At 32.9% G+C, this 144179-nt stretch overlaps 6 protein-coding genes across 11 annotated transcripts in view; 2 read left to right on the forward strand and 4 right to left on the reverse strand.

The window, feature by feature from the left end:
* Window positions 1–457: 457 nt before the first annotated feature.
* On the reverse strand, window positions 458–9610 carry LOC124532003 (E3 ubiquitin-protein ligase TRIM9). Its single transcript, XM_047106617.1, has 8 exons — window positions 8718–9610; window positions 8037–8132; window positions 7483–7716; window positions 6918–7065; window positions 3456–3598; window positions 1531–1669; window positions 894–1124; window positions 458–822 (listed from the first exon to the last, which is right to left on the reverse strand). Exons 1-8 carry the CDS (start codon window positions 9399–9401, stop codon window positions 515–517), a joined length of 1983 nt encoding a protein of 660 aa, XP_046962573.1. The 5' UTR covers window positions 9402–9610; the 3' UTR covers window positions 458–514.
* A 394-nt stretch (window positions 9611–10004) lies between these two features.
* Window positions 10005–11915, forward strand: LOC124531847. The gene is made up of 3 exons (XM_047106397.1): window positions 10005–10324; window positions 10469–10578; window positions 10658–11915. Exons 1-3 carry the CDS (start codon window positions 10255–10257, stop codon window positions 11180–11182), a joined length of 705 nt encoding a protein of 234 aa, XP_046962353.1. The 5' UTR covers window positions 10005–10254; the 3' UTR covers window positions 11183–11915.
* Window positions 11916–16149: 4234 nt separating this feature from the next.
* LOC124532114 (acyl-CoA Delta-9 desaturase-like) lies at window positions 16150–20098 on the reverse strand. Its single transcript, XM_047106817.1, has 5 exons — window positions 19780–20098; window positions 18823–18953; window positions 18423–18628; window positions 17774–17956; window positions 16150–16588 (listed from the first exon to the last, which is right to left on the reverse strand). Exons 1-5 carry the CDS (start codon window positions 19997–19999, stop codon window positions 16345–16347), a joined length of 984 nt encoding a protein of 327 aa, XP_046962773.1. The 5' UTR covers window positions 20000–20098; the 3' UTR covers window positions 16150–16344.
* A 17131-nt stretch (window positions 20099–37229) lies between these two features.
* On the forward strand, window positions 37230–60659 carry LOC124531762. The gene is made up of 10 exons (XM_047106283.1): window positions 37230–37664; window positions 51708–52305; window positions 52802–53003; window positions 53811–53981; window positions 54439–54647; window positions 55198–55409; window positions 58684–58835; window positions 59229–59348; window positions 59514–59680; window positions 60541–60659. The coding sequence occupies exons 1-10, from the start codon at window positions 37230–37232 to the stop codon at window positions 60657–60659; spliced, it is 2385 nt and encodes a 794-aa protein (XP_046962239.1).
* Window positions 60660–62618: 1959 nt separating this feature from the next.
* Window positions 62619–76549, reverse strand: LOC124532113 (acyl-CoA Delta-9 desaturase). Of its 5 annotated transcripts, none has more exons than XM_047106811.1 (7): window positions 76485–76549; window positions 68309–68482; window positions 67053–67183; window positions 66305–66510; window positions 64207–64392; window positions 63642–63748; window positions 62619–62827 (listed from the first exon to the last, which is right to left on the reverse strand). In XM_047106811.1, the coding sequence occupies exons 1-7, from the start codon at window positions 76486–76488 to the stop codon at window positions 62634–62636; spliced, it is 1002 nt and encodes a 333-aa protein (XP_046962767.1). In that variant the 5' UTR covers window positions 76489–76549; the 3' UTR covers window positions 62619–62633. The 5 variants fall into 5 exon arrangements, with proteins under 5 accessions (XP_046962767.1, XP_046962768.1, XP_046962772.1 ...); XM_047106812.1 differs by lacking the exon at window positions 76485–76549 and adding an exon at window positions 70222–70401; XM_047106816.1 differs by lacking the exon at window positions 76485–76549 and adding an exon at window positions 70135–70153.
* Window positions 76550–89074: 12525 nt separating this feature from the next.
* Window positions 89075–144179, reverse strand: part of LOC124531986 (pyrokinin-1 receptor-like) — a 67023-nt gene continuing 11918 nt past the window's right edge. Inside the window, exons 2-5 of one of the 2 annotated variants that reach the window (XM_047106591.1) lie at window positions 96076–96927; window positions 92297–92517; window positions 91858–91972; window positions 89075–91107 (exon numbers count right to left, since the gene is read on the reverse strand). In XM_047106591.1, coding sequence (XP_046962547.1) covers window positions 91058–91107; window positions 91858–91972; window positions 92297–92517; window positions 96076–96874 — 1185 coding nt within the window. In that variant the 5' untranslated portion in view covers window positions 96875–96927 and the 3' untranslated portion in view covers window positions 89075–91057. The remainder of the gene's footprint in view (window positions 91108–91857; window positions 91973–92296; window positions 92518–96075; window positions 96928–144179) is intronic. The other variant, XM_047106592.1, reaches the window with a different exon arrangement.

Consider the following 144179-nt stretch of genomic DNA (forward strand, 5'->3'; position numbering starts at 1 on the left):
ATATATATTTGACGTAATATAAATAAATACCGTCAAAAAAGTCTGTTTCACTGGTAATATTGTTTTACCTACATGAAATATTTACAATATATATGCGCTCTATTTCGTCACTGACCTCCCAACAAATTGATATGGCGATATTAATCAAATATATACGAATTTCCCGGTGTTGACTTTGTAAATAAAATAATATATTGGAAATGGAAACAAAAACAATTGAAGCAAGTGTTAGTTCGTACGTGTCTTTGTTGGTGGTTTATAGTTTTATTTTTTTTTTGTATTTCCATTCGGACAATTTTGAGCACAGATCCAAACTCCACTTAGCCGGGAGGCAGTGATTTAGACTATTTGTAATAACGAACATTGGAGTTCAGGCGAGCACAGCAATTCGTTGTCAATTGGCTCACTACTGGGATGGTTTCTGTGATTTCCTCGACGGCGACATACGTATGCGTTGTTTGGGTACAAATAGAGGACAAGAAGCGATGATGGGTGGGCCTGGGCGAGCGGCGCGCTAGTCGTCGGGCAGCGTGTCGGCCAGCAGCGCGGGCGGCGGCGGCACGCCGGGCTGCAGCGTGACGGCCACGCCGCGGTTGAGCGACACGGCGGGGTAGAGCGCGCCGCGCAGCCCCGTGAAGGCCACGTCGCCCTGCGGCACGTCGTCCACGGCGAAGCGCAGCGTGCCGCGCGTCAGGTCCAGTAGCACGCCCACAGTGCAACCGCGCGCGATGCCGCCCGCCGCGCGCCCGCCGTGCGCGCCGCCGTGCACGAACCACGAGCGCACGCCGTCGATGTACATGGCCCAGCCCAGCGCGTCGCTGCCTGCGCACCATCACAATCAGTGCTACCCTACCGCATAGAGCGTCACACCAGTGCGCATTAGTAGGACTTACCGAGCATCTTGTCCCTGGCGACGTCAGCTCGCGCGATCCCGAAGGCGGGGTCCGCGTCGCCGTCGTACTCGTCGATGCGCAGGCGCCAGTAGTGCAGTCCCCGTGCCAGCGGCTGGTCGGCCAGCGCCACTCGCGGCTGCCAGCCGCTGGCGCGCGCCACGAGCCCGTCCGCGCCGATTGCCAGCCCGCCCTCCGCACTGGCACACCGGGCGTCCCAGGTGAACCACGCCACTATAAATGATATTTTCAATATTACGTGTAAAACTTTTACAGATACAGTGTTGAAACTAAACGCAATTTACTGTGTGATCAATTTCTAGAAGCACATGAACGATTTTTACTGTTCAACGATGCTGGGAAAGTGATACAGTTAAACCTATGAAGTAAGCTCAAATTGTAATTTCTTTATTTTAAAGTCTTCACATCTTACAAGATGTTATGTATTAGAATATTGACGCATTTGCGTAGACTGGATTTACAATTATTATCCCAACCAATAAAAATACTTTCTATCGGTCTAATGTGTGAGCGAGTCAGTAAAATTACAGATAATAGATACTTGACATCTGAATTCCGTTATTGGCGACGCATTAATGACATTCAACAAAGGTTAGACTGTGTTCCCTATCGAACTCACCGGGTGATGTCTGCAAGCCTATAACTTCGCTGTAGGGTCCCTCGCCGGCGCCATTGAACGCCTTCACGCGAGCGCTGTACAGCGACGCGTAGTGTAGTCCGTCAATAGTGCACACCGTCTCTCGGCCGCAGTACACCTCCTGGAAGAGATAAAAGGCTTATGATGAGTTCAGATGTCATCGCGCGGCGAGCCAGTAGCATTGCGAATAGCGGACGCGAAGAATATCACGTAGAGTGATTTGATTGCCATATTACACAAAATAAAAATAGAAAAATCAAACAATATATTATACACAGTACCGTGCAAAAGTTTTGGGCCACTCGGATTTTTCCATTTGATTGAAAAAAATATTTTTTTTCATTGGTCCATCGTTTAAAATATGTAAGATAGTTCGAATATAGACGAAAACATCAAATATTTGATTGGTTCGTAGCATATTGTACGTGTACTACGTAAAATAACTGATATTGATGTGCAAAAGTTTCGGGCCACTACACGCCTCGGCTTTGTACTCCCGGTTTGTTTAATTTTTTATGCCTGCTGGTGTCAAAAAATATTCCACAAAGGAAAGTAGCCATCTTGTGGCCACGATGCCGAAACACACGAACATTCAGGTTCGCGAAATCGTAATTAAGCTTTCTTCAGAGGGAAAAAGCTCACGTTTTATTGCAAGGGCTTTATCAGTCGGTAAAAGTACTGTGAATCGTATTATTTACAAACATAAAACAACTAACTTATTGTGCGATAAAAAACGCAGCGGTAGGCCGCGAAAAACTTCAATTCGTCTCGAAAAAATTATAAGAAGAAAGTGTGTTGCCGATCCGCGAAAAACTGCAGCTGAAGTTAATTACGCAGCGAATATCTAGCCAATATTAGTCGCAGTACGGTGTCTCGACGCCTGAAAGACGTGGGACTGATTGGACGTATTGGCGTGAAGAAACCACTGATTAGCAAAAAAAATAAGAAGGCTAGGTTGGACTTTGCAAAAAAATATCAACACTGGACAGCATCAGACTGACGGAAAGTGCTATTTTCTGACGAATCGAAATTCCAATTGTTTGGAAGCGATGGTCGGAAGTACGTAAGACGTCCAACAGGTACTAGATATCATGTAAGGTATCAGACTCCTACTGTGAAACACGGTGGTGGGAACATCAAAGTTTGGGGAGCATTTTTTGCTGATGGCGGTGGTCCGCTTGTGGAAATTCAAGGTAATATGGACGCTGTAATGTATAAGAATATTCTGGTAGACCACATGCTTCCATTTGCGACAAAAAATTTGCCTCGTGGTTGGATTTTTCAGCAAGATAACGATCCAAAACACACTTCGTGTCTTGTCAAAAAATTTTTTCGGAGCCGAAAAGTCCGTGTACTACCCCGGCCGTCACAATCACCGGACTTAAATCCCATCGAAAACTTGTGGCAAGACCTAAAGGTTCGGGCTGGAACGGAAAATCACTCCAATAAGACAGAATTGTGGAATCATTTGCGAAAAGAATGGGAAAATTTGCCAAAAGACCGAATCTCACAGTTAATTGACTCGACGTCTCGTCGATTCGCTGCAGTCATCGCTGCCAAGGGCATGGCAACAAAGTATTAAGTCGAATAATTAAATAGAAAACATTTATCGTTAATTCACCTTTGTTATTTTTGGTTTTTGATTTTTTATTTACATAATAACGTGTGACCCGATACTTTGAACAGTTATTAATAGAAATATTTTGAAAAAAAAAAAAGTTATTTGAGAATAATATCAATGTACATAAATCGTTATTTTCGAAAATAAATAAATATCTGTTATAATAGGCTGTTTTTTATTTATTTTACCTTCGTATTGCTGTGCAATATTTATAAAAAATAGGATGGCCCAAAACTTTTGCACGCTACTGTATATGTATAATGTATAAATAACAACGTTAGCTCACCCGGAAGGGCCCGCCCAGGCCGTCGTCTAACTCGAGCACGTAGCCGCGCACGGCGCGCGGGGCGTGCGGCGCGCGCCACGCCAGCGTGCACGAGCAGCCGCGCGCCGCGCACGCCTCCACCGCCATCTCCGGCGCGCCCGGCGCTGCGGGACACGACACACTATCTACTACCGTTCTCTGTTAAATTCTCCGGACCGCCTTCGAACGACCGATTACGATGGAGAATCTCCTCCCATTATGAAATCTTAATTTAAATCCAACACGATCGAAGCGAGCTTTGATTGTATTGACACTCTATACTAGCGTTCTGTTAAGTTCTCCGGACAGCCTTCGAACGACCGATTACGATGGAGAATCTCCTCGCATTATGAAATCTTAATTTAAATCCGACACGATCGAAGCGAGCTTTGATTGTATTGACACTCTATACTAGCGTTCTGTTAAGTTCTCCGGACCGCCTTCGAACGACCGATTACGATGGAGAATCTCCTCCCATTATGAAATCTTAATTTAAATCCGACACGATCGAAGCGAGCTTTGATTGTATTGACACTCTATACTAGCGTTCTGTTAAGTTCTCCGGGCCGCCTCCGAACGACCGATTACGATGGAGAATCTCCTCCCATTATGAAATCTTAATTTAAATCCGACACGATCGAAGCGAGCTTTGATTGTATTGACACTCTATACTAGCGTTCTCTGTTAATTTCTCCGGACAGCCTCCGAACGACCGATTACGATGGAGAATCTCCTCCCATTCAACTATGAAATTTTAATTTAAATCCGACACGATCGAAGCGAGCTTTGATTGTATTGACACTCTATACTAGCGTTCTGTTAAGTTCTCCGGACCGCCTTCGAACGACCGATTACGATGGAGAATCTCCTCCCATTATGAAATCTTAATTTAAATCCAACACGATCGAAGCGAGCTTTGATTGTATTGACACTCTATACTAGCGTTCTGTTAAGTTCTCCGGACAGCCTTCGAACGACCGATTACGATGGAGAATCTCCTCGCATTATGAAATCTTAATTTAAATCCGACACGATCGAAGCGAGCTTTGATTGTATTGACACTCTATACTAGCGTTCTGTTAAGTTCTCCGGGCCGCCTCCGAACGACCGATTACGATGGAGAATCTCCTCCCATTATGAAATCTTAATTTAAATCCGACACGATCGAAGCGAGCTTTGATTGTATTGACACTCTATACTAGCGTTCTGTTAAGTTCTCCGGGCCGCCTCCGAACGACCGATTACGATGGAGAATCTCCTCCCATTATGAAATCTTAATTTAAATCCGACACGATCGAAGCGAGCTTTGATTGTATTGACACTCTATACTAGCGTTCTCTGTTAATTTCTCCGGACAGCCTCCGAACGACCGATTACGATGGAGAATCTCCTCCCATTATGAAATCTTAATTTAAATCCGACACGATCGAAGCGAGCTTTCATTGTATTGACACACTATCTACTACCGTTCTCTGTTAAATTCTCCGGACCGCCTTCGAACGACCGATTACGATGGAGAATCTCCTCCCATTAGGAAATCTTAATTTAAATCCGACACGATCGAAGCGAGCTTTGATTGTATTGACACTCTATACTAGCGTTCTGTTAAATTCTCCGGGCCGCCTTCGAGCGACCGATTACGATGGAGAATCTCCTCCCATTCAACTATGAAATTTTAATTTAAATCCGACACGATCGAAGCGAGCTTTGATTGTATTGACACTCTATACTAGCGTTCTGTTAAGTTCTCCGGACCGCATTCAAACGACCGATTACGATGGAGAATCTCCTCCCATTCAACTATGAAATCTTAATTTAAATCCGACACGATCGAAGCAAGCTTTAATTGTATTGCTTATCTTTTTACGGTTATATGTTGCAAGTAATTATAACCGCCCATAGACAATGGCGCTGTAAGAAATATTAACCATTCCTTACCAATGCGCCACTAATCTTCGGAACTAAGATTGTGTCTCTTGTGCCTATAGTTACACTGGTTCACTCAGATTTAAACCAGAACACACGAATACTGTAATATTCGGTATCAGTGTTGGCGATAGAATATCTGATGAGGAAGTGGTAACTACCCAGACGGGCATGCACAAAGCCTTATAGCCAAGTAAAAATCGGAGTACGTGTATCTGAATTGCGGCATTTTCCATTGGCGCGACAATATTAGCAGTGGTTGTCTATGAGGAGAGGGAATTATCATGTGACATAATAGGCTATTTGACAATGCAAAAAATAAATTGTGAATTATTGTAATCAGTGTATATTATGAGTTTTAAAATGTTTGTTTACTAACAAAACTTGAAAATAATACTTAATTTATTCAAAAATCAATAAATAAAAATGCATTTTTTCAAACGTTTGTCACGTGATTACAAAACGCTCCTGATTGGCCGGATTTATGATGAAGTCACTTTCTTGTAAACCTTGCTTTTCTAGTATATGCACCACACATTAAAATACAGCAAAGTGACGTCACCGACCCTAATGCAGCGCCATATTGACCAAGTAGCGTTTTCGCGCGTTATTTAAATATTGAATTTTTAATATGATATTTTTGGCAAATATGTACTAGAAATAAAAAAAAACAACTTTTACTGGGTTCCTTAACCTCTACTAAATAATATAAAATGGATTTTAAAAACCAGTCAAATAGCCTATTATCTACTTGTATGCCGTCCTAAAATAAATAAAACATAAATAAATAATATACAGTTCGCTTTATAAAAATAAAAACAATTACAAATTACGCTAACATCGTAGTGTAAATAGGGTGTGTGATAGAGATAGTGCTCCAATGACATAAATTGTTCCATTTTATCGAAATACACTTACTGATAAGTGTGTGTATAGTATGTGAATCATTATTGTCATATTGCTTCATTATTGTACTGTATTGATTAATACATGTACCTAATGCCTATACCACAGTTCAGGGATAAACTTGGAATAACTTTGTACTATATGATTTGTTAAATTATACCTGCTTGACAATTTGTTACAAGGTGTATGAGCATAAAATTGGGTACGAATCAGGCTTATACCCCATGGAAGGATATAAACTACAGATATATATAAAGAATAAATGTTTTTCAAAATCAAACTTTTTTATCGTCAAAGTTCGGCGTCAAAGGCCAGCGGATTGGATTTTTCGACATTTTTCAGTATTTTTAGTTCTATTAATCGATTTCAATAACTGTATTAAGACGTACTTAACTTAATCTTATCAGACACTTTGTCGAAGCGTAAATAATGTAGGAAAAGTAGATTCTAAGTAAGTGTAATGCTATTGATATTGTACCTGAGGTCTTCATTTCCTTTTCCGGAGCTGCAGTCCAAATGTTAGCCGGAATAAAAACATTTATTACAAAATTAAACTTAGAAAAAGGGTTCTTGTTATAAAGTACGTAAAAGTATATCTTTAGACCAACTCACGTATACATTCTATGAAGTTCATTGTCTTTACAGTGCGCAGTACGGGCTCGATGTCCAGTGTTAGCGCGGATGGAGCGGGCGGGGCGTCCAACGACGACCGCAGCCCCGACGTGGTGTCCTGCGCACGCGCAGATAGAATCCTACCCACCTAGGAACGAAATCGATAAAATAGATGTAGGATTATTACAAATTTAATAGCTGAAAATTTCAAGCATATCTAGTATATTAATTATTTTTATTAATAAGTAAACTAGAAAAAAATACCCATAAGATGGAGCGATTGACATTTGGAGCTTATTATGAGAATATATATCTACCATATTTGACTTTTATAGTATGGCGTCAAATGTTTAAATATTATAATTAAACTAATAATAAGTCCATATTCTTGGCCAAGAATGAAAGAACATGACATCATGATTTACTGGTGGCATGTATTTTTAAAGTTAGGAAACGGTGGAAAGCATCTCCCGTCTGGGGGGAAACATCACATCAGAAAGCCTAACAATAATGAATGTATACAAAGTAATTGCTATAAAAATAATTACTATTATCAAGATCTTACTTGGAGAAATGCTGCATGATCCGATTCCTTCAAGGCCTCTATCGAGAAATGTAGTAAGGCGGTCGCTTCGCGCAGTTTTTGCGCGGCTTGAGATGTCAGTGAGCGCATGTTGTTGACGGCCTGAGATCTCGTGTTACGAGCTGCTCTTATTAGCTCATCCCGTCTCCTTTCTATTGCTCGAGTTATCTCTGCGCATGCCTGATCTATTTGTACTTCCAGCTCCTCGCACGATTCCTGATTTAATTTATTCATATTACTTAAATGATAGCATAATATATTTTATTTCTGAAGTTTCTTTAATGTTAGTTATTTGTTAAATGGTACTTTAATAAAACAATGAAACAGACCATGTACATCCGATAATTGGGCAAAAATCTATTAAACAAGTTGACAATAAAAACCAAGCATATAGTATGTGCTGTTGGCTGCTACTTCTATGCATTGGGACACATAACTGTTTAAGTAGTATATAATAGAAATCTATGTAATTTTAAATATTCTTGATGTATGTAGTTGTTTATTATACAATATGTGTTTTGTTTTGTTTTACTTACATTAATTTTATCTCCTGATCCTTTGACTAGTTGGATGTATTCAGTCATAGCCTTAGCTTCTTCAGACAACTGGTGCAGTGTTTGTGATAGTTCAGTCTAAAACAAATTATATTTATACAGAATGAACAATATTACTGAGTTTTGTTGAAACTTAGTTTATACAGGAAGACCACTACCAAAGGAACAATGAATGCATTGTGTAAAAAACAATATGGCTGAAAAGAATTTTGTGAGATGATGTCAGAAAGAGAAGTATGGAAGAGAATATCTAATATCACTAGCCCTGAGTAAAATTGGAATAAGGACAAGAGTATGATGATAATGTAAGGGCAATGTTAATTTTTTTTTTAAGTATTTTTGAATAATCAAAGCCAACATCAACAAGTTAAATTTTCTTCTATTATTAGATTTATTATAAATTTACTTTAGGTGGGTTTTTGTCTAAATCAATAAAACAAAATTAAGTTTCTATAGAAAATAATAAGCATTACATTGATGAAAATAAACAATCTTATCTAGTCATACTTATAAATACAAAACAAAAATATTGATATAGGGAATGATATGAGATGATAGTAATTAATTATATTAGATATTATCACTTGTATTAGCAGTCAATGATAAAAATAGAAAATATTCTTTTATGAAAATTTGACAAAACAATTATTATGATAATTCTACCTTATGTGCCCTAGCTGCACTAGATAATTGCTGTGTTTCATGTGATGAATGTCTCTCGGCAACACAACTTTGGCAAATTGGAACCAAACAGGTATTGCAGTAAAGGATAGGTGTAGAGCCATGGTCGTTACATGTAGTTCCTAAAGCTCTCAACTCGTGTTGTGCAAGAGGCCCTCTCGTGGGATGCCATGCGTCTCTGCAACTCGCACAATACCGTACGGAACACTGCTCACATCGCACAATAGCTGCCCTTCTTTCTCCTTCGCACATTTGACATGCTTCTTCAGCAGGAGGTGTCACAGTGATTCCGCCAAAACGTTCAACAATGGTTCGCATAACACGAAACGGTGGAAGGCCTTCTGCTCCATTATCATCTAAGTATACTTGCTTATTACAAAGTGGACAGGTTATAGTTAACGTCGCTGAAGAGTAGGCAGTGGCCGCGGTAGCACCTGCGTAACTATTGGGTCTTGATCCACAAACAACACCACTATCCGTTTCACTCGAAACAGATGCTTTATCAGCCTCCTGATAATCAGTCGTCACAGTCGATGTATTGTCTGTTTCATGGACATGAGTTTGTAAGCCAACAGCACAAATACGACACAAAGCATGACCACAAGGAAGAAGAACAGGTTCTCTATAGAATTCTTTACATATAAAACATCTCAATTCTTCTTCCATTTTCGATCGTATTACTTTAATAAATTGGATTTCAATATAACTACTCTTTCAGGTATAAAAATAATTTACTAAATTAAACAAAACATGATTGTACTGCATTTTTAATTTGATGATCACATTTCAAATCACTTTAGTCTGTATAGTCGTAAACATAGTTAATAAATAATATTAAAAAATACAAAAGCGAAACATTAAGTTCACCTGCAGCCACAAAGGCACAGATAATAAATTACCTACTCAATCAATCAAAGCACAGATGTACATAATTATGAATGGTAGATATTAGATAAATAATAAGATATTCCTGTTTTGTTTGGTATTAATATATTATTATATCCACAAATATTGAGTAGTTCTATTCGTTATGAAGTATTTTTTTAAAAGAGCTATTTTTGCATATGACCATATGAGGATAATAAAATTGTTTTATTAATTTATAAATAATATTTGTTTATAAACATAGTGTTGTTTATATTTTTTCATTGTTAGTACAATGAATGTTAGTCTTCGGAAAATCTTTTATAAAAGATGAGGCTGTATAGGATATGCTTAAGCGTTTTTATTTTTTGTTTTAAAAAGGTTTTGACACTGACAAGTGAGATATCGTAAATAATATAGATGTTGTTTATTTGTTGATAGCGGTTAAAATGTTATGAGATTACCAGAATAAATTATGCTTAATTGAAATGTTTAAAGCCAAAATTTTGTTAGAAATAGACCCTGATTTCTAATTGGAGTGGATATAATTTAAATATAAGATTTAATTTTTTATTTCATTCAAATAGACTAGATTTTATACCATTAAAGTTAAAGATAAATTTTAACAAGCGTTTTTTTTCATAAAGATTTTATTATGGACTCAGTTTTGTCATCAGACGATAGCTGTGATCATGATTTAAAGAGCTTAAAAAATCAGTTGAGCGGTTCGTGTATTTTGATATACTTAATTTATTTAATGTTCTAAAAATAATAATATCATTTAAGTTATTATTTACAAAAATTATATATAGCCTGTTACTGTTAGATGGATAAAAGTAAATTAACATGGAAAATTTATGTTTTTCTAGAGTATGGTCTAGATGAAGATAATTTAAGTAAAGAAGAAATGATGGACATACTTAAGGCACTTAATTATTCAAAGGCGATAGTTCAACCCGATCAACCACCACAAAAAGAGGTAAATAAAATAATGTGTAATTTTTTTTCTTATAGGGTATCTATATTATAAATAGTTGTGTTATTTCTCTAATTTATAGCAACAGGAGGAAAAACCTGGCATTACTCCACCCAAAATGATGACAAGACGATATTTAAATGTGAGAGACAGACGCATGCCTTGGAGTCTTATTCCCCATACTTTAGCACCGGCTGAAAAAGCTAGAACCCTCGCTGTATATATAAAGTTAATGTCAATAAATTCATACCGTCAAGCAAGGCAGTCATCAAATATGACCGCCTGGTCTCCACCAATCCAAATTGTTGAGTCCACTAGAATACAGCCTCATAGATCAACAAGGAGTGGACGTTCTGTTCCACTGTATGCTGATTATGATGACGATTCGTCAGACTTTGACTGTGTGATCACCAAATCAAAGAAAAGAAGAGTATCAAATACTGAGCAGACGGATACATGCATTAAGAAAGGATTAAGCTTAAAACGTAAACTACAAAAGGATGAAAATATTAGACCAGTCAAAGAAGCCAAAGTCATACATGAAATACAAAAGTCTGATGATGAAAACAATTTAAAAGTTGATATATATTCAATAGTTGATGACTGAAAATGTTGAATAGGTTTTTTACATAATAACTCACCTTATGCAAATACTTATCATCTATGAAATTTAATTGTTTATGACAAAATACTCATATATAAAAGTTTTCAGCGATGATTTTAGAATTCATATTGCTCATAAAAGAAGCAAAATGTAAATAGTATTTGCACAAATTATTTATTTCATTTATTAATTATAGTTTAGGTGATAGTCAAAAAAATAATATTTATTTTTTGTGATATATATAGAGATAGATAAAGCATGCTGTGTGTTAAAGGCGATGTACGACGTGTATGTATGTAGTTGCAATGCCCTGTACAGTATTGGCTTTACAGTAACATGTCAGGCAGAATTTACAGCAAACTGCAAAAGCTTGTTCAGAGTATTGTTGCCAGTGAGGAAATTTTTAACAAAACCTGGGATTTATTTTAAAAGAAATTATATTGCTATATCGAAGTGTTTCGCGTCGGTTCTACTATCATAGATTAAGTAACTAACAGTTCTATATCCATTGCAACTTTTATCCAACACATATGTCGTGTTATTTTTAACACGCAATGTAAATGAATACATTCGAAAAGATTGTGTTTGTTATCACGTGCGGTGCGCGTTACATATAATTTTATTATTTTGTCAAATGTATACAATATTGCTGCAGCCAGTGTTGATACTCTATGAATGATCGATGTCGAAACCAGTAGGTATGTAATACATTAATTTTTGCCTAAAAATTATGCTTTGTGATCTTTAAATAAAGTTATTATTTTAAGGAACGGTACTGTATTCTTATTTTGCAATATTTGATAGAAACTCGATGATAATATATTAAAAACTAGTTTAGGGGTTGGTTATTATGTATTAGAAAAAATAACAGCCTAAGTAAGTCCTTCCTTGGAGTTTAAGTTTGCTTCGTAACAAATTTCTCAAAATTCGGTTCAGTGGTTTGGTCTTATAAAGAGCGACAGATAGACTGAGTTACTTTCACATTTATAATATTATTATAAAAGTATAGACGACGCAATAAGATTTGCTTTACACCAACATATAGCACATTTATTAAATGCATGGAACAGATAAAAAAAATTTTATCATAATCGGTTCACACTGTTAAAAGTTTGTTAACCTCCTCCTTTTTGAAGTCTGTTGAAAATGATTGACGTAAGTTATGTGTATTCAACACTGACTTACTAAGAAACTGGCTTAAGTCGCCACAAGTATTTTTCCTATTTCATGAGATTATTTTAGTTCTCATCAGTGGGCACAGTGGCGTAGGTGTTACAGGGCAAGATGTTGCGGTGCATCAGGGGCGACCACTATAAGGTGAGTGAAAATTTTTATGACTTATTTATTAAGTAACATAATCGCGAATGTAAATTCTAAATGAATTAATGTAAATGTGATCTTAGTCTAACAGTTTTATTTAAAAAAAAAAAACTTATTAAAATTGATAAGATAGATAAACATTATTGTCACATTGCTTTCATAACTTCATGCTGTGGAAACCACAACTGACGTAAACCAGAACCTCGAAAATGTAGTTCGAATTCTCAGGGAAGAAGGCACGAGATATTGTGGCATGCAGCGTAAGGGCAGGAAGTCAAACCTTTCGGAAGAGACTTTAGGGCTCATGAAGAAACGACGTGAAAACCCACCTGTCACTTCGTCGGAGATACGGCAATTAAACCAAGAGATCAGCAGGCGCGTACGGCACGACCTCCGGTGCTCCAATACTCTTGCAATTGCAAGAGCGATTGAGCAGAATCGGGGGTCTAAGGTGTTCGTACAATCTCTTGGAAGGAGCCACCTGGCGAAGTTGACCAAAGTAAGGGGAGAAGTCGTTTCTTCCAAGCCGGCAGTACTTTCGGAAGTAGAGGACTTCTACGGCCGGTTATACGCATCGCATGCATCTCGACCTGATCCCGAAAATGAGGATTCTAGAGCTACATTAACACGCCATTTCTCCGAAGAACTGCCTGAAGTCAGTATTGGCGAAATCGACATTGCTCTTAGACAGCTTAAAAATGGAAAAGCCCCTCGAGAGGACGGCGTTACCACGGAGTTATTAAAAGCAGGAGGTAAACCAGTATTCAGGGAACTCCAGAAGCTTTTTAACTCTGTCCTCTTTGAAGGGAGAACTCCAGAGGCGTGGAGTAGGAGTGTGGTCGTCCTGTTCTTCAAAAAGGGAGACAAAACCCTGCTGAAGAACTCTCGTCCCATATCCCTACTGAGCCACGTCTATAAGCTGTTTTCAAGAGTGATCACGAACCGTCTTGCGCGAAGTCCACACAGTGCGGCAGATTATACAGAAGTCCCAAGAGTATAATCGGCCCCTGTGTCTCGCATTCGTGGACTATGAGAAGGCCTTTGACTCGGTTGAAATCTGGGCTGTTCTGGAGTCCCTGCAGCGTTGCCAAGTTGATTGGCGATACATCCAAGTGATGAGATGTCTCTACGAAGCTGCCACCATGTCCGTCCGAGTACAGAATCAGCAAACAAATCCCATACCATTGCATCGAGGAGTGAGACAAGGGGACGTTATTTCCCCCAAATTGTTTACTAATGCAATGGAGGATATGTTCAAGACGCTGAACTGGAAAGGACGTGGCATCAACATCAATGGCGAATACATCTCTCAATTGAGATTCGCAGACGAAATCGTCATCATGGCAGAAACGCTGCAGGACCTACAACAAATGCTGAACGAGCTGGCTGATTCTTCTATGCGTATCGGCCTACGGATGAACTTGGGTAAAACCAAGGTCATGTTCAATGAACATGTTCTACCGGAACCGACTACGATACACGGTACCGTCCTCGAAGTTGTTCAAAAATATGTCTACCTCGGACAGACTTTGCGATTAGGTAGAAACAACCTTGAGGACGAGGTGAATAGAAGAATTCAGCTAGGTTGGGCAGCGTTTGGGAAGTTACGTCGGATCTTTACATCGTCAATCCCGCAGTGCCTTAAGACGAAAGTCTTTAACCAGTGCGTCCTACCCGTCATGACATACGGAGCCGTGGACACTCACGACAAGGCTAGTCCACCAGTTTAAAGTCGCTCAGCGTGCTATGGAAAGGGCTATGCTCGGCGTTTCTCTGAGGGATCGCATCAGAAATGAGGTGATCCGTCAAAGAACCAAAGTCATCGACATAGCCCACCCGATTAGTAAGCTGAAGTGGCAGTGGGCTGGTCATATTTGTCGTAGAACCGACAACCGCTGGGGAAAACGTGTTCTAGAGTGGAGACCGCGTCTCGGCAAACGTAGTGTAGGACGTCCTCAGGCACGGTGGAGTGACGATATACGCAAGGCGGCAGGCAGGAGCTGGATGCGAGTAGCCGGAGAAAGACCACAGTGGCGTGCGCTTGGAGAGGCCTATATCCAGCAGTGGACAAAAACGGGCTGATGATGATGATGATGATGATGATGATGCTTTCATAAAAAGAACTCCTGATGTTCAACTTGCTATCTTAAAATATTATAAACGTTAATATAACCAATGTGTATGTCTGGATTATAAAATAAATATTAAATCATCTAAAGTTTTATGATTAAGCGAATTCGAATTTAGTTTAAATATGAGGTATATAAAAGAAATGTAAATTTGTGGGTGCATTATTTCCTAGAATAAGTTATCCTGAAATAATGGTTACGATGAACTTATGTATGAAAAAACTACAGTAATAAAAATAAATAGAAAATTTTCTTTAAAAACTATTTCTTAATAAAACGTAGAGGGTAAAAGTTATATTATTTGAAATATAGTTTGATATAAACGTAAATTCGTAAACGTAAAGTTGGTCATAGTTGGAAAAAAGGTCCATACGCTGTCAAAATTATAGGTACAAAAATCTAAGATTATTTATTAAGCTCAGATAGTGACGTAGTACAAAAGAAATACAACCATTGGGTCAACTTTATTATCTTCTACACTTGACATACTCATTTCTTCACTTCCCTTATTAATAGTAATCATTTTTGTGTCAAAAATCTTAAGTTGGATTTAATAACCAACTTACTGTTATCGAAATAATTATAGTATTATTTAAATTTTACGTAACTATATATGTAGGTTAGTGAGTAGATAAGTTGAAAGGAATGGCGCTTTTATGCTTCTTATTGGTTTAAACATAACATGGAATAAAATCCTTGTTTAACTCTTATGTAACCTGGACGATTACGACGATTATTACTTTTATAATTTATTCAATATGCTGCGAAAACTATTACAATTGGACATTGCAATCTTTGTCCTAAGCCTGGGAGGAAGTTATTACCCGGGAAATAAGTAATTGTTCCAATTTACATCTCTAATTGTGTTCTTTCTTATTATTGCTACATATTTGACTTATTTAAAAAAAAAAAACAAATAACTTAATAATGGTTCACTTTTGAATGATGCATATGGGAGTTAAAATTATCGGAAAAAGCCACCCAATCACCTCCTAACGGGAATACGTCGAATTACCAATAATATATATAGTATTTATACTGTCATACTGACCGCAACTTTGGTGTATTTTTTTATTTTAGCTTATGTACTGTTGTTTTTATTATCAGACAGTATCACAATTATTTATTGTGTCGTTTCTCAAAAAATCAACAATACATTTATTATTTCGTTATTTGATTCAGATAGAACTATGTTTTAAATTCAGGTCAATTTTATATAAAAAATTCAGAGAATAACAGATTGACACAAAAAACAATTATTCTAAATGTAGTAAGATATATGGACACATAAATTGAATATTTTCATTGGCATATTGGCCAATTTCAAGTTATTGTAGACTAAAAGAGGCGGTCAGTCGTTGGTTAAAATAAAGTATGTTGAAGAAAATAAATGGATGCAAAATGTACTTACATAACAATAATTCTTTATTCAATAATGTATTAGGTACAAAATAAGTTAAACTTACATATAAATAAAACTTAAGTATGAGGAAAGAAAGTAATCAAAGCATGTTCTTATCGGAATAAGTAATAATGAACTATTTTTGTGATTTAATTACTCCACGTCCACTACAGTGAAACAAAATTTAATCAAGAAATTCCGAAACAAATAGCTAATATAATTTACACCGTAGTGAACTATTATAGGTCTAATCTTACATATTATCAGCCGTAGGATTCACAGCATCACATTTTAAGGTTCCATGACTTATATGATCAATGATTATATTCTTTAGGACCTCGACTGTTTATTACAGCTTTTATATACGAGGGCGATGCTCTCTTCAAATCGTACGCCCAACCAATTGACGCGAAACAGTCGATATAAAATGTCGTCAAGTTCAATAAGTAGGCGAGCTCTGCCGCTTTGTAATCCCATGGGAAGCTGTGATGGTAATTGTGCCAACCTTCGCCCATCGCTACTAATGACACTTTCCAATTTTCCGATGGCATTATTTTGCTGTAATACAATCGAAGATTTAAATAAGTAAACGAATCAACCATCAACTGCAGATAAAACTCTCAAGGAAAAACACATAACTAGTGATTGTCACATTTCAGATTCTCTACTCCACTTGTACTCTATTCTTATTTCAATTATAGTATTCAAGATTGTCTATAGGGAAAATAAATAAAAATGAACAAAACAATGACAATTAACATTTTCATATTGGCCTATTTATGTCGGGTTTAATTATTGTTGTCGATTAAATCCGGAATGTGAGCGGCTTTTTTACGGCCGTGTCCGGTCTAATTTTTATGTGTCTGGTTTCTTCGGGTTTTATTAGGACTTTTTCATTGACAAAAGACCTAACATAATCCGTATACTGTGTGTAACGCGTCACTTGCGATGTAAGCGAGGGTACGTCGAATATTATTCAAGTGTTGTGAGATTTAACAACAACAAAATTTTTTTTCATTCTATTACATTTTCGTTTTTAAGGGCATAACCTTTCACAGAATCGTTTTGTGCTCATTTCTAATATGTAAGTATCGAATAATCAGTAAAAGTAACTCTGTCTGTCTATTTGTAAGTTCAGAAGACACGTGCACGTCACGAATCGAAGCGTTCTTTATCGCATTTTTGTTATTTGATACTTATAGTACAACACATTACACAAATTAGATGTAGCATCGGCAAAATTCATAAACCGTTCACATATGAATTACGTTCGCTATCCCCAATTATCAATACTTATTTCTTATGTGAATATGATCTTTACACAATCGTAATAACTTGTAATATCATATGATCCAATATATTCGTAAATTTGACGTGACGATTTACATGTATTTGCTTTCTTGGGTTGAACTGACGCGAGAATCTATAGCGACAAATAACATTGAATGGCGCGGTTCCTATTGGTTGTGTAAATCGGTAGTAATCAGTTTTATTGAAGTTGCCGATGACGATGATGATGATGCTGATACATCTAAGTTGTATCGTACTATACCTACTCTCTAACCTTAACATGAGATTGCCTGGGGCCCATCTACCTTTACTTTATTTTATATTTTTATTTCTTCAGATAATGAATATTAAATATACTCTTAACTTTTCTTTTGAATAAATTTTGCTCTCGGATATTATAGCTATGAGGTTATTATTTGATAATATGATAAATAAGTTTTTTACTGTACTCACACATCGTATGGCTTATTTCCCCATAAATGGGCAAAACTATTGACTGACCATGTAAAATGTAAGCTAAGCAAATATCGAATCAATGTGCTTCCAACAGCTATTTTTACCGATTCACCCCAAAGAAATATTGACGTGAGGGTTGGCAGTAAAAAACATAACAGAAATTTCAAGAAGTTGAAGTATCTGAAACAAAAAAATGGTATAAAGTTTTATAAAGATAACAATTATAAATTGTAACAATACATATATGTTTAAAGTAACGTTTAAAATATACCTTCTTAAAAGTCTAAAGACTATTTCATAAGGATTATCAAAAATTAAAAGATGCCCGGGCTTGGTTTAAAACCCGGGTCCTACAAAAATGTATTGATTTTCTCCGTTGAATCTCAGTAGATAGTAGTTCAATGTAACATTCTTGTGCCTTGACTTAAAGTCCATTTCTCTATGGTTCCTGACTGCAACAGGACTAGGCTACATCCCATTAGATTAAAAGAGTAATGGATGTACTACAGCGTCATCGGCATCGTTTTTTATAATCGCATTCGCTAAAATTATTATACTACACGTAGTATATTATTTATTGCCAAATGAAAAAATGAATACTCTAATTAAATAATTTTGTCCTGTACGGTAAAAGTTCGCAACTTACTTTGTATGAAATTTGACTAATGGATCGTTCAGAATGTCACTTATATCAATTTTTTTGCCTTCTCTTATCACATGTGGATGCTTCTTCATCATAAGCCATCCCATGTGCGCGAAGAAGAACCCTCTGTTGGCGTCGTGTGGATCCGCAGAAGTCTCGGACATTTTGTGATGAAGACGGTGATCCCGCACCCAATTGGGGATATTGTTCTGTTTGGAATCAATTTTTACTATCACTTTATTAGAGAAAGTTATAATCTGGCATGACACAGAGTTGAGGAGTGAGTTCATTAAGAAAATATATTTAATTTTCATGTAAGAATAGTGAAAAAAATAATTCTTAGAGGGAAATAAAGTCCAACACTGGAACTTAGGTTACTTTAAGTAATAAAAATCGTATATACCTGTCCAGCGTGTGAAAAACATATCATCATTATAATTTGTAGAGGAATTTTTGCCTTAAATGACCGGTGCGACCAGTATCTATGTGCACCTGCAGTTACACCGAAGCCGCTGATACCTCCGCAAAATAATGCTAAAGAAAAACAAAATGTATTCTTAATTGTTGTATATTATGTATGTCGTGGCCAGATATTAGAATTAATCACTATATGATGATTGATGTGGTTAAACAATTCATGAAATCATTTTATCTCATGATATGTCGTGGTTAAAAGACAAATACAGTTTCTCAAATTAACCAGTTCCTGATAATGTGGTTGACCATATTATGTGAAACGGCTAATTGTAAGATGGCCAAGATATATATTATTTTTATAGTCTATAATGTCCCAGAGGTGTAATATGAGGTATGTATAAAAGGTAAATATTAACTGAGACAATTAATATAATTCGTGAGTATAATTCGTTTTCATTGTGCCGACGTAGATTTTAAGTAAGCCCATTTCTCCTTTTTGTTTATTTTGTCTGTATTATGTTCTCAAACAAAAATTAATATTTAATAGCAAAGCAATTTTAGGTAACCGTTTAATTAAATTATTTATCAGAATGATACCTAAGTCCAAATTGTATTGTGGGTTTCTTTAATTATTTGTTATGATGTACATAAAATGCTGCGTAATTGATATATGTACGTGTTCATTATATGCAAACGTGTGTTAAACAAGTTATTATTATTATCATTTTAAAAATATTTCCAATTAATTGATTCTCGTACTGATTGTTATTTTAGGTCTAGTTTTTAGTGTTGGAAAAAAATCAAATTCAATATAAATTGTACCTATGCCTATCTAAATAAAATTGCCAAAAGAAAATGATGAAATGACGAAATCGTTTTTATTCTGTTACCAATAAAGCAAAACGTGAGAAAAATAATTTTTAAACTGTTGAGTAAAACTTACAAAATAGTACAGTTTTCCAAATAGGAGCCCCATCTAAAGTAATCGAATGTAGACTATAAAGGACTACTACAATATGAAATATAGTTATGATTGTAGAACTCGTCCAACGAATAGGAGTGATGAAGCCCATTCGCTTTTCCCATCGCCTTATTGGTGCCATTAGTTTAAATTCATTTTTTGGCAAAGCTTCGTCGTAATAATCATTGATTTTGTAAGTCATATACACATCTTTTTTGTTCTGTTGCCGGGCTTGTAGGCTGCATTCAATGCTTTCACCATCATCGCGTTTTTTCTTCGTCACAGTAATGATCGAAGACGCCATCATCTAAAAAAAATATAATTTAAAATTAAAAACAAGTCGCGATGTTGCAAATATAATTTTTAGAATCAATATAAATTGTTTTTTAAGCATTTATCTTCTTTATTGACGATATTAATTTTACGAATATATCATATTAGTACGAAGTTGTTATTTTAAATAAATACATATGAGACAACATCACATACATTACTCTAATCCCAAAGTACTTAGCTAAAGCACTTGTGTTATGGAAATCAGAAATAACGACGGTACTACAAACACCCAGACCCAAGACAACATAGAAGATTATTGATAATCTACATTGACTCGGCTGGGAATCGAACCCGGGACCTCGGAGTGGCGTACCCATGAAAACCGGTGTACACACCACTCGACCATGGAGGTCGTCAAATATTTATCGTCTTTATTGACGATATGAATTTTACGAATATAATACCATATTAGTACAAAGTTGTTATTTTAAATAAAAAAATATGAGACAACATCAAATACATTACTCTGATCCCAATTTAAGTAACTAAAGCAAACTAAGGATAATATACATCGACTCAGCCGGGAATCGAGGCCGAGACCTCGAAGTAGCGTACCCATTAAACCGGTGGACACACCACTCGACCACAGAGGTCGTCTATGTATTAAATTAAACTCATTGTCTTTGATCAGATAAGTAATAAGCCTTCTACAAATTTTTCCACAATTCTCAGTCTTGTTTTCCGTTCTCTTTGTACTCGTGCTAAGGATCTGTCTACTTACCATTTGAAACGTTCGTCTTAGTTTACGCTTAATTTATTTTAAATGCCATTCTATTGTCTTTGGAACTATTTTCATTTTTTTTCATATAAAAAACCTCTATTTTGTAACAGGTCTAGCGAGATATACTCGGCCCAAAAATTGCGTAAGAGTTAAGTTTATAAGATCACAGCTAGTTTCAGTTAATGTCAAAATTTTATTTATTGTTTGTTTTAGATTTTTCCGATAGTTTCCAGTCTTTACAATCTAACGTTACTTACAGAAAAAACATTATATATATTGATAGTGGGTATATAGTGATTAAATATATTGGTTCTGCTGTTTGCAGGAAGACTGTTACTATTTTATACGAGCATTCTTGGTACTTTCACGTGGTCATATGTCAAATTTATGTATTTAATTAAATCCGATATGCAAGTATTGCTCGTGTTGAAAATATAAACCTACCTAATATGAAACATTATATCCTGCTTTATCCAATAAGGAAACCAAACAAAGTTAAGATTATAAATAGAATTCTTTTGTTTTATTCAACATCCCGCGATATTTCGAAGAGTATCTGATGTATTAATAATTGAAATGTACGATTACGCTACGACGATGTTGACGCAGTCAAGAAGAAAAATACGGTTCAATAGCGAACTCAATTTTTGCGATTTCGAATTCAATTCTGGCAAATGTATGCGTTTAATCATAATACTAAATGAGAAATTTTAAGATCTTAAAGACATTACGTATGTATGTACAACATGCATTATACAAATATGTGTTCATATATGTACGTCACCATTGCTTTGATTGTCTCTTTATGGCTACAGTAAAATATACTGAACGTATGCGCCCTACGACGCGTTTGCTGACCTGCGGTCTAAACTTTAAATCTACACTAGACGTTTCTTCAATATACATGATCAACTTACAGCCAATTCAATCTGCTAAATTTATAAAATATGGAAGCTGTGGTTACACTCCACACATTCTTATCTTTTCCTTGATTTTACCCTCTAGATACTCCGAACATAAGAATTAAGAGAACAATGATATTGTCCATGTTTTGGCAATATACGGCACGGCATTTGGTAGACTCTTATCTATGCCGTACCGTATATTCCTCTTGGAATTGATAGAAATTTTCAATCATTAAGGTATATAATATATTATATTTAATAATAATAGCAATCGTAATAAAACCTTATGCATTTTTTACTAATTGCATAAGGTATAGTCTGTTGTTAAAATAATGATGAGTAACTATGACGTCTTATGTGATATATTACAAGAACATAAATAATTAATCAATAGTCTTAATTTAAGGAATTGTCGGACTACAAGTTTCTTATATATAAAGCTATCATATACAAAAACAATTACTGAAACAGACTGCATATTTTGTTTCAATAGTTTTTATATTTTAAAAGACATAATATACCAGAAGTAATCCCAAAAATTAAATGACACACCAAAATAACATATTTAAATATATTTTTTTCGTATTACAAAACCTTCATTTTGAAATGAATTCTAGCGTGATATGAAAAAATTTATCAATTATCAATATCGATTCTATTAAGAATATCTAAACCTATTTCTGGTGAATTATCAATTGAATTAATCGGTACTTACTAACATAAAATATTATTAACTGTCGAAAAATTTTCTATTTTATTGTAAATTGTTTGTTCTGTTAATAATTTTTCAATAGCTTCCAACGGTGTTAAGGAACAACATTATATATAAATGTGGCCTAGGTGTTAGTACTAGAATCATTTTTATGCCCTGGGACTCGTAATTCTACTGGAATAAATAAATGCCCATTTTGTTATTAATATAATATTATTGGCATTCTTGTAAATAGAAATATTAATTAAAGTAAATTTAATAAAAACACGGGCGTCTGCGAGCCTGTGAATGTTTTAAAATAAATAAAAAAAACATTAATTAAAGCGCCCCATTATTCAACGCATGATTATATATGTTGGTAATTAAAAAGTGAGAAAGTAACACATGTTGACTTTCTTAAAATTTTGTTAAAGCGTTTTGCTAGGAAAAGCCTACTTGAGAAAATTATATTTTATGTATAAACTGTAGGTAGCTCAGTGTATAACCCTAGGGGGTTACATTAATAATATTTAGAATCATAGGACAGGAAAATTTTAACCGAAGTTGGCATGTTCAAATACGAGCAAGTATCGCAAGTAATGAGTTTCCAAGCAGTTAATTACATGTTATATTTTATATCGCACTCGTTGGTATAGAAACGTATATGAAAAAGATAGGTACATGATATCAAGGAAATTTCTCTCGTCCTAAGAATTAAATTTTACTTTCTAGATCTTTGTTTCATTTTTTTTTGTAAAAAACCGTAATAGTTCAATATTTCTCTATTAAATATATATAAATTATATATAAAAACCTTGTTCGTGTATTTTTTTTCTACCAGCGAAAATCAAATCATTATCCAATAAGCGGCTTGAAAAATTGGACGGAAATAAAGTCAGAAACAGAAATAGTCAAAGAGAGTGCTAAAAATATGTAATGGTTAGTTACAGTAAAGTTACTACGTACACATGTAATATTAAAATTTATATTCTTTGAACTACTTACATTATATTGAAACATAATATAATATTCACTTATTCACTATGTTGACACAAATTGCACTTAGCATTTACGTCCGTTCAGCAGCGCTCGTGCGGATTCTGGTGTATGCTCAAAATGTTAAAAACGATCACGTTTGTTTATAGAAACGTGTTAATTATTTTATATGTATTTTCAAACTGATTTATTTTATCACGTACGACTGATGTTATAATGAACACTCATATAAATAAATTTGCACAAACGAAATTTCGACATAAATTGTAATCACATTTTTGTTTTATCATATAAATTGATTGAAGTTATCCTACATAAATATATTATGTATATGAGTCATTCTGACCCATAATCTATGCAGAATCTAGCTGAGTCTAACTTTGTCACAGTCTATGAACCGTTGCTTTGACAGAACCACTATCTATAATTAATGACTTTTATTCCTTATTATTATATATTATGAGAATTTCACCTCGTTCGTAAATCACAGTATCACTGAAAGACGCATCAATAGTAATTTAAGTAGTAACAGTAACAAATTATAATACATATACTTTAAAACTTTGCTATCCGTCTGATATGTAATCGTTGTTACTATTATTTATACAACAAAGTTTGATTTGAATTGGGTGAACAAAATTTGAAACAATAAAGTTAAGTAATACGTGTCACCAAACAACAATGATGACTTCAACATCGGCGACTGTTGTACGTGCTTCGAAAACAGCTGACAAGAGTTTTTAAATATAGTATTATGGTTATTACCTATTACCATTATATTATTAAGTAATGTTGAAAGAAAAAATATGTTAACTAACAGCCTTAATATTCTATAATCAATATCTTCTTACTCAGGCCTTTCATGTAAAGGAATAGCTTTAAAATGTCTGTTCAAAATATTGGTTGGGGAAAAAGTCTTTTCGCATATAGTATGTATGAACTTGTAATAAAATCTCTTTGGCTATACCATTTGTATCTGGCTGGTTTTGGTATCATTAAAAAGTTTTAATTTTAAAGAAGGCACTTCCAAATTCAAATTAGGAATTTGAGTGATTTTCATTTGTTTTTGTTGTTGTTAAAATGAGTGAATCTAAAGAAGAAATTCGATACATTTTAAAATTTTACTATAAAAAAGGTAAAAATGCAACTCAAGCCGCGAAAAAATTTGTGATGTTTATGGACCTAATGCAGTATCTGTGAGAGTAGCGCAAGTTTGGTTTAAGTGTTTTCAAGCCGGAAATTTTGATATCAAAGATGCATATCGCTCTGGTCGCCCTGTTACGGAAAATTGATGCCATTTTTGAAAAAGTGGAGCAAGATCGGCATATTAGTAGTTACGATGTAGCTGAAGAACTGGCAATTGACCACAAAACGGTTTTGACTCTTTTGAATAAAGTTGGGTACACAAAAAAGCTCTACATATGGGTGCCTCATGAACTCACTGAAAGAAACCTAATGAACCGTGTACTCATTTGTGATTCTTTATTACGACGTAATGAAACCGAACCATTTTTGAAGAAGCTGATAACTGGTGATGAAAAGTGGATCACTTACGACAAGATCGTGGTCAAAGGCCGGTCAAGCTTCACAGACTGTGGCAAAACCCGGATTAACTCGCAACAAGGTAATGCTGTGTGTATGGTGGGATTGGAAGGGCATCATTCATTATGAGCTGTTACCGCCCGGCAGGACCATCGATTCAGAACTGTATTGCGAACAATTGATGAGATTGAAGCAAGAAATTGAGAGAAAGCGGCCAGAATTGATCAACAGAAGGGGTGTGGTTTTTCACCATCTTTAGCCACTCAACAAAAATTACGAGAGTTTGGCTGGGAGGTATTAATGCATCCGCCGTATAGTCCTGACTTTGCACCTTCAGATTTTCATCTGTTTCGGTCTCTGCAGAATTCCTTAGGCAGTGTCAGGTTAACATCACGAGAGTACTGCCAAAACCACTTGTCGCAGTTTTTCGATCAGAAGCCCCAAAATTTTTACAGCAATGGGATCATGTCACTACCAACAAGATGGCAAAAAGTTATGGAAAAAAATGGCACCTACATACTTTAGTCAAATGTAAATAAACTATAAAAAAAAACTTTTTGAATTTTCATATAAAATACGAAGAAACTTTTTCCCCAACCTATTATCTATGTCACAATCAAGTTTGCCCACGATGTTGTTACCTTTAAATAAAAGATTAATTTTTAAATTCGAAATTTGAATGTTGTTAGTATAAACACTTCCGGAAAGCATGTGAAGCCGTTGGTCCTGCGCCTGAATTTTTTTCACTTGTTTTCAACTGCAGTGTACTTGTGTTTTCGCTCACACTTATGCATTTTCCTATTGTTTGTAAAAGTTATTTATGCAGTTACATTTATATTATAATTATATATTTATTAAACTCATATTTTGTCATTGTATTATACGTAAGTGAAATACATTACATTGCGTCGTTCGCAAGGCTTTAAATAATAATAAAAAAGGGTTCACTCGGGTAATATTAAGAATAAAAATGTCTGGAACCGATTTAATGTTAATAAGAGATGTTTGTTATAATTTTATTATATATAGTTTATTATTTTATTTCAATCTCATAATTATAAAATTAAACAAATAATATTATGTATATATACCATAAGATTACAAAATTCGTTACATTACAATTTATCTCGTCAGAATGTAAACTGTCTGAAATATTGTGAACCGTAAAATATGATTGCATTGGCTTTCACGCGATCCTTCTGTTAAGCGAAAAAGTTAATCTGACGAAGATATTGCTAGTTCTCATAAAAATAGAATAAGTCTTAAGAAAAAATAAAATGAAAGCAAAGAAGAGGAACCATTCAACAAAATACCCACATTAATGGAAATAGAACTAGAACACCAAGTTCCATACAAAGGTTTAACAACAAGAACAGAGACGTATCTATATTACCAGACAAGCTGTTCAAAATCAATTTATATCAGAGTAACTGAAAAGGGAAAGAAGTTTATTGACTAAGCCGAGACTAGAAGTAGACTAGTCACTATAGTTTTCTATCTGTTTGACTTTGAGAGTAGTATAGTGATTATTTGATTCGATAATGGTCATAGTTGTGAAAGCATTTAGTGGATTTGGTTAATTCATAATGAAAATATGTACGTCGATTGCATTGTGCGGCGTACTAAGGTTGCAAGCCATCTTTACAATTTCTTGCTTTCAAGGTCATAGCACTAATAAAATATCATATTTATTTTTGACACATTTACAGATTTGTCATTTTATTTCAAACCTTGCGGTATAAAATTGCGGGAATCGATTTAGTTTTTACAATACGAAGAAATAATCTGTCTCAAACTAATCGATCACAGGTATATAGTTATTATATCTTGTCATTCTCTTTCTTACCTGCTAGTATCAGACAATCGGCCAGTATTAATCGTGAACAATTAAAATATTACATTACAACATATTCTAAAAATAGTCAATCGACATATTATTAACTAAATTGTTCTAATAAATTATAGTTATACAATGTGTAACAAAAAATAACTCTATCACTTATATTAAATTTAAACTATAAAAGCATTGTAAATGTGTGATATGTTTTTTCACTAGTTAGATATTGTTCAAACATTTTTAAAATTTGTAGTTACAACATCAAAATACGTAAAACCACTAACAGTGTAAAACTATATGCACAAAGAAAACAAAATTGAACAAAAACAAAACGATATAAGCTCCAAAAATCTAAATGTTTTTGTTATTCCTTTCTCTTTTGGCATATCTGTATTCCATAGTCAATCGGCATATCGCTTGTATTACTCTCTCTTAGGTAAATCTAGTAACGAGTAAATGAACAAATCAAGATGTTTGTCGTCCAAGTAATTTACATTAGGCAATTTATATACAAGAAAATACAAAATAAACTAGTTACTAAACTATAGGTATTTATTCAATTATGTATCCATACACGAATAATATTCGAATTTATTAAGAATAAGAGTATATAGGTACTGCCAAAATGCGTTAGTTTCTTTCGGCTGTTTGATGACGAAATGAGTTGTGATCAACTTGCTGCGCAAAGTTTCAATAGTATTGTTCTACGAAAGAATCGCTTGTATCGTAAAGAGGGCGAAGATTTAAAATAGGTAGTACCCAAAAGTACAAGATGACAAATATTCCAACGTAAACATGACGCGATAGGCCATTCTTGAAATACGTAAAGGTATGTTTACGTTCAAGTTTAATAAGGAAATGGCGGATCCAGAAGAAGGCTTTCTTCGTACTATTCCAAATATTGACTTACATAAACTATTTAGGCCCGTTTATAAAGTGTTAAGGGAAGTCAATAACTTTAACTAATTGTAGATAGTTTTCCAATTCTTAAAGTATTCTTAAAGCTCTTTGAAATACAAAAATGAAACCAACAGTTTTAACAATTTTATATGCTTTAAGCTTATTTTGATATCTTGTCAGAACTATTTTTGATCGAGGCATATCCTTTACTTCATTCGAGTTTAAAAGTTTCTGCACAGTACACGAAGTTTCTTATGTAGTTAACGCGGTTTCAGCTTCAGGGGGCACTTAGAGCGATATAATCGTAGTTTTAGATTCACTAACGTCTAATGATGCGTTAAGAGAGAATAAATTGGATCAAGAAGTAAATAAAATTCAACAGTGATGAATTAATAATATTAGTAATAGTGATGAATAAGTTTGAGGAGTTTGAATATATAATAACAAATATTAGAACGCCTCAAAATCAAAATAAACTTCATTCAAGTGGGCTTTTACAAGCACTTTTGAATCGTCATTTAATAATTAAGTGAAGCTACCACCTCAATTATGCAGTTGGATTTATATTATTATCATATTTTTTTTTACATTAACAGAATGTCATACATATCCTACTGCTGGGCTAAGGCCTCCTCTTCCTCTGACGAGAAGGTTTTGAGCATATTCCACCACGCTGCTCCATTACGGGTTGGTGGATACACATGTGCGAGAATTTCGCTGAAATTGGACACATGCAGGTTTCCTCACGATGTTTTTCTTCACCGCTGAGCACGAGATGAATTCTAAACACAAATTAAGCACATGAATATCCAGTGTAATACTCATGCTATCTAATACTTGCTTTTGTTTTTTCACTGTAAGGTTTTCTGCGTCCCATCTGACTTTTGTTTTTTTTATCTGAACGCTGTACTATGTAACACACATGAAGGCACATAAAATAGCATAAATAAGACAAAACAACCTCGTGGACAGGACGTCTGTGGAGCATAATAAAATCATAAAAAAATCTATACTGTGTAACAAAACTAATTTTTCTAATGAATCTTGTTTTTTCAACACATATGTTTGTTCTGTGACCTTTCCGTTGATTTATTTAAATTATTTACTTTTGTGTTTTTAGCCTGCAAATGTCCGTCTGCTGAACAAAGGCCTCCTTTCCCAACAAGGAGAAAGTTTGGAAAGCCCACTCGACCACGTTGCTTCATTGTAGGTTAATGAATATCAATGTTAAAAACTGAGTTTGATCCCGCAAGCTTCGGTTGTTATTATGCACGCATTCTAAACATTTGGGCTTGAGCAATGTAGCTTTGTTGCATTCCACAAAATGATTCTTATTAATCAACCAGGTAATAAGGCTTTGTTAATATAACTTAACAGTTATTTTATATAGGATATATATATTTCTCTCGCTGAATAATTTGATTTGTTGATGCGAACGTTTCTTTTATTTCTTTTTCTTAACAAACGAGGAATATATAATCATTTGTTCACTATCAGTATTATTTATAGCATTTATCAAAAGATATTCACAGATTTTTTATTACGATTGAACTACGTAACAGCATAATATATTTATTAATAATTGAATCGGTTGTAGGCATAGTAGGGGGTTGTGTTCGTCAGTACTATATTTCAATAAAAGGCATGTCTGTTTGTAATTAATCAAAATGATAAATCAATCAGGCTATTTTATTATTAATGCATTTGTCTTTGAATTGTGAAATTTGTACGTGAGTCATTTAGAATTCGAAAATTAGTGAGACTAGTCAGTTCCTTCTGTAGTTATGAAGTTGAAATGTATATTTTTTGCCATGTTGTTTTACCGGCTAACTTTTACAAAGGCGCAATGCCCAGCACCCGTGCTTTTGTCTATGGGATATGTAGTCGAACATGCAGTTTGGCGCGGATGGCATCAAGCAAATATTTACACGACTGACTTGGAATCAGGTATTCAAATTTAAATGATAGTTTATTAATATGTCATAATATTAATTATGACATATTAATAAACTATTTATATATTATAAATTAATAAAGTATTGATTGAATCAAGATGGCCCAGTAGCATAAACGCATGCTTATTAACCGATTATTGCGGGTCAGCAAACCCAGGCAAGCATCACTGAATTTCTTAATTAGTGTTTATAATTGATTTCGTGCTCGTCTGTGAAGGAAAACATCGTGAGAAAACCTGTATGTATTTGATTTCAATAAAATTCTTCTCTATCTATTGACTAAGAATAAATATTTGAGTAAAAATGGTAATAAATACTAGGTATATACAGAATAAAATCAACAGTACGGTTTTCGCTTAGGGGTTTATTCTCAAAAAAACATTTTGTACACGTTTTATACAGTTGGGAAACAAAAGATGCCCAAATTTAGGGTGTAATCTTTGTTATTTGATAGAAAATTACCAAAGTTCACTTTATTAATGAGGATGTGCTATTTTAAAATTTACGATATAATGTGCGGTGGGTGGTCGTAACCGCATATAGACATTGACGCTATTAGAAATATTAACAATTCCATACAGCGCCTGTGAGAAACCAACTTCGCAACTTAGAAGTTATGGCCTTTGTGCTTGTAATAACGCTGGCTGACTTTTCATATTAAAATACAACAATACCTAAGTAGTGTGTAGCGAGAGTAAGTGATTTGTCGGTATCGTCTATCCACGCGAACTTGTAGCAAAACCACACAGGGTAGGTTTGTTATCAAACTTTCTTTAAATAATAAAAGCGTTCGTTCTCAAACAGTTTTTATTTATCACATTAATTAACATGATATACATATAATAAAAAGCTTTTATTTTGATCTAATGATTTTAATCTAATTCAAGTATTAGGTAAGGGGATTTTTTTACATATAATTATTGCGATTACCTTGGCCATCCAATTACTAGATGAAACTTACCAAAATTGCATGAAAATCTCAAAGAAAAAGTTGAACTATTTTGTTCATTTTTCTTTTCTTTTTTTAAACGTTTATGTAAGCAAAAGCTTAAGATTTAAAATGTTACCTGTTGTGTTTCTATGCATAAATAGAAGTTTAAAAATCAAAATCAAAATAAACTTTATTCAAGTAGGCTTTTACAAGCACTTTTGAATCGTCGTTTTACAATTAAATGAAGCTACCACAGGTTCGGAAGGTAGATTCTACCGAGAAGAACCGACAAGAAAATCGGTAGTAACTCTTTTTCAACATTTAAAAAATACAAAGTCATGTTAGTTAATATAGACTTAATACACTTAGTTACGATAATGTTTTAAATATTGAAGATAAGATCGATCATTTATTGTAATCACTTAGTAAGACGGAGAGGTACGCTCATTTTTTATTGGGTCTATTCATGCGTAATAAAGGCATTTTTCCAGCAAGAATAAAAAAGGGTACTTAATGAAGCAAACTCGATAAATAAGTGTAAAGCCTGAGATTAGCGGTTGACTAACTGAAAATAAAGTCCCTATTACCTTATTATTTACAAATATAATGTAAGATTAACTGTACATACAAATCGTGTCTTTAAATATATTTATTTTTGAGGAATTAAAGCAAAACCAAAATAAATGCGAATAAAAAAGAAACTGTAGAATGATATAATAATAAAAACCAGAAATACGTATAGTGTGCTATTATTGTAAAAAAAATTAATGTACACGTATATAGTTATTTCGAATATCCACATTACAATCGCACATCGCAATATGATGTATCTTTAGCAATTCCACCTATTTATAATTAACTTCATTAATATTTATAAATGACTTAACAACCATAATATCGCTCTCATTGACATTGTCCAATGATCAATTAACAAAATCATTATGTGATCCATTGTACACTTACGATACAATAACAATATCGTAGTTGGTGTTCATACTTGTTTACCCGTATGTGATAGTACAATGAAACACAAAGTTCATAAAATGACAACATTATATTTTTAACGTCGAGACTCCATATGTAATGGGGTGAACTACATATGAGGGGTGGGGTGAAATGAAACGAGATGAAGCTATGTACTTCTTTCATGTAATTTCTTTATAAAAACAATTTATTTATTTGCGGTTTTTCATGCATACTTTTTGTAGGTAAGGATTTACATAACGTTAAATTCTTAATTTGTATTTGCTTGGTCGGGGAGGTGTTGGTTATCCTATGTAAATTTTTATACATGATAGCTGCGTGTAGGAAGAATTGTATGATGATCGGTCGAGTAAACAAGATAACTTGTAATTGCAAATTAAAAAGTAATTACTAATGTTATCATATCATTTACGGCGTAACTTAATTGTACATTGTAAATGTAATGCAATTTTAATTGAAATCCTTTCAATATTGAATAGCTATTGTGTCTTCTCTTTTGGATATGGAGAAAATTACTGGCCGGCTTGATGTAGCCGATATGACGGTGTTCTTGGGAATAGAATTGGATTCCGGACTTCAGTGGAGTCCCCACTTATCATCCCTAGCAGGAAGACTCAGCTCCGCAGCATACGCGGTTACAAAAGTTAGACAATTAACTGATATTCATACCGCTCATTTAGTTTATTTTGGTTATTTTCACAAAATTATGTCATATGGCATATTACTTTGGAGTAACGCTGCAGATATTGAATCTGTCTTTATTTTACAAAAGAGAGCAATCCGGTCTATTTATAATCTTGGAGCTAGAGACTAGGGGTAAGGATAAGCTTATAACGCCAAGTTTTCAACTCCACAAAGTCAACAAATCTTTCTTGGGGCAAGTTATCCGTTTCTATAATAAAATTCCGTAGACATTTTTAACTTTACCTCTTCGTAAATTCAAATCGTTTATAAAAAATATATTGGTAAAAAAGGCGTATTACTCGATACAAGATTTTGTAGATGATAAAAACGCGTGGAATTAATACCTGTTGACTTCCAGGCAGGATATATTAATTTAAATAATTGTATTAACTAACATGACTTTGTAATTTTTAAATATTGAAAAAGAGTAACTACTGAGTTTCTCGCAGGTTCTTCTCGGTAGAATCTACTTTCCGAACCGGTGGTAGCTTCACTTAATTGTTAATTGACGATTCAAAAGTGCTTGTCAAAATCCCACTTGAATAAAGTTTATTTTGATTTTGATTTTGATTAAAACTTAAATAACTTCATGATTTAAAAATAATAGCCTGTCATAAAAGTCAGTCAGAACATTTTGAACACTAATATATGATATGAGATAAGGTGTCTCTCTTATTTTTGCTATGTGTTACATCGTCGCTCTAAAATGAAGTCCAAAAGGAATACACAATTTTCTATAAAACCCCATGATCTATCGTGGTGCCGCACGCTATTATTTTAGAGACCTTTTACAACTAAAGTGGCATTTAAAGTTATGAGTAAATGAGGAGTAATTATTCTCTTTATAAAAACTATGAATGAAACGAAAATTTGTAGCAGTGGTGTTTCCTTTACCAAGGGTACACATAATATTTTCGTTTTAACTCCCAGCTGTATAAGTAAATCGAGTATAAATGAAGTCACCATATATTTTCGTGGGTGTCTTAAGAACTAACATAGGAGTTTTTTTTATCTTCACGATGTGATGTGAAAGCAATCGTTTTTCCATCGAGAAAAAAAGAGTTTTATTTTCAACCGCATACAATTAAGCATGTAAATGCTTCAAACATTTCCGAAGAGCGATATGACGTCAAATAGCAGGTTAGGTAAGTTTGCGAACCATCGATCGCAAAAAAATGGCCGAATGTCAAACTATCGACTAGAGGAAACGATAGTTATTAGAGTTTAACATGTAGAACACGTTTTTTATATATATTTGATGAAGGCAAAATTATGATGAAGTTGTTTTGATTAGTATAATAAAATAAAACGCTTCATTAAGCAAATTACAATTTATTAAATTCAGTGTAAAATTATTGTGAAATCGGAAGAATAGAGGTAAAACCAAGCCAATGTCGACCTTTATTTACATTAAATGTAGACTGAATGAGTCCGTGGTTGACCATTGAATGTTTTTAACAAAATGATATGTAGGTATTAATCTCACTGCAGATTAATTACTAATGGCAGTTTGGAGTAATAACATACACGCGTCGATTTTAGAACTCGCTTTTGTTATTGTTTTCACCGATCAAAATCATAATAAAAAATTGTACAAATTAATTTAATATCAAACTTTATTCATTGAATTCTAATTTATAAATGATTTAATGATTCTAGTCCTATATATTAATAGGTACATATTATATTTATATATTTTTTTAAATTAATGTATTATTAAAATACATGCAATGCAATATAATATCTTTAGTAACATATTTAAGTTGGTTTGGTTTGATATATTCTTAAATTATATGTTAATTATAGCTGGTGGATCGTGTATCCTCACGAAAGCAGTATATTGTCACATAACTAATACCTACTCGTATCTGCTATATAATGCCAGTGATGGATCATGTATCCTTACGAAAGCAATGTATTGTCACATAAAACTTCACTTCAAGAAGTTCATTTGATTATATATAATCTTATCCTAGGTTTCTAAAGACCCAGAGCCGCGAGCCTTCCCAGGCCAGTCAGACACCGAGAGTAACTACTGAGTTTTCAGTTGTTCTCGGTAGAATCTACATTCAAAATCGGTGGTAGTAGTTAGATATAAATCCGTCTATCCGAACTGAATTTGATGAAATTTGCATTGAAACAAATTTGAACTCCAAGGAAGGATATAGGCTACTTTTCAACCGACTTCAAAAAGAAGGAGGTTATCATATCGTCTGTTTTTTTTTTTTTATTTATGTTTGTTACCTCATAACTTTTTACTGGGTGGACCGATTTTGATAATTTTTTTTTGTATGAATGGTAGTGCTTCCCGTGGGGTACCATTTTAATTTTAATTTTTTTTTTCCGATGATGGTATCCGTATGAAAACGACATAAGTCTTAAATTTGCATTATGTATGTGCGCGATAAATAGGTGAATAACTCAAACTTGGTTGGCACAATTTTGATTATTCTTTTTTTATTATAAAGGATATACTTTAAGGGTAGTTTGGTGAAAGTTTGGTAAGGTTCTGAGCATAGGATCTATGACAAATTAAGGGAACGGGAGGGAACGGAACAATTCTGAGGAGCACGTTAGCAATACTCGGTTGAATCTTTTATTTATGGGTTATTTGGATATTTGATCACCTTCCGGAACGTGGTTATGTTCATGTAATTGTCATAATCGAATATTGTAATCAATTAGCGACCCGCCCCGACTTCTCACGGGTGCAATACTGATACTAAATATACTAAAGAATTTGTTTATTTACGACATCACATTGCAAACTTCTAAAAATGTCAGTGTTTCTTTACTATATTGTTCATGTATTATATACACAAACCTTCCCCTTGAATTACACTATCTATTAAAAAAAACCGCATCAAAATCCGTTGCGTAGATTTAAAGATATAGGGACAGAGAAAGCGACTTTTTTTTTGGCTTACAGTTAGGGTGCGATTTGGGGCAGAATTTCTTACTGTTTTTAATCAAATTTTGTGTATATGATGTAATGTCATATGATGTACGACATATAATAGCTCTTTTGCAAAGTTTTTTGAGGTCGATTACAGCTCTTTCGAGGGTGGTACCTTGTAGTTTATGCCGTATGACGTATTAAAGCCGCATTTTCGAAAGTCTATTTTTGCTTTATTCGAAAGTTTCTTTTGAAACTGTCCCCGAAGTAGTTTCTGATTTATATAAACGGCACGCTTAATCTATCCATATTAAGAAAAAAATGTTAGTCTGCATCAGCTTCACTTAAAATAAAAAAATAAATAAAATTTTCACAAAAAGAAAAATCGACTTCAAACAAAACACTATTTTAAAACAAATAAAAATGCACTAAAAAGTAATAAAAATAATTGCATATTTAACATATTTTTGAGAGTTCTCCTAGGTAAAATGAAATGAAAAATATTAGACTACTTAAAAGTCGATTTACGATTATATAATGTAGTTATAAATATTGCTATATTTGGAGTCGGTTTGTTTGAAGTCGGTTTTTCTTTTTGTTAAAATTTTATTTATTAATAAAATAATATAATATTTTGATTAACATGTAAGCTTTCTCGATATTTCCATTAAGTCGTCGGGGTTACTGTGTACAGTTGTGTGTGTACGAAATAATCAGCAACGTAATTATCAAACTCCAACGTCAACATCAATCAGCAGTTAGTATTAGTTAAACAACTATTAAATTGGCTGATAGAAATTGTATTTCTGTTTCTGTTACGCTAAGACGCCATCTCATGACTATAAACACAAAATCGTGATCCGCAGAATCAACTATCTAAGATTATTGAGCTATAAGAAACGAATTATCCCGTATGACACAATGTTTAATATCGAGTGAGTTTCTTAGCTCAAGAGCGCAGTCTGTAAGCGTGGGAATTTATTTCCGAATACACACATAGATATTTTACAATAATACATTTGCATTTCACGGTGTATCGTACGCATCCCCTGAAATAATTACTTGCTTTTTGTCGTTGCAACAAATAAATTATATTTTCATTGCGTATTCACAACGTAGGATTTATAAAAATACATTTAAATACGAGTAATGTATGTAGCTATAAGGTTGTCACTCGCGAAATCAATTTTAAATTGTTTGTTAGCAAATTGTGCGGTCAGAGTGCAATAAGATGCCTAATATACCTAATGATTTTTAGATTTTCAACTACTTTTGTCTAAATAAATAATTATTATTTTGTGAATATTTTAAGCTTGGTAGCTATATCAAATAAGAGTGTAGACACATTAAATAATCACTTACTAATATTTAATAAATAAAAATAACGGAAGCATATATTAATTACATTGCTTTTTTTTAATTCACTAAAATCTATTAAATAAACACAAAAATATTACAATTTGACAATTATTACGATAACAGCGATAATAAAAAAATACCTAACACAATTTTTTTATACATTACAATCCTTAAAAGAAAAAACTAATAATACATTTACAACAAAAAAAAAAAACAATAATTGTTTGGTGTTATGGGGGATAAAAAACCTGTCTTGGTTTGTCTTGGTTAAACAAGTCAATGACACAAGAAAATGTTTTTTATGAAATAACTCAATTAAAATTATTTTATATTAGGTACATAAAATTATATATATATTTTATATTAGGTAAATATAGTTATTTAATATGTGCTTAACTCTGTTCTAAAAAATCGCTGTGTGCTACATGATGGTCAGCACGGCTTCACGCGTGGTTTGTCAACAGAAACTGCAATAATGAGTTTAAAGCACACTGTTAAATATTATACGAACAGGCGCACACCGATGTACGCTTGTTTCTTGGACCCCAGTAAAGCTTTCGATCTGGTCTCATACGACCAGAAGATCTTATGGCGTAAGTTGGAAGGCATAGGGCTGCACTGACTTACTCAAGTTCTGGTATATTAAGCAAGTGAACTATGTGAGATGGGCAAATGAGTACTCCGAACCATACAGAATGCAGTGCGGAGTCAGACAAGGAGGACTGACCTCTCCGAGACTTTTTAATTGGTATGTGGATGCACTGATACGGGAGCTGAGCGGTATGCGTGTCGGTTGTCATATTGGAAACGTTTGCGTTAATAACATCAGTTACGCTGACGATATGGCCCTGTTGGCACCCTCGGTTAGTGCGCTGAGAACACTGCTTGGAGCTTGTGAAAGGTTTGCTGTCTCACATGGTTTGCTGTACAATACCAAAAAGTCGCAGTTCATGGTGTTTAAGGCTGGCAGCAAATGTCCTAAAGTGGTTCCTCCCATTACACTTTGTAACGCACCTCTAGGGAGAGTGTATAAATTTAAATATCTGGGACACATCGTTACTGACAGCCTTAAAGATGATGAAGATATTGAGAGAGAACGTAGGGCACTGTCGGTCAGAGCAAACATGCTGGTACATAGATTTGGACGCTGCACTGATACTGTCAAAATCACGCTTTTCAAAGCCTATTATTGTACATCGTTATAGTCGTGTAGTCTATGGACTGATAGTACTAAAAAGGCCTACAGTGCCCTGCGTACTCAATATAATAATGCGATCAGAGCACTCTTGCGGCTGCCGCGCTTCTGTAACGCATCTGCGATGTTTGATGACAGCGCAAACTCTTATTTGATATAGCTACCAAGCTTAAAATATTCACAAAATAATAATTATTTATTTAGACAAAAGTAGTTGAAAATCTAAAAATCATTAGGTATATTAGGCATCTTATTGCACTCTGACCGCACAATTTGCTAACAAACAATTTAAAATTGATTTCGCGAGTGACAACCTTATAGCTACATACATTACTCGTATTTAAATGTATTTTTATAAATCCTACGTTGTGAATACGCAATGAAAATATAATTTATTTGTTGCAACGACAAAAAGCAAGTAATTATTTCAGGGGATGCGTACGATACACCGTGAAATGCAAATGTATTATTGTAAAATATCTATGTGTGTATTCGGAAATAAATTCCCACGCTTACAGACTGCGCTCTTGAGCTAAGAAACTCACTCGATATTAAACATTGTGTCATACGGGATAATTCGTTTCTTATAGCTCAATAATCTTAGATAGTTGATTCTGCGGATCACGATTTTGTGTTTATAGTCATGAGATGGCGTCTTAGCGTAACAGAAACAGAAATACAATTTCTATCAGCCAATTTAATAGTTGTTTAACTAATACTAACTGCTGATTGATGTTGACGTTGGAGTTTGATAATTACGTTGCTGATTATTTCGTACACACACAACTGTACACAGTAACCCCGACGACTTAATGGAAATATCGAGAAAGCTTACATGTTAATCAAAATATTATATTATTTTATTAATAAATAAAATTTTAACAAAAAGAAAAACCGACTTCAAACAAACCGACTCCAAATATAGCAATATTTATAACTACATTATATAATCGTAAATCGACTTTTAAGTAGTCTAATATTTTTCATTTCATTTTACCTAGGAGAACTCTCAAAAATATGTTAAATATGCAATTATTTTTATTACTTTTTAGTGCATTTTTATTTGTTTTAAAATAGTGTTTTGTTTGAAGTCGATTTTTCTTTTTGTGAAAATTTTATTTATTTTTTTATTTTAAGTGAAGCTGATGCAGACTAACATTTTTTTCTTAATATGGATAGATTAAGCGTGCCGTTTATATAAATCAGAAACTACTTCGGGGACAGTTTCAAAAGAAACTTTCGAATAAAGCAAAAATAGACTTTCGAAAATGCGGCTTTAATACGTCATACGGCATAAACTACAAGGTACCACCCTCGAAAGAGCTGTAATCGACCTCAAAAAACTTTGCAAAAGAGCTATTATATGTCGTACATCATATGACATTACATCATATACACAAAATTTGATTAAAAACAGTAAGAAATTCTGCCCCAAATCGCACCCTAACTGTAAGCCAAAAAAAAAGTCGCTTTCTCTGTCCCTATATCTTTAAATCTACGCAACGGATTTTGATGCGGTTTTTTTTAATAGATAGTGTAATTCAAGGGGAAGGTTTGTGTATATAATACATGAACAATATAGTAAAGAAACACTGACATTTTTAGAAGTTTGCAATGTGATGTCGTAAATAAACAAATTCTTTAGTATATTTAGTATCAGTATTGCACCCGTGAGAAGTCGGGGCGGGTCGCTAATTGATTACAATATTCGATTATGACAATTACATGAACATAACCACGTTCCGGAAGGTGATCAAATATCCAAATAACCCATAAATAAAAGATTCAACCGAGTATTGCTAACGTGCTCCTCAGAATTGTTCCGTTCCCTCCCGTTCCCTTAATTTGTCATAGATCCTATGCTCAGAACCTTACCAAACTTTCACCAAACTACCCTTAAAGTATATCCTTTATAATAAAAAAAGAATAATCAAAATTGTGCCAACCAAGTTTGAGTTATTCACCTATTTATCGCGCACATACATAATGCAAATTTAAGACTTATGTCGTTTTCATACGGATACCATCATCGGAAAAAAAAAATTAAAATTAAAATGGTACCCCACGGGAAGCACTACCATTCATACAAAAAAAAATTATCAAAATCGGTCCACCCAGTAAAAAGTTATGAGGTAACAAACATAAATAAAAAAAAAAAAACAGACGATATGATAACCTCCTTCTTTTTGAAGTCGGTTGAAAAGTAGCCTATATCCTTCCTTGGAGTTCAAATTTGTTTCAATGCAAATTTCATCAAATTCAGTTCGGATAGACGGATTTATATCTAACTACTACCACCGATTTTGATAAAGAATTCGGAGCAAGCACGCAGACCTAAAAGTCCATGGAATATATGGTATAAGAGGGGATATGTAAGAAATTGATATGACAGATCAGATGACAAATATTCGAGAAGGATAGAATGAAAAGACATGCTGCGCCGACCCCAAATACTAAGAGACAAGGGCAGGGAATGGAAGAACAAAAATAACTCATGACGAGCAGCTAGCATTAGATACTTCCCAAATATATGTACATTTAAATATAAATTTGAATACATATTTAGTGTTAAAGATATAAATACAGTATTCTAAAGCACTTCAAACGTAGCAGTCGTAAAGTAATTTTATGATCACATCAGAAAAGGATTTCGAGACTCTTAAAACAAAACAAGGTTTTTTGTAACATCTATCTCCCAGTAGGTCAACCATAGGTCGAGATATATTAAGAATGTTAATTTTCTAACATACAACAAGATTTTCAACAGAATAATCGTCTAATAAATCTTCTATTGAAATTATACGCATTAAATGTTGCGAATAGAATTGGAATGAAATATGTATTTAATTTAAAAACCCATAAAGCAATTCATTACATCTTGTGTGACAAATATTTTAAGCCCTAATGTTGTCTTAAATTTTCGCGATTACATATTGAAATAAAACTAGTTATAACGGATTTGAATAATATATTAATTATTTTTAACATCCCAAATTTTCGAGCACTTTACAGCGTTCGTGGTCACAGGTAGACACCAACCGCGATTCAAATCCGTTATAACTAGTTTTATTTTAAGCCCTTTATCGACACACCATTTTACTTTACAATTATGTAGTTCGCAATAACGCCCACTACTCTCTACCCTTTGACAAAATCTAATCCGTCGAAAAATACAACCAAGCATTATGATTTAGAATGGCCAGGGCTGAAATTTTGTCCAGCTTAAGCTTTACTTCTTTTAATATGTCAAATATTTTCTCGTCCAATGTGTGCGATTTAAAATACATTCAGAACCTTTGATCCCAATGAATTATCTTGATATAGATTTCAATTTACAAGATCAAAAGTATCATTTCGCTTATTAAATTTGGAATATGTAGTGTACATATCGTACAATTTTACAATAGTTCAATTTTTCACAATCAATAACGTTTGCAAATCTGTCAATTGTCGATTGGCTAATTCAACTCATTTTATTTAAATTTCAATAATTGTCATTAATCATTAATGACTTGATAATTTTTTTTTATCTAAGAATGTATTTTGAAGTCTGAGAGACTAATTACAAATTTACTTTTAGGAAGTATAAAATTTATTATAGTATTAATAAACCTAATTAGTGTATTTATTAACATAAGAATTAACAACATTAAATGCTTAAATATATGTATATATACAAATATGAACTAAAAATATATGCCCAGAGGATCGGTATTGCGATTCAACGGGGAAATGCTGCTAGCATTCTTACCACTATTCCACGCGGTCAAGATTTATACAGTAACTAGTTTTAGGAAGTAATTGGAATATAAAAACTTACTCAATACTTATTTTGGTTTTCAAATATGTATTTCAATATCATGGTATTCAAGCGTGCCCATCCCTCAGAATGCCATCGGACACATTAACCTGAATTGACAGCTATACAATTTTCATAGAAATATTAATTAATACGCACACGCATAGTAATTCTCTATAGTAAATAAAAAATATAATAAATATTGCCTTAACTTAATTAATAAACTGCTATAGCTAGGCGGAACCTTCTAACACGACTTCTTTTATTCCTATAAGAAGGCCCAACTCTATCCAACCTGTAGACTAAAAATTGTGTATTTTCTCAAATAATAAACAACATATTTCATTTTTATTTTTATTAACGTTTATCTTCCAGCACACTCAGACGTCATTTGTTTCTTTTTTTGGTCAATATTTTGTACAAATAAGTTAATACCTTACGAGCCTATCAAATAGATGATAAATAAATAAAATATTTGATATACATAGATGTGGAAACTATAAAGGTTAATTTAATTAAGGCTTATCTTTAAGGGGGCCGTCCTTACGGAACGCTAAAATAGCACTTACTAGTTTTGAAATATCTGAAAACTGGAGCATCGAATATGGATAAAAAATTACATTCAGTATCTTAATAGATATGTCTCAAGTTTCAAATCATAATATATCTAAAATATACATCAATAACCTAGCATATTCATTGTCAACATCACTCCAAACACGGAAATCGACATTTTTTATTCGGATTTTCCGAGCTATTTAGATGCTAGTTTATACATGTATTTTTGGTTAAATATAGTCTCAAAGGTGTAAATAATAAGGGTACCGCATTCAATTTTTATCATATTACACAATATTATAGTAATTTTTATTTAAATATTGCTTACTTTTTTGCATTCGTCGTCCATACATTTTAGTATGGAGAAAATCGTTTGACGGTTTTGATTTTTTATTCGACATCGCTGTCAATAAATCTTCAGTCCCTCCCCAGAGCTCAAGGTGAGAGCACGTCAATTTTATTTCGAGCCGAACGTTATAATTACGCGAAACGTCTACGCACACATAGACAAGTTAGCATAAGGGTGGGGTGCGAGTGTCGTGAGACGCAATTGCTAATGTTTAATTTTTACTTTAATCAGATGAACTGAGTATGTATGATTGCTATACGGTTAATGTTTTCCTTATCGTTGCTTAATAGTCCATTCATTCCGTTGAAAAAAAAGGCAAAAAAATGACAATGAAAGACCAAGATTTCCGGGGCGCTATCTTGAAAAAAATAGTTAAATTTGTTCCCGGCAATAATTCCACTATCCGATGAGATTCGAAAAATTTTACGAGAACCTTTTTTATAGCTTTTATTGTGCTCTACAATGATATCTTAATCATTTTAGCGTATCATGTATCGTTATGAAAATATCGATCAAAAAAGTCAAAAATTCAGCACACAATTTCAGTTTTCATTTTTTTTTTGGTCATAAATGTCGAAATTTTGTAAGACGCGTACAACGCGTAGAGCATATTCAGACCTACAATTACATTTTGTTTTTTTTTTTTATTGTGCTCATCGGCGCGTCGCAATGTCAAAGTTTTGGTAGTTAAAAAAAAATTAAGAAATGAAATTTAGTTTTTCCAATTTTTTGAGACAATCTTTTGTTTTACTGACAGACGTAAAGACAGACAGAGGGACGGATAGTGGAGTCTTATTAATAAGGCTGATTATCGGTAGGTCTTCGGTGTGGTGGCAGGTCAGGGTGACCCCGGGATGTGTGATTCCGGTTATCGGAATCATGTTGATCTGCAGGCGAGCATATAACTGGCCGTAGAAGTTTTCAATTTCAGAGATAACTTCTAGCTTAAAAGCGACGACTTGACCAGAGATGTTGTTAACTTCGTCAGATGGTTCCTGCCCAGAGGCCGAACGAAAATTTCAAGCCCCGATTTTGCTCGATCGCCCGATCGATGCATGCAATCGCTCGATGGAATGGATAATTGAGTTGAGGAGATCATGTCACACAAGTCTCGTGATTTATTAGTTTGTCTGAGCCCTATCTGATGAAGTAGATGATTAATTACCTCGTCGCTCCTGCATGAGCTGCAGAGTCTCTGCTGAAGGAATTTCTTGCCTTCATCTCTCAGAATTCCTACCACTTGGTCAAGATTCTAGTCAACGTCGTTTGTGGTTTCCAAGGCAGCGAATCGGTTGCCATCTCCGGCTTGAAGCATGTTAGGTCTGAACGTAGATTTCATTAAATAGGCACGTTCGAGCTCGAAACGAATATCCAGATTGCCTCGTACGAGTTGGTGGTCACTTCCGGTATTAAACCTGGTGACCATAGATCTCTTAGTATCCGTCGCTTATCCATTATGATGGACTCTATCTAATTTTTGGTCATTGCATCAGGGTTTGCCATGTCCACTTCCGTTCGGGCTGTTTCTTAAAGAGTGATCTTCAGATTGCCCCTCTTTTTCTAGGAAGTTCCACTCTGGATATGTCTTGGTACCTTCCTCTTTTTCGTTCCTCTTCATCATCTAAAGTTGTCTTGTTGGATATGTAACCTGCACAACTTTGAAGAAGTGCGCAAACCCTGTCAACTCACTAGAGATTTCGACAACGTTATTAATGAGATTCTAAATTAACATGGCTATTTTTATCATGAGACTCATGCAAAAGACATTCGTAGATAATGTCGAAATATGGAGCTTCATCTAATAAACATAAAAAATATGGTTTAATTTGTAATAAAATTATTAATGAGGTCCTTATGCACCAGAAACCCGGTCCCGCCTTGAGATTGTTGGTTTTCCTCCCTGAAGTACATAAGAGGACCCGAATCTAAGTGATTTTGTCCTCTTCCTCTCTTCGGACTTTTATCGGATATTTCAGTTCCTCTTCCAGTTCCAAGTGTTCATCAAACCTAATCGTTTGTTAATCTTATGTCACCAGGGTTTATTTGTAGGGCGCTACGCGCACCTTCTCCCTCCGCCTCAATAGGCGCCGCAGGGACTAGGGAGGTACCAGTACCCCGGGAATCACCCCTAGGTGTTAGAGGCCCGCATAGGTGGGCCGACCGTCAGGGCGTCCCGGTAGCATGCCTAAGCGATCCCGTGACGTCCATCGAAAGACGGAGAGGGTACCGCTGGTTTTTTAGTGGGTAAACCCGGCGTACTTGGGCGCACTTGGCGTCCAGGGCTCCGGGGAGTCCCACACCCGCCCCCCTTCACTTTCCATCACGTGGGGGAAGCGCGTAATGCGTTTTTCCAGCGAGAAAAAAAAAGGGTTTGCTTGTGGGGTCGTCCATAACATGGAGTTTCTTGGCAGAGCCTGCCCTACCGTTACTTTGGCCCCCGCTGTAACTAAGAATAGTAGTGTTTCCGTGGACAAATGAGGATAGCTTTGACGCAATCGTTCGGAAGAAAACCGCTTCATTGCTAAACAAAGTGCGTGGCAGCAGCCACAGTGTATTGAGCGAAATTGACAACAGCGGAGACTGTCCGAGGACAGGACAACGTCCTTTTTAGTTTTAAATTATTAATTGTTGTATAGCTACTAACATAGATATAAGTTTTTAAATTATTTCCTATTTACTAACAATTTTATGGATCAAAGTTGTCCGCAGTAAAACATTTTTATTCTTAATTTTTTTATTTATAATATTAAAAGAGTTGGGCCGTTGACGAGATCTGGTCATAAAAGGTACTATTAGCATCAATACACAGAGTAATGTATATCAACCATTTTTGCATTAGCACTATGTACTAATTAATGTATTAACAAAGGCCCAATCTACGAGGCCCTGGCGACCGATTGATGGTGGTATGACCATCTGAAATAGCGCAAATAAGTGATACAGACCGGTGACGGGCAGAATTGTCACCTATGCGTGAAATAACGCCCTGCGATTTCCATACCCAAGGCCAAGCTTGGCGAGTATAGCATTTACCCTAAAAAAAGTCCAAAATGTCCACGGAAACACTACTATTCTTAGTTACAGCGGGGGCCAAAGTAACGGTAGGGCAGGCTCTGCCAAGAAACTCCATGTTATGGACGACCCCACAAGCAAACCCTTTTTTTTCTCGCTGGAAAAACGCATTACGCGCTTCCCCCACGTGATGGAAAGTGAAGGGGGGCGGGTGTGGGACTCCCCGGAGCCCTGGACGCCAAGTGCGCCCAAGTACGCCGGGTTTACCCACTAAAAAACCAGCGGTACCCTCTCCGTCTTTCGATGGACGTCACGGGATCGCTTAGGCATGCTACCGGGACGCCCTGACGGTCGGCCCACCTATGCGGGCCTCTAACACCTAGGGGTGATTCCCGGGGTACTGGTACCTCCCTAGTCCCTGCGGCGCCTATTGAGGCGGAGGGAGAAGGTGCGCGTAGCGCCCTACAAATAAACCCTGGTGACATAAGATTAACAAACGATTAGGTTTGATGAACACTTGGAACTGGAAGAGGAACTGAAATATCCGATAAAAGTCCGAAGAGAGGAAGAGGACAAAATCACTTAGATTCGGGTCCTCTTATGTACTTCAGGGAGGAAAACCAACAATCTCAAGGCGGGACCGGGTTTCTGGTGCATAAGGACCTCATTAATAATTTTATTACAAATTAAACCATATTTTTTATGTTTATTAGATGAAGCTCCATATTTCGACATTATCTACGAATGTCTTTTGCATGAGTCTCATGATAAAAATAGCCATGTTAATTTAGAATCTCATTAATAACGTTGTCGAAATCTCTAGTGAGTTGACAGGGTTTGCGCACTTCTTCAAAGTTGTGCAGGTTACATATCCAACAAGACAACTTTAGATGATGAAGAGGAACGAAAAAGAGGAAGGTACCAAGACATATCCAGAGTGGAACTTCCTAGAAAAAGAGGGGCAATCTGAAGATCACTCTTTAAGAAACAGCCCGAACGGAAGTGGACATGGCAAACCCTGATGCAATGACCAAAAATTAGATAGAGTCCATCATAATGGATAAGCGACGGATACTAAGAGATCTATGGTCACCAGGTTTAATACCGGAAGTGACCACCAACTCGTACGAGGCAATCTGGATATTCGTTTCGAGCTCGAACGTGCCTATTTAATGAAATCTACGTTCAGACCTAACATGCTTCAAGCCGGAGATGGCAACCGATTCGCTGCCTTGGAAACCACAAACGACGTTGACTAGAATCTTGACCAAGTGGTAGGAATTCTGAGAGATGAAGGCAAGAAATTCCTTCAGCAGAGACTCTGCAGCTCATGCAGGAGCGACGAGGTAATTAATCATCTACTTCATCAGATAGGGCTCAGACAAACTAATAAATCACGAGACTTGTGTGACATGATCTCCTCAACTCAATTATCCATTCCATCGAGCGATTGCATGCATCGATCGGGCGATCGAGCAAAATCGGGGCTTGAAATTTTCGTTCGGCCTCTGGGCAGGAACCATCTGACGAAGTTAACAACATCTCTGGTCAAGTCGTCGCTTTTAAGCTAGAAGTTATCTCTGAAATTGAAAACTTCTACGGCCAGTTATATGCTCGCCTGCAGATCAACATGATTCCGATAACCGGAATCACACATCCCGGGGTCACCCTGACCTGCCACCACACCGAAGACCTACCGATAATCAGCCTTATTAATAAGACTCCACTATCCGTCCCTCTGTCTGTCTTTACGTCTGTCAGTAAAACAAAAGATTGTCTCAAAAAATTGGAAAAACTAAATTTCATTTCTTAATTTTTTTTTAACTACCAAAACTTTGACATTGCGACGCGCCGATGAGCACAATAAAAAAAAAAAACAAAATGTAATTGTAGGTCTGAATATGCTCTACGCGTTGTACGCGTCTTACAAAATTTCGACATTTATGACCAAAAAAAAAATGAAAACTGAAATTGTGTGCTGAATTTTTGACTTTTTTGATCGATATTTTCATAACGATACATGATACGCTAAAATGATTAAGATATCATTGTAGAGCACAATAAAAGCTATAAAAAAGGTTCTCGTAAAATTTTTCGAATCTCATCGGATAGTGGAATTATTGCCGGGAACAAATTTAACTATTTTTTTCAAGATAGCGCCCCGGAAATCTTGGTCTTTCATTGTCATTTTTTTGCCTTTTTTTTCAACGGAATGAATGGACTATTAAGCAACGATAAGGAAAACATTAACCGTATAGCAATCATACATACTCAGTTCATCTGATTAAAGTAAAAATTAAACATTAGCAATTGCGTCTCACGACACTCGCACCCCACCCTTATGCTAACTTGTCTATGTGTGCGTAGACGTTTCGCGTAATTATAACGTTCGGCTCGAAATAAAATTGACGTGCTCTCACCTTGAGCTCTGGGGAGGGACTGAAGATTTATTGACAGCGATGTCGAATAAAAAATCAAAACCGTCAAACGATTTTCTCCATACTAAAATGTATGGACGACGAATGCAAAAAAGTAAGCAATATTTAAATAAAAATTACTATAATATTGTGTAATATGATAAAAATTGAATGCGGTACCCTTATTATTTACACCTTTGAGACTATATTTAACCAAAAATACATGTATAAACTAGCATCTAAATAGCTCGGAAAATCCGAATAAAAAATGTCGATTTCCGTGTTTGGAGTGATGTTGACAATGAATATGCTAGGTTATTGATGTATATTTTAGATATATTATGATTTGAAACTTGAGACATATCTATTAAGATACTGAATGTAATTTTTTATCCATATTCGATGCTCCAGTTTTCAGATATTTCAAAACTAGTAAGTGCTATTTTAGCGTTCCGTAAGGACGGCCCCCTTAAAGATAAGCCTTAATTAAATTAACCTTTATAGTTTCCACATCTATGTATATCAAATATTTTATTTATTTATCATCTATTTGATAGGCTCGTAAGGTATTAACTTATTTGTACAAAATATTGACCAAAAAAAGAAACAAATGACGTCTGAGTGTGCTGGAAGATAAACGTTAATAAAAATAAAAATGAAATATGTTGTTTATTATTTGAGAAAATACACAATTTTTAGTCTACAGGTTGGATAGAGTTGGGCCTTCTTATAGGAATAAAAGAAGTCGTGTTAGAAGGTTCCGCCTAGCTATAGCAGTTTATTAATTAAGTTAAGGCAATATTTATTATATTTTTTATTTACTATAGAGAATTACTATGCGTGTGCGTATTAATTAATATTTCTATGAAAATTGTATAGCTGTCAATTCAGGTTAATGTGTCCGATGGCATTCTGAGGGATGGGCACGCTTGAATACCATGATATTGAAATACATATTTGAAAACCAAAATAAGTATTGAGTAAGTTTTTATATTCCAATTACTTCCTAAAACTAGTTACTGTATAAATCTTGACCGCGTGGAATAGTGGTAAGAATGCTAGCAGCATTTCCCCGTTGAATCGCAATACCGATCCTCTGGGCATATATTTTTAGTTCATATTTGTATATATACATATATTTAAGCATTTAATGTTGTTAATTCTTATGTTAATAAATACACTAATTAGGTTTATTAATACTATAATAAATTTTATACTTCCTAAAAGTAAATTTGTAATTAGTCTCTCAGACTTCAAAATACATTCTTAGATAAAAAAAAATTATCAAGTCATTAATGATTAATGACAATTATTGAAATTTAAATAAAATGAGTTGAATTAGCCAATCGACAATTGACAGATTTGCAAACGTTATTGATTGTGAAAAATTGAACTATTGTAAAATTGTACGATATGTACACTACATATTCCAAATTTAATAAGCGAAATGATACTTTTGATCTTGTAAATTGAAATCTATATCAAGATAATTCATTGGGATCAAAGGTTCTGAATGTATTTTAAATCGCACACATTGGACGAGAAAATATTTGACATATTAAAAGAAGTAAAGCTTAAGCTGGACAAAATTTCAGCCCTGGCCATTCTAAATCATAATGCTTGGTTGTATTTTTCGACGGATTAGATTTTGTCAAAGGGTAGAGAGTAGTGGGCGTTATTGCGAACTACATAATTGTAAAGTAAAATGGTGTGTCGATAAAGGGCTTAAAATAAAACTAGTTATAACGGATTTGAATCGCGGTTGGTGTCTACCTGTGACCACGAACGCTGTAAAGTGCTCGAAAATTTGGGATGTTAAAAATAATTAATATATTATTCAAATCCGTTATAACTAGTTTTATTTCAATATGTAATCGCGAAAATTTAAGACAACATTAGGGCTTAAAATATTTGTCACACAAGATGTAATGAATTGCTTTATGGGTTTTTAAATTAAATACATATTTCATTCCAATTCTATTCGCAACATTTAATGCGTATAATTTCAATAGAAGATTTATTAGACGATTATTCTGTTGAAAATCTTGTTGTATGTTAGAAAATTAACATTCTTAATATATCTCGACCTATGGTTGACCTACTGGGAGATAGATGTTACAAAAAACCTTGTTTTGTTTTAAGAGTCTCGAAATCCTTTTCTGATGTGATCATAAAATTACTTTACGACTGCTACGTTTGAAGTGCTTTAGAATACTGTATTTATATCTTTAACACTAAATATGTATTCAAATTTATATTTCAATGTACATATATTTGGGAAGTATCTAATGCTAGCTGCTCGTCATGAGTTATTTTTGTTCTTCCATTCCCTGCCCTTGTCTCTTAGTATTTGGGGTCGGCGCAGCATGTCTTTTCATTCTATCCTTCTCTAATATTTGTCATCTGATCTGTCATATCAATTTCTTACATATCCCCTCTTATACCATATATTCCATGGACTTTTAGGTCTGCGTGCTTGCTCCGAATTCTTTATGCTAAATTCATTATTCTTAAAGTTTCAGCTGGATTACAAGTTGTGACGACAACATTTTTATAGTTAAATTACTTACTCACTATTTATATATATATATATATATATATATATATAAATAGGTAATGTATTGTATGTATTTTATTTTTTATAAAATTGAAAATAAAACCCATAGAAAATGTTTACGGAATAAGTAATTTAATAGCGTCATGATATGGAACATATTCATTGGTGGAACTATAATAGCAGTGCTCATACACAAATACGCAGTTACACGTACACAAGCTTTAAAATGTCAAACGCTCCTTTTTTTAAGGTTCCGAAGTCGTATCGGTTCAGAAAAACCGGAGTTGTTGTGTAAGGTAGAAATTGTCTTAAATATCGCGCTGCTGTGGATTTTTAAACATCAAGGTGGTGCGGGTGAAGGAGGTGATGGTTATATGCCTATAATTAATCGAACGGGTCTGAGCGGTTGCCCTTTTTAGGAATCGGATGCACCAAAGCAGTCTTCCAGGAGTTACTCAATAAAATATACAGGGTCATTGGTAATTCGATGTATTCTCGTCAGGAGGTGATGGGGGTGGCTATTTGCAACATTTATAACTCCCATATGCATCATGCAAAATGAACCGTTTTTGAGTTATCACTTCTTTTAGTTTTTTCAAAATTTGTCAAAAATGCAACTACAAATATTTATTTAAAAAAGTATCAATTAAAATCTTTTTTCCTCTGATTTAGAAAAACAATTAAACGCCTCGCTGCCTACGGCCCTGGCAATTGGAATACATATTCTCAATAATAAATATTGGAATCATGTGCCTTGTAATATGGTATTGTAATTGTTTTTGCAAAGTTCTTAAATTTCGGCTGTGCACTGTTAATTATAGTGCCAGAGGTCAAATGACCAAATGCCTGATGATGACTAATTGTTGTCAATAACAGAGCATAAAATTGGTTATTACCTTTATATTTGTCTCTGTTTTTATTTGTAGTGTAGTAAAGGCACAGAGTGCAATCTTAGTTTAACTTCTATGCTTGACAGTGGGTTAAACTTATTTTGTTACTAACCATCTCAAATAAACACATTGTTTCCAGATTGTAAGTGGAGCATACTACGTTTGGTCAAGTGCCTTGGCATAAACGGAATAGCTTCAGCTTTGAATGTAAAGGAAAGAGCAAGGGTAAAAACGCATCTTGGTATTGTGATGTTTCAACGCAGTCTCAGAACGAATGCTACAAGCCGATTTACAGCGACCGTTAATCAGGTACAAATGATATTGAAATTTATAGTTAAACCATTATAAGTATCATCTTTATTTTTTATTTTTGAAAATCATATAAATACTTTTTAGATTACAGAATTTGAAATGAATGAAGCGCCTTTTGATTGGTTGATTATGGCCAAATCAATTAAAGGTCTTGATGCTATAAGCGAATCGTTAAACGCAACTAATGTGCGATTTGATCAGAATATTGTTGTAGCTGTTCCTGATCACAGGTGGCGCAAGATACGCAATCTGGGTTTGTGTGACCAAAATTTTAATTACCATAAAAATAAAATCAGCAGAATTCATAGATCACAGAAGATGGATAATAAATGTCAAACAACCTCTGGGCGATATGATAAATATGCTTATAATAATTGTAATCAAACCAAATATGAAATAAGTTACTATCGTAGTACAGGCCGATTTACAAATATTGCAAGATATAGGACATACAATGCGTATCAAAGGACAGACATCGAAGTTACTCTTCCACTATGGAGATCAAGTATTCTTAATTATAATTATTCGAGAATATTTCGAGTACTAAAAACTGAAATATTTTTGACGGAAGGTGTAAAAGAGTTCCAAAATCAAATGAATTTAAACAGCGCTATTTTTAATATTTATGCAATTCAATTTTTTAAAATGAGATTGAATACAACATTGTTCCTTGCTTTTTTAGGTAAGATTTGAATTAATTGTAGAAATCAGTAGTATCTGTACCTCCCATGACATTGGTAAAATATAATAAAGGCCATTTGAGTAATTAAATTGATAATATATACTGTTGCTGTCAGTGGTCACTATCAGTCTGTGGATAATTTAGGGAATTAATATATCAAAATTGACTATATATATATTAAAATCAGAGTAACTTTGTCTTACAATATTTTAATTTTTAATAAACACTCAGGTATAAAAAAGCAAGAGTATTTTCATTAAATCTATTTGAGCATTAATTTTAATGTATTTTAATAGGTTTATTTGAAGATTTTTAAGTATATTGGCTACATACCTACAATTACAGACGCTTAGGTTAACGAATTAGGAAATATCGACCAATGTAATAGTTCTTTGTTGTTATTGTACTGTCAGTGCCATACAAATAACATTTTCTATCACTATGGCTGTTGTGGCTCACTGACTGTACAAAGATACATTGTACGTTGTAATTTTAGGTAAATGGAATCAAGAGCATTCAATGCGTTCCGTAAACGCCCCCTACCCAGTTGAGGCTCGTAACTTGATGGGCGAGATGTTTATCGTTGGTAGATGTAATTCTTCTAATGACGGGTCAACTTTATCTGACGAAGAGGCTTCTACCACACCAGATTTATTAGACAACGTTTTGAACTTTCTAACGCAGCGCTTAAATGCGACGTAATATTTATTTAATTTCTAGCGTAACTCCTTAATTATCTTTGCGCTATAACTAAGGTTCTTTAAAAATATAAATATTTTAATATGTCCTCCGTTTGTAATTGATAACCTTATTTTTAAGCTTGTTACGTGCTATAATTTGCATTTAATTAATATGTATTATGATAAATGAAACTTTAATATTACAAATCTCTGTTTCGGATTTAATATTATAACGGCTAGCCTTCGAAGGCTTTGCTACAAACAGACAAATTATTCTATGAATTGATTAATGACTGAATTGATCTGAATGATTTGTGCATGATATTGTATAAAGTGACATGATTTCTATTATGTTATTTGTAAATTGAAATGATTAATGTATTTCTGGATGGTTACGGTGTTACGTCGTTATAGAATGGATGTAGTAAAATTAGGTTTATGACGTGCACGAGGTTCTTAACTATATAATACAATTATTGTATTGTTCGCATACTAATTCTGAAATGTTCCATACGTATAGAATATCTTAAATTTGTGGCAAAATAAGCCGTCGTGAAAAAGTGGATGCCGCGCTGAGGTCGCACTGCTTTGTTAATTTGTTTAGAGTCTTTGTTGAGAGTCGACGGGTTAAATGAGACTCAATATCTGACAAGGAACGCATTCAATCGAATAGAAAAATAATTGTTTTAACAGTAACACCAAGTTATTCTTAAAAGCAGCAAGCAGCGTGACCGCAATGTTGTAGCGACAATGTCTTCGGGCTCGTTTTTGCAAATATGAAAGCCCTTATGCACTTAATCTAATTGGTGTAAATTACAATACTAGATCACTATCTCGATACTACGGTCAACTGGGCTACCGGTCATACGAAGGCGCTTGGACTGGGCTCCTCGGGGCTCTGATGGAACACTCAGTGGACATAGCCCTCGAGCCAGTAACCGCTGCAACTTCGCGACAATCTGATATGGATTTCATATTTCCAATTACAAGAACAATGTGAGTTAGAAAAAAAGAATAGAATAGAATATTTAACGAATTTTATCGTTGCAAACTCACCAAGCAATTGCAATTTTAAAGCAATAAATTAAGTAATCATTAAAATATGAAATTTCAAATGTATAAGTGATACTGTGAGCAGTTATCCCTACTAGCTATATTTATATACTTACCTATATAAATTCCGTTCAAGTGCTGATTATTTAGTAATTATTTATTTTTTTACACTGGTTCGGAATAGTAAAAAGAGCCAGTTAAATAAATATCACCATCGGAGGCGAAATGTCAATGTCGCAGTGCTAATGTCTATCAGTAAAGATCAGTGGAAGAGTCAAATGAGATTCTTTAAAAGAAAAATATATGAATATCTATAATAATTTGTCTGTTACAAGTTTATTTGTAGAGGAACGTTTGTAGGGTGTATACTAGTACTGTTTATTATTTTGTAATTATTCAGGTGCAACATATACATTCGTCACCAAGAAACGTCCGCTGTACGAGATATTTTCCTAGCTCCATTCAGCCCTCAGCTAATAGCCTGTGCCGTTTGTGTGGCTTTAGTGGCTTCCATAACAATGATGATTATAAGCAAAACATGTCTTACAGCTAGATATATGAGCTTCGCTGATGCTATAATTTGGTCCATGGGTATTCTCTGTCAGCAAGGTAAATTAAAGGATAAAATATTCTATATTATAAATGTATAGTTTTTAAAAGACATATCTTTATGAAAGACTTTAACTTATCAAAATTATTAATTGCCTTTTGTGGCTTACAACTCGGTACCTTTAGCAGCAGTCGTCTAGTGATAAGTAGAATAAGAAGATTCTACTTCCCTTTCGGCCGTCGGATTCCCCTTTTATCATGACTGTCTTTTATTAAATCCAAAATCGTTATCAATACTAGTATAATATTACAAAAGGTGAAAGTAACTCTCTCAGTATGTTTGTCTGTCTATCATGGTTGTCTTTTCTTAAACGCAAAGTCTTTATTAACATCTATAATAATATTATAAATATGAAAGTAACTCTGTTTGTCTGTCTCGCTCTTGCACGACCAAACCAATATGGTATTTTGATGAAATTTTGTATGAAGCAGGCTTGAAGTCCAAGGCAGGGTATAGGCTACTTTTTTGCCTAACACATAACAGCCTCTTAAACATGAGTGATGTCCGGGCGACATCTAGTTCATTATAAAAAGGTATATATTTTTTTAGGTAGTTGTTGGAGACCGAGTAACGCAGCGGCGAGTGTTGTGTTAATAGTTAGTTTATTATTCGCGTTGGTGATATATAATGCTTATGCTGCATTTATAACCTCTGTGCTCTCGGTGCGCGTCGCTAATGTAGCGTCGTTAGCAGACGTATTGCAGTCGCCTAACATAAAAATCGGATACGTGAGAAATGGAGCAGACCAGATGTATTTAATGGTACGTGAGCATGATTTGATTCATTTATAGATACAATGAATCCAATACGGAACATCAATGAATCATAATATAATATTAATTTAAAAGAAAAGTAAATGACAATTTGTAAACATTAATTACAAAAGTTTTTATCCTTTTGAATGGATATTAATTATAATGTTCATTCTACTCCAAAAATGAAATAGAAGAAATAAAAACAAGAGTTGCAAATAGTAGAATAAACATTAAAATGTTAGTTTAGTCATGTAGCTCAATAGGATTTCTTATTCAAAGGGATTTAATGTACTGCAAAGCTCTTTGAAGGCGATGTCAAGTCCATAGAATTAACTTTATTTAAATTCAAACATAGAAACTTGTTATTTCGACGATAAGTCGAAAATGTATCTCTTCGGACAGAAATACCACACTAAAATAATTTAACTTTTAATTCCACTGTTTGCTTTCCTAATAAAATAAAATAAATACCTAGAAAACTTAATAAATTAAGTGCCGAATATATTTACATTTTAAATTAGATATTCTAATAATTTACGGATTTCATGTGCCATAAAATTTTATTAATATAAGAATTAACAACATTAAATGCTTAAATATATATATACTTATACAAATATGAACTAAAACTAGTTACTGTATAAATCTTGACCGCGTGGAATGGTGGCAAGAATGCTAGCAGCATTTCCCCGTTGAATCGCAATTCCGATCCTCTGGGCAAAAACGAACCAGCCCTCCTGTCACCAGCGGAGGCAATGAGGCGAGGTGTTATGCTTTTTATGAAGCTTTTTGCACCACTACTCCAAGGGCCAAGCGTTTCGACAGCAAATGGAACAAAAGAGTAATTAGATATAATACACGAATATTTAGTAATTTTTTTGGCTTCAGCTTTTTCCGTAGCGGCACCGGCTCTTAACATTGTTTCTCGGATATGAGAGGGGGCCAACGTGTCAACACATGTAGCGTCCCACACAAGGGCCCGACCTCGTTCCCTGGGAACCAATGTTAATCCTTCAGGTCTCTTACCATCATCACGACTAATTCCACGAGGCTCAGTAAGAGCAGGAACGTCGATGGTGGCAAGAGCCCTTTTTATTATGTCATTAAGAGAACCGTGGCGGAAAAGCCTACCTGAACTCCTTGGGCAAGAGAGACCATGTAAACCGAAAGAGTTTACCTCCTTTCCACACAGATTTCATGGATTTCACGAGTGAAATTCCGAATATTCACGATATGTTAACACGTGAACGTGCAAGCACCTTATTATCAGAGCCATAGCTAAATTGCACTGTTTAATTTTGACATATTTGTTGATCGATAGTACGAGATCAGACTATCTCTAACAATATCTTCATTCATTTCCATCTAGCACATTTAATACTTGAGATAACATGCGCCTCATTTATCGACATTCTCTAGCCCATCTCAATTCAAACATTGACATTCGAATTCGAGATTCGATTCTTTCCACATAGATTTTTTTATGTTTATTATTGCAATTTAATACTTTAGTTACTCAAACATACTTTTATTCAGTGCAAGTAAACACGGAATTAAATAAAACAAGAAGGGAAATGTTAATAAACAAAACGTTTCACTCCACGAGCGTACGAGTGGAGGAACTAGCAAATGTTGAAAATTCCCTTAAAATTAAACCAAGACAGACGCATTAATCTGTATTTTTAAAATAATAAGGAACCAATCCGGGGTTTGGGCACCCCAAACCCCGGATTGGTTCCGGGCAGTGGTTAGAACGATGGTTGCGGGTTAAAACTCAGGCAAGCATCACTGAATTTTCATGTGCTGAATTTGTGTTTATAATTCATCTCGTGCTCTGCGGTGAAGGAAACATGCTCAAAACCTTCTCCTAAAAGTGAGAAGAGGCCTTAACCCAGCCAGGCAGGCTTAGCGGGAAATTTACAGGCTGTTAATGTAATGTATGTAATGTAATGCGAGGGAAAGTATTAAGGGCGAAATATATTTATCACGTTATTTATTTACATCTGCATAGAATATCTATATCTTGATATAATTTCAAGTACTCTTCTTTACTCTCTATCGATCCAATGACCCATTCACTCCTGAAGATGAAGATGACATCGACTTTAGAAAAAAAGATTTTCATAGGAGTGTTTATTTTTTATTACATCCAATACCAATTACCATTTATGGTTATTTTTATTTATTTATTTATTTATTTAACAGTTTATTAAAATTTGCCAGATACAGTACAGATATAAATATATAAGTCACAGGAAAGCAAAATTTAAAAGGTATGCTTATCCCTAAAATATAATATAAGAGATAAGAGATAGAAATCTCTTATATATAATATAAGAGATTTCTTCCAGCATACCCAGAAGAGTGAAAGTAGACAGAACAGTGAAAGGTAGACAGGCAAGAGTTTACAATTACAAAATAAAACTAAAACAAATACATATACACTACTTAATATGCCAAAATTAGGAGATTGATCAAAAATGCTCTTTTAACTTCTTTTTAAAAATGTGAATTGAATGAGAAGTGCGAATCGTGCACGGCAGAGCGTTCCACAAACGCGCTGCATGCACTGTGAAAGCGGAGGTGTAAAAATTTTAATTATGAGAAGGGATTTGTAGTAGGTTATTTTAGGAATATACAAAAATATAACATAAAATCTGATATACAGACTATTAATATAAGAAATAAAAATATATTTATAACCCCTGATTTACGCTTGCATATGGATGGAATGGATATAAAGAACGATTTGGGGAAGGTTGCTTCGAAACGGTGGTAGTGTTTAAATATTAACTATTCGAAAACGTTTCGTTATAAATTTTACTTGAATAAAATAAATACACATATTCACAATAAATTGATTTATAAAATATTCCACAACACTCGTATGCAAGCGAACGTAGTGCAAAATAAGGGATAAATTTTCGTAAATTTTAATCAGATAAAGACCGCGAATAAAGTCGCCAATTAAATAAGAGTTTATTCAGACTGTCTTGGAACAATATTTTCATATGAATATTTTATACAGTTAAACATTATTATCTCTAGCATAAAGAAAACTCTTTCTGTCTCTACCAGCTGTCTGTTCAGATCTCATGAACTTTCAAGGTTTTCATATATAAGCAAGGAGATTCAAGACGGTTTATACGTATAATAAAAGTTAATTATAATAGACAAAATTACCAAGAAGCTGGGTACTTATTATTTTCCTAAATTCATTTCTAGTATTTCAAAGCGATTGTAAAATAGAAGAATAACATTATTTTATTTTAAATTTCAGTCAACAAAAGATGTACAGCTTAACGCATTTTATATTCGTGGTTATTCTGAAGCGGAAAACTTAGTATCGTCAACCGAGGAAGGATTAGTTCGCGCTGCGTCACAAGATTATGCATTTTTCTCAGGCCAGCGAGCTGCTCGGACTACTATTAGGTATTTTAATTGTTAAATATTCGTTTGCTATATGAATAAGAGGCGAGATGGCCCAGTGGTTAGGACGTGTGCATCTTATCCGATGATTGCGGGTTCAAACCTAGGTAAGCACCACTGAATATTCATGTGAATTTGTGTTTATAATTCATCTCGCTCTCGACGGTGGAGGAAAATATCGTTAAGGAAACCTGTATGTGTCTAATTTCATAGAAATTCTACCACATGTGTATTATACACCAACCCGCATTGGAACAACGTAGTGGAATATGTTTCAAACCTTCTCCTCAAAGGAAGAGGCCAGCAGTGGAAAATTAACAGACCGTTGTTATTGTTTGTAATATGAAGCTGTATGTATTATGGAAGTAATGTGAAATATTATATTTTATGTGATAGGTCTTTGAGCCAAGCGCGTGGTCGTTGTGCGCTACGTGAGCTGCCCGTGTTGTCGACGCGTGCGCAGGTGGCTTTTCCTCTTCCTAGTGGCTCGCCATACGCAAGACCTGTGCTTATTAGGTATAAGTTATTTTATTTATATCACGTACTTGTAATTGTCTATTTAAAAAGTTATATTTTTAAAAGTTAACAAAAGCATAGAATTAGTTTCATTTAGCTCACGGTACTTCTTACATTATGGGCATTCGTTATTATTTATATAATTATAAAAAAGTTGAGTTTCAGTTTACTACAGTTACGAAGTGGAGGTATTTTAGCACGGCTTGAGGCGGCTTTGGTTCCGAGCATGCCCCAGTGCCAACCATCTTCCGGTTTCGCGTCCGCCCGCGCTGCTGACGTTAAGACTGCACTTTTTGTCATTCTTACAGGATACGTTATTGCGATTATTATAGGTAAGCTCTTTGGACACTTGTCCATTGAAAATTAAACATTGCTCGACGATTGTACAGTCATGACTCATGCCTAGTGAATACCAACTCCATATTTATTTTTCTAGTTAACGTCTTTCAGAACTTTTAAGATAATTTATCGATTGCTAGTTTTTTTTGAGACCCAGATCCCGAGATCCTAGGTTTAATGTCTATTTGCTTATATGTTATTATAAATAGTAGAGAATAGTGAGCGTACTCGTAGTTGTGGTAGCGCACACACTATTGTGCGTTATAATATGTCTAACGAAAACGGTCAGGGAAATATCATCATCATAATTCATAAATAAATTTGCAGTAATGGACACGTTGTAAATAATATAAAATGTCTACGTATGTACTTTGTGAAATAAGTAAAAACAGTCAAAAGCTAATTAGTGCTCATAATTGAATTGAGAATGAAAACTGGAAATTCAACTAAAAATTCATAATCAAGTTTTCTGTTAGCACATGTATACATTTTTTTTTAATTGTAATCTCATTTCATAGCTGTTTGTCAAGGAAAGGCGGATTTGCGAATAAATGATTTTCTTTTATATTCATGGAATTTTATTAATAACAATTTTATTAGTTATGAATTTTTGGTTTTGGAATTTCTGTCGTGGTCTAAATAAATTTACTCTTAGTAACATTTTGTTAAATTAAGGTCCGACTTATTAAAAAGAGGTTGGTTATAATTTAAAAATTCCTCAACAAAAACCGATTTTTTATCGATATTTTAATAAAACCAAATAATGTGTTTAGTGTTCATTGTTTATTGTATGGATGTGGATATATTTAAAAGGTTGTTTAACATAATATATACCCTCGATATTATTTCACAGGTATCGCTGAATATTCGTGGGAAAATCGAAAGGATATAAAACGAAACTTTAGGCGACGTTGGCGACACGTTTTCAATTCAAAAGATCAGTTTGTCAACAAAAATTCTTCTCTTCAATAGCTGAAAATCACGGTTGATTTGTTGTTTTTGTTGAAAATTTCATAAACATATACATATATCACAAATATAGTCGAACTTGAATTGGCAAACATAGTAAAGCACTTGGGACTAGAAATTTAAACGCAATTATAAAATATTGTCATCCAGCATCGTTAATTTGAATAAATAGTAATAAAACGTTATATAATACATCTGTAAATATATATTATATATTGTTTACAAAATCATGATCGAACAGAATATTCTAAAACCTGAAATAATTGAAATATAAAAAGTTAATTTATTATTAATCCTAGAAAACGACATTTTTTTATTTTCGTGATGTTTTTTAACAATATTTTAGTAAATAATTAAAATCTTAATATTATCCAATTATTAATAGACAAACATATATAATATGTAATATTATGTCGGACATCGCTGCCATAGCTTAATATTAAAATTTCAGATTATTGAATGATTTTCCCCTTTGTGTTTAGGTTAGACGCCCTTTTCCTTAAGGGGATACTATTCCTTTCCTTTAAAGGGGCAAGGCTGTAGACCACATGTTGTATTTTTATATTTGCTGAAGCAATGTAAAATACTGAAGTATTCTCATTTTTTATTTTAACAATATAAAAATAGTAATTGAAAATTTATTCGTGATCTAATTAAATTATTAAGACAAACTTTGTAATATTATGAATATGTCCAATTGTAAATGAAGCAATAAAGAGAAAATAAATATTCGTGGAATCTTCAAATAGAAACTTTGAACGAACCAGCTACTTGGCTAGTGTTGATACAAAAATTTTATATCATTTCTTTTTAAAGTTTTCCATTAAGATAGCGCTGCAGACATTTAAATTGTGTTTTTAGTTAAATTGTTCAGGCTTTTATATAAAATTTTGAATAATTATTAATAAATTAGAATTACTTGCAGCATGATTTCATTTATTGTATTTGTGTTTTAGTAGCATTGATTGTTCGAATACAGATATGTACATTTCTTATCACAGCAAATATTCTGCCAAAAAACAAATAATTTTGTCGACAGTCTCTCGATTTACTGAATTCTCTGAAGACTGCACCGCTCCTACTTTCATTATTATTTGACTATAAGCTCCATGGTTAGGTCATGTTTTTTTTAGGTATACTTTGGTGGACGAGCATATGGGCCACCTGATGGTAAGTGGTCACTATCACACACAACTAGTATCTGTCGTGTGTTACAAGTAGTATATATATATATAAATATAATAAAGTTAAGATATTTGTTTGTTATTTTAAAATAAGTTAATTTAATTTATATAATATGTATACATGACACATATAACATTTTTCTCAATTTTTCCTGTCTGTCTGTTTGTTCCGGCTAATCTCTAGTAAGGTCGGATTTTAACGGACTTTCACTGGCTGATAGCTGCAACTTTAAATTTAGAATTATAATAAATTCACGCTGCAATGTTCAAACAGAGTCCCATGCCGCGCGCAACCCTCGCGGTTGCCACCACTCCGCCCTTACGTCTGGTGCTTTCCATCAACGACTTAATATCACAAAACGAAACGAAGTCGTGGGCACAGCTGTTCGCTACAGTCGCTATATAAAATAAAAACAAAATGTTGTGTAACTTGATAAACAATGAAAATAAAACTAGTTATAACGGATTTGAATCGCGTATATTAATTATTTTTGACATCCCGACGTTTCGACCACTTTACAGCGTTCGTGGTCACGGGTAGACTGATTTAAGACAACATTAAACAATGAAAAGTTTGCGGGCATTGAGCGCGAAATAATCATAATAGTACTTTATATTTTAATTTTTAACTTACTGTTTATGTTAACAGAGTTCCTAAAAAGATTTCATAAATAATTTTTACTCATGAGTTTTTTTTATATCTATAGTTATGTAAATATGTGATTAATAAGGTGATAAACTTTTATTTACTTTAACTTTATAAAAAAAATAACTCAGCTAATTTAATAATTATTTAATTTAATAGAAAATGATCTTCTTCTAGAGTTTGTTTAGAAATTGCATCTTCAAAACATTCTTTTAACGGTCGCTTAGTTTTCGCAAACTCCGCGAGTGCCTTCTGTAATGTATTTGATTTCAACGTTGAAAGGTTTGTAGCGTAGCCTAGAGCTGCAAATACACGGATGAAAGCTGTCGTACATCCAGAACCTGAAAATGAAATAATCAAGATTAATTGAAATATATTAAACCCAAATAAGGTAAATATCGTGTTAAATTAAAAAAAAATGTATGTTCTCTCAAATGTAATCAATATTGTAGGTCAAGGGAAAACCGTTTACTTTTTTTTTTTATTCATTTATTTTAAAGAGGGTTTTTTCTGTAAGAAAATGCCACCCTCATAGTGCTTACAAAACATTAAACTTAACAAATTGATTAATTACATCGATTCTCAAAAACACCATCCACTAATTTGTACAAAACTTGCGCTGGTTCTGATGTAGGGTCAGCGAGGACACTATTACATGCCCCCACCTCCCCGCAATAATTGATTAAACGTAAAAAAGAAATGCTATCAGTCTCATTCCGAGCACACTCCATTATTACGTGGTACGTGTCTTCTATGCTGTTACATACACTACAGTTAGGTGAAGGTGTTTTACCCATAAGAAAACCAAAGTTATTTAATGGAATGTGGCCGGAACGAAGGCGAAGAAACCGTTTACTTAAATATATTATTATTGAATAGGGAAAAATTAATGATGAGAGATTTCACAATGAAGCGAAATGGTTCAGTGGGTTTAACAAGTCAATCTTAAGCGAAGATTCTTTGTTCAAACCCAGCGAGCAGCGCTCAATAGCTGGGCGGCGAAAGAAAACATCGTGAAGAAATCTGCTTGGGACGAATAAAAATACCAACTTTTTATCTCAGTAAACTTGAAGACCACAAGGAGAGAATAATTTATCCCAGCAGTGGGACTTACTAAAGACTATATACTATACTTTTCAATTCGCATTATCTCACCATAGGTTCCGTATTCTCCTGATTTGTAATCGTGAGGATAAATATAATGATATTCAGGCCAGAAGGTCCTATTTAGTAAGAAGACCGTGTTTGAGTCTGGTGGGTACCTGGAAAAATATTTTAAAATAAATATTGGACAGCATCACACCCATTACTCTGATTTCCAAAGTAAGTAGATGAAGCACTTATGTTATGGAAAATCAGAAGTAACGAGGGTACTACAAACACTCAAACCCAAGACAATATAGAAAACTAATGGACTTTTTCTACATCGACTCGGCCGGGAATCGAACCCAGAACCACTGTGTACACACTACACGACTACGGAGGTCGTCAAAAAATTTAACACTTTCTTTGAATCTTACGTAACGTAAATTTTGCTATTGATTGATATTAATTATTCTAATTCTAAAAACAAGTCTATATTTAAATATCATTTTTCATAATAACCATAAAAAATCTATTTTTAATTTCATATTTGCAAAAATTTAGATAAGTGCCGGCTAGGTGGGCAAAAATCACAAGACGAAATATAACAATGATAGCGAAAGATCAGCAGTCTTACTTTTCGCCTTCTTTTAGTCCCCAAAGGCAAACACCGCTTTCCAGCAACCAAGAGCCATGTAGCACGAGCGCATATCGGAGGAAGCCTATCACGAATACTGTGCTCAAAACTGTCTCATCCCAGTATTCCAGCGGCGCATTCAGAGGAAGGAGCAGAAATAAAATTCCGTATAGTACCCAATAGAATCTGAAATCAATTAATTATTAAACCATTTCAAGTGTGTTTATTTATTTAAAAGGTACATCAACATCACAAATATTCAGCACTTATAAATAACAGATAAAACAAAAAAAAAATTAGGACCTGATATGAGTGACAATTACAGATGTACACAACATTCACACAAAGAAAAAAATAAAACTTATTGTCTACCTGTTGAATTTAAGTAATAATTAAAAAAATATATTAAAGAAAAATCATAAGACCTAATATACAAAACTAATATATAAAACCACACATAAAAAACCACAAACGAAAAATAGAACAATTATATCTCAGGAACATTTTATCACTTTTTATCACTGTACAGTGATAAAATGTGACTACAGACGAAATTTTTTATTGATAGATTTTTTCTTAAATCTGGGCAAGGCATCAGAAAATATGTCAAGATGCGGGATCTTAGGACATAGTTGTACTCAGAGCAAAGTCTATTCATAGGACAATGTTTGCCGACATTGGTGCGGGAGACCGTTGTATGAAATATTTTATAAATAGGAGGTGTGTTGTAAGTAACAAGCTAAAATTTTTTCACCTTTCTAGGAGGTGTGTTGTAAGTGACAAGCTAAAATTTGTTAACAAATTTAAACGTATAATTATCGTCTGTAATAAAAATGTTATACATATTAATGCAATTTTTATTGCGAGTAGGAAGTACCATAGCTGTATAATTAGTTACAAAGTGTAGTCTACGATTTAAATTAATCTAACTTAATTATAAAAATAAGCATAAAAATGTAAAGCAGGATGAAAAAACTCTGTTACGCTATTTTATTATACATCTGTAGTCAAGAGAGGTCATACCGAGTTTACTGTTTTCAAAATATTTGGATCATAAATTCAAATATTTATCAGTTATTTTATGAAAAATACTACATTTTGTACAGTATCTTTTGTTCGATTCATATGACAATTTCTATACAATTGGAAATAAAACCCATAGAAAATATGCACGGAATACATAATAATAGCGTCATGATTCTTATATCGACCGACCTGACTACAATGGTTGTGCTTATACACACATACGTTAAACTCACACAAGCTTAAATTTAATAGAAAGTTACAAGCCCTCTTAATTTTTATATATAAAATATTATTTGATTTTATATATGCTGTTGGAATTTATATAGACTTGATTTTTTTATTGCTTAAGAAATATATTATATTGTTATGATTAATATTTAAGATCGCGAAAGCCAGAATAATTTCATATTTCACCCGCGAATCCCTTACACGTCCCTCATAGTACGAGATCTCATTTCTATGCTGATTGTATCTAGAGAACGACCAGTGTTGTATTCTTTTCGGTACTTTGCAAATTATTGTGAAGAATGTTAATTTTAATAACATTATGTTCTATGAATTATTATATAACGGATAAAGACAATTTTCTTCATCTTCTCGTCTCAATGGATCAACTTATTTAAGATACGTATAATTTTGAAGAACGCGTGGTTTGCGACAAATATCAACTTTCTCGAATAGAAAATATAGTAAGCGATTTTTCAAAATAAACTTATAGCAAAGGGAATTCGAATGCAATCATTTGTTTGGACTTTCTCTTAAATAATTTTACTATCGTACGTTGTGACATTCTTCGTGATTTTTCCCGTCAAGAAAATGTTCGTATTTTATGTTTTGGATAATGGTTGTATTTAGTTTCTCATATCAGATTTAATCTTTTACTTGGATCTTAATTTAAATGTTCAAAACCGTGTCAGTTATTAGAATAAAAAATTAAAACAATAAAAATTAAAACTTCAATAAAATCAACAGATTACTAGCAACTTGTTTAAAAAGAATAAAGAAAAATATGGCCAGCAATTAGAATATCATTGATGGCCAGTATACGAATTGAAATAAAAAGCATATTTACCTTTTTTGGAACATTACAACAGAGTCTTCTTCAAGGTCTGACATATCGATTGAGTTTTTCAATGCGGTTCCGTATTCGCTAATTGATCTTATTCTTGTAGCTAAATGTGCGTGGAAAAATCCCTTTGTTGTATCATAGGGGTCCGAATCTGTTTTAAAATACGCGTGGTGAAATCTATGATTTTGTACCCAATCGTATATTGGACCCTGTAAAATAAAAAGTCGATGTTAAGGCTCATCGTAATTATATATAATTGTTATAATTATTATAATTGTTTTAAAATTTAAACTTTTCGTTTACTGATTGTCACAATTTCTTTAGTAAATAATTTTATATTAATGACTATGACTGATATGAGCCGAGATGGCCCAGTGATTAAAACGCGTGCATCTTAACCAATGATGGCGGGTTCAAACCCTGGCAGGCACCACTGAATATTCATATTATTAATTTGTGTTTATAATTCATCTCGTGGTGAAGGAAAACATCGTGAGGCTACCTGCATGTGTTAGACACATTTGATATAAATTTTGCCACATGTGTACTCCACCAACCTTAACCTTTCCAAAAACCTTCTCCTCAATGGGAGAGGATGCCTTAGCCCAGCAGTGGGAAATTGACAGGCTGTTGACTTGATGAGTTATATCAATGACATTGAGATGGAACATTGGAAATTTACTGAGTTAGTCCTAAAATAATGATCGAAATTGATGAATAAAAAAAATGGTATATTATTTATGGAACTTACTAGTCCGGCCATAGTTTGACAAAGCATAAGTACGATTCGGAGCTCTACGCTGGCCTTATACGTTCGATGAGCCCATAGTCTGTGTGCACCCGCCGTTACGCCTAATATAGGTATTAGTGTAAGAAATACCACTGAAAATAAATGCATATTATTGTTAATTATGAGCTGTATTACGATGCTGTTATGATAACAAATATGTAGATTTTAGTATCTTATCGAACTTATATTCAAGAGTGAAAGTCTGGCCAGTTCGGCTTAGTATTAAAATGCGTCTGATTAAGGGGGCATTCATTTATTACGTGAGACATTTTTAACCTCCTCCCCCTTTTATACGATAAAATAAGAATAGGCCGACTCTCTCCCCCCTGTTTAATATTTATTACTTAAGAATCTAAAGAAAAAAAAATTAATACACGTGTAGTTGATTTTTTTTATGTAACAATTTTTGAATAGCTACGAAGACAAAAAATAAGTACAACAAAAAACTATCTTTTGTTCATTTACTTTTGATGATTAAAGTCATTTTTTTTAAATATCGTTTGACACGTTATTCTTTAAGCAATGTATTATTTCTACGAATGTCAATTTTATGATGAGAAAGATAGATAGAAATCAAGTGTCAGTTCAATGCTGTTGTAGTTAACAGATATGATATTAACGCGCAAAAAGTGAAGACTAGAAAACGTCCTAATTAGGACGTTTACCTTTAGTCGTTTTACGTAGTAATACGTTATAATACATCATAATTACGTAGTAATACGTTTTGCGTAATTAAAACATCTGTTTATCCCTTTTACTTATTGTTTTTATCAAGCTATCCTTTTTAATTGTAACGAAATGTAAAATATACAGTCCCCGGCGCGGCACACTTTTTTCTGTTGTTTAGTATGGATATAACATATCTGTATATTCTAATAAAGAATATCATTGGTGTCAGTTCATATTGTTTCAATTTTTAAAAGTAAGACCGAACTCTGGTAATCTTGAAATGTAGTGTTTCTTCTTAAGTAGTGATTAAACTTTACTCAAAATATGCATTTATAGTGTATAACAATTTAATTGAGAACGCTTCAACGCATCGTGGGAAGACTTATGTATTCTATCGTTAGAAGATAATAAACAAGTGAAACTTTGATTATGCATTGTGCATGAGTTCTCTGTATTGGAGAGTATCGATAATGTTGTTACCTAATATGATGGAATTTAATAGATTTATATAAAAAATAAATTTGTAACGATAGTGAAATGATACTCACAGAATAGGACGGTAAGTAGTTTCGCTTCGAAGACAAAACACCAAATGCCGTACAAAGACAGGAGGTGTATGTGTATGAAGAAAAGTACCGCCGGCCAATTGGGTTCTTTTACTTTACTCAGCTTCGACAGATCCTCTGCTGATGTCGCAGTCATTTTTAACGGTGTATCTGAAACTGTTGTAAAAGGAAATTTTGTTAGCAACAGCTGCTATAAAGAAGTTGGTAAATTCCAGCTATTTATATAATAAAAGAGGAAATTTCTTTTTTTTCTGAATGCCTAACTCAAATAGCTACATTTGTACGGTTCACTTGCAATATTTTTATGACTACATATATAATTCGGCCTACGTTTTAAGTATAAAATTTACAATTAGAGCAAAGATAGAGTTGACCGAGAACGTGACGCAAAATAGCATTCAAACCATACCTATTCTTAATTCTTTAATAAATGAACTATTTACACCTTAATATGCCACGACATCAATTCTAAAACACCTAGCACATCCCTGGATCACACAATATACATTATACATAACACTAAATTTAAAATACATAAACTTATACGAGATGAAAGTTGAAATAAACAAGTAGCTACGCTTCGCTGATATTTTACACGCTTTAAGACTATTGATGAGACAGGTGATAAGTTCGTATTGTGTTGTGAATAAATAGTTTAAGGTATATAACTTTAATAACTTATAACTAATTTTTATTTAAATAAATTGTGAGAATGTGCCAAACAACAATAATAAGTATTGTTCTGTTCCGGTTTCAAGGCTGAGAGAGCTGTAACTACCGGCCCTAGGAACGTCACATCTTAGTTCCCAAGGTTGGCGGCGCATTGGCGATGTAAAGAATGGCTAACGCTTCTTATAACCCTAATGTCTACGGGTGACCATTTACCATCAGGTGGCCCAATTTTCCGCCTACATATTTTAGAAAATAAGTTTGTCCGCCTTGAAACTACAAAGATAAATATTCGACATAAATTGGTTACATTATTTTTGTATCTAGAGAGTAAAACCGACGATACTTATCTTTTCCGTTATAAGTATACGACAATAATTCCTACAAAATTTTCTGTATTATTGGTAACCAATAATGTTACGTGAAAACAACACGAATAAAAACGTGTAAATGATTATTCAATTGAAATGCTAAATATATGCTAAATTAATTTTAAATTTGAGTAAATAAGTAAAAATATATAAAACACAATACAAAATTAAAGTCATAAGTTAATGAACAATATAAATAAAAATACCCACGTCACTTTGGTACGCAAACGAATCTATCACTACCTCGATTAGTGTTTTCTGGACTTTATTTATACATATATTATAATATATTAATTGTAATACCATAAATAATACAAAACAGGCGTATCGCCAACAAAATGTTTACATGTATAAACATTAGTTTATTTTTTTCAACCGGTATACATCACTACTAAGTGTTGCTGATTGGCGGTGAATATTTGATGACGGTTTCTCACAAAGTATACCGAGAAAATATTTAATAATAATATAATTTACATTGTGTTGCTGACTGAAAATATTGACATGAAGACACATAAGAAACGATAAATAAAACAAAAGAAAGATACAGATTACATCGTTTGAAAATCGTAATAATTGTTTCGATTCAACAGTAGGTACACATTAAACCATTATAAAACTGTAATTCCCTTTGTCTTTACGGCTACAAATAAAGCGATATTTCTTTATTTAAAATGATTATTGAATATATAAATCACAATGTAACGTAAATAATTAATAGCCAGTTCATGCTTGAAATTATTGTGCAAAGGTATTTTGTATACCTACTTGTGATTAATTCTTGTGACGGACAAATTGTAACATGTAACGATAGGTTACAATAAACTGACCCTTGTATAATTGATTAGTACTTACATGCAAGACGCGAAAGCACTTATACTATTCAACTCATTACAATTACTCGACTAGTACACGACACAAGAAAAAGTTAATCAATCGATATCGATTCAGTGAGAAACATATTAATGTCGAACACTAGTAGGTAGACAGACTATCGCGTGTGGATGTGTGCAACCGTAGCGAAGCATTAATTTGTCGTAGGTATCGCAATTGACTTTTATGTATACGTATGTATCGTTCGCTTGCTATATTCAAGCATTGTATTATGCAACGCTGGATTCTTGAGTGAGTTTTTATTTACGCTGATTTTGCAAATTCTAAATATTTACGAACAATTAAGTATTTCGGTTCACTACTAAATTATTGTTAAGGTTTCAAATGATAACAATTTACTTGCATCTTTGTTGTATTAATCTTGCAAATGACAGAGATATTATGATTCTGTGGAACATTGATGCCGCACTTATGTTTTAGTAACGGAGAGCTATAATAGCGCTTGGAAGTATATTTTATAGAGTCGATACAATCATTTTCTACTGGTATTGTTTTTTATAATTGTGTATTATAAGTAATTATACAAATATTACAATGTAAAGTCTTCCGGAAACAACAACAAAAAACATTATATAATCCATCACAGAGTTTAAAAAAGTACGCCAGCAATCACGTTAATTTGCTTTCTAGTTGTTAATGTAGTTTGACTAAAGGCTCAATAATGTAAAGCATATGTGATCCAATAGTTTTGATATCGTCTAATAATAACTTTTAAAATAAATGAATCATAACAACTTTAAAACGATTATTATATTACTGGCGATGCGTCCCGGCTTCACACTGGTAGAATTTTTTTACATAGAAAATATTAAATGGGTATTTTACTTTATTTTAACGTTTATTAATTTATTTCATTTTGTATTATATGTGTACATCTCAAATAAGAATTATTTTGAAGATAAATATTTTGTTTTAGACAGTTTCCACTACTCGTTTTGCAGTTAACGATTGTTTTTAATTGCGTGTAATTTGGAATCGGTGATATCTACCATATAATCTATTAGAAAGATATTGTATTACAGACAAATTTATTCATTATAAAATACTGAAGGTAACTATAATGCTCATCTGGATAGATAGAGCATAAAATATTATCATAGTTTTTGCCATTTCACACCCAGTATATAGCTTTTCAACCGACTTCCAAAAGGAGGAGGTTATCAATTCGTCTGTATTTTTTTTTTCTATAAGTGAAATGCGAAAATCCTTTGATTGGCTTAGGTAGCAAAGATACTGTAAGAGTCAGGAGGCGAGTTTGATTTATACTATTATAGATCATCAAGCTGTGACCGCTTGGAATCATTATTTAAAGATAAAAATCTTATTATTACTGAAATCGAACATACTTTGTTACTTCTAGATTAATAAGCGAAATAATTATCAATTAAAATAGATTTAGTTTATCGATTACAGACATACAAATCTATCCACTTTATAATACTAGTAGTATAGATAATGCGTATTATAATATAATTGTAGGTGATAATACTCAGCGACTAAAAATAACGAGCGTCTATAAAACTAATTGGTTTATTTCATGACTTGGTTTAATTATACAGATTTGCTTCATAGCCGTGTTATTTTAATGAATTGCATTTTATAAAAATCCTCGATTCAATTATAACATTAGAATAATTATGGACTTATGAATTGTAATTTTATTTGTTGTATCACTTCGTAAGTCACTTGTTTTACGAAGCAAAGTGTAAGGGTTCTCAGTTATTTAAAAAAAAATAATTATTACTTACTTAATTGGGATATCTATAATTTAAATTTACAATCACTCCTTTTTATACAAATACTATAGGAGTATTATTCCATCTTAAAGCGGAGGAATTGGGTGGGGTACGCCTATATGAAAGATTTGCTTGAAAAAAGAAACATTAAAATTTTAATATTTATTTTGCCCGTACGAATTCAGGGCAAGTACCACTTACTAGCCCAGAATTTGTATTTATGTAAATCAAAGTAACGTATTTAAATTTGTGCAAAAAGCGAAAATTTCTTAAGAGACCAATTTACGTCTTATGAAAAATAAACATATTAAATTTTTTATTTTCGTAAAAAAAAATCGTTGGCAAAGGTATTTTGCAAGATAAACTCGAAATCAACCCTAGAACGAAATATCAGAGAGAAATATACCCTAGAATGCGAACGTGAATTATCAGAAAGAAGGTATGCGACATTTACTAAATTATTTACTAAATGTATAAGACATACGGATCATAATGGCGTGTCACCGTTACTCGATTGGCGACATTAGAAGTGAATTTTTATAGTATCGCATTGGCGGTGTGTGCATACGAGTAGATCTATAACTCATTACATAGTATAAAACAAAGTCAAAGTCATACAACGGAGCTGCGTAATTTTAAACATACATACTTTTTTTAAATAGTTGTTTTTAATAGATAGAGTGATTCCAGAGAATGTTTATCGTATATGCTAGCATGCATGCCACTATAGTAAAGAAACCCTGACTGACACAAATTAATTACCTTAAATACATTGTGTATTTAACATAGATCAATATGGTCTTTATTATTTAATTTAAATGAATACTTTCGAAGATATTATGGATTTAAAACGCAGGGACATAGTGGTTTATATGTGCGGAATGTATATTATTCCGCACACCTTTGTTAATTTAATTTATATATAAATAATTCTTAGAACTCAGTATCCGGTTTTGACTTAAAAAACGCTATAAGCACGGGTACTTTATTTTGTAAATGTATGTTTGTATGTTTGTCCAAGAATTTTTGGTACACTTCAGCTTAGCGAACAGTGTAACATTCATTAACGTCAGTCTAGATCACAAGCTGTTCCTAGCTTTGAAGTCTTCTATTTTTATATATATATATATTTTAAATGCGGTTTAAAATTCAGTTGGCCCTTTCATCCCGTCAATATTTTACGTCTGCATAAAATAAAATAAAAAATTGTTGAATAGCAATAAGTAATATCATTATATATATTTGCAAAGTGTTTTTATTAATAATATTGACCTTAATATCGGACAATCTCTTCATAAAATGGCTAGGAATTTGTAACTTTATTAATATATTTATAGCAGGCTCGTTCAATTATTTGTATATGTTGTAAGTATCACAGTGTATTTGAGAAAGACTATGTACGAGAAAGATGTTAAGTATTAATAAAATATATGCTTTTAATTAATTTTGAATATTATGTTTACATTTAGTCATGTATGTTAAAAGTTAGTTGTAAGTAATAATGCTGAACTTGATATCAAAAGGGACTGTTGAACTGAGTATATAATTTCAACTCGATATAGAAGTCAAAACAGATAGTGGGTCGGACAAAAAAGTGATCCTATAAGGGTTCCGTTTTCCCCTTCGTAATACGGAACCCTAAAAGTGCTCTATTTGATATTTTTGTTTCCGAATTATTGTTAAGATAAAAGATTAATTGTGGTTTACATGTTAACAACCTTAGTTACCATAGCAAATGTTTTTATGCGCATTAATGTTTCTATATACATAAATTAAATGTTTTTTATTAACTACTAGATTTTAGCTATTGACGTCAAACCAAAATTATTTTGGCCTAGCCACCCGTCCTAACATTCTCGACTTTACCTAGCGCTAGTTATTAACTAATTAGATTATATTATATAAATTTTGTCTATAAAATATTAGTATATGTAGTTGCTAACTTTAATAAAGACACAAATTATGTAACAAATGTTTAAGTTTAAGGAAATAAAAAAGTAAAAAATTGTAATATAACTAACAGAGCGACATAGTCACAAATGGTGACTAAGCTCTTAAAATAAATAAATTAAAAAAAAAAAAAAAAAAAACTTCAATAAAGACACTTTCAAGACCTATTTCTTAGTTGAATCGTTAGGCAACTGTTTGTCGTTTGGATCGACAATATTATCTCCGACAACGTCGATTATATATTTTATCCTACCATATACTCTTTTTTCCAGAGAAAAATCCCCCCACGTCATGTCAGGGGGTATGAGCAACCTGCCGATGTCCAGGACGACCCTAAAGCACCAGAACACCTACTAAAAAGCCCCCCATCAGTCTCTTCGGCGGGCTTTCGAATACTATCGTGCCGCCCTGAAATTCAGCCCAATGCAGGTTAATTCCTTAGGGGGATTCCAGACCTACCCTACCATGTAACCGTTCTTGGAAAAATCACGCTTCCCAACGCGCATGTGGGACTCACCATTGGTCTTGACGAATTATAAATAATATTAACCACTTAAAGTATAAGCTTGAATTTCTATTTTCTTATTTTTTTAGGAAAGAGTATATTATTTCTATTTGTACCAGGTTAAGTAATTCATTGATCATGACCGGTTTCGGTCACGGCGGTCAATATCAAGGAAAACCTGGCTGTTCTTCTATGAAATTGCCTACGCATTACACACTATTGTGCACAAGTACTGGGGCACACTCTATTTAGAGCACTCGGGCAGAATCTCGGGATGCATGGCCTTATATTATCATATAATATTGAGGCAGTCAATGTAATTTCGGAATGTGTGAAAGTGATTCGACTTCACGTTTATGGACTTAAGATATTATTTCTAAGCACAAGGTCATACAGCGGTTTAAGTGAATTGAAAATTGATTCAACATAACTAGGTTGTCATAAATGATGATAATATTAAACTGTTAAAGTTATATAGGCAATAGCTCTTTATTGGTCAACCATTATACAACATTAACCCAGGAAGTGTTAATATTTTTAAAGATGGTTTATTGTTAAAATTTTTACTACGTAGGCTTAGAGAGTTGGTAGATGACATAAATAGAAAAACCCAATGCAAAGTAAGGATACGCGTCATTGATCGCGATATACGTATATAATTAAACTGCGCTAAATCTCATATTACTTCGTACGAAAAAGCAGTACAAAGTTCACGTATCTCATTGATTACACTTTAACCTATGTATATTTATATTAATATTATAAACGTGAAAGTAACTCTCTCTGTCTGTCGCTCTTTCTCAACTAAACCGCTGAAGCAAATTTTAAGAAATATAGTATGAAGCAAACATGACCTGTAAAGAAGAAAGTACAAAGGCTATTTTTGCCTAACACATGAGCGAAGCCGCGACGACTATTAGTGCCGTTAATTTTGGCTATAATTTAATTTATATATATTTTATTTCTAATTTGATGATGTAAGTTATTTTTTTTGTAGGAAGACGATAATTTTGAAAACTTAATACTTATATTTATTTATTTCGGAGGTCAGATCATATTTTAAAATTTAGATAACGAATTAATGTTTATATTTGTAGTTTTTGCTAGAGACAACAGAACAGGTATATGTAATTTAATTTTGTCTATAGATATTTTTTTTTTAAATTAATTTTGATCTAATATTTTTATTTGAAAACGATTTGGTTCAATATGAGACTTCAATTTATGTCATGTATAAATGGCTTTTACTTGTACGAATATGAAAATATATTTATAAGCTAATTTATATTATTTGTTTACTTATAATTCTAACTGGATTTTTGTTCAAGTTATTCCAACTATACACCTTATTTAAATACAATACCTTCATTAGCCTTTGGCCTTTTTTCTATCACGGGCGGCGCTATCCAAAGGTTATTAAGAATAAACATTGAAAGTTCAATAACATTACATAGTATAATTTACTTCAAATTAAATACGATCAATAAATATGTGATGAAAAAACATCAAAGATTATTGGATGAAAACGGACCAAATTAATACATCGTTTAACAAAACTGTACAAATAACTTTTACGCTATCAATATGATTATTAATATTGTATTTAGTTTGTTGTATAAAAATCAATAGCCCGGAAATGACCTACTGTTGGAAAAGTTACCCTTACCCGCATAAAGATAAGCCTTAGAGCATTTTCTAACTGTGCTATATATAGTAGAATATCATCAGGCACACGCTTTATCTCAATGTTTTTTTCACAGATAAACATGAAATTAGTATAAGCACAAATAAACCCTAAGCAAAATCAATGGTGCTTGCTGAGACTACCTTAATCTATATATAATGTTTTAGCTTGTTATATAATAATATAACTATTACGACTGCTAATAAAGATACCAATAAAAAGTTCATATACTCTAGAATTTATATGTTAGTAATTCAATTGCATAATTTGCAATTGAATTAAACTTTTTTTGAGCATTTCAGTATTTGCTTAAATTTAAGTAAAGCTATAACAAAAATGATTTACTTACCCATACCAAGGCACCCGTTTTGGGAACCGTCGAACGCGTCCGCGTTTACGGTTTTTGTCACTTGAATTGCAATACAATGACTGGTACAAAAGTCGTCAGTATTAACTAATAAATATTTATTATTTAAAATAAGGCAACATTACACTGTAAGCGGTGCTGTAATATATTAGGTTGGGGAAAAAGTCTTTTCGCATATAGTATGTATGAACTTGTAATAAAATCTCTTTGGCTATACCATTTGTATCTGGCTGGTTTTGGTATCATTAAAAAGTTTTAATTTTAAAGAAGGCACTTCCAAATTCAAATTAGGAATTTGTGTGATTTTCATTTGTTTTTGTTGTTGTTAAAATGAGTGAATCTAAAGAAGAAATTCGATACATTTTAAAATTTTACTATAAAAAAGGAAAAATTGCAACTCAAGCCGCGAAAAAAATTTGTGATGTTTATGGACCTAATGCAGTATCTGTGAGAGTAGCGCAAGTTTGGTTTAAGCGTTTTCAAGAAGGAAATTTTGATATCAAAGATGCATCTCGCTCTGGTCGCCCTGTTACGGACAAAATTGATGCCATTTTTGAAAAAGTGGAGCAAGATCGGCATATTAGTAGTTACGATGTAGCTGAAGAACTGGCAATTGACCACAAAACGGTTTTGACTCATTTGAATAAAGCTGGGTACACAAAAAAGCTCGATATATGGGTGCCTCATGAACTCACTGAAAGAAACCTAATGAACCGTGTACTCATTTGTGATTCTTTATTACGACGTAATGAAGCCGAACCATTTTTGAAGAAGCTGATAACTGGCGATGAAAAGTGGATCACATACAATCACATAAGATCGTGGTCAAAGGCCGGTCAAGCTTCACAGACTGTGGCAAAACCCGGATTAACTCGCAACAAGGTAATGCTGTGTGTATGGTGGGATTGGAAGGGCATCATTCATTATGAGCTGTTACCGCCCGGCAGGACCATCGATTCAGAACTGTATTGCGAACAATTGATGAGATTGAAGCAAGAAATTGAGAGAAAGCGGCCAGAATTGATCAACAGACGGGGTGTGGTTTTTCACCATGACAACGGTAGACCTCACACATATTTAGCCACTCAACAAAAATTACGAGAGTTTGACTGGGAGGTATTAATGCATCCGCCGTATAGTCCTGACCTTGCACCTTCAGATTTTCATCTGTTTCGGTCTCTGCAGAATTCCTTAGGCAGTGTCAGGTTAACATCACGAGAGGACTGCCAAAACCACTTGTCACAGTTTTTCGATCAGAAGCCCCAAAATTTTTACAGCAATGGGATCATGTCACTACCAACAAGATGGCAAAAAGTTATGGAACAAAATGGCACCTACATACTTTAGTCAAATGTAAATAAACTATAAAAAAAAACTTTTTGAATTTTCATATAAAATACGAAGAAACTTTTTCCCCAACCTATTATATAAATGACTTACAAATTTGACTTCAAATAATTTAACAATTTAATAGATTAATTGTTGCGATGAGTTTTGATGTTTGGATTCAAAACTTTTTCTATACTATTTTCTAGTATTGAACAAATATAAGGTATCAATAAATAACCTGCATATTTATATGTAGGTATAAAACTGAGCTATACGACGGTAAGTGGTCGTCACTGTCCATAGATTTTGGCGCTGCAAGATATATTAAATATTCCTTCAGTCAATCTTCAAAATTAAACACGACTATAAAATTAATAAGTACTGGTGTTTGGGGGAAGAATAAATATTGAGTGAGTGGTATTGTCTATGCACAGTTATCTACGGGCGACCACTTACCATCGGTGGCAAATATTCCTTTCCGCCAGGATAGTCCATAAAAAGTTGGTTTGTTGTAATTTAGTTTGGCCTGTATATGAACTTTTAATTTAATACAAGTGTAAATTAAACACAACGGTTAAAAAAGTCAACGGACTCACATACAAATAATTACCTTTTTTTTACCTCGAAGATAAACTTCGCATTCATTGATTGGTTTTTAATAGGGTTGTTGTTCAGTTGACACCAGTACAATTTTTAAAATAACCGCGCTTTTTTTATCGTTCAGGCTGTGCTACATTTTTTTAAGCGTAACGTCGCTCTTTTTCTACACCTGAATCTATTGAATATATATATATTCAAAAACAGGTATTCGATTTGGCATCATATTCATGGATATTCTAAGGATCATTATGCTGTGCAAATAAATTCAGTTTAAGAATTCCTCAGGGATGTAGATATAGAGAACGATCTTTATGGTAAAGTATACTATAGTCTCAGCCTCTAGATTCACTCACTTTACCTTTAGATTAATTCACGCTGGTAAATGAGTATAACAAAATCCATGAGGACAAAAGTGGCGTGTATTTAAAAATAAGTTTATTAATTATTTTTTGGCAACATAGTAAAATATGTTATGGTTATTTGTTGAACCTTACAATGTTTATGGCCTTACAAATACCGTTGAAGGACAAAATTATTTGGGTAAGGTGAGGTTGTTACTGACTAGCTGGCTTGTAATAAAGTTGTATAACTCCGGACATGTTTTGATTGAAGTAAACTAACCGTGAAGACGGCGCATGTGGAGACGACGATTTATCATATGCAACCATGATGCAAAGCGATGCTGACTGCTGATAGACTTGGATAGTATAATTCTGTTGGGCAAGGAGGTTCAGTATATCCGTCCATGCGTTATATTATGTATCATAACTCTATGTTTTTAGTACACTTATAATTTTCTTTATTGATTTAATTCTATATTTTGTAGGAGTTTTCCATAGTTTAAGATATAAACAGAGAAACATTTAGCAACGAACACGATACGATAATATTATAACGAAGCAAATCAATTTTTTTATCGGGTTTCATAGAATTTTATAATATGAACGCTTTTTGTCTCAGAAATCGAATCCGAAGAGCTATTATTAGGCGTGTGTGTTTTAAATTTTACAATTATGATAAAAAAATTAGGTTTGTATATGACTGGCTGGATCATACTATTCTATCCATATATTCTCAAAAGATAAGCTATTTTACGTTTCGAAAATTGGAATTAAGTATGCAAAGCAAATAAATACTTGAATTTTTGTGTCCTTATAAAAATAATAGCAAAGTACATTGTGTGCGTTTTATATTCATGAAAATTTCAACAAATAGGACAAGTAGATGTTGATATAATTTCTATGTGAATTTTCTTTGTAAAATTTCTAATATAAATTTACTAAGGTAATATTCGAGTCCTAGAGTGGAGAAATTCAGTTTAAAGAAAAAAAACGTTTTTTAAAGAAATTTTTTTTAAAGAATTGAATTTTGATGCCGAAGTGAAAGATTTCTCCCTGACGGAAATTGTTTGGGGTGTCAGAAACCTAAATAATCGATAAAGCCCAGGCCCTGATTCCATTAATAATGAAGCACTAAAAATAGGCGAAAAAATTATTTAAGGCTTAATTACCATACGATTCAACAGAATCCTGAAAGAACGGAAAGTGCCAGAGCAATGGACGGTATCTGAAATCATTCTTATTTACACGAAAGGAGATCCATCAGAAGTCTCAAATTACAGACCGATTAGTCTCATGACTAGTTTGTATAAATTGTTCTCCCAATGTCTACTGAAAATAATTGGAGCAAATATAGATGTGAAACAACCCATAGAGCAAGCCGGTTTTAGGACTAAATACTGTACAATAGACCACATTCACGTTCTCAGCCAAGTGATAGAAAAATTTAAAGAATTTAATTCCCCACTCTACATAGCCTTCGTGGACTATCGAAAAGCCTTTGACTCTATCTCACACGCGTCCATCAAAGAAGCTCTAGAATACCACGAAGTAGAGACCTTTGTCTCTACATAGACATCATAAGCAACATATACGAGAACTGGAAAAGTAAAGTCAGACTGGAGAGAACCGGATCAACTTTCAAAATAGAAAGCGGCGTCCGCCAGGGAGATCCTTTGTCACCGCAAATTTTCAAATCTTTTAGAACTCATTCTTAAAGATCCGAACTGGAGCAACAAAAGTATATAAATAGACGACAAATATTTGAGCCATCTGCGATTTGTGGACGATATTGAATTACTAAACCGCTAAAGAACTAAATGACATGCTAATAACCCTACATTAACAAAGCATTAAAGTCGGACTGGAATTAAATTTCGACAAAACAAAAGTAATGACTAACAATACCTAACCACCTATTCAAATAAACGGCGAAAATGTAGAGTATGTCAATGACTACATATACTTGGGCAAGCGACTGTCCTTTAGAGAGATAGACAAGGAAGAGGTGGAGAGAAGGATTGCCTCATTATGGAAAGGTTACTGGTCATTGAAATACATACAGAAATCTAAATTGTCCACCAAACTAAAGAAGAAAGTACTAGATGCTTGTGTACTACCCTGCCTCACATATGGCGTCTAACAGAAACAACAACTAGCAAAATTTCAATCTGAAAGAGAAAGAGTAAAGAACACTGAAATTCGCAAAAGAACACAGGTCACAGATGCAATTATCCACGTTAGAAAGCTGAAATGGAAATGGGCGGGCAACTTGTCTCGTTATGAGGATGGAAGATGGACAAAGAGAGTAACCAAGTGGAGAGGCCCCAGCACGGGCAAGCGACGTGAGGGCCGCCCGCTCAAGCGCTGGGCGGATGACATACGAGCTGTCGCTTGATGAAGGTAGCTCAAGATAGAGAAAAATGGTCTAGTCTGGAGGAGGCCTTTACCCGCAGGAGGGGTCCCTTTAATTGAGTGTAATTTTATTATAATATAAGTTAACTAAATGTTGTTACATTAAAAATTATTTTCATAATTTTAACTTTTTTTTATAATTATATAAAACGTCAAAAAAGTGTCAATTCGCTAAATTCCGTGCCATTGACCCATTTCCCACTTAGTTAATGTCGGTGTTGCTAGTATAACGCTTCAACTTGGCTTTTTCTATAATTTTAATTAATAAAATAAATTACATTTATTTTAAAGGCACATTAAAACAATTATTAAAATAAGATTTTAATCATCTAATTCGTTTGTTGAATTTGATTAGAGGTCATTTCACATCGTTTCAGATTAATTTAATAGCTGTCTTCCAGTTTAAAGGTTAGTTCTTTGATGTAGGTGTCGGAGTCTTGTTATGATAAATTTACTTTGCCTCATATTTGACTTTTCTTAATTTTAATAATTATTCCAAAATTATTTCCCTGATTTAATTATGGATATAATTCCTTTTTCATTAAGGGTATTTTGGTAGTGATACTGGTCACACTCGCTAACCTTTCAAAGGTTCGTGAACTTTCGATTTCGTTCTTTTTTTGAATTTTGGAACTATCGGCTTCACACCGAATCCAAACTTTTAATTCGATATACTGAATATATCGAATTTATATTAACAATGAAGTTTTGAAGTTTGACAGAACTTTATATCATGTTTACCGACTCGTAAAAAATTTGACCCTTTGAAATGGTTCTCCGGAGTTGAGATCGTCAATTTGTGTAAGCAGGACTTTGAACCTCCAGAAGGAGGTTTTTCTTTTTAATCGGATTTACCCACCACGTGGACTTCTTGAATGGAAATATTAAGAGTGAACAGCTCCAGGTTCCTGGTTGAGTGTGCCCAGATAGCAGCTGGTGCAACTCCAAGGACGGCAGGCCTGTTCCCTGAACCGTTGTCGGTATCCACGTGTAGGTGGAAACTTTGATGATGTACCCCCTTTCAATTATATTATAAATTTCGTTTACACCGGTCTGGCGAACGGTGTATTCTTTCAAACCACATCAACTAATTTATTCGTCAGTGGCGCCTAATTTTTCAACCTTAAATTTTAGATTAGTAAACATTGAATTTTCAAGCTTGCCTTTTATCCCAAGTGACCCACGCTGAGTCTAGCTGACATAATTTTTTATAAGAGTCATTATAAGAAGTAACATAAGTAACTAGTAAATTAAGTAATTGGTTGTTTATAATACTATGTTACTGTGCATTAAAAATTTTATAACCGAATATTGTTTCTTTACACCCAACCACCCAGAAAGGTAACAATGTAAATAAACATGAAACATTTTTAATTACTTAAAATTGTGTGGTGTATGTTTAAGTATTTGAATATTATATGACACTAATCAATTGCATTATATTATATTGTTAAATACAATGTCTTATTAAGTAAGGGAATGAAATAAAAGGCTTATTATTATTTATTTATTATTATTATAGAGTGGAGACCGCGTCTCGGAAAGCGTAATCTAGGACGACCTCCGACCCGCTGGTCCGACGACATTCGCAGGATCGCCGGTATAAGCTGGATGAGGGATGCAGAGGACCGAGCCACGTTGCGCGCTCTGGGGGAGGCCTATGTGCAGCAGTGGACAGTAGTTGGGCTGATGATGATGATGATGATGATGATCAAGGTAATATTCGTCACTTCGTTTTCGAAATTTAGGTGCTAAGACGTACTTTTGCCTATTGCATTGACTGGGTGGTACCACCATCAGGCATGTAATCAAACTTAATTTTTTTTTCATTCTATAAAAAAATTAAGAATAAATCTTTTTTTATGAAAATAATGTTTTGTTTTGATGAATAAATTTTAGTAACTTTTTACGGCAAAATTGGATGTTCAATATCCGAATTCAATATTCGAATAAATGTAATATACATATGTATTTTTCTTTGTCAAAATATATCATTGTCCGTTACTGTAATAAAAATCCACAGACATTTTTAAATTTGCCGTTCCATAAGCTCGAATCGTTTTAAAAATACATTGGTCAAACAAAACATACATTATTGACTTCCAAGCAGGATATAATAATGATTTTTGACTAAAGCTCCATACAATTTTCACGCAAAAATATTATTATATTTTATAAATTAGTTAAAAACTGAAACATTATTTTAAAAGTAATACAAATTCATGCCCTCTTATATTCTGAGCGTGCTTAGAGAATCTAATGTTCTGATACTATGAATCTTAAATACTATTTTGCATTTGCAAACATTTTAAAAGGTCAAAGTCGTCAACACTAGTGTTTGCCCTTCATTTCGCTTACGTTTTAGAGGTTAGTAGTCAGGCGTCAGTGATATAAAAAGTAGCCTATGTCTAACCCTGGGGTTCGAGCTTATTTAATGTCAGATTGCATCAAATTTAGTCCAAATGTTTGGCCGTGAAGGATCAATAACAACAACAACAGCCGGTAAATTCTCACTGTTGGGCTAAAAGGCCTCCCCACCCTTAGAGGAGAAGGTTTGGAACATATTCGACGACGCTGTTCCAATGCGGGTTGGTGGAATACACATGTGGCAGAATTTCTATGAAATTTGTCACATGCAGATTTCCTCACGATGTTTTCCTTCACCGCTGAGCACGAGATGAATTATAAAGACAAATTAAGCACATGAGTCAGCGGTGCTTGCCTGGGTTTGAACCCGCAATCATCGGTTAGGATGCACGCGTTCTAACCACTGGGCCATCTCGACTCGAAGGATCATTATTGATTGAAGGATCAATAAACATACACACAAAAAGATCACAGATTATTAAAGTCCAGCAGTAGACGACGATTGGCTGACGTTGATTTGTAATTCTTCCTTTTACAAAAATGTTTGATTATTACTTATTGTTAAGTGATTTGTTTATTCATATAAGTATAAAAAAGCGAAATACAACAAGTGTGTAACACCTGTTGTATTTAACACCTCCAAACTTGTGGTCTTGTAGGTACGTTCATATAGAGGGTTTAGAAGTCCGCTACGAACGGCTTTTACGATACACCACCCCTAAGGGGGTAAAATGGGAGTTCGAAGATTCTGTTTTATAAAATATCGCGCGGTAAAAATCGCAGTAGCAGACAGTATGAAATATATTTTTAAGTTACTATTTAATTTTGAAATTAATTTCTATGTTCTGTTTATTATAGTTATTGTAAAGATTATCGGATATCATTACTTGTTAATCTTTATAAAGAGCAACTGGCTTGGAGTTTAAATTTTTATTTAAGCTTACGGTTAAAATATTTTTAAACTGCAACAAAAGCATCAATAGCCTGAAGCGTCGAAATAATTTACCCTTTGATATTTTCTTTCATAGCTTCGACAAATGGACCCACTGACTTTCGTTTTCGTTTTATTTGATTACAATGAAGTGACGAAACTTGATAAGATTTGAGCGAGCTCCATTTAAAGCTTTCGAAGAAATTATATAATTCGATACCTAGTAGTAGACTCTACCTATTTAAGTTACGATTAAATATGGCCAAAGTGATGGTGATGTTCGCTTGTAGGGATTTGGGTTAGCCCGTTTACATACCATGACTATTTTGTAGCGTTGTGTTCTGGTTTGAAGGGTGGGTTAGTGTAACTACAGACACATAGTAGCTTGGTACAGACACATTGGTTATATAAATAAAGGTTAATATTTCTTACAGTCGAGGAGAGTCGAGATGACCCAGTGGTTAGAACGCGTGCATCTTAACCGATGATTGCGGGTTCAAACCCAGGCAAGCACCGCTGATACATGTGCTTAATTTGTCTTTACAATTCATCTCGTGCTCAGCGGTGAAGGAAAACACCGTGAGGAAACCTGCATGTGACAAATTTCATAAAAATTCTGCCACATATGTATTCCACCAACCCGCATTGGAACAGCGTGGTGGAATATGTTCCAAAAACCTTCTCCTAAAAAAGGAAAGGAGGCCTTTAGCCCAGCAGTGGGAATTTACAGGCTGTTGTTGTTTCTTACAGCGTCAATATCTATGGGCGGTGATGATGACTGTCTGTTTAATCGTACACCTTTCTATAACATAAAATAAAATAGAAGTTAATAAACTTTGCCAAGAGACTTCGTCTCTGAAAGAAGTACTAACCATAAACCACTGCTTGCTCCGTCAATGTAATGGTGAACTAGATTCGATGTTGCCTGTAATTGACTTACTTACTGTTCCAAACACTCAAAGCAATACATCTTAGCCGCAGATTGATTGCTTAGTGGTGCATACACACAGACGATGAAGTGATGAAGTCTGAAGGTATTAAAACGGCAACTGAGGTAATATTTTTTATTTTTCATATTTTCGTTTATAGCACAAATAGTACAAAAAATACCATTACATTGCTTAGTTTAATTAATTATTATTCCGAAACAGATTTAAAAAAAGAAAATACATTTATATAATTAAATTTAAATTTTGAAAATTTTCAAATAGTGTCCTTTTTAAGAAAAGCTCAAGAATTATTTAACATCCGGTATGCTTAAAACGCAACATCAGAATGGGATGCTACCTTTTAGAACTGAGATAAGTGTGGTCCGCGCCCTAGTGCTAGTTTCAGCTACTTCTTATCGATCTGAAGGCATTAATATGTACCAATTTTCGTAATTTGTTGCAGGTTTAATTGAAACATTTTTGCTCCTCGATTATTTTACCGATTACAACAATTAAATTTTTAATTATTTATCCATAACCGGAAAGAGATAACATTTTGAAAACTCAAACACATTCAATAATATGAAAAAAATTATGGCACTTTAAAATACACATCCTAAATTTTCCTTTTCTCAATCGGAAAATTTTATTGTTTAGAAATCCATCGATAGCGCCCCTTTATTCGAGTAATTCGCAAACTCATTGTCAAAATTCCATTCTACTGTGAAAGCGCGTAATAATTACTAGATGTCTGGATAATATTGGTACATACTTAAAAATTTGTAATTCTACGATCCTTTAAATTATAATTTAACTGTCGTAGACAGAAAATTCATATAAATAATATATTTTTATTATATTCATTTCATTATATACGAATACACCTTTACATAATATAATATATTTATATCTTAGAAATAAACATATATTAATAAAAGGAATAACCTTAAAGACAATATAAATAACTTGTATGTATAAAAGGCAAAGCCAAACTGGCATCAAAAAAGCTCGGTGTGCTCAACAAGGCAATACAGTATTTCACGTCGGCCCATAGCCTAAAACTATAGAAGGCACAAATTCGGCCCCACATGGAATATTGCTCTCACCACTGGGCGGGTGCTCCCCAGTAACAGCTCGGCTCGAATTATCGACAATAAATCAAGACAATCAATTTTTCACGGGGAATGTTCCAAGAAATTATTTGGATTAATCCCGGCGGCTGAATTTCACCTTCGGACATTTCGTCAAAATTCGAAATTCCACCCCCACCATCTTGATGTCCGAAAATTCACAACCAACCAGAACCAGCTTCCGCCAGCGGTTTTTCTGAACCGATACGATTTGGGTACCTTCAAAACTTCGGTGGTGATTACTTTCCATCAGGTGAGACTCCTGCTCGTTTGCCCTCTATAAGAGTCAGGCGTCAGCTCGTTATCAGACATGATGATATTCGAAATATAAAATTAGTTGTTCACATTAGTAATATCTTTCTTTTGATCTATTTCGAATATTATTATTACTTGGTGGTAGGGCTTTGTGCAAGCCCGTCTGGGAAGGTACCACCCACTCATCAGTTATTCTACCGCCAAATAACAGTACTCAGTATTGTTGTGTTCCGGTTTGAAGGGTGAGCGAGCCAGTTTAATTATAGGCACAAGGGACATAACCTCTTAGTTCCCAAGGTTGGTGGCACATCGACGATGTAAGGTATAGTTAATATTTCTTACAGCGTCATTGTCTTTGGGTGATGATGACCACTTACCATCAGATGGCCCATGTGCTCGTGCCAACCTATAATATAAAAAAATCCCCTTTTTCGCTGTCATGTGTTCGACGTCATACTCAAGTCGCCGGTATGTACGTTAAAATATAAATAAATCCTAAGTTTTTGATTTTATTCCTCAAAAATGCCTTAAAAACAAAAACCTCGTTACGAAACTTGTTCTGCAGCTTATCTTAAAAACATAACCGTGTTCTTAGCTTTTCAAAAATGTATAAAAAAGTGGAGTGAATTTATTTCAAAGCAACCGAAATAAAATGACCAGAAAGGACGCTGGTGGAAATTCGTATTCGAACCTGAGCGAATTCATACAAAAAGTCGTTCTTTAAAATGCCCACAAAATTGACTAAAAATATCCAATGAAAAAAAACTTACTCACTTCCTTAACTGAACTTAATACAAATTAAAAAAGATATATTTAGAAACACCAACCAACAGTGACCAAATAATTTCTGCCAAAATTACGAATCCACTAACTGCCTCAGAATTCTTTGATATTGTTACCATTAATATACATATATACATTACATGAGCCACGGTCCGAGTGGTACTTTTAACACGACATCACCATACATGGAAGAAGGAAGGTGTCAGAAACCTTTTTCGAAAACCTTTACCAATAATACTATTACGAATATCGATGGTGATCCATTGTATCGCCGCAGAGATCCTGAGAACGTGGTCAAATATTTACAATGCGAATGTTTAATTCTACAAATTAGGGGAAATTGATACTCAGTGGGTAGTTCCATACTCACCATTGCTGTCAAAAATGTATAAGGCTCGTGGAGGAACTTTTCAATTCTCTGGACATATCAGGAATCAGTCAGGTTTACCACTTATACTCCTACGTAATATAAACCCACCTCCATTATGTAACTAATGTGAAAATATTCTAGAAGCAAAAATTTTGAAGGGAGAACTTTAAAGGAGTTATTGTCCCGTTGCCACATATTCCACTGATAGCGTCAGATATTGGAGATATCCAATACCGTTTGAAATGCTCTAATTTCCGATTTGTTTAACTTTTGCGATGATCATGAATAAATTTTAAGGCCAACCATATCTGTTTGCGGTTTGGAATTGAAAAACCCGTGTTTCTCACATGGACACATGTTGCCAGCTCGAATGTAGGAAAATCATCAACTTTCTTCGTGTTAGCGAAAGATAGGTTAGTCAGGAATGTTGTACACAAAGTAATACTCAGATAATATTCAGTTTTTATAATTTAAAATTGAAAAAATAACAGTTCGACATCAATGTTATCTACCTATTTATGACAATTTATTTTAATATATTTTTAATTTATATAGTATATTTTGTAATTCACTGATTACAAATTATAATTCAATATAAGATGAATAAAATTTAAATTCAGGAAGTATATGTTAGTTGGTGCTTAATTTCAACATTTCGATAATTTACCTATTACTTTTAGATGTTGAGAAAAAAAATATTTTCAATATCATATGAATGAATCAAAAAAAAAAAATTAATTAGTTTGTCCCAAAGAATTACTAAAAATTTTATTCAATATATTATAATAACTGAGCCACAGCAACGCTTGGCTGGGTGAGCTAGTATATAAGGAGTTTTTCAATAGGGACTTGACAATTTTGAATTTAGTTTATAAACGCACCTTTTAATTTAACATTAAACTATGACTGTCAATTTATTCAGTAGACATAACATTTTCATCATGGTGAAGAATACAATCGACCAACGTCGGCAAGTCATAAAAATTTACTATAGAAATTCGGAGTCGGTGGCCGCTACTTTAAGAGCGTTAACTCCAAATTTTTGGCCCATTTTGAAATATATGGACTTGGACAGAATGTGGTTTCAACAGAAAGGCGCAAAATGCCACACAGCACACGTTACAAACGATTTATTGAAGAACAAGTTTGATGAGCGTGCTATCTCAAGAAATGGACCAGTCGACTGGCCGCCTCGTTCGTGCAATTTACCGCCTCTTAAATTTAATGAAATAGCAGCCGTTTCAGTTGAAACATGTGACCGAGTCATTGAAAATTGGGTCCAACGAATCAACCACTGTAAACATGCCCGCGGTGGCCATATGAGCGAAGTCGGGTTCCGTTCATAAATGTCTTGAATGTACTTCAACCTGAAAATAATTTTTTTTAAATATCTCAAATAGTTTTCATTTTATTTTGAAAAAAAGTTGTCAAGTCCTTCTTGGAAAACCCATAATATATATACTAGCTCACCCAGCCACGTAATATATGTATATAAAAATTATATATATAAGGTACTTATTAAAATTAGGCGTTTACGTATTTATAAATATTTTTTACAACATTTAACCAAATTCTATGTTACCTACTTATATATTAATTTTAGTTAATGCTAAAATCTTATCTTGAAGATTTAACGAGTGCGCTTTTCCATCCATGGTACCATAGTTTGTTTTACTTATTAAAATAATTGTAACTAGTATTTACACATTTAACTAATCTTATTATTGATAAATTAAATAATCACACATACCTACATTAAAAATTACGAACATATCAGATAACAAAAAAATAATACCCTGCCATACACATATTTAATTAGAAATTGCTACATTTTAATACTATTAATACAAGAATTAAACTTATTTACTCAGTACTTCTGTCGATTACTTTTTTTTATTACTCATTAACGTTTCCGTTGCGGAAACCGACAAATACGACTAGTTTAAAAAAAAACATCGTCAGCTAAATATCGATTTTAAATATTGACACTGAGTAAAAATGTAATATTTTTATTTACAATCTTCTAAATTTAATTCTGCTAGAAAAAATTGGCTACGGACATTTATGTATATTTAGTTCTTAAGTAAGATTTAAGAAAGCGACTATTAACAATGTCAAAAAATATACACGTTAATTATTCAGCTGTAAATGTTTTATTTTATATACAATATAAATATATATATATTTTTTTAACAAACAACACATGTTTGCAAGCGACACATATTCATAGTTATATCTAGACCTGTATACCCAAAATATATACTTACTAACTGTGAGACGGGTAAGTTTTAATCCTAATCGTCGAACATTTTACCATAACAACAGTAACACACCAATACTCCGACTTTATTTTACATTAGATTTTTCTATTTTACGTGTACTTAAGGAAAGTTAACTTAGAACATCCCTATTCAATGCGCTCTTTCTTTAAGTATAATAAATAAAATTGGGATAATAAACATTATGTAAAACAGTTTAACAGTAGATAAAAATTTATATACTTATTATTTTTGTGTTCTAAATTGACAAATCTTATTACGTATAAAGTAGTACTGGACTACTTGATTTGTACGGAACTTAATGTAACGTGTACCGTTACGGCTCACTGGCCTGAGCCCGTCTAGTCTATCAAAATTAGTTAACCTAAAAGTCCAGCTTTATATGAGAATGAAGCTTTATGTACCTGTGACCGTTGTTTATGATCATAAACCTAGTGGTAATTTGTTAAACCCCAAGCAAAAATTAATTGAATTTTTTACACATACAGTTTTTTACCAGTTACTAAATAGATTTCAATTTAGTAAAGTTGAGGTCGCTGGTATCCGGCTCTATGGTATGCTAAATTTCAATAGACACTTCGAAACTCTCGAAGTCACATGTTTGTGACGTAAACACTTAGAAGAATTTTAACTTATTTTTACCCGTAAGTCAAAAACAGTCGGTTAGTACTATCAAATCTTAAAGTCTTATTCATTGGTGCAATTATAATTTAACATAGTTTTAAAATGTACGTTTGAAGTACGGCTGGAGATAACTGCGCAGCCTTGAAGACAAAGCGCTTTGACTGCTTTTTTCCTTATTTTTACACTTCCGCGATTGGATTGACTGCTAATTGTTGTCCCTTCTGATGCAGTCTCGTTTAAATTTTTCTTCATTTTCTGAAAACAATTAAAATTTATTGACTTCAAAAATTTCAAGTGTTATCATTCTTAGGTAATATATGTGTAATAAGTAATAACAAACGTACATAAAATACTTATACTACCTTGTACTATTTTGTATTAAGTATTATAAACTACAGGTAAACATTAGAGAGTCAGAAAATTGTTAGAAAATTGTCTTTTTTATGAAATGCTAAAACAATGAGGACAGAATGAGATAAATAGTGTTTTAAAAATACCCTAAACAAATTTTATTATTCGTTCTTCGTGATAGGGCTTTAAGCCCATTATGCACTCATCAGATAATTTTCACAGACATAACATCTATTCACCACCACCAACCCGCATTGGAACAGCGTGGTGGAATATGTTCCAAACCTTCTCCTCAAAGGGAGAGGAGGCCTTTAGCCCAGCAGTGGGAATTTACTGGTTCTTGTTGTTTGTTGTAACATCTATTTTCTTAAGGTTGGTGCCACATTAGCAATGGTTAGGTTAGGTTAATTTTTTATCGTAGTGTGACCACTTAAGTTTACAAATTTCTTGTCATTTATCATGCCATAAAATAAATAAGGCCAATTGTTAATAAAAAAGTAATTTAATAAGTTAATTTTCTTATTTTTCATAAAAGTAAGTACAATAGATCACCATATTTGAAAAAGTAATCATTCAAGTGACTCTCTTATTGAGTTATTGACGGATAGCTAGATTTACAGAATGTGTTCCAATTTTACAGTTCGAATGAATTACCTTTGTGTGCGGGCTTCAATGAATTCACATGTCGAGACAATGGTACAGTTGTGTATGAACAGCGCTGCACGATGGGAAGGTTTTTACTCGGGCAACAGCACCGTATTATTGTGTTCTGAAAGCAAGACTTCATATAAAACCTACTTAAACATCTAGATACTATCCGATTTAGCTTATAATAGTATCACAGCATTGATTGATGTTAACTTTTGTAAATATTTTGTGTTCATTACACATAAAATAAACATATTTATTTTTTGATGTATTATTTAAATTAATATTTACTTATTATTATGGAAAACTAATGGTTTATACTAATTTATAGAGAAAATATCAAATCATGATATTTAATATATATATTAAATTAATATATTATATGTTTTTGTAAATTGTTTGTTATTAATATTGTTATTTTTTTAAATAAAAAATACATACATACCTTAAAAGCGTCCCTAAACTTGTTGGACATGATGTGGTAGAAAATAGGATTTATACATGTAGATATGTAGTAGAAAACTCCCGATAAGTAGGTTAAGAAGTAGTACACGGAGAGGAGAACCGGCGACTTGGCGAGGTGGTCCTCTGAGGTTCCATAGATAGCAACAAGCCTTTGCGCGTGGAATGGCGCCCAGCAAACAAAGAACGCTATGACGACTGCGACTGCAAAAACAAAACTATTAAGAACTTTTTAAACAGTAATCTATGTTTAAGAGATCTATAGTCAGAGTCGGATTTAAAGGTCTGGAGGCCCTGGGGCCGCAAAGCAGTGGAGGCTCTAGACCAACAGAAGCGTGGAGATTATAATAATTATATCATGGATTAATGGATTAGCTTAAGCTTTTATTAATTTGAATCAGTAAGTATTTCTTGACTGGTATCGGTAACTTTTAAAATGTTAAGTAGTAAGATTATTATAATTTGACTATATCTCGGTATTTGTTAACTCACTGAAAACTTTTTTGGCTCCCACATCTGTGGAGGCCCCAGGGCAGTTGCCCCGGTTGCCCTTCCCTAAATCCGGCCCTGTCTATAGTCCATAATTGTAATTGTGTGCAAACGGGTGACTATATATAAACACAAATAAGTTTTGCGATATAATACAGGGTCACTTCTTTTTTTTTTGCTTTTAACGGAGCAGCTATTTTTACACGACCGGAAATCGGTTACTAGCATATAAAAAAATGTAATTATGAATAGGATTTCAATTCTAATAAGTCATATTGTGATTTTGTTTTATTATAATATCTCTAAATTATGTTTATACCCCAGTTGAAGATGTCGAGTATAAGTGCAAAGGCTTTCATTAAATGTATCACCTCGCCTTATTGCATTCAGCTGGTGACAGGAGCGCTTGTTAATTTTTTGTCGAGATATTGGAATAGCTATTTAACGGGGAATTTCTGCTAACATTCTTGCATTCCACGCGTTCATGATTTATACAGGAACTATTTTTAGTTCCTATTCGTATTTCTATTATAACTATGAATATTTTCAATTACGGAAATCCATAAAAAGAAAAACTTATACGATGCGTAACGACATAAGGGATTTTATGAATAAACGTTGACCATCAAGAAAAGTTTCATTTTTAAAGAAAATAATCGTACTAAAACGTGTCACTTATTGTGAGACGATACTTTCTGTATGTACCACTTTGTGATAATCGATAAATAGTGCTAAAATATATTACATATAGTCTGTTCCAATGGGAATAGGACAAAAGATAAATAAACAACTTTGACCTTGAATTGACATGTCATTTGAGTTACACTAGTGAGGGGAAAAGTATTGAGTGACTGGATAACGAATGCTAAGGAACGATGTATTTTCTTTTGTTTTAAACGTAATTTTGTTATTTTTTATATATGTTTTATATAAATTGCAGATATTGTACATATTCAAATATTTAGCAATGAGATTTTTAGTCTTAAAAAAATGAGTTCGTTAGTTTTGATTTAGATTGTCGTTATTCACAAATAACCTTATTAAATTATAAATAGGAAGTTATTTTCAGTGATAAGTCAAAGAAACACACTCATATTTTTTATAAATAATAAAAAATATAGCATATACTAAATAATAGCATTTTTATCGGACATTAGGTAAATTTTTACACTTTCTTACAAATATTTTATATTCCATATATTATGGACCAATTAAATAAATATACATTTTAAAAAAATCTAAAATCTACGTTGAAACTAAAATAATGTATTTTTTATCTGTATCAATTTATACACTCTCCATTCGTTTAGCGATAGACGAGGCCGCCATTTTAATTGTTCGTTCATCGAAAAATGGCGATTTGAATGTCGGCAAATCTGTTTTCGTTACTTTAGGCGTAAAATTAAAGTGGATTTACGTAGTTGAGCGAAATAATGTTGTATTACAAATGAAGATATATTAATCAAGAACTGTTTGTAGTAAATCATATAGTGGACTTATCAAGAAAAAGAATTGTTATACTTAAAAGTACGGTGTGTTTTGGTTGTTTCTTATTATCATTGGAATGGAGTTCAGATATATAATGCAGTTATTTTAGAAAAAAATAACTGTTTTATTAAATGTAGTAGTAAGATTAGGTAAGGAGGTCAAGGCTTTTAGGGTACAGCACTAAAGTCAGTTTTGTTTTTGTATATTCGTTTTAACGAGGTGGTATGTGTTCACCTGCGTAGGTAATTATGATAAGTTATTGGCTTGTATTAGTACAAAAAAAAACATTTGTTTGCTGTCAAAAAACTATAGATTAAATTGTATTTGTAATATAGTTACGATAATAATATTGTGCGCCTTCGTAACTGTTAATGTGAATGTTGTACTGATTTCTAACTCTCCAATAATACAATATTTTATGTTATAATTTCCATCCATTTGTTACATCGTTGTTCTCGTTCATAGTAAATTTTTAAAATCCATCATTTTGTGTACTTTCAACATATTTAGAATTCATACTTATAAGTATAATATATTACAGATTAAAAATGAATATTTATACTTTAAATTTTTTTACCAATCTAGATCTCCGTAAAACTGGAATAACGATTAGATTTTTAGAATTATATGAATATTTCAATTTAACTGAAGTAGATTAATCGATTTTACTGTTTTATTATTAGTTCCGATACTAATTGTATGTGGAAAACTGCATTTTTGAAGAGGTCTCGTGTCTCACCGAATTATGGTACGAGATGAGGACACTCAATCCTTATCGTTAAACCGCCTACTACTACTATTTTACAGTATTATGTTTGCTAAAAATAGTTTTTATCGGTAGAAGTAATGTTTCGAATTCATCAATATTTTACGTTTAATCTGCACCTCGTATACAAAAAAATATAACGCACTTCTACCGTTTTAAAATCTGGCAACACAAATTAACGTGTAATAAAATTATAAGCGTATAATATAATTGTAAGATTTTGCATGATGCTCTCTTGTGCCTATATGCCCCATTCGATTGTTGATCTTTACCCTTGTTTGCGTAGCACGTTTACTTTATAATATTTCGTTGCTATATAATACTTCAATATTAAAAAAATATATTTATTTTACAAACGAAACAGTAAGATTTATCTTTATGGTCCATCATATTTATTTGCCGTTATTACAAATTCTTACAATAAACAACAATTTCGATGTTACACATCCGCTGGCAACAATTTTTTAATGAAAATAAAGTTTCTTTCGTATCGAAACAAAAAATTTGCCTCTACAGATTTTACGTCATGAGAAATTAAATACTTACATTTGTTATCTAGTCATTATTGAATATTTTTAATTTTAATGTTGTTTTCTATTTAGGTACACCACATTTTCTATAATATAAAATAATTAAACAGTTTGGCTAACGATTTCATTGTTATATCTTTTATGATATATTTAAGTATGGCTGTCTCGACTATATCCTTTCTTTATTTATTGATGTTATAAACATTATAAAATCAGGTAATGTTTTGATTCGTTCGGAATTAGATTTTTAATATGCAATATAATTTTATTCAATTAGTTTTTTTGTCTTTTACTTATGTTTTAATTACATTGGTTATTTAATTTAAGAATAGCATTTCTAAAACAAATTTTTTATATAAAATAGCCAGTTTTGTTAAGCAAATAATACATTTGTGTGTAAAACAAATGACTCCTAATAATGGTAAATTTACTGACAACAACAGGAATAAATACATGTATTATATATAGATATCAGAAAAGGCTACTAACCTAACATTTTAATAACTCTTTTTGTTGATTTAGTGTTATTTTTTCGATGTATATTTTTCACTACAATTGAATTCTTTCTAGCTTCTTCTTCGTCTTGTAGATCTTCACTCAAATACGATTTATTTAATCTTAGTCCTATGAGGGAGTATAATACAGTTATCATGATCATTGGTGCAAAGAAGAAAAAGAAAGTAGAGATCTCAAACGAGTGCTCGATAATTACCCTTGTTTGTAGGCACATTGTCACTCCTTTATGGATTCTTATCCCAAACTGAAGGGCTTGCGGTAAAGCCAGTCCAAAAGATACTACCCACAATATTATGATATGTTTTACCGCTCGTGATAACTTCGACATTTTTTGAGTGGCGAAGGGATGACATATGGCTAAGTATCTCTCGACGGTGAAAAGTGTGATTGTCAGGACGCTAGCGTTTGTCGACGTCTCCGCCGCCAAGCCGCGTAGGACACAGAAAACGTGTCCGAAGATATAAGGCCACTTCGACCAGATAGAATACATCTCTTGGGGCATGCCACTCACTAGTAGAAGAAGATCGGATATCGCTAAGCTAAACAAATAGTAGTTTGTGGCTGTGTGCATACTTTTATTGCGAATTATGACCACACATGTAAACAAGTTTCCGAACAGTCCTGTGATGAAAATAAGAGTGTAAATGATCGTTATGGGGATCACTATAAACATGGAATCTCGCTGTGGACCGAAGATAAGGGTGGAATCTACAACCTGCGATTCATTCAGGATTGTTTTTGTCACATTTGTGATCTCATCTATGGAAGTCATGACTGTTTGATTAGGCGTTTACATTCTCACTTCTCTTCCGGAACTACGTGTACCTGGAACAATAACCTTTATTTTATACAACAATCAAAGAAAAAGTAATCCGTTTTAATATACATGACTGAATTGGAATCTAGTTTGATGCTACAACAACAAAAACAACAGGCTGTAAATTCCCACTGCTGGGCTAAAGGCTTCCTCTCCCTTTGATGAGAAGGTTTGCAACATATTCCATCACGCTGTTGCAATGCGGGTTGTTGGAATACACATGTGGCAGAATTTCTATGAAATTTTTCCCATGCAGGTTTCCTCCCGATGTTTTCCTTCACCGCTGAGCACGAGATGAATTATAAAGACAAATTAAGCACATGAATCAGCGGTGCTTGCCTGGGTTTGAATCCGCAATCATCGGTTAAGATGCACGCGTTCCAATCACTGGGCCATCTCGACTCATATTTGATGATAAATTATCATAAATATGAGACTTTATATCTTCTTACTCTCTAATAAAATATTGGAAACATCCTTGTTGTATATTTATTTTACTGTCGTTATTATTTTCTGAGAAAATATTGCTATATTATAAATATTGCAGTTTTATGTTACTACTATTCCATTAAAATATTTTCAATAGTGCAACATTTAAATAATGAAATCACTTCAAGCTCTTCTCTAAAGATTATACATTTCGAATATAATAGCTTTTCATTTAATATAACCCGGTACAATTATGTACAATCAATATCATGCTTCACCAACGCCAAATTACTCTTCAGTTCATCAGCTTTAAAGTCATCAAAATTTACATCAAAATTTACTTTATCCAAAAATCAGCCCCATTAATCCCGTTATGCGAATTTGCTAACTCCTTGAGATATTGACAAAAACTAATCTTATAATTCTAGCCTTAAAATTTTATTAACAATTTAGAAACTCAGTGGCAAAAAACATAAAAAAGAATTATGGACCACTTTTGGGCTGCAGCACTGATTCGGCATGCTTACCAAAAAAACTATATGGCCTATGACTAGATATAAAACTAGAATATAAATATAACTAGATATATAGTTGAGTGAGAATTTAAGATTTCGCTCGGTAATAAGGTCATTTACATAATGTTTATACTTATATACCGCTAAAAACATTTTTAACGATCACCTTTATGTCTAGCATTCACAGTGCATGTTTCGAGCTGGCTTCCTAGTGCTAGAACATCTTATTATATCTCGTAATACTTGTTCAATTCAAATCAAAATATACTTTATTCAAATAGACATTTGGGAGCACTTTCTTACACTAACGCTTTGAAATGTATATTCTACTGAGAAGAACCGACAAGGATTTTACTATTTATTCTTTCCCGATCATTAGTAGAAAATATTGTTATGTATACAATATAATACTAGTATGTACGATTACGTTTTGTTTTGAAATATTAAATAATTTAAACAAAATTAAAAATATATGAAACCATTATTTCTTAATGAGAATTCTTTCAAATATACATCTAGATTAGCTTACTATTTAGTATCTTTTTAGTTTTTTCTGGCTACCACGATTTGTCCTTAATAATATGGTTTGTTTCACAGTGGTTGTGTTACTAACTCTACTGCGTCGTGAGGCCATGTTTAATATCTGCGTATGATTAACATTCATCCAAGTTTAGTCTGTGCAATCGATATTCGATCAGTTTACTATTTTTTATTCCCTTGTAATTATTGCCACAAAATAAAATAATATTTTTATTCTAAAACATTGTTCAATGGGAACCCAATTTATAACATCGGCATTGCCCAATCAAATTTCCAACTTTCGAATTCACTATTTGGTAAAGATTCTATTGGATTTTATAAACTTGGAATCTCTTTTCTTAGATGTTAGTCTTGCTGTCACTTTACGAGTCTGTAGCTCTGTTCGGTATATTATTTCTTGGCTAAAGTCAATTTTTATCCAAATTTCAAATGCTCTCGTGGTATTCTTTGTTCATTTGTACTCGCCTGAAAGCCGCTTTGATGTAATTGAAGAAGTACATCACTACGAACTATTCACTCATTATTTTTAAATCAATTACGAAGTTGCTCACAAGCCCTCTTGATTGTCTTGATCATGTTCATGCAAGCATAAAGCTTGCTCTGAGGATCGGTTAAAACTTATTATAAACTTACAAAAAGTCGATTGCTATACGAATTCAAATCGGTAATGATAGAAAGTCAGCACTAATAAAGCCGAGTATAAAGTTGTCAAAAGTACAATGAGTTGGCCATTTCTACATAATACATGATTAGGACAGACTGTAGATATAGAAAATCTGTAAATATTTAAACTAGCAATGTTAAAACTGTTTATTTTTATCGCATAATATATTTATGAATATTGTACCGCCAAACATTCAATATGGGTGGGGTGAAAGGTGAGTGAGCTAGTGTAACTATAGGTACGAGGAACGCCAATATATTCCCAAGGTTATTGGCGGATTAGCGATGTATATATATAGTTACTACTTATTTACAGTGTCGATGTATATAGGTAGTGGTGAAGGCTTTTCATGAGGTGCCTATTTTAAGTAATAAAAGAATATATTGAGCGAAGGACATACCCAGAAGTATATGAAAGAAGCAGAAAATTATGTTAAACTTATTAAATTCATCATATTTACTTTTACGGCGAATAAAAATATAACTCTTTTTTTAAATGTAGTTATTTACGAAAACGTAAAAAATAGAGGTAGAGTTTGAAAGGTAAATTGAAAACCAGTGTAACATTTTCTAAAATATAAACATTTAAAATTTTTATTGCTCTATGATTTAATTTGTTTTGCAAACATGGCAATATATTGCAACGCTTATTCTGCTATTGAATGCTTACAATTTCGTTATTATTTTTGTACATGTTTTGTTATTCGTGAATAATTTCCAAATACTCTTGGGTTAGATAGAAAACTCTTGTAAGAGTTGAGTAATCCAGCTAACAACTCATCTCAATTCATATTTTATGTACGTATTTTATCGTACACGATTTACTACTTAAAGGACATTTGTATAAACTCTGGTATTTTTCCACCTCTCAGAAACGGTTTCAGTCTAATTAATTGTTTCTATTCATATATTCATGCTTAAAATTGAATTACGGAGTAAACATGTATTTAGAAATTATATGCATTATGTATTCAATTATATTGAAACGTTTATATTTTATATAAAACGTTACAAAACGTTCCCTAGGTATCAGCTTTGTACCAGAACATCTGAACACATATAAATATATTCTACCACTAACTCACAATACTTAGTATTACTGTATTGCGTCCTAAGGAGGAGTGAGCCTGTGTAACTTTAGAAGACATATCTTAGTTCCCAAGGTTGCTAACGAGTTGACAGTGTAATAAGGAATGGTTAATATTTATATCAGTAATATTACATTTTAATAATTATAACATAATATTTGCTGGTCCATCTACTAATAATGTGTATATAAAACTAGCGATCTGCCCCGGCTTCGCATGGTTGCAATGTATATATTAAATATGCTACAAAATGTCCCAGCGTTTGAAATCTGTTAATATCTTCGAAAATATTAATTTAAATTACATGTCGTAAAGAACCATACTGATCTACCTACATTAAATTCACAATGTATTTAAGGTACTTGATTGCATATGGATTAGTAATGTTTTGCTTAAAATATTTTCATAAATAAGCCATTATTTCTCGTAAAAAGACATATACAATCTTGTTTTTTTTTAAACCACGAGTAAAATAGAGTAAAGAACAACATTGTAGTGCATTATTTTGATCTATCTCGTAGGGTGCCTGCGTTTGCAATGCAAGCGCAAAAAATATGTTTATTTACGACATCACTTCCGAAACCTCTAAAATTATTATCAGTTTTTGCCATATTCTGCACTATACATTTAAACCTTTCTCTTAAATAAATCATTATAAATAAATCAAACAATATTTACAAAAATACAAATAAAATCTCGATTCCGCTTGGCTGAATTGAAATTAGCGATTCCATTCAGTGAAGGTGTCCTATAAGCTCTCAGAAATATTTCAAAACAAGGAAGATGATACGTTTAAATAGAGTAACAACATTCTCCTCTGAATCAAATGGAATAATTGGATTACTTTGTTCTATATTAGGAAACTTTTCTCTTCAACATGATGAATACATAATTATTGTTATGTGTTGTTTGTTTACAACTTTTTTGTATTCGTATTTAATTTATATAACAAGTCCAGGACTTGTTATTTTATAAATATAGTTAGAAGATATAGAAGGAACCGGAGTAAGTGTCTGCCATTGAAGTTTTGTGTATATATTTTTATATATTTTAAGATATCAAAAGGGCAGACTTGCTGCGATCACGTTTTGAAAGTCGATTTTTTTGCTTTTCGTCTCCATGGCACGCTCAAATGAACCCTCGGTGGGAATAGTGAACCTCCATTTCACCAACAGCAGGAGAAGCAGTATACCTGGCAATAATATGGAGCTTGGTACTATAACGTAAGTCTGCCGATCACTGGCTCTTGGACTAATATGAATCTATATCATATCCACAGTGTATTTAATAGGGATGAATACTGTATTGCTTAAAATATTTTCATAAATAAGTGGTATGGTTTACAATACTATTCTACAGGTACATTACTTTGATCTTTCTCGTAGACTTTGGGCGTAAAAACATGTGTTTATTTACGACATCACATTTGAAACTAAACTTTAAAATTATCAGTGTGTCTCTAGTATACGTATAATACATGTATGAACAAACAACGTTCCCGGATTTTTTGTCTAGACAATTCGCTATGTCCCTTATAAATCAGTAATATCTTGATGCTACTTGTTGGTTGATTTATGACCCAAAGGCATTGGTGATGTAATATGAACGCGCTAGCGTTGTATTTGGGAACTGAGATGTTATCTCCCTTGTGTCTGTAAATACACTGTTTTCGACCTTCAAACTGGCACTCAACAATACTTAGTAGTGCTGGTTGGCGGTACAATATACGTATATAACCTTTGTTTTTTACAGTCTGTATATTTCCCACGGCTAGGTTAAGCCAGGAGGTTTTAAGCAAGTTTCACCGAGCTGCTCCAATGTGGCTGGTGGATACCTGGCTGGCTGAATTTCATTGAAATTAGTCACATGCAGGTCTCCTCACGAGGTCTTCCTTCACCACCGAGCACGAGATGCATTACAAACACAAATGAAGCACATGAAAATTCATTGTAGCTTGCCTGGGTTTGAACCTGTAATCATCAGTTAAGATGCAGGCGTTCTAACCACTGGGCCAACTGGGTTATTGTCTCATTTTGTAATATATGTGGTTGAAATTTTGCGAATAAAAATAAAAATAATGATAACATTGTTGGTTCACAATAGGATGAGACATAATAATTATGAGATGAGATGAAATCGTAGCTTATATTTGTTCCTTTAGAATGTTCGAGAAAGTTTTCACTATTTGAAGACTTAATTTAACTGGGCTAATAGTAAATGTTCGAAATAGGTGACAAGTCCCATCAGAATTTATAGGGAGCTTTATTATTGTTATTTGTTGTGATAGCTTATTATTGTTTGTGTTAAATTTGGAACAGTTGGTGCTATTGACCTTTTCGATTTATTAAATTAATGATAAATATGACACCGAAATGATTTCGCGTGTTGTAACGCTCTGACAATACTAAGAAGGGTTCTACCCACTCGTCAATTATTTTATCGGCAAATAAATATAGACACATCAACGCCTGATAATAATTGTTAAGCAAATTTTTGTTGGAATAATATTTTGCATTGCTGTTTGTTTTTAACGGTGAGTTAGTAAGATAATAATAACAAAGGACTTGTTTATCTTAGATCCCGTATCTCACGACCTTTTTGGGGCATGTGAGGTAACTAAACTTCCGGGAGTTTTTGTAGGATTATCCTGGATTTTAAGTTTTCTAAAACTGAGTGAGCAAAGCTTAGTCTTCTATTGACAAGAGAAAACAATTCTAAAATTAAAGTGATATTTCACTGATTATTATGATTTCGAAAGATAGACAATTTTGTGTAATTTCGATCATTTGTATCCCACAAAAAAGGTTATTAGTTAATTGTATATTCAGAAAAAAGAACAGAGTGTCTGTCTTTTTAGATATTTATGACAATAACATCGACATAAAAAGAAATGAAAAACAAGTTGAATTTGCAAATATTAAGCTTCATTAATTTTTTTTAAACACTACATCGTTAACCGAATTAATACTTATGCAATTATAAAGTTTTATATTGGTAACGAAAAAATACGAATTTGAATTATACTTTTCTATAAACTTTAAAACGCAGTTTTTTTACTGACCATTGCCATTCCGAGCTAAGCGCTCGCGAAGGGAGGATGTATTGTTCATATTTAATATTTGTAAGTATATTTAACTTCACTGACATGATATCCTTATTATATATACCTTTGGTGTATCTTAAGTTAAATTTGTATATTTTATTATTTTAATTTAATTTACATGTGTATATGATTTTATGGTATACATAGTTAATATTATATGTATTGTATATAGACATTAGCGCTGTAAGAAATATTATTATTATTCCTTACATCGCCAATGCGTTATTGACCTTGGGAACTATGATGTTATGTCCCTTGTGCCTGTAGTTACACTGGCTCACTCAACGTGGGACTCCCGCCAATTCCTCTCGTGGCGTGGTGCGGCGACTGGTACTGCTTGGCACGAGAAAAACAAGAGGCGGTTAATTTTGAACGGGCATGGGAAAGTAAACTAGATTGGAGTTTGGGCGTTATAATTACAGGGTTATCTTAAAAATTAAGGGTGATTAATTGGACAACTGCTGATTGAACCTATTATGTTAAATAAACGTATTTATATCTAATCGAGCTGAGTTCGGATTTATAAAAATCGTTTCAACTGAACTGTAAACAAGTTTTACAGTGCATTCAAGTCGTTATTTACAAAAAATACATATAATATATAACGGAGGAGCATGTCCGAGCCGTTTTTAGAAAGAAATGAATGATGTGTTTGTGAGTGTCAGGGTTTCGATCTTTATCCATCCTCGGAGGTTTGAAATTAAACTCAGGGAATATTCTTCTCTGATTTATTCCAATATGATGGCGGTCCGATCGCTCCGATGACTCGACCAAGCCTGTCGATACCGGCGGGCGCTTGATCTTTTATAACAAAAATAGGTGGGTAGACTTATTCACTCAACATAACAGCTATTTACCAACACTAGAATATTTCATACTAATTTAACATTTCAAAATTCGCTAAAAATTATTAATTTAACAATCAAAGAGTTTTAAATTATTAAAATAATCATTTCTGGACACGTGTTTTTCTTAAATTTGTGGTTTCACGCCGACATATAAGAATATACATATATAAAAACATCGAAAGGTTTTTCTTCGTAGTATGTCGGTCCGAGCACAACATGTTTGTTGAACATGACCTTTGCCTTGTCTAGTTCATACCGAGTTACACGTTGGGAATACTCGGTCAGGCTACGCATCTTCTATCCATATGATTTTTTGCAGTCTGCTGTTTTCGAGAGACTCCACAAAAATCATACATAGTTTAATCATATTCTATAGCAACATGGATGCTGTCTATAACAGTGCTGTAGTTTGATTGAAAGCTCTGAGGGCTGGAACTTGTACAGTTGCCGTAACTGACAACTCCTGAGCATAACACATATACTTGGTTCAGTGGGGGATTCGGTCTTTAGTTTTTCAATAAGGTATTATCATCCTTGGTGAAGAATGATACCACTTTATTCCTGCTTCACGTTGATCGAATATTACCTTGTGTGATGACAAAGAGAGATCAGCTAACTACTCGATCATCGTGGCCATTGTAGCTAAGTTGTCTCTTTTATTTCTTATTATTTTGAAAAAAAGGTATTGTGTTCAATCGTTTGAATATTCCAAGACTTTTTGATATGACTTTCAAGGTTCAATTACAAATTAAATGGCAATTTTAAAAGTTAAATATAGTTGATATTAAATAAGTTAAAATGTTTTTATTTGAATAAATATTAAGTATTAGTTATACTAGTTTTTCTATTTATTCGCATCGAATTCTTGATGTCGTAATTGGACTACAAAATGATTTGAGTGTAAATCGAAAATTATTATATTTATTAAAATTTTAATCTGTTAAAGATAAGTAATAGGTGATTTATTGACAATATACGCATACAATATAGTCGTAATTTGTTTTTGCGTTTCCTCTTTATTTGGTTCTAACTGTTGCATTTTCATTAATGTTTCATTCAAAATCGTTCATTATATTTATATTTATATTTATATTTATTTTGTGTAGATATGTTAAAGTATAGACACTCATAATTTATAATATATAAGAACTCGCGCGTTAATAATACCAAAACCAGTAAAACTGCGGGGTGCGGCTACTTTTATAATAGTATTGTAAAATAAAACCTTTTCTAAATGCGCTGTTTCTTCCGGCAAGCAAAATGTATGCGGTTTTGTAGTTACTTTACTTAATTTAAATCATCTTATTTTTAGTAAAGATAACACAAACGATTATTGAAAGCAGAACACGTGATAGAACCACTGACGGATGTCTGGTTTACTTCTTAAATCCATGAGACACGAATTGATGTGTCATTAATGAGACGATTTTATTTAGTAGGTTTGTTTTTTTTTTAAAGCATTTAAGGTCGAGCTAGTTACGTCCACCCGTGGGAAGCCGGGACGGGCTGTTAGAACTATATATATATATGTATATATAGTATTTGTAAAAGTGTGGTAACGGGACTTGTCTTTCAGAAATATATATAAGTAAAAAGCCTTTTTCATTTCATGTTATACATATAGGTTAAATATAGGTTTACAATTTAAAAGAAAAAGAAAATATACATCGAAAGAGTTTGCATGCATTAATTAAATATGTGGTTTATTTTAGTGTATATATTATTTATTCTTTTAGTTGCTTTTATATTTTCAACCGACTTCCAAAAGGTTTATCAATTCGTCTGTATTTTTTTTTTTTTTATGTTTGTTACCTCATAACTTTTCACTGGGTGGACCGATTTTGATAATTTTTTTTTTGTTTGAAAGGTAGTGCTTCTCGTGGGGTCCCATTTTTTTTTCCGATGATCCCGGCTCCAAATATACCAATAACTATAACTACATTATATAATCGTTAATCGACTTTTAAGTAGTCTAATATTTTTCATTTCATTTAACTTAGGAAGACTCTAAAAAATATGTTGAATACGCAATTATTTTTATTACTTTTTCGTGCATATTCATTTGTTTTAAAATAGTGTTTTGTTTGAAGTCGGTTTTTCTTTTTGTTAAAATTTTTATATGGGTACAAGAACCCATCTCAACGACGATCATCCAAAGACTTTCAGAAAATATTTTTTCATTATGTTTTGATGTTATATATATTCTTATCTATAGTATAATAAAACACTGTAATGTATTATCTTCTCCAACGAATACCTCCTGCCTTGAAATTCGATCTTGCCATAGTTAACCGTGTCTAATATTTCCCGTGTCTTATATGACTACAAAGTGTATGTGCGAACATGGATTTACCCAGTAAGCCTTCATTTTTATTGAGCCATAAAAAAACATTTCGACACGAGCGAAGAGGCTCAGGACCAATAACTTGTACTTGTCAATAAGCGTCATTGACCTTGCTTGCACGTTACCAATTAAAATATTACACGCGCATGCCTCACAGCGCTGCGCATGTTCTGTGCTTTTAAAGTTTCACAGGTCTATTCAACACATCGTCTCACCCCGCACTAATTTTTATTATAAATTTGATTGTATTTTTATATATTTCATACTAATTGACAGAAGGTTTAATCATCTAAAGAATCATTCACAAATTCAAATTAAATCACATGATCCGTCAATAAAAGTAATGTGATAAATAGTTAAGGAGTAAAAATAAAACAATGACGTAAGCAGAGAGTACTTTGCTAAAATATTTCCATTACTTCGATATTTTTGTTTTCGAATGCTATGAATGTTGCAGATTAACATATTTTTTTTAGTTATTTCAATAACGGTTACCGGGATAAAAGTATGAAGTAACGACTTTCAGAATATTCACGGCTTATTGCATTTTTCGGGGCACGGGAGTGCAATACGTGGTAAAGTCAGTTAAAATCCCGAAGATCCAAAAATGCTGGGTTTCGCAAGTTCATCATGAACATTAAACCATGGGTACCCCGTTTCTTGGTGTCCTTGGCCTGTACATTCCGATTTCCTGGATATTGACTCATTTCGGAAAGTTTCTGTAACTATTATTTTTTTATTATGTTATTTTTTAAATATTTTTAGTAGCGACCCGACCCGGTCTACTGTTACTAAATATAGTTGAGAATGTCTAAATTATTTTATTTTTCTTTACTATATTATATCCACGTATTTTATACAAAAAAAATCCCCTCGAATCAATATCTACCTATCTATTAAAATAAACCGCATATAAAGCTGTTACGTAATTTTTAAGATCTAAACATACATAGGGACAGACAGCGGTAAGGGACTTTTGTTTTCTACTATGTAATGGTATTTAAATTACATTAAAGATAAGAAGTGCGCTTAATCTTTCAAAAGATGCAGTCTTTGCCAATCGTAATGTTGATCAAATCATATTTGAATAACTTTTATTTACATAAAACCTTTGATAAAATAAATGTTGACTTTTGCGCCAATGTAAATCGGCACGTTTAAAATTAGAAGTAATATTTGAAAATCTAAGTATAACTTTGATTTTAGTGTTATTTAAAACTAGCTGTGCCTGCGAGCTTGTACGACTTTGAATATAACAAAAAAAAAATATTGTAGCCTAAGTTACTCCCTATTATATCAGTAATCTGCCAGTGAAAGTCCCGTCAAAATCGGTCCAGCCGATCCAAAGATTAGCCGGAACAGACAGACAGACCGACAAAATTTGTAAAAAATATGATTTTGGTACATGTACCATGTATAAATACATATGCATTGAGCCAAAAAGGGCTATTTTAATATTACAAATACACACTCCAATTTTATTATATGTAAAAATGTGACCATTAATCAAATATTTTTGAATAAATGCCCATTTATACTAAAATTACCTATGTTACAGGGTTTTTTGTAATTCGACATATTCGCGTTAGGAGGTGATAGGGGTGAATATTTGCAATCATTTGAACCCCCATATGCATGGTGCAAAAGTAAACCGTCATTGAGTTATTACAGTTTTTAGCTTTTTTTTAAATTTGTTGAAAATGCAACTTCAAAAATGTATTAATAAAAAAGCATCAATTAAAATCTATTTTTTCTTCTGATTTAGAAAAACGAATAAACCCTGGATATTTGTCAATATTTTAAAAAAAATTATTGCCCCCAAAGCGGAAAAAAACAGAAACAGAAACAGTTTAATATCTAAGTTATAAGTAAGATATACATATTGTAATATAGCCTAATTGAGGTATACTAAGCTACTTCGAGAAACATTGTGTAACAGAGCACAACACCCACAGCATATTCTACAGTACCTAATGCAGGATTGTTGGTAACTCGACGTATATCTGCTAGGAGGAGATAGGGGTGACTATTTGCAATAATTGTAACCTTCATATGTATAATACAAAAGTGAACCATTTTTGAGTTATCACGTTTTTTAATTTTTTTCAATATTTGTCCAAAATGCAACTTCAAAAATTTTTTTTAAAAAAAGTGTCAATTAAATTTATACTTATTTTTTAATTTATTTTTTTCTTTTGTTTTATAAAAACGATTAAACACTGGATATTTGTCAATATTTAAACAATAATTATCGGTCCAAATTTAAAAATGCGATACGTAAAACTATTTTTTTTACTTTTTTCCTAAAAAATGCCTTAAAAACTAAAAAAATCATTATGAAACTTGGCCTACAGATTATTTTAAAATAACAAAGATTTCCAAAAATGTATAAAAAGAAGGGAATTATTTCAAATCAATCGAAATAAAACCACCAGAAAGGACGCTGGTGGAAATTTGTAGTAGTACATGAACGAATTCGTACTAAAGGTCGCTCTTTAAATTCTCACAAAATTAACTAAAGACAACAATCAATGAAAAAATACTTACTTACTTACTAAACTGACATACTTAATACAAATATAAAATAAAATTTAGAAACAGAAACAGTTCAATAGCTAAGTTATAAAACAATCACCGTCACATCGTGATTATTAAGCGGGTCAGTTATAGTCCTTAAACTGCAGGGTACCACTCTCGAAACAGCTGTAATCGCCTTTAGTAAAAAACACTAGCATTAGCTTTCAAACAAAAAAAAAATATTAAAATCTTTTCCTCCAGTATAGAGTTATGAGGTAACAAACAAAAAAAATACGTACTAATTTATAACCTCCTCCTTTTTGAACACAATAACAAACTATAATTTAATAAAATATAAATTCAGAAAGTGTATATTGGTTTAAATTCAACATTTCGATTCTATACTTATTACTTTTAAATTTTGGCGAAACGTTTTATTTTCAGTCTCATATGAGTGTATCTATTTTAATTTCTTTTTAAAAAAAATTAATTTAATTGCACCAAAGAATTAGTAAAAAATGTTTTAATGTATATTAGGTGATGGGTTTTCCAAATTAAGCAATTTGATTCATCTAAAATAGTGTTTAATTTTGTTAGTAACAAATAAATTTTACAATTTAAAAAAATATACAATAATAAAAGCTGAGTATTACAAACCTAAAATAGTGAATCGACAATTGCAATGTTCATGCTTTAATTTTTAGACAACAGAGACCAAATGAACTTTAATTAATAAAAAAAAATACTTTTATAACTTGAATGTCTTAAATCAATATTTTAAAATTAACTGACACTTCTCATGTCATTAAAAAAATATAATATATTTTTAACTGAGTTAACCTCCTTCGACTCAACTGCTACAAAGCTTACATGTATTATAATAACTGCGCCAAAGCAACGCTTGGCTGGGACAGCTAGTATATGTATATAATATAGCATAGTTTAACAAAGTGACGAGCGTAGAATTATGAAAGAAAATATTTTGTTATTGATGCGATTCGATATATTTTTCTTGATGAATATGATTATTTTTAAACATAAATTATAACTAACAGTGAAAAAAACAATATGAAATAAGCAGGTAAAACAATAATTATGACCACGAGAATAATAATAATTGCAATAGTAGCAGCCTTTAGCACGTGTTCAATAAATGTAATTATTATCTATCAATAATAATAAATCAACGTAATTTACTATAATTATATATTAACTAGCTTATATCCGTGGCTAAGTATGCTTATTATGTATTTAAAAAGTGCTCGATAAACAATCATCGCTTTCTAAATTAGCGTCTAATTTCAAACCACTTTTGTTTTGTTATATTACAAGTTTTTTTTGAAAATTTAAGTTACCACCGGTTCAGAATGTAGATACTGAATATAGTTACATATTGGACAACATCACATACATTACTCTGATCCCCAATGTAAGTAGCTAAAGCACTTGTGTTATGGAAAATCAGAAGTAACGACAGTACCATAAACATTCAGACCCAAGACTATAAATACAATTATTTAAATCAATATATCCTGCTTGGAAGTTAACAGGTATTATCTCCAAGCTTTTTTATCATCTATAAAATCTTGTATCGAATAATATGCTTTTTTATCAATGTATTTTTTACAAACGATTTCAATTTACGAAACCTCAAAGATACGGCAAGTCACTTAATAGATATATTTTTTTCTGACATTAAAATTACATAAGTAATAACCCGCTTAGTCTACTGCAAACGTGCGTAGCGTATTGATTTCGGACACAATACTAACTCTTACTTTTTATTTGTACATTATATTGGGTTCAAACTTAAATAACGTATAGCCTACGGATCAGTGTGAACGCTAACACGAGCGTTACAAGTTACAAGTTAAGGTCTTAGTGGCTTCCACACGAAGAATTCGTGTTTCATTATACGATACTAAAAGCGCGTTTGTACAAGGTTTTACAGGTAACGCTCAAAAAGATTCGTCGAAATACCGACAGCTCGTTGGAGATTACGCTGCTGAAATGTTACGTTACTTTCGATTCGACACATGTCTATCTCCACCTTGGAGCATTATTTTTTTAATCTATTGAGCATTCTCTATTTTGAGATGAGATTATTTTATGATTTTATATGTTTTTTCATTTGTTTTCGATATACTGTAATTTTTTAAGTTAATATTTTGTCCCGTATTTTAACATAACTAATCATTCATATTATCTTATTATTGATTTAATTCAAAAATTGAGATTACGATTAAACTGTGTGTATTTTAGTAAATTACTGTATTCATTTTTATTATGTTGTTAGGGAAATGAAAATGTTTAAAGTATTAGCAAAATTTAAAAACTTACGGTAAAGTATTCCATCTTCTAAAAATAAAAACTTTTAGAAGAATTCGGGTATTCTGTATCGGGTATTAGTCGCATTAATAATCGTTTGATATTATAGTACTGTGATTTCGGTCATAGGACATATTTACATTAAGTACTTCTTTTAGAATTTCAATTAATGGTAGATAACTATAATGTGCAAAGTTGATATTGAAGTCTCCAGTTAAAATTATCGAGTAATAAAGTAATTTTTTGAGTATTTGAGACCCTTTTCTTGTATAAATCATCGAATTTTCTAGTATACTGTTGGAATAAACAAGCAACATCTGTGTCAAGTCATACAACTTTCCTTTAAAAAAAAAAAAGCGGGAGATTCGTGGTTGACACAGTGAGATCGCGATTATAATCATTACGGTGTTATGTGATTATTGATGGTTATTTGTGTTGTAGACTAAATGTTTTTCTATTGTGGTAGATTGATTGTTATTTTAAATTAAAGATAATTGTTTTAGAGGTTAACCTACTTCCTACTTCTGGTTCTAAAAATACATATTTGTATCTGTCTCATAGAATTGCTAGGCGAAATATCAAAGTCAAAGTCAAAAAACGGCAATATGCTGAATTCGTTAGAATTGGGAGTCATATCGTTATTGACAAGTATCAAACCTATTTTAAACCACAGTCTATCGCAAATATCACAAACGTGGCCAAACTCATTTTTCAAGAAAATCTTTCTTGAAATTCTCGATGAGCATTCTGGAATTTTTTTAGAAAGAAGAGTATGTTTGTACAGATAGATGTTTTTAATTATATTTTGAGCAACACGTGGAAGGATATTTTGAGGATATTCATCTAACTGTGGAATATAATTTAATTGTGAAATAATATTATTTTGAGTGTCGGTATTATAATCTGAATACAATTCTGGAATATAAAATTTATTTCGTAGAGTTGGGCCATTAGAGCCAGGTGTATGATTTAGTGGGATATATGAAACATTTCTTGTTGACGAGCCTGGAATTTGTGAGGTATGGAAATTCTAACATTCATGAATATTCTTTGCAATTGTTTTTGATGGCTGATCTGTCTGTAAATTTATGAAATTATTTGCTCCTTTCTTATCTCTATTTCCATTATAATTTTATTTTAATAAACCCACAGCTGGGCTAAGACCTCCCCTCACTTTGAGGAGAAGGTTAGGAGAGTGTCAACCAACTAAATATATATTACCAAAATGTTAAAGGCTTGCGGACAAAAACTCATGATCTGTATAGATCTGTATAGATCTGTATAGTTTGTTGCAATAAATATGACATCATCGTATTGACTGAAACGTGGTTAAGTAATAGTATTTTGGACTCTGAAATGTTTAGCGCTGATTATAATGTTTACAGAAGGGATAGAGATAAGTTTAACTCTAATAAAAAAGACGGAGGAGGGGTATTGGTTGCTGTATCAAATAGACTAAACTCTCGCAGAATGGGCCTTTGGGAAAGTACATGTGAAGACTTATGGATTGTTCTTGATATAAGCAAATCTATTAAATTAGCAATTTGTGCAGCCTACATTCCTCCACCTGTCAATAAATTGGTCTTAGATAATTTTATGGATAATTATAATTGTATTTCTAAATTAATTAACTATAGAACACTTATTATAGGAGATTTTAACTTAAGTTGTATCGATTGGAACTTGGCTGAAAGTCACCTCGGTGGATACCACACTACCATCTTAGCTCAATCTTTAATAGATTTCTCGCACACAAACTGTTTCCGTCAATTTAATCGTGTAAAAAACCATATGAAACACAATGTCCACAATCTTGGACTTAGTTCTCTTTAATGATGAATTCATAACTCTCACAGTTGACCCTTCAACAAAAGAATTAAGTCGTGTGGATCCTCTACATCCACCTCTTAACATTAATATTGATCTAGAACATAATTCGCAGAAAAACCTGAATAAAAATCTTAACACAAAGAAATATAATTATTTTAAATCAAATATCAATGCAATAAATGAATTCCTTAGCAACGTAAATTGGGTTGAAACGTTTGCAGGGATTAATGATGTAGATGAAATGGTGAACTGCTTCTACGCTATTATACAAAATTCCATAGAACTTCATACGCCTAACATAATTGTTAAAAACACTTTTAAGTACCCCCCATGGTTCAATAAAACTCTCATTAAAAGAATAAAAGAAAAAGAAAAGATAAGAATAAGATTTAAGAAATATAAAAACCCTATCCATTTTCATCCTAGTCCATTTTGGAGAAAAGATGCGACAAGCTATCACTGAAAACGGAAGAGAAAATTAAATCTGATAATAAGTATTTTTGGTCGTATATAAAAAGAAAGAAAAACAACAAAGCTAGCACTTATCCAGCAACTATGAGGCGAAATGAAGTTATAGCGAGTGATGGCCCAAGTATTTGTGATTTATTTGCATCACAATTCTCATCAGTTTATGAAGAAAATAAAGTGCCTTCCTATAATATCTAATATTTCTTAATCATTAGCAGTTTAGCGCTAATTCAATTGAAAGAATCCGACGTTCTAGAAAAATTAAAGTGTTTGGATAGCAATAAAGGTTCTGGACCTGATAACATTCCCCCAATTTACATAGTAAAATGCTCATCAAATACTCACAATTATATTTAACACTTCGCTACGATTGGGGATATTTCCTTCGAAATGGAAGACTGCAAAAATAGTTCCCATTTTCAAAAGTGGTGAGAAAAATAATGTGAAAAACTGCAGGCCCATTTCAATTCTATTTGGAAAAGTGTTTGAGTCATTAATTTACCCATATATTTACAACCATGTTAGATGCTTGTTCAGTAATCATCAGTATGGCTTTGTTGCTGGACGTTTTACATGTACGAACATAGTGAATTTCTCAGAAATTTTATTTGAATCTGTCGATAGAACTAAAAGAGTAGATGTTATTTATACTGACCTAAGTAAGGCTTTTGACCTTTGACTCTTATTTTAAAACTGTCCGTTTGTGGTCTCACTCTTAGGATTACTTGAGTCTTATCTTACTAGCAGACATTTTTATGTTGTTGCCAGCGGTTTTCAATCTAGTAAACGCAAAGTAATATCTGGAGTTCCACAGGGCTCACACTTAGGCCCCTTATTATTCAATATATTCATAAACGACCTAACTAGTTCTCTTAAATATTCTACCCCATATTTGTACGCTGATGCTGTAAAACTTCTTAAAATCATTGGGAATTCAAATGATACTATCCTTTTACAAGATGATTTGACACAATTGTATAACTTGTGTCAAAATAATGGTATGAAACTCAACCCAGATAAATGTTCATGGATATCTTTCACTAGAAATTATAATGAGATTAGTACGCATTATAATATAGCTGGCAATCATATCAAATCCGTGGATACGATTAGGGATCTTGGGGTGATCTTTGATAATAAAATTACTTTTATATCACATATGGACAACATAATTAGTAGGGCATCTAAAATGTTGGGTTTCGTTATCAGAAACGGTAAACTGTTTCGAAATCCAAAAACTAAGATCATATTGTTCAACAGTTTTGTCAGGAGCATTTTGGAATATGCAAGTGTTGTTTGGAGGCCACATTACGCAACTCACAGTTTAAGACTAGAGAGAATTCAAAAACGTTTTCTTTACCATCTTACATTTTCTTTAGGTAAAGCCAAATTACTTCCTACCTACAATGAAAGACTAAAGTACTTCAAAATTATTTCCTTAAGTCAACGGCGTGACATGCTAGATTTAACCTTTTTATACAAAGCTCTAAATAGTTTATATGAAAATTCTTTTCTATTTTCTAGAATAAGTTTAAATGTTCCTGTTATGTTGCACCCACGAAAACCGATAGCGCTATTAGCAAGACCTTTTCGTAAAACCGTCTTAGGAAGTAACTCACCTGTGGCACGTTTTTGTAAAATTTTAAACGAGCACCTCCAAATGGAGGCACCATTTGGTGACTCTTAGAAAAATGTTAGAATTATTAGCCATTTGATTGTTATTGTTTCGTTATAAATTTTTTTTTAAAAACTCTTTTTTCTGCAATTTTTTTCATTAAGTATATTTTTTTTTGTAACTTTTCAATTAGCATAATATGTTTAAACTTGTAAATGTACATATTTTTATCGTGTAAGCTCCTTTTATATCCACATTGCATGATGTATTCTCCTTTATAGGTAATACATTTAGTTTTAAGCTATATGTTGTTATTGTTACTAATATTGTGTTGATGTATTTACTCCTGGAGGATCTTAATAAATAAATAAGTATTCCACCATGCTGCTCCAAATTCGGGTTTGTGGGAGAATTAGACACGTGCACGTTTCCTCGCGATGTTTTACTTCACCGCCGAGTTCGAGATGAATTTTAAACACAAAGTAAGCACATGAAAATTCAGTGGTGCTTACCTGGATTTGAACCCGCAAACATCGGTTAACCTTAAATTATTATTTCATGGAATATTTTTTTATTTCAATATCCACGGTAAAAATACAACTAGAAATCTGTTTTACAATGGTAATAAGAAAACGTCCCAGTACCTGAGAACCGAGAAATAAATTTCGTGATGCATTTAATATTTTTCAATATAAGAAAATAAAAGATATAAAATTTTCAAATTCAAACTAAATACGAAGGTTTAAAATAATTTCCTGTTGTTTAGTTTTTATTTATTTTTTAAATTGAGAATATTTATTGTGTACTCACAGTTGTACTTCACACAATTAAAAAATTCAAATAATAATCAAACCAAAACATGAAATATCTAATAGTTAGGGAGGCGAGGTAGCTAAATGGCGTAATTCAACGGCGCCGTCAAGACTTATCAAAATCGAAAGATAAAACAATTTCGAAAAGAAAAGCTCGTATGGTAAAAACCATTTTAGCGGTGGGTTTGGCGTGTACGGTTTTTCAAAAATGTTAAAAAAAATAGTTACTTGGGCATGCTCGAGCGCGTCAGATATTCATACTACGTATGCCCCAAGTGCCTCTGATAACAACGGTATACTAATCTGCCGGTTTGCGTGGTGAGGCTAGGCATATGAAGTAGTCAAAAATGCACAAAAAAAAATTTACTCGAGCGCGTCAGATTTTTGGAAGGGGTGTTAAGTAGGCTCCAAAGAAGCTCCCTTTAAAAAAACTGACGATTTCGGCGTGATGATAAGTTACGATGAATTTTTGAAAATGCAAAAAAACAAAGTTTTTTTTAAATACTCGAGCGCGTCAGATTTCCATAGGGGATGTTTATTACGGTATCCTGAGAGCATATTTTCTTAATCTGACAAAAATGTTGGTGGGTTCTCTTAATCTGACCGAAAAAGGGTTTTGGGTTTCTTTTTTTTTTCCTTTCTTTCTCCTCGATTAAACGGGGAATTTAAGAATAACAATAAAGCATATACAACCAACGTAAATGTAGATGAAATGTCGTACGAATTGTATTATTTAATGTATAAAAAAATGAAATGATATAAAAATTGTATTATAATTGTATTGTTACGTATGATCTTTACATTTTTGCTCAATACAATTCATCTTCTTCTTCTTCTTCACTGGAACTTTCATATTGTGGCTCCTCATCCACAATGCTTTCCTGCTGAGTGTCTGTAACATCCGTAACAATTATTTCTATTCAGTAATTTTGTTGAGAGAATATTATAGAAGTACAAATATTTACCTGAATCAAGCTTCTCGTCATTGCTGTCCTCAGTGTCATTCTCGTTGCCCAGAATATCCGGCGATACGACAACATTTTCATACGCATCGGGCAATTGATTCCCGGTAAACCACGTGAACTCTAATTTATTATTATTTTCATTCCACCCATGATCGGTTGGTGCAAGGTCAGTGATGTCGGATTTGTAAGCATTCCTCCACAAATTGGCGATGTACCGAGTTCTGAGGCAATGTTGGTATAGCTCGGACTGGCATGGGGGTAAATTGCAAGCGTCGTAGTTGCGTACGTCCAACGAGAACGGCTTCGATGTATCGTGCACTTTGTATGTTTTATTAAAAATGTCGAATCGAGCTTCGTTGACATCAGCGAGTTTCTTCAGTCCGTACATGTGACATATAAAAGATTGAAGCGTCGGGAAAATTGTTTGGATATCACAATGATCGGACCCTACATCAGCGAGCGCTTTTTGAAAGATCTCAGATTTTCTCAAAATATCAAAAGGTCTCTTTTTGCCTCGTTTATACAATGCTGGATTAAAATCGCATCCCGTTAAAGCGTGGAAGGCAGGCAGTGCGCGTGAAAGCATTGAGCCTAACTGAACTGACAGTGCCGAAACATCGATATAGCGACGTGCATTACCGACTCTGAGATCGATCCACACTCTAACCGATTCGTTCAAATGCTCCACATTGGCCAACATAATGACCAGAATATCTGTGTCTGATGTTCGAATGATTGTCGTAGAACCTTGTGGCAATTGACAGGCAAGGAAAACTGTCTTCGTGTCGGCTTCTTCGTGACTTGAGCATGAGAGCTTATCATCGATTGTTCTCTCCACTATTTCATCGACGACTTTGAAGACGTAGCACAAGTCGTGGTTCAAATAGATCGTTTTGTTGCGAATAATAACGGCCATCTCTTGACTACTCCAATGATCGATGAAAAACTTGACGAGATCTTCTTTGAACTTGATATTTTTCAAGTCCTTCGCAAAGTCTACGAATCGGATTTGCTGAGGACCGCTGATGTGGTAGTCCTTATCTTCATTCACACTGTTGCGGAGAGTATGCTCATAGTCTTTAATGGACGGTGTAAAGTACCGATCAAAAACTATGGCAATTTCATTTCCTGGATTTTTTACTAAAACTGCCAAAAGTTTTTTTGATACGTCTCCAAACGTTCGTGGCATGTCTGTCATGGTATTTAACAAGAATAAGCCATCGATGATTACCATGTCCACGTTATAGGGTGGTTGTTCCATGTCTTCACTTTGCTGTTCCAACACTTTCACCAGCACCGATTTAACAGTTTTGTTTATAGAACCATCTATGTGACACAAAGACAGTGGAATTGGCGTTATTGGAAATCGGAGCATCTTTTCAAGATCAATTTGCACGTCCAAAGATAAAGACAACAATCGGCCAAATAAGTCACGCTGGAGACGAACTTCGAGTACTTTTCGGCCAATCTGAATTTTTTTTCTTCTTCTTCATGCTCGCGAAAGTCAGTACTGCATTTTTTGTTATTCTAGCGTGAAATCTCTCAGAGTTGTCATTGCATTCAGCAATAAATTTGTCTCGTAACTCCGTTCCCTTTGATACTGCGTTCAACAAGCTATTCGCTACTTCAGGAGTTGCAGCTTGTCCACTCGAGATGTTAAACAATTTATCAGCATCGATTGAGAAAGAAAATGGATTTATTGTCTGACGAATATCTTCCAGAAAATCTTCCAGTTGCCTCTTATCTTTCTCCATACGCTGTGGCTTTTGGTTTTGCGGCAAATATGGCCAGCCCACTGCCACTTCAGCTTACTAATCCGTTGGGCTATGTCGATGACTTTGGTTCTCTGGCGGATCGCCTCATTTCTGATGCGATCCCGCAGAGAAACGCCGAGCATAGCCCTTTCCATAGAACGCTGAGCGACTTTAAACTGGTGGAACAGCCTTGCCGTGAGTGTCCACGTTTCGGCTCCGTATGTCATGACGGGTAACGCCGGTACACGTGTGCCGGATGCCGGCTGACTAAGGAATGGCCGAGGAATAAAATAGATACAGCGAGTTCGGGGCGGGGCTACAGGGGAGATAGTTTCCAGCACATTCGAGAAACATAACGTCGGGTCTTTTCTCTCTCTTCAATCGGCGTCATAGTGAGGGCACAAGGTCTAAGGTAGGGGACCATAAACCTATATATATATATATGTCGAAAAATGAGCAACATCATCGATACGATCAAGAACTAAGCCTTGATGTTACTATTTAATAAATTCTTGAAGTTGACACTGGTAGGAAATCGTTTTTGCGAAACGACAACACTTCTTGGTAGCTGTCAAGCATTCGTTTGTTAATATCGATTTGTTCTGTAAAAATAAAATATTGTAAAATCCGTTAACGGTCTTATTTTTAAAATTTAAGTAATGGAAGAAGAGCGATCTTCTTCCATTACTTAAATTTATCGAATGAACCCGAACGTATGGAGGATGCGATATCAATGTTGTGAAATAAAGGAAAAATACTGGTTTGTTTTGCTTACGGTATATCCAAAAAACAATTTGAGGATCAACAGGCTATTGATCATACATCAAACTGTACATGTTAATAATACTTTTGTATACGCGTAACTTTTTCCGAGTCCACGAAAATTGTCATGAAGCTTGAGAAAAAAAAAATTAACATGATTAAATTAATGATGATTAAATTATGTGACATAATAAAAGTCACATAATTTAATCATCGTTATTTCATATCGATTTTTTTAACACACTCTCAGTTTTCGAGATATACTTAAAATACCGGGAGTTTGAGTTTTTATGATGCTTCAAGTCAAAAAGTTTTAACTTTGGACAAAAATGTAAAGAGAGCTTTTTTGTGTAAAATAAAATTACCTTTTTTGTTTATTTAAACTTTTTTTTTTGCAAAATGTATCGTTCATTGCGACTTATATGCCGCAACGCTTTACTTTTTCGGAAGACGAAATGACTCCTCCACACTTCCGGTCATGCGGAAACCGGCAGATTTTGTATTTTTAGTAAGTTTTAGATTATATTCTTCAAAATAAAAAAAATAAAAATCGCGCTCGAGAATGCCGGATTAACGTGTTTTTTTTACAAGTTCGCGACCCTATAACTCGGCGGCGTCAAGGACTTATCGTCAGATTAGTTAAATTTAGTCTTAAAACACTAAAATCAACCCCCAATATCTTAATCTGACGCGCTCGAGTATTTCAGACTATCGTTTTTTTTACTAATCTGATCGCCTATCATAGGCGCGCGTCACTACATATAGAGCTAATACTTTACAAGGTTATTCTATTAGGTCTAAGGTATCTCCTATATCTTAAACTGCCACGCTCGAGTATTACCGAAAATTCCCCTATTCGCCTCCCTAACTATAATGTTTCACAATACGTCAGATGTATCTATAGCTACAGAAATACTGGTTTTAAGCATGTCGGTGACGTGAACACATGAAATATCACCCGTCCAAAAAGCGCCTAACGCTTATAGCAGACGGGCCGGTGCGCGTGCGCCTGTCATGAGCATGTCGGTGACGCAAACCTATAAAATCCTCTACCAAAGTTTTCCTCTCTCTGTTCTCCAAACATTTAGTTTGAGTTGCTTACAAAACTTCTCTTTATTATTCCTATTTATTATATCCCAATCATATGGTGATCTTTTTATTTCAGTAGTATGGGATTACATTTGGCTCCTCTCATTTTTATCATCATATTTTTATTAAGACCCCTTTATGTCTCCGATTCTTGTGGCGTTAGCAATACATGGATGTCAATTTTTTGTATGGTATAGTTAGGCGGACGAGCATATGGGCCACCTGATGGTAAGTGGTCACCATCACCCATAGACAATGTAACTGTAAGAAATATTAACTATTCCTTACATCGTCAATGTGCCACCAACCTTGGGAACTAATATGTTATGTCCCTTGTGCCTGTAGTTACACTGGCTCACTCACCCTTCAAACCGGAACACAACAATACTGAGTACTGTTATTTGGCGGTAGAATAACTGGTGAGTGGGTGGTACCTACCCAGATGGGCTTGCACAAAGCCCTTCCATAAAGTAATACAATCAATAAGTTTATTTTTAAAATGTTATCACCAGCTTCTCGTAGACCGTTACTTTTCTTAGTCGGTATCTCTCAGGAATAAGAACGAGTAACAATATTTTCTGTCTTTTAAATAAAACTAATTATAACGGATGAATCGCGTATATTAATTATTTTTAAACATCCCGACGTTTCGAGCACTTTGCAGTGTTCAAATAGACAAATGTCATCTTAGTCTACCCGTGACCACGAACACTGCAAAGTGCTCGAAACGTCGGGATGTTTAAAAATAATTAATATACGCGATTCATCCGTTATAATTAGTTTTATTTAAATGTGTAATAATCGCGAAAATTTAAGACAACATTATTTTCTGTCTTTTCATTTGGATCAGCCTTGGAGTTTATTTAGACAAAGTTTAGATAACGGTGATAAGTTATTGATCTCATTTGTAAGTTTAATTGCAGGAATCGGAAATTTAATGGTTACGTTTTGTATACTCTTAACTCAGTCGAAATCTAAGATCATATTTTATTTTAAATATTTGGAGACAAATCCATGATTCTATAAGAAGAAACTTGTTTTTCGATTCAATTCAATTTTTAGTTTAATGACTTTTAGTTGTGCCGGCAGGGCACAGATTATTCCTCCAATGTCACGTAGGACGGCGAAGACACGAATGAGATTGATCGGTACGGTTGGGACAATAAACTCAATTGAATTTTAAAGCCAAGAATAGTAGTATTAATTCCCTTGTTAATCCTTAACCTAGAACAACAAAAATTTTTTTTCGATTTCGTGGCTTTAAAAGGTGACAATGGACAGTATTATTTTGTTTTAGAATCACGTGGTATGTGTCAAAACTTTATTACAGGTGACATTGAGAAACACTGGTGACATTTTGTATTGACATGTTAAACTAAACCATTTGATAAAAAATATCGAATAGAGGTTATTTTTTCTCTTTTCTCCTGCTAAAAGTTTATTAGAATGACATTAGATTGTTTTTTTTAATGATTTGAAATAATAATTCTCCACTTAGATTACAGTACATTTTATTTCTATTAGTTCGAAATTATTTACGTATAGATTCGTATAGACATATTATGAACTGATTAAAATTTTGTAATATTCTATTAGCATAGAATAGCATCAAAATCTATAATTTATGCTTTCGCTGGTAAAATGGTAATTTCCAATTATGAAGAAATAGATTCATTTGGATTCAAATTTCATAGTGCAACTCAAGTACAGATAATTATTATAAAATAAAATAAATAAAATTGAATATAAATAAAATAAAATTATAAAATAAATCATGAATATTCAATGGCACGCATTTGATTTCAAACAGATAGTTATTGTTCAGCTTGAAGGTTTTACTATCACTTATTAATTCTGTATAAGGATGCTTTTGTCATTTAAGTCGGGAAGACTTCCGACGTGACGGGGAAGTGGTGGTATGCGTACGGGGTGCGCTCGGTGCCGGACAGTATTTGGGCATTTCAGCGTGACTTTATATATAATTCTAAAATAAAAGTATCCGAAGTTACTCTTTATTACATATGCTCTCTACCAGGGAAATTCTCGAAAAATCAGTCCAACCAACAAATTACAATTTTTGCCCGTCTATCTGACGGGCAAACATTGTAATTTTTTTTTATTGGAATATATACTGTTTATACATACATATGCATTTAGAACTCCAATTTTTTTACATGTATTTCATGTATAGATAATATATAAACTACAAACTAGTTGTTGCTCGTATCGTTGCACACTTTTTATGGGTTGGTCGTCACTTGTAATTCATAGAGTAGTCTGTGTCGGTTCCAACTTGCTTAATTTCCAAATTTTCTCATATTCGATTTTCTTTTTCTTATTTTTGTGTGGTAGGTGGCAAATGACTACAAGGCTCACCTTATAAAAAGTGACTACTATGGTTTGGACATGAAAGACCAACAGACGGACATATTTTCGTATTTATATTATGAGTGCAGATAAACTTAAAGCAGCGTCTATTACCTAATAAGCTTCAAACCGATCGCGCTGCTATTGAAAATTTGTAAGCATGGCTATTCAGAAGCGGTTTAAGTATGACGAGTCGTGTTACAAGATATTTACCCATACTAATACTATACTATACTCGTTTTTATCGATTAAATGAAAAAAAGTCGCTACTTGAATTTCCGAAGTGTACTGTAAACTTTATTATAGAATATGTTAATAAAGTTTAAGTAGTTTATGTGTGTGTGTTCTGATACTCAGCAAGTTACTCGAGAATAAATGAATAAACTTTCCAAAAATGTATGAATAATGAGTCTACAGTTTTATTAATTTTCTAAAAATTCACTTATTACAATATTTGTGTAAAATGTCACTGCATATGTAATGACATTAAATGCATATGAGTCTTTTAATAAAATTTACACACTTTTTCAGATACTAATAATTATTTTTTATGATATAGGTCGGCGGACGAGAAAAGGGTTCATCTGGTGGTAAGTGGTCACTACCGCCCATAGACAAAGGAGCTGTTAAAATATTAACCATTCCTTATATTGCCAATGCGCCAACAACCTTGGGAACATAGATGTTTTTGGGAACGTAGATTGTCCCTTATGCCTGTAGTTACACTGGCTCACTCACCCTTCAAATCGGAATACAACAATTATGAGTAACGCTGTTTAGCGGTAGAAAAATCTGATAAGTGGGTGGTACCTAGCCAGACTTGCACATAGCCACTCGACACGTGCCCAACGAAACTTGTTATTCGTATTGCGTATTTAAATAAACAATGATGTGATGTCAAATAATCATGTTTACGATTATGTTACTCACCATAAAAAGTGGTAAGTGCAGTACGGTATAAAAAAGTAGATAATAAATAAATATTGTTCTCCTTTTTTTCTCTTAAGATTTAATCAGCAGGTACTTGGGATTTATATGACTGATTTTTGTGACTTTGTATTATTATTTTAGCTGACTTTTATAGCTGGATTAAAACAATTACTAGGAGGTAAGGCTCGGTGCATGCTCGTGTATCTGGGTAACACCCACTCTATTATACTGCCAAACAGCAATATTTAGTATTCTCGTGTTCCTGTTTGAAGGGTGAGTGAATCAGTCTAAATATAGACACGATGAACATGAATCTTAACTCCCAAGATTGGTGGCGCATTGACGACATAAGGAATGGTTGCTACTTCTTCTGCCGCCAATGTTTACGGGCAGTGTGATCACTTAACATCAGGTATTCCATTTCTCTGCGTACTGAAGTCTTCCTATGCCCTTAATAATAAAAATAATTGGGTCCTGATTCTGCCCTACCGCATTCACTGCGTGAATAATTCAACAAAGATGATTTAACAAAAAAATGAACTCTTTATAATAAATATGGAACCTGTAAAGGCTTCGCAACAAAAAAGTGACTGAAAATTGAGTTCATTTGACCCCGGTTTCATTTCCTGTTTTTTCGTATGAATGCCGATGTATGTATTTCTTTGTATCAACGTTTCGCACAAAAACTGATCAGAAAGACTTTTTATTTGAAAATATTCTTTATGGTTTTTAATAGATGTTTCAATAATTATAATAAATCCCATTTTTTCCTAAATTTTAGCGCTGTGCAACGAAACGTATGTAATTGACTGACGTAATTATATTTGTTATAGTCAATTCGATAAAATAAGAATGTTTTGCCAAAATGGCTATAATAATTAAGCAAAAAATCTAATGTTCTCCGTGTACTTAGTCAGATGTGTAGTTTGTATTTGTTTTTCGTCAAATATTTTTATACACTAGTACATCAACAGGATCCTACGAGATGTGTTGTCATCGTTATAATCTACAACGCAAACTATTCTCGCTAAATGAGAAGCATTATAATCATTGCAACAGGTGTGTACTGTGTTTATTTAATTTTATCGCCGAACCAGTATAACGTTCTATAACAATATATTTAATGCAAACCGGACATTTCTTCTGATTTTCTGAGTTCTTAGATTCACGATTATATACTTTAAATAAATAAATGATACGGAGCAAACTGCTTACATTTATTTCTACTTATCATTTATGTTATAATAACAAGGTTGAAAAATTTATTTTTCGGACTAATAGAGATAATTATGAGATACATTCACTCAAAAAAAAAAAAAAACAAAATCAAAATAAACTTTATGCAAGTAGGCTTTTACAAGCACTTTTGAATCGTCATTTTACAATTAAGTGAAGCTACCATCGGTTCGGAAAGTAGATTCTACCGAGAAGAACCGGCAAAAAACTCAGTAGTTGCCATGATTAAACTTGATTTTCCTAATAATAATAGTTGCGACACATAAAAGGCACAAGTGACAAACTATACGAAATAAAGAAGATTAAAACTTATTAATATTAGCATAATAATTGTTGCTAATATTTATTTTTAGCTAGAAAAGGAACAGCGAATCCGTTAACTAGATAAAACCGTAAGCGTAAAATATAGTTATAGTTTTATTTGTATGATATTGGTATACCTACTGGCTGGACCTTGTGCAAGCATGTCTGCATCTCAACTGTCATCAGATATTCCATCGTTTAAAAAAAATATTTTCAAGCAAGTGGGGTACTTAGTTCTCAAGATCGGTGGCGTATCGGCGGTATTCTTACGAGTACCTATACCGTCCATGTTATGATTACTTAGCCATTATAAAAAATGGTATGATGATAATTGTTTTAGAATACGATTTCAAATTAAAAAGTACTGAAATAAATACATAAAAATATCACTCTAAACAATATTCCCTCTTTCTAAAAATGTAAGTCATTTTGTAAGAAAAAGACGATCAAGAAACTTGGTAGGAATACTATATATTCAGTTTTATTGTTAATTACATTTATGTTCATCGAGCTTCCGGGTCAGTGGGCAATAAAGTAAGCAAGTTATAGTTAGTTAGAATGCATTCACTATTTTACGTCGTGCTTGCTATAAATTGTGTAACAACATATAAATATTATACAGATAAGTCTGCAAGATCACACTTACTGTGGTCATCTCCGCCTAGACATTGATGCTGCGAGGAATATGAATTATTCATTTCATCGCCAAATTAACTTTGGGAACTATGATGTTGTCCCCATAGTAACACCACCTCACGTAATAGTGTTTATAAACATAGGCCTATGCAAATCAGCCTATTGCGTATTATGCATCGCAACAAAGCAGTCCGAAGAGCATATACTATTTAATACAAGACATTTGTCACTATATTTGCGCATAAAATAAGAGGCTTCGAATTGATGTTGTATAAAGCAGATGCTATCAGAAACCTGCTCCTCTTTTTATTGTTCCCTACATCCATAAAATGATGTCAGACGATAATGTTTTTGGGCTCAGTTTGTGTTATGTATAATAAAGCTGACAGCTTCTAAAATAGCTATTTATGTCATGTCGAAGGGTTAGTAACCTTGCTATATTTAAAAATATCATAACTCGGATACATAAATTTAAAAAAGTAAGTTAAGTAGAAACTCTTTGAGAGATTGTTGATATAATATAAAATAAATAGATTGGTAGCATGGGAATGTATTACTTTAAATCCTGTATTCAATCTCTTACTCTAGAAAATAAGAAGTTGCTTAAATTTTCTGTCACTCAATACTCAGTAGCAGTTTTGCGTCTAATATGATTAAATACCATGATTACGACAGTGACGAATCGAACATGCGCTTGTGTTTGCGCACACGTATTTGGAAAAATCAGAATCTATAAGTAATATCGAAAAATTAAAGTACTATTCGAGAATAAATAAACTGCACTTTTATTGTTTTTTAAAGCAAAAATATTGGAATACCGTTGGATTTGTAAAAATTGTACTTAAAATCCACTAATCCACCAGCCAATAGAGTTTCTAATAAAAAACTCTTAGGTGTATAACTACATATTAATCCATAAATAGATGTTCAATTTTGCAAAGTGTCTTAATAGTTTCTTATTACGATCATAAATTTAGATTCCACTTCTTTATCCGCATTCAGTATTACAATAATAGTTTCTAATTTCAAATGTATGTTGTCTACAGGCGTTTAGTGCAGAAATAAACGAGACAAAAACATAATTTCCTGTAAACAGCTTGATTGATGTGGCGTCAAACATTTTTATTCAACTAATCGTTCAGCGCTACGTCCGATGGGGTCAATGATTCATTTTAAGAAAATACAATTTTTATTCATTTACAAAGTAAAATTATGCTACATATACAATTACATATTCATATTAATTATTTCGAATAACAAAAGTTAATCAGCTGTTATTATATTTTTTCATAATTGTTATTAAATACGGCCTCATTATGAATGTATAATTATGTTTTGTTAGTTTTAGTTTTGCTAATTATTTTAATTAATGTTATTAATTCTTCTCCGGTGAATGTTGTATTTCCCACAAACGGGGGCAAATTTCCACATTTAAAATTACAATTTATTGCTAATTTAAGCAAAATATATGGCCTTGTGAGCCCTTAAACCATGCGCTTGAACTCTGATCAGCCTAAACTGCTTTAAGTGCTACTAACGACTAAAATGTTAGTGCATTTTAGTATTTTCAGAAGCTTTTTTTATTTTATCTTAATTGAAATGAGATTAAGGTATCGATTAAATGTCTTTGCTTGAGTAACTTCTTTTTTACTATTTTAAAGTATTTTCATTAAAAAGTAATAAAATATTATATAAAATATTATATATATATATGTCAATAAAATATTTTTAACAACATTTAATTAAACAAAATATACATATGTACGTATAAATTAATGTTTATTACGAAATGATATTACCACAGAATGTCTCTACTTCAATTTGTAATATAAAATATAGCTCAATATACTTCAAACTGTTCTCAAGAGTGCTCTTGACAGCGTTTACGTAACTCGTACTGACATCAAAGTATTGATGCTTGACCCGTGATCTCCAATCAAACATGGTTAAAAAATTAGAAACTACTCATCCGAGTGATGGGATATGAATTTCGCTTTAAAAATCATTTTGAAATAAAAACAGCACATCGATTAAGTTTTAAAATTGAATTTATGTTGTTCTAAAATAAGGGCTTTAAATATTTTCTGGTTGTTTTGGGATATTCTAATATAGGCTGGTGGTATACTCAAGAGTTAAGGATTGCGTACAGACCGTATTGGAATATTTTAGGTATGATGGTGATATAATTTCGACCGACTTTGGGCACCGCCACCAATTTCAAGGAACACCAGTCTTCTAAGTTATACCTATTGTAAAGCATGAGTTAGTGTACCTACATTTACTCTCAAATTAGGGTGAGACGATAAATCCAAATAAATAAGTTCAGGCATTTTGGTGATTGTACATACTTGCAAATTTCAGTCTCCCGGGCTGTTACTTTCCCAGGATTCAATTAAAAACTTTTTCTTGGCTCGACCTGTATTTTCAATTCAGACCCTCAAGATGTGCGACCACAGCCGCTAGATGAACGAGGTAGAAGTAAGTTGATCGCCCAAATAGCAAATAGCTTTATCAAATAGAAATCACTTGCAGAGTGCATATATCTGGTAGTCTTTAGTGTACCAAACTTTTCTACTATCATACATCTATCATACATATAATGGATTATTGCGTCATAGGCCCATCTAGAGCATAAAGTTCTTCAAAAGTGACTAATTTACTCCAGCCTGTCAACATATCTGGGTCTCTGCCTGATTATTATTGAACACACGGTTAAACAGTATTCCAATATGCTTCGAACAACGGTGCAGTAGTAAAATATGATTTATGTGAAATATGTCTTTAAAAGGATGAATGTTTATTCACAAGCAGAAGTTTGTGCTAGTAATTATTAAGTATACAAATAAATGCTGTCGAAACGCTTGGCCCTTGGAGTAGTGGTGCAAAAAGCTTCATCAAAAGTATAACACCTCGCCTCATTGCCTCCACTGGTGACAGGAGGGCTGGTTCGATTTTTGCCCACAGGATCGGAATTGCGTTTCAACGGGGAAATGCTGCTAGCATTCTTGCCACCATTCCACGCGGTCAAGATTTATACAGTAATTAGTTTTAGTTCATATTTGTATATATATTTAAGCATTTAATGTTGTTAATTCTTATGTTAATAAATATATAATAAATTAATATTAATAAGATTACACTTTCAGCAATTGCTAAATGTAGAAATATGAAATATGTTTCTAATTTACACTACTAGTCTTGTCGAATGGAGAGTTGAATACGGTTCAATAATTTGGTATCCGTAATGCAAGTTATAACACCAATGCGTTGAAGCAAAAACAGTATCTTCAAATGTTCAGCAGGCAAAGTTGACCAATTTATTTTTGTACGTGGACGTATGCAGAAAAACTTAACACTGATAAATAAAAATTTTAAGAAAAAGAAAAACAAGTTCAATGTACTATTTCAAAACGAATTAATATGCACTAAAAGTTAAATAATTACGTATTCAAAATATTTTTAGAGTAAAATGAAATGAAAAATATTAGACTACTTAAAAGTCGATTTACGATTATATAACGTAGTTACAATTATTGTTATATATGGAGCCGGTGTCAGCCAAGAAAACCCTACAATATTTTTTAAGAGATGAGCGAGCTCATGCTGACTAATCATTAATTGTATACAATTGGGAGCCGCTGGGAGCAAGAATTGGTATTTATAAATATTTATTAATTTATAAATTGTTATGTGTATTAACGTTTGACGTTTTTGCAAAATACTAATCTTTAAAGGAGCGTTGCATTGTAAATTGGTTGATTATACTTTTTACTACGTACACAAAAAGTTATTTTAAAAAACTTTTCATAATTATATAAATTCTATAATTATATTTTTTTAAAGCTAACACTGGTTCAGGATTATTTTTGGGTAAAACAGTTTTGTTTGTTTGGACTTCGTTAGAATACTTAAATCATCCTTCTTAATTGATCCAAATCAACAGGTCTTTTAAAACAAGTCTCTTTTTTATATTTATGTTTTTTTTTGTTAAGATTAAGTAAGTGAGCAAAATTTAATGGCGAGCCAAAGTACTTTGAAACAAATACAAAGAAATAATTGAGTATTTGAACGGCGTAATAAGTGATTGAAGTCCCTCTTTTTTGCCTTTCTTTTGTTTTTTTTTGTTGTTTTGGTAATTAAGTAGAATACTTTGTTTATTTATTCGTAAGATTTGTATTTTTTTTATCAAGTGTGCCGTGTCTTATAAATACTTTACGTTCTTCTTCTTTCTTAAAAAGTCAGCGATGGCATGCTTATAATTATAGAATTTAACATTTAAGTTATTATAAATAATTTATGTACATAATTATTTCCCTTTACACAGTATAATTAAAATTGATATCTAAGAAGATGTCCTATATTTAAAGCTAAAGCTATAACAGCAAAGACGCGACAAAGAGGCTTGTTAAGAGGGTACAAACGGCAACTAAGAAGATTCTAGATTACAATTTCAATACGGCGATCCAAATTGGAGATGATTAGATGGCCAAATTGCAAAATTCCATCTCTAACAGCTGAGTTATAAGCCCGTAAAGACTAATACAACAACATAAATCAACAATAACAAACGCCGAGTCAATGACGAAGTCTTCGTCGTAGAGTTACGATACAAACTTCTGGACATGACTTTATAATCCTAAAAATAAGATTTTATGGTGCCTGAAAATAAAATGCAGTCACAGTAAAGTAACATAACAACTGTATAGAATCTGATATAACAACAGCGCGAACAGCGCGTCTGTGGAGAAATAATAATATAAAAACACAAAGCGTGAAAAAACAAAAATAGTGGTATCGGACCAACGCGACCACGGGTATCGCTCACAACGCGCGGCGCCACACCTCTCGTTGTCGCCTACTGATATGTAGTATATGTATGTATGTCGAGCTTGCAATGGGCGCGTACTCGTATTTGAGCTAAGTTGAATTAAAATTTAATTATTATTTTAATTGAATGTGAATCGATTTAACAAATGAATGCTGTTGCAATGTCGCCCTGTCATATGCAACTCCTAAACATAATATGATTGTTTTCAGTAATGATGCAGATGTTGTCAATATTTGGAAACATTTTTGTTTAATAGAGAAGTTGTAGAATACATCAACGTACTTCAAGTAGTGTGCCTAGAGTTCGTAATGGGCATGTGTTACATTTCATTCGAATCCAGATATTTATTAAAACAAGCTGATACAATGCTATGAAAGTAAAAAACAAGTCAGAACAATATTCTTGCTTTAGATACTACCCGTGCGAAGCAGGGTTTAATTTTCCTGATAACATTAAATTAAACAGATATTAATATAACACGGCTTTGACAAGCTTATTAGTCTAACGAATACCTGTTTAGCAATAAAGCTTGTTTTATAAAGGAGCTAACATTTTTCACCATGCTTCCGAGTTACGCGATTTTTTTTATATTGATTGCATCTTTAATATTTGAAGAGTACAACCTCTTCAAATGTGAAAGATCAAGATTACAAAGTCCCACGAAACTAAATGTCTAATTGTGGTCGATAATTAGGTCTCATATTACATAGTTCAGTGCTTGCTTGCTAATCATGAATATATAGTACTCAAACAATTAATAATTAATTGAAGTAATAACATTCCAATTAAGAGCTAATCAAGTTAGCCCATACTATATGAAAAATAAATAAAATATATACCTACGAGAAACTAGAAAGTAAACTTAAGAAATATTTCTTAACTTAGCCTAATATATATTTTTTCTTTTCACTGGACTTACTATGTTAGCCGGCAGAATATTAAGAAAGTATTTTCTGATTTCTATCTTGAAAGTAGTTAGGGATTCTGAGTATGTTCGATTTACCAGTGCTTAACGTAAAACGTCAAATTCTTGACTTGGTTGTTAACAGCTAGCAAGAACTTATACTTGCATATATACATATATAACTTACTTACTTTAAGTTTATTGGTAAGATTTATGCTCCGTTAATAAGTTAATGTACTATTATTGAGTCAGTGTATTTGCATTAATACATATAATAAAATTAGAATGTCTGTTTGTAATATTAAAACAGTCCTTTTTTACTCAATGCATATGAATGTATACACGGTACATATACCAAAATAATATTTTTTTCAATCTCTGGAACGACTGGACCGATTTTGAAGGGACTTTCACTGACAGATAACTAATATAATAAGGAGTAATTTAGGCGTCAATATTTTTTTTGTAAAATTCAAACGCGTACAATGTCGCGGGTACAGCTAGTTATTTAATAAATTGCGTTATATTTATAGAGATACCTATAAGGCAATATCTATATATCTATAGGGTGTAACTACAAGTACTCTTTATTGTCACCACATCAAGAGTTAAAACATATCGATAGTAACAATCACGAATGTTCAATTTATATTGTATATATATTAATTCATAATTAAGATTCTTACTATATTTCCTCGGAAAATCACCATTGTCGCGTATCATATGTACCTACTTCAAACATATACATTTTATTTGATTCTGAGATACTTATTTCTCTTTCCAGATATTATATTATATAAAGTTAAAAGACCGACACAGTTTATTAGATGATATTCTTCAGATTATTTAATAAATATGAACAACAAAAACAATTAAATACAATAATAGCAGTCGGTGAACTTACGACATTGAAATAACTAACCTTATGTTTAAAATTTCATTGTTGTTTTAAATTGTATTCAAATGAAGTATTATTGATTTATGAACGTTTGGTCAAAGGTTGCTTCCGTATTTTTAGGGTACCGGTGCAATTAACAGAAACCTTATTAGTGTAATAGCCCAAATACAAATTGCTGTAACAAATGAATAGATTGATCTTGTAATTTGGGAAACCACATTTGGTTTGGTTCAGCTAAGCAATAATTGAATACGACTTAAATTTTGGTTTGGTTCCCCATTTAATAGATAGGTTATAAATTTTTATTAACCAATTACACAGAATTGATACACATACTTATTATATCAATAACGCCAGGAAACGTATCAATCGTTAGTCAGTTTAACCTTAGGAATATTGTATATATATATATATATATTGTATATATTACTATGTATTTTTATATGTTATTGACGTTCATATTCATTATGTTTTCCTTATCGATTTCGTACACAGCGGCGGCCGGTCTCAAATTGTGTGCGCTAACATAACTTTCTGTTCCCTGCTCTTGAAATCCGATTAGAAGGTAATTCCGATGCGACCCGAAATATTTCAGGTGCAGTACCGGCTTTATGAGTTCACATACTTTAAACTTCCTGACTCGAGGCCGATACGACTTTTTTAAAATAAATCGAAATCGTCATGTTTTAATTTAAAATGTTTTGCAGGTAAATTATACTAATGATCGCTTCATCAACGCCACTAATACTTCTACTAAAACGTTCGCTTTAATGTATAATAAAGCATAATTTTTCTATACTTGAAATGTACGACGTAATATTTTTTTTTTTTTTTTTGATAAATTAGGTTAGTTTTTTACACATATGCCGAAATGAATAGGAGTTAATGCACCAATCATAGCTGTGGGATATGGTGACAAGAATGCGTATAACATGTGTTTGACGACCTCTGCGGTCGAGTGGTGTGTGCACCTGCTTTCATGGGTACGCCACTCTGAGGTCCCGGGTTCGATTCCCGGCCGAGTCGATGTAGAAGATTTATTGGTTTTCTCTGTCGTCTTGGGTCTGGGTGTTTGTGGTGCCTTCGTTACTTCTGATTTTCCATAACTCAAATGCTTTAGCTTCTTACATTGGGATCAGAGTAATGTACATATGTGATGTTGTTCAATATTTATTCGTTTATTTATTTATTTATGTGTACTCGAGTATCCGAATCAACATTATGTTTCTCTGGACGAAAAACGATCCAGCAATTTTGTCACCGATTGACCAGTAAGACGAAGAGCTATAACAATGAAAACGCTAGTTTAAATAATCCATTCGTTTTCATTAAAGCCGCGTTGTGATTTTAGCTACAAATTCCGCAAGAAGAAGAAGGTTTTTGCTCACCTTTATTTATTTACTACCCAAAATATTTATTTCAAAAAATAGAAAATGATACACATTTAATTCTAAACAACAATGACAAAAAAAAGAATATAGTATTTCCTTGGTTCGATTTCTTTTAATTTAGTATAAAGATCAATTATAAATCCTTATAAATTATACCCAGAAGAGGCAACATTGCAGATTTATGTTATTTAATGTGAGTATTTTTTACTAACTACAAATGTATCCGTGTGATTGCAGTCAATAAATAAGTCACATACACCTCTTTAAAGTACTTTTGCATTATAAGAAGCTAAAACCGGTTAGAAACGTTGTAACCGCTTAAGTGATCTAACCTTACTTGACCAATACGAAAAAATGTAATACATATATACTAGTACCTACTAAGTTTAATGATTAAATCAATCAAAGATTGTTTGACATAGTTTTTTAGATTTATAACAAAGTTTCTGTATATGAAAACAGTATTTTTTTACAACATCTCATACATTACTCTGATCCTTGAGCACTTGTCTTATGGAAAAATCAGAAGTAACCCCAAACACCCAGACTCAAGACAACCTAGAAAAGTAATAAACTCGGATTGGCGTACTCATGAAAACTGGTGTAGATATACATTACTCGATTACGGAGGTCGTCAAATACAATAAGTATTTTTTAAACGAGAACATTTACTGTATCTATTGTAATTATTTATTGTCAAATATTGAATTAGTTGATAACAAAACAAGATACAAATAAATTCGTAAAAAACAAAAAAAAATGTCTATAACTTATGTTTGGAATGTTAATTTATATGGATGCGTTTAGTTGATACTAATGTATGTGGTACGAGCGTTAATCTGTTTTTTTTTTTTGTATTAAAGAAATACCAAATTGAGTTAACTTTTTCTACTTCCTAATGATTTATTTAATGTAATTAACGTCTGCATCAATCACTCGTATGAAATTATCGACAGAAGATATTAACATAAGCAAAGTGCCTTATGTCATAAGTTCGTGCCATGTAATTTAGATTTTTTACTCATTACCAAATCAGAATTTAAATTAACATCCTTATAATGATTTTTGTAAGTTCTGTTTGATTTTTCCGGTTTCAAGCAAAAACTACCAATTCTTTAACATTCAACTTTTGTATTTGTTTTTTTTTTTCATATGTTGGCGGACGAGCAAATGAGTCTCTTGATAGTAAGTAGTAACTACCGCCATAGACAATAGTGCTTTAAGAAATATTAAGCATTCCTTATATCGCCAATGCGCCTCCAACTTTGGGAACTTAGATGTTATGCCCTTGTGCCTATAATTAATAAAAATAATATTTTTTTTATATACCCAAGAAACGTATTTACACAATTTGTTTGCTAATTAACTAGATCTAGGGTTTTACATTTTCATGTCTGGTAGTGATCTCTGACTCTTGAAAATTAATTGCACACTTGATTTCAAAATTGAGATTAATTTTAAAGGTGTTGTTAAAATAATTAACATGTACAATAAAGAAATAAAATAAAATAATAATATAAAAAACGATTGACAATGGCAACCAATTACCAAACACTTCAATACAACAGCACTGTACATTGCTATTTGGCGGTAGAATATCTTATGAATGGATGGTACTTTGCAGAAACCCCTACCACCAAGAATAATCATATGAGTAACCTGACAGTAAGTGGTCACCACTGCTGTTAAATATTACCGCTGTAAGAAATATTAACCTTTCTTTACATCGCCAATGCACCACTGATCTTGGAAACTTACTAATTATAATCCTTGAGGCTGTACTTACACTGTCAATCGCCATTCAAAGGGAACGATACTCAGTATTGGTATCTGCCCTTCCTACCATCAAGAACAAAGCCCTACTAGCACTGAAATAATTGTCATTTTAGTTTATAGCTTCAAGACGGAACACCATTACACGGAGCAAGAGAGAAAGTAAGTTAAACAGAAAATTATCAGTCCCGGCGCTTTTGCAGCGAACGCTGCTTTGAACTTTGAAAGACATGAAATCCTTTTGATCAGAGATTTGTCTCTAAAATATCTCGCATCGCATCTATCTATCGTTTACATAAAGTCAACATATTGATATCAAAATAAGGGAAAAATAATAAAATTTGTATTTTATTTATCTGAATTCAAAATGGCGGTCAACTTCGACGCCCAATTACCAATTTGGTTTCAAAAGTAAACGTTTGTCATTAATAACTTTGCCATTTTTCAATTTTCGAGAAAAAAAATATCATTATTCGATTATCTACATTTACTTCCTTGCTCAATTTTCTGTCCGACCGATATTGTTGGGAAAGAGGGGGGAATGTAATTATTGGAAAATCTCATTAAATATTGACTTATATAATTCCAATTGTTTTTCATTGTTGATTTATTATGATTGATGTCAGAATTATCGGCGTGGTTGAGGGGATCTAGTTCTACAACATTATCATAGGTCTTCAAGTTTTTTTAGAGTAGAGCTGAAAATTGATCTAGCTATTATATTACAAACATAGACACGATGTCTGCTAAAAAAAAATTCGAGGTCAAAGATCTAAAGTATACGTTTTTGTGTATTTTTTTTAATGTTAATATAACAATAGTCTGATAAAAAATTAAATTACTAAGACACCTATAAATTGTGTTGTAGCTTTACCCTTTTTTTTGTTTTTATTTTGTTTCGGGAAAAAACCGCGCTGAAAAAGAGTCAGGAGGACATCATCCTTTAACAATGCTAACGTGGTCGGAGTGTCACACTATTATCTATAAGTATAGTACGGCACAACTTAGATGTAGCATCGGCAAAATTCGTAAAACAATATTTATTTCTTATGCGCATATGATCTTTACACAAACATAATAACTTGTAACATCATATGACTTCATTTATTCATCAATTTGACGTGACACATGCACTTGCTGTCTCGGGTTGAACTGACGCGAGAATTTCTAGCGACGAATAGCGTTGAATGGCGCGATGGGGAGCTATGTCTAGTGGTTCTATAAATCGGCAGTAATCGGTTTTATTTTCATTCCATTGCATTTTCCGATGCTACATCTAAGTTGTGTCGAACTATACGTGTCTAAGCCGTGTCGAAACAATTACTGACAGTCAGTAGTCTAGCCGTCTGTAGGTAATAAGGAATATTACTCCTTATTTTCAATTTAAAATATATAAATGCATTAAAATGGTTAAATTTGTCGATATTGATTCTTATTGAATAAAATTAATGATTGTTAAATGATTATTATTTATGAACTAGCTGAGCAAAACGAAATTGCATTTTTTTGGTAATCAAATAAAAGATAAAGCGAAACCATGAGCAAAAAATTCAATCTAATGTAATGTTACTATAAGAAGATAAGCCATTTTGTACAAAATCTATTCACGACTTGAGTTTTTACGAAATTTACATACAAGAAAAACATATCGTATGTTTAATTTATTCTTATAAAAAAAATAACATAAAGGTGAAAAGCCACTGTTGGTAACTTGTTATTTATAAATAAAATTTGTAATTGCATACAGTACGTTTTTGTGTTACATTCATTTATTACTGTTTACATATATTTCGTGTTTATAATCATCGTGAGCAAATCTGCATTTGATAGATGAAAATCTGACACATTGTCCACATTGAAGCAGTGTTATGGAGTTAGCTCCTTACCTCAAAAGGGATCCTTTGCCTAGCAGTAGTAAATTTCAGAAAATTACCTTATTTTTTACATTATTAATTTTAGGTGAATTAGATATAATCAGATATCCTTAGGACGCAAGAATAGTATTATAGATATAAAGTTAATTTACATATACCAAAATGCGAACTGTTTGCCTCACTGAATGCAAAAAGTAAAATATCAACTTAACTCCAAACAATAGTGTTTTAAATATGACTGTTCCGACAGTATTTATAGAAATAACTTTACTTAAAATTTCAGCAGAATCCTCATTTATCGTCCTTGACAGGGAAACTCAGCTCTGTATTATACGTGGTTAGAAACGTTGGACTACTAACTGATGTTGATACTGCTCGATTAGTAGTTTGGTCACTTTCATAGTATTATGTCTTTCGATATTTTAGTTTGAGGGAACGCTATAGATATTGAAATTGTTTTCATACTGCAAAAAAGCTCCTCGGGTTATTTATCATCTTGAAGCTCGCGAAAATCGCGAAAAGCTCGCGAGTGAAGCGAAAAATCCCTTTGTGATATTTTTAATAAAGATGCTTCGTTTAAAACATTTTTTTTAAAAATGGCGAAAACTGAAAATCATTGTAAAGATACGAAGAACAATGATAACATAATAACACCTAGTTTCCGACGCAAACTTAATACATTCTTCTGGGACACAGTATTCGATTCTATAGTAAGATTCAAATGTTATTTTGTATTGACCTATAGAAAAAATATTAAAACACATGTCAAATAAACATTTATAAACTAGGCATATTAACTGAATACAAGATTATACTGGACTGGACTGGTTGGACTTAATATTTATTGATTCTAATCAGGATATATAATAATTTAATTGTAATTTACTGATAGACTATATTCGAACCAGTGGTCGTCTACGCTTAACATTTATTGCATCCCTGTAACATGACAAAATCAAAATAAACTTTATTCAAGTGGGTTTCGATTTTGATTGTTCGATTTTGACATTTAACAATTAAGTGAAGCTACCACCGGTTCGGAAAGCAGATTCTACCGAGAAGAACTGGCAAGAAACTCAGTAGTTACTCTTTTTCAACATTTAAAAAATACAATCATATTAGTTAAATACAATTATGTATGCATGTAATGTATCTTGCCTGGAAGTTAACAGGTATTAATTCCAAGCTTTTTTATCATCTAAAAAATTTTGTATCCAATAATATGTCTTTTTTTACCAATGACGATTCGAAAGTGCCTCTTTAAGCCTATTTGATTAAAGTATATTTTAATTTTGATTATGATTACTAAATATTCGCCAAAGTCATAAACATTAACATTGTAAATACTCGTTTAATTATTCATTGCTTTCGAATTGCCTACTGCTCGAAGGCTTACGGACCGCTAAGCGATGTAAAAGGCGCAGTCGCATATTATCGTAACCACTCCTAGAGCAAGCTTTTCCCTTAAAGGCACATAAATCCAGTTAAATTGTATAATTCATCCGTACTTAAATAATATTAACGTTGCTTCAGGGATTCTTTGGCAGTCCATTTTCATATGATAACAAAAAGTAAAAAATAAAAGTGTCATAAGTTTATAATCAGTAGGTAATGTATTAAAAATGTGGTATAAAAAATAAGCACATACTTTGAAGCTGCTTAGAACAAGGGCCTGTAGCCTTTTCATAAATTCATATCATTTGTAAAAAATACATTGACAAAGAAGGCTTACTATTCAATGCAAGATTATATAGACGACAAAAAGCGTGGAGCAGGGAGCTAATACTTATTGACTTCAAAATGTTGAAATGTATTGTTAAATGTTGACAAATAGTAACTACTGAGTTTTCCAGAAACTCTTCTCAGTAGAATGTGCATTCCGAACTGAAAAAACCGAAAGCAACGATGGTAGCTTCGTTTCATATAGTTTGTTAAATGACGATTGGCATAATTACTTGTAAAAGCGTACTTGAATTATCTTAATTACCTACTTGGATTACTATTATTATTAAATAAATGTATAGTCGTATTCGTTCGTTGTATAATATTCACTAGTATTTATATCAGTATTCAAATAATTTCAAAGGGTTATTTTAACATGAGTTTGATAATAAGAAGATATTTCTGCTGTAGACTTGTTTTAACGAAGTGATAGCGAACGATTTGTATGATAGATCTATTTACTTACAAATGCGCTACTCTACGTTAATTTTTTATTGACATGTATTATGCTTGAGTGACGATCATGATTAACAACAATTGAAACAATTTCTTATATATTGATTTAATGGGAGAAGAATGAAAATGAAAAAAAATTATATTTACGTATACGATGCGATTTGTTAATAGCTCACCTTTATTGTTCAATATAATATGCTATTCCACTTAACTAATAGGCTATTTGAGTGGTTTTAAAATCCATTTTATATTATTTAGTAGAGGTTAAGGAACCCAATAAAAGTTTTTTTTTTTCGACGTATTTGCCGAAAAATATTATATTAAAAATTCCATATTTAAATAACGCGCGAAAACGCTACTTGGACATTATGGCGTTGCAATGGGGTCGGTTACGTCACTTTGCTGTATTTTAATCTGTGGTACATATAGTAGAAAAGAAAGGTTTACAAGAAAGTGACTCCATTATACGCCCGGCCAATCAGGAGCGTTTTGTGTCACATGACAAACGTTTGAAAAAATGCATTTTTATTTATCGATTTTTGAATAAATTAAGTATTATTTTCAAGTTTCGTTAGTAAATAACCATTTTTAAACTCATAATATACACTGATTACAATAATTCACAATTTATTTTTCGCATTGTCAAATAGCCTATTATATACATGATGAAAAATGCCGATTAGAAATGATCATTCAGGCTCACAGGTCATTCAAGCTCTCAACCAAGGATATCGCTTCAATTCGATGTGAAATTTTGTTTATTTGCCTTTTGTCTTCTTGGAATAAACTTTGTAAACATATATGTATCTACCAGTGACATGTTTTCGTAGAAATAAAATCTAGTAAGCGCTAAAAGAATTTTATCGAAATAAAATATATGTCGAAATGAATTACAAAAAACAGCTAATATCAGCTGTAGATTGTTTAAATATAGTTAATTTTATCCAGTTTACAGTCACTATCACTCCGATGATATGATACTAGTAATGACCCGCGGCTTCACTCGATTTTTTAGTGTTGCATGACATGTTATGCAAAAAATTTAACCTACATATGTCCTTTCTTTTAGTTCAAGATTGCTTCGAGAGTCGAGATGGCCCAGTGGATAGAACGCGTGCATTTTAACCGATGATTGCGGGTTCAAACCCAGGCAAGCACCGCTGATTCATATGCTTAATTTATCTTTATAATTCATCTCGTGCTCAGCGGTGAAGGAAAACATCGTGAGGAAACCTGCATGTGACAAATTTCATAGAAATTCTGCCACATGTGTATTCCAATGCGGAACAGCGTGGTGGAATATGTTCCAAACCTTCTCCTCAAAGGGAGAGGAGGCCTTTAGCCCAGCAGTGGGAATTTACAGACTGTTGTTGTTGTTGTAAGATTGCTTCATACTAAATTTCATCAAATTCGGCTCAGCGGTTTGGTCGTGAAAGAGCGTCAGACAGACAGACAGAGTTACTTTCACGTTTATAATATTAATATCGATAATAGTAGGTAGGCATTTAAGTTAATATTTTTTATTATAAGGAAGATTTTAGTAGGTCCTAGGAAGCATACTTGTGAAAATGTGTTAATGAGCATTTTTATTCATAATCGTACCATCATCCTTGAATTGAGTTTCATCAGTTTTGTAAATAGTGGGCCTCGGCAGACTTACTGTCGCCGCCTTAAATTTATGCTCCCATAAAAAGTTTTTAGCTTGATAAATAGGTGTAAGACTGACAGCGATATGTGGAAAAAGATGGATGGTAAAGTAAACTGTGAATCGTTAAATATTGCTATAAAACTAGCAAAAAGCGCAGCTTTGTGAGGGCTCGCGAGGTATTTCTACCTAGTAATAATTCATTAACAATAATAAATAATAATATTATTTATTATTAACTAATAATATATATTATTATTAATTAATAATATATACTATTAATAATTAATAATATTATTAAAAGTATATTTTAATATATGAATTATTAATATGGACTTCTATAAATAACACATACGACAAAAAAAATTCAAATTTTAATTTTTTTATTGTATCAAAGCATTTACATTTCTCATACGGATTTCTTCTTGTTTTCTACACTTCAACATATTTGAGTTTTTAATACTACTTAATCTATCATAAATAAATCTTCTATTTAATGCTAATCCTTCAAATGTTTTTACTCTTGAAAACGCGACATAAGTTAAACCAATAGAAGTTTCTTTTTCTCCAATATCTACAACAGCTTTATCTAATGTTAAACCTTGTGATTTATGAATTGTAATTGCGAAAGCTAATTGTAATGGAAATTGTTTTCTTGAGCAATTGGTATTTCCATTTTTCCAAAATTTAGTTATGGGTAATATTGGAATACAACCACTATTTTCGTAAGTTGAATGAGAATAATTTTCAAATCGGACCATTATCACTCGCGGCATTTGATCAGGGGGACTACAATTTTCTTCATAAATTATATCTTCGACATAACCTACAGCTCCATTGACCAATCCATTTTCAACCCACAAATTAGAACGTAACATAACTTTAGATCCAATCGATAAAATAATAAATGGTTCAAGTCCACCTAATAATTCTGCACTTACTGATTTTGCCTTGGAACAATTGTGATAAGCTGGAATATAAGCAACTGGTTGACGTAATTCTTTTAACTTTTGATGATTAAATTCTTTTACATCTTTGTTTGTTGCAAATAGTCTAATGGCATCGTTGAAAAAAATCCGTTCATTTAATGATAATGATTGTATACTCCGTGTCATTATTTTTTGTAATCTTCTACCGTACATTCACCATTACTAATTCGATCAAGTATATCTCTAAAAACTTGTTGAGATTCATTCTGTCGAAATGATGATGATAAAAAGAAATATTTTTGAATACTTGATGTATATAACAATTTTCCTTCTAAAAGAAATTCACTTCCTTCAGTTTTATTACTATAAAGCGGCCTATCATTTACAGGTGGCAACTGATTAATATCTCCAAAAAAATATACAAATAATCCACCAAATGGTTCATCTTGCCTTGAAGGAAAAGCTCTACGTAAACGTAAATCAATTTTCCTCATAAGACTACATCCAATCATACTCATTTCATCAATAATTATAAATTTACAACCATATTATTCTTCTTGAAAATTAGCAAGTGCATGTAAATCGAGATCTTTGAACGTTTTATTTACTCCCAATAAAAGTTTAGAATGAATTGTCGAACCATTAATATTCACAGCAGCAGCACCAGTTGGTGCAAGCAATTTATAAGATGATGATCCCAATATTTGATTCAATCGAAAAGTAAAGTAATTTATCAATGTGCTTTTTCCAGAGCCAGCTTTTCCCTGTATAACCACTCTTTTTACAGATTGTTCTTCCTCGTAACCTTGTAGATAATTAAGTTGTTTTTCAAATATATTAATCACTTCTTGCTGTTCACCAGAAAAAGCAAAATTTGACAAATAATTGTGATTATTTATGTTAGGGTTTCTTTGATTTCTTGCAATTTTTTCATTTTCAATAAATGTTTCTAATGAATTCAATAGTTGTTTGCTTGAAATAGAATGCCATTGATGTCGGATATCAATTTCTCTTCTACCTAAATCATCTTCTTGATTAATATTTTGTGGTCCAGCAGCTACTTCCATCCAATCATGTAGTTGTTCTATTTGAACTGTATTTATTACTTCATAATCTTCTTCATTCTCTAAATTTTGTAACATTTGATCCAATTCATAACTAAGACTATTATCATTACTATTTTTAAAATGACGTTCATATACAATCTTCCAAGTATTATTGTCAGGATTTAGGTCATTTAACTGTCGCCAGGCAACATGTAATATAACTTGTTGTTTATAAAAATTTTCATTATCTATGCAGCCAGGATCATATTTTACTTTTGGTATAACTCTAAGAATAAAAGGTACTTTTCTCATACTATAAGTTGAACCTCTTTTATAAGTTTTTGTAAAAAAATCAGATAAAGACATTTGTTCAAATTCTGCTGGTCGTTGTTGATATCTCTCCAAAAAATTCGAAACAAAAATACTTCCATCTTCACTATTCATATCCAGATATTCCCATGTTTCAGATATTCTAAAATTTATAGTAGTAAATTGTCGAGAAGATCGATACAAAGGCCAACCCATAATAATCCAAAATATTTCCTGAGCAGAGTAGTCACGTTCAGCACACATTTTTATCAAAATTTTTTGGATTATCTGTACAACATTACTATTAGTATTTGACTCTTGTACTGTTTGTCGAATAAAATCT

This window comes from Vanessa cardui, chromosome 8 (assembly GCF_905220365.1).
Source record: "Vanessa cardui chromosome 8, ilVanCard2.1, whole genome shotgun sequence".
Lineage (NCBI taxonomy): Eukaryota > Metazoa > Arthropoda > Insecta > Lepidoptera > Nymphalidae > Vanessa > Vanessa cardui.

What these genes read in the sequence shown, in the direction of transcription:
- LOC124531762 (XM_047106283.1), top strand. Translation starts at nt 37,230, where the DNA reads ATGCAGTGCGGAGTCAGACAAGGAGGACTGACCTCTCCGAGACTTTTT. An exon ending in ATTGTTCCTTGCTTTTTTAG is followed by an intron (nt 52,306 to 52,801) that starts GTAAGATTTGAA and finishes TTGTAATTTTAG; the next exon opens with GTAAATGGAATCAAGAGCAT. An exon ending in CAGACCAGATGTATTTAATG is followed by an intron (nt 55,410 to 58,683) that starts GTACGTGAGCAT and finishes TTTAAATTTCAG; the next exon opens with TCAACAAAAGATGTACAGCT.
- LOC124531847 (XM_047106397.1), top strand. Translation starts at nt 10,255, where the DNA reads ATGGACTCAGTTTTGTCATCAGACGATAGCTGTGATCATGATTTAAAG. An exon ending in CTTAAAAAATCAGTTGAGCG is followed by an intron (nt 10,325 to 10,468) that starts GTTCGTGTATTT and finishes ATGTTTTTCTAG; the next exon opens with AGTATGGTCTAGATGAAGAT. An exon ending in ATCAACCACCACAAAAAGAG is followed by an intron (nt 10,579 to 10,657) that starts GTAAATAAAATA and finishes TCTAATTTATAG; the next exon opens with CAACAGGAGGAAAAACCTGG.
- LOC124532003 (XM_047106617.1), bottom strand. Translation starts at nt 9,401, where the DNA reads ATGGAAGAAGAATTGAGATGTTTTATATGTAAAGAATTCTATAGAGAA. An exon ending in GATCAGGAGATAAAATTAAT is followed by an intron (nt 7,717 to 8,036) that starts GTAAGTAAAACA and finishes AAATTAAATCAG; the next exon opens with GAATCGTGCGAGGAGCTGGA. An exon ending in ATCATGCAGCATTTCTCCAA is followed by an intron (nt 7,066 to 7,482) that starts GTAAGATCTTGA and finishes TTTCGTTCCTAG; the next exon opens with GTGGGTAGGATTCTATCTGC.
- LOC124532113 (XM_047106811.1), bottom strand. An exon ending in ACTACTTACCGTCCTATTCT is followed by an intron (nt 67,184 to 68,308) that starts GTGAGTATCATT and finishes ATTTATTTTCAG; the next exon opens with TGGTATTTCTTACACTAATA. An exon ending in GTCAAACTATGGCCGGACTA is followed by an intron (nt 66,511 to 67,052) that starts GTAAGTTCCATA and finishes TTTATTTTACAG; the next exon opens with GGTCCAATATACGATTGGGT.
- LOC124532114 (XM_047106817.1), bottom strand. Translation starts at nt 19,999, where the DNA reads ATGACTTACAAAATCAATGATTATTACGACGAAGCTTTGCCAAAAAAT. An exon ending in GTTTTTCACACGCTGGACAG is followed by an intron (nt 18,629 to 18,822) that starts GTATATACGATT and finishes GATTCCAAACAG; the next exon opens with AACAATATCCCCAATTGGGT. An exon ending in GGAAATAAGCCATACGATGT is followed by an intron (nt 16,589 to 17,773) that starts GTGAGTACAGTA and finishes ATTGTATTACAG; the next exon opens with CAAAATAATGCCATCGGAAA.